The 144179-nt window shown below is 37.1% G+C and overlaps 2 protein-coding genes and 1 long non-coding RNA gene across 4 annotated transcripts; 1 reads left to right on the top strand and 2 right to left on the bottom strand.

The window, feature by feature from the left end:
• Positions 1-53505: 53505 nt before the first annotated feature.
• On the bottom strand, positions 53506-69086 carry LOC142037387 (uncharacterized). The gene is made up of 4 exons (XR_012652363.1): positions 68950-69086; positions 68718-68815; positions 58530-58645; positions 53506-54955 (listed from the first exon to the last, which is right to left on the bottom strand). It is a non-coding gene; the product is annotated as an uncharacterized LOC142037387 (long non-coding RNA).
• On the top strand, positions 69075-93849 carry NEIL3 (nei like DNA glycosylase 3). 2 transcript variants are annotated; one of them, XM_075041761.1, is made up of 10 exons: positions 69075-69285; positions 72596-72711; positions 78809-78943; positions 79983-80196; positions 81415-81489; positions 83472-83638; positions 86644-86813; positions 89942-90344; positions 92244-92418; positions 93223-93849. In XM_075041761.1, the coding sequence occupies exons 1-10, from the start codon at positions 69193-69195 to the stop codon at positions 93397-93399; spliced, it is 1725 nt and encodes a 574-aa protein (XP_074897862.1). In that variant the 5' UTR covers positions 69075-69192; the 3' UTR covers positions 93400-93849. The 2 variants fall into 2 exon arrangements, with proteins under 2 accessions (XP_074897862.1, XP_074897870.1); XM_075041769.1 differs by lacking the exon at positions 92244-92418 and having other exon boundaries at positions 93223-93418.
• Positions 93850-110027: 16178 nt separating this feature from the next.
• On the bottom strand, positions 110028-128137 carry AGA (aspartylglucosaminidase). Its single transcript, XM_075028130.1, has 9 exons — positions 127982-128137; positions 125827-125980; positions 125066-125178; positions 120146-120258; positions 119070-119184; positions 117108-117183; positions 116218-116325; positions 113931-114064; positions 110028-113091 (listed from the first exon to the last, which is right to left on the bottom strand). The coding sequence occupies exons 1-9, from the start codon at positions 128124-128126 to the stop codon at positions 112991-112993; spliced, it is 1059 nt and encodes a 352-aa protein (XP_074884231.1). The 5' UTR covers positions 128127-128137; the 3' UTR covers positions 110028-112990.
• Between the last annotated feature and the right edge of the window lie 16042 nt (positions 128138-144179).

Raw genomic sequence — 144179 nt, 5'->3', positions numbered from 1 at the left:
TGTATGTGTTCAGATTGTCAACGACCTGCCTAGTGTGTCCAAACTTATAAATGATCTGAAGCAAAACCATGTGTTTTATAGCTTTTCCAGGGCTGCAATTCTTGTCAGTCAGATTATTTCTAACTTTCTGTTTACTGGCAACTATTCTTTCTTCATTCACCTATTTAAATCAGAACACAAAAATGGAAGTTTACCTATTTCCAATGCCTTTTCTGCTGAGGTCCATATGGTCTCTCAAAATAAACAGCAATTTCTTGTTAATTTCTATTACATAGCCATGTAAAACCACTGAAGGCAGCTAGAAGAAAAGGGAGTATGTGTAGTTTTAGAGTCATTTAGATTATGATACAAATACTTTACATTTTTAACTCACACGATTAATTGCAAGCATTTATTTATCAAACATTATTTGTAAGTGATCATTGTGAAGATATGGGTAGGGTATTTGGATAATCTGGATTTTAATCAGAACTGCTTTGTCTGCACTACCTGGGTGCTTTATACGGCTCCATGGATTTGCCTTACTGCAAAAGAACTTGAAGTTGTAAAAGTAAAGTTTGCAAAAAAGAAAACAGGAAATGTTTTTCTTCTACCCTTCTTCCTCTTTTTCAGAAAAGTAGGCTCTTTCTGTCTCACATAATCTTTGCATAGCTTCTAAGATGATGCACACAATCATTTCCAATAAGGGCTGTAAATTATATCTAAAGGACTACTGTACTGTCCCTTAGTACCTGAGTTTAAATGAGGGTTTCACCCCACCTGTATGCTCATTTACTCTTCAGCTATACAGATTATTTTGTTTGTCCTCACTTAGTTTTCACGCTGTAGAGTTCAGACCTTAAAAGTTTCAAACGCTCTCTTCTGGTTGTGAATACTGATGATGTAGCTCTTCCATTTTCAAGAAAATATTTCTAATGCTATATTTTACATCCATAGTCTATAGGTTACTGCACATTATGCCCAACCAGATGGCCAGTGATTTTCTAACAATAACAACAATTTCATACCTAGTTGAGATGCCTTGTGTTTTATTAGGCCCAGCCAACTGCATTATTTCTGCCAAGAAATTCCAAAAGTGTCTCCAAGGCTTTTCAGCTCCAGGGGTTCATAAAACCAATGTGAAAAATGAGTTTTGAGGACTTATGACTAACTTTCCATAAGATCAATCCTTCCCTTCTATTTCTTGTTATATGCATGCAATTATATTTGTATTGCATTATGAGAAATCACTGCTAGAAATTGGAGGGCAACTGAAATCTATATATTTGGTATGCTTTCCAGGAAATGTATGAGAGATAACATAATTCTCGATTTCCCTGGAATAATTATCTTTTTGGTAATCTTGCCTGAGAAAGACATGGCAGCATGGACATTTTCCCAGGATGTCCAACAGTTCAGGTGGTATAGCATTTGCAGCATATCAAGAAATGCCAGAGAAAAAACATTTTCTATGCATCTGCAGACAAGCTGACTAGCCCATATCACGGGCCTTTTGCATCTTGGATTTCTTCAACTGACATATGCAGTGGCAATAGCCTGTATACATGCAGTAAGTCCTGTGGGCTTGGTATGAGGTACTGAAAATGCTCTGATCGCTTGGACAGGACATGTATCAGACTTCCAATCCATAAATGTTTTGCAAAACCTCTGCTGAGTCAACGGTTTGCACATAACTTCTGATTCACTCACATAACTCAGATTCACTGCACAGGGTTTGTCTCCCTGAAGTGTAGGCACGTACAGCACAGACAACATCTGCACTAGTCAGTCACAACTTGGTCTGTGTTCCATGGAGAGGAACAGGTACTTTTGGGGTGTGATTCACCTAACCAAATATAGTTGCTGACTTAATGTGAAATGACTCCAGATTCTGTTGACTATGTTGACTAACAATCATTGACTATGAAAAGAGCTTCACATGACAGGCTAAGTAGTGGACATATAAATGTTAGGGGAGATTAACTTCATCTTCTTTATTTGTGTGACACAGAACATGCTCTAATGCAATAAAGATAATACAGTTAAGTCAAACTTGCAAATTAGAGTTATCTGATGTTTAGTATATAACATACACGTTGTGAATGTGAAGAATACTGGTGTTTATTTTGCCAAGACTAAGTCAACTTGAAAATCTAGAATAATTTTGGATTTATCACCATTTGTTAATTTATACTTATGTATGTAGAGATAATTGCATGCTATTTCACATAATGTAGCTCATTTACCTGACTTCATGTGATGAAAGACATTCACATGCTCAACTTAAAAGATTCCATGCACTATAAATATGCCTTTATACATGCAGCATTTTCCAGTTTAATCTCCACATCTACATTCAGTTCTGATATTTTTACTCTGAAAGCACTCTAAACGGTTTCTTTGTGGGAAAATGTACACTCAGAATTCACGGATGATCTACGTGCATTTAGGCATTCTGTTTAGTTAATTCTACATATTTTAGACTTACCTATTTCTTCTGTATTCAAATAAGGTTTTACAACTCAAAAGGCAGCATTTTTAATCCCAGTGTATCAACCAAATTGATCAAAAGATATGAAGAAATGTAAACCTGAGCAAAGTGACAGTGACTTAGAAGTTCATCTGGAATGGTAACTAATTATCTCCTTTCCTTGTGCTTGCTTGAACTGATAATTTTTGCAATGGAGTATTTGTAATTATCAGGTTATTTTTTTAATATATATTTATTTTTATATAAGAAAACACATAGTTTCACACACAAAAGCTTTAAATGTGCAGCTTTTGTCTATAAGAAGAGTTTAACAGAAAAATGTTGACTGGTTATGGAAGTGGGGTGTGTAGATATGTACAAAAAGTTCATTTTTTTCTTAATCAGCCTCCATTGTTGGTTTGATTATCTAGGACAGATTTTAATAAATATGTCTAGTATTAAACCCTGCACTTCCCCTACATTATTGAGAATTCAACAGTGAAAAACCCCACACTGAATTAAATAAAACAATCCAAAGAATAATGCCCATAGTAGATCAGTATGGATGTCAATTTGTCAAGACTGCATAATTTTGAAAGCATCCCAATTTATTTAGTAAAAAGTGTATTAAGACTAGATTCTGCTTGTGTTCTACAGCCAGTCTGCTAGAGTTTTGACCTTCCTCTTAGTTCTCTTTATCAATAATCTACAATTTCTAACAGATTTTTTTGCACTAACACCGTTTCATGTTAATGTTCTTTCAGATAACGCTTGTATCATCAGTCAGAGACAGTAAACAGCTCAGAAATTATACTACAGGAGTTAGAGCCATATGAAATGGGCTTTCTGGACCAATTTTCATTTTCATTAAGCAGAAATCACATCACTTTCCAAGTTGCTGAAAGGAAAGGAGGTAGAGAAATTGATTTGGCGTCAGTTGCATCTGTTTTGGATTTGAAATATCTACATAACATTAGAAGAACATAATACTTTGAAAATGTATTTTTTGTCATTAATTCATCTTTTCCATTAATAATATTCTACTTCAGACACTTCTATTGGGTTCTACCTGGCTTTGAATATTCAGACTTCCGACTTCTTTTTTTGATTATAAATCACTTTTTCTTCCTCTCAACAAATAGCTATTTTATTAGTGATTTTTTAAAAGTCTGCTGAAATAATAGATCCCAAAACTTGGCATTTACTAAAAACATTGAGAAATATAAGGGCAAGAGAAGAGATGTTGTTCTGATAATCCGTCATCACATAAAATCAAATATATATGGTCGGCATACAGAAGATACGGTATGCTGAAAAGCAAACTAAGCTCAGAAATATACACACTAACTTGTGCCATCATTTCTAAGACACTGCATTAAACTCTCTACTTGTTTATTCAGTATTAATTTTGTTGCACAATACCATATTTTGTTGCACAACACAGCTTCTAAAAATATGAAAAAGCACAAAGATGTGATTAACTGTTGGAAACCACGAATAATAACAAAGTAGTTAAGACTGCATAAACAATCCTGTGCTAATATTTAGGCACTTTTGCACATCTGATGTTTCAGTCATTCAGACTCATTACCTCAGTACAAAATACCAGCTGTGACATTGTAAAGGGGTTTTTAGCATGTTAGATTTCTTTAATCACATTCTGGAAATATTTGACTTGTCTGGTTTTACCTGCTTACACTTCCACTTTTGCAGATTTTGGGCAGATGAATGTAGAAACACTGTGCCAGGACTCATGGCAAAAGATAGCTCTGAGAGCTACCTACAGTGGACATTTGTTAGGGCAAACCCTAAACTGTTCTAACCTAGAACAAGAAATTAGAGTCTGAACTAGATCCCGGCTAACTTCTCACACTGCTGCAACCTGCAAAAAAAATCTCGTCTGTTGACCCACACAGAGGACAATGGTTTGTATTCTAAAGAGCAACTTATATTGTTGTGCCTGATGCATGATAAACTGTAAAAGAAAGAGACAGAAAACTGTTATTAGAGTGCCTCTGCAAGGAATTAAATAATCATATGTGGCATTGCCAATAATGCCAAGAAACAAAACTGCCTAAAATACAAGGGATAGATACATACAATAATAAATGTGAACAACAACAAAAAAGTTTAGGGAGAGCTAATTCATAGGAATTTTCCTGACTGAATTAAGCTGCTTGAAATAAAATGCCATCAGTCTTGCAGTGAACAGGATAAGTGCAATTTTTTTGCCATTTGGTTTTGATACATCAGCCAGCAAACCCAACTTGCTGTCATTTCAAAACAAATGAAAGTGGGCAGCCAAATCTATCACTCACACTTGCTCTAACTCTGAAAGAAGTGACAGATTTAATTAGGCTATTTTTCTACAAAGAAAATTGTAATCAAAATGTTGGAATATTTTTACTGAGTAAATACAAATAACTGGAGAGTGTTTGCAAAAATTGAAATTTATGGCATATGTCACAAAATTTCCAAGTAATAAGGCACAGTGTTGATGTAACAGGAAGAGATTTGCTTGTCATTTCTGTACAGTGGAACACTTGCTATTCTGCAACACTCACTACTCCTGTCTGCCCGCTGCCATATATTGCAGTGATGATATTGCCAGTTGTCACATCCCTATGTTAATTGCCCTTTAATGAAAGTCAGTATGTGTGAGGACCATGCTAAAGAAGCAATCCTTATACCATCACTACTGTGATTCAGAACCAAATAACTGATTCTAACACAAAGTTTTGTATTTCCAGGTGTTTTGAAAAACTTTGTGGAGGTCCAGTATTTCATGGCTTAGACTGGAATAACAAACATGTAAAGTTTGTTCAAGATATGCTGCAGGGAATTTTTTAAACTGTACCTCTGTTTGTTTCTAAACAGATTAAAACATCAGTTTTAAAAGGGCACAAGTAGATTTTACAAAGGTACTTCTGATCATCACGTGTTTTATGTTCTGATAAATGACTGTCATACATGTGAAAGAATGTTCTTCGGCAAGAGAATAGAAACACTTTACTATCCAGTAAGGCATCAATGCATTTTCTTTAATATGTCATTTTAAGGTGAGAACAAGTTTAATTCTACATTCAGCCAGACAGCTGACATTTTTGCAACCTTTCTTAGTGTTTTGTCCTTACTAAATTACCAAGAACTACTGATTATGGAACCCTCACTAACTACAGATTTTCTTTGTATCCAGAAGCAACACTAAAAATTTCATTGCGAGAAATTTGATGGGTGAATTTAGGGTATTATCATACATTGCACTGAATGACTTGTCTGTGGAAATTTCTAATCTGCAAATAAAGATATTTGGTATTTAGTATTGGTGATCTGAGATTCTCAGAAAAATCATGCCCATATATCTAGACAAACTCTCCTGATTTTTAAGGACATCTATATTCAAAGCTGAATCTGAAATATGGATCTATTTCTAATTTAAGAATATTTTCTATTTTATTTACATTTTCCAGAATAAATAAGCTCACTTTTCACATGAATCTTACCCTTTTTCGAGAGAAGCAGGTTTCTGGTTCTATACCTACCTTAATACCATATCATCATTAATTCCTATGAACCATATGCTCTGGCTTGAACATTGTGGACGTTTTAAATGCTAATACTGAAACTGATCTGGTGGTTCATTCTGAATGGATACAACATTACTTTCTGGAGAGTAAAGTTCTGACTGAATCACAAAGAAAGATCTATTTTTTTGATATATGTAACAGCCATTATATACATTATTGTCCTGGTTTTCAGCTGGGATAGAGTTAACTGTCTTCCTAGTAGCTGGTACAGTGCTATGTTTTGAGTTCAGTATGAGGAGAATATTGATAACACACTGATGTTTTCAGTTGTTGCTCAGTAATGTTTAGACTAAAGTCAAGGATTTTTCAGCTTCTCATGCCCAGTCAGCGAGAAAGCTGGAGGGGCACAAGAAGTTGGCACAGGACACAGCCAGGGCACCTGACCCAAACTGGCCAACAGGGTATTCCATACCATGAGACGTCACATCTAGTTTAGGAACTGGGGGTAGTGGAGGTGGGGGGATCGCCGCTCGGGGACTAGCTGGGTGTCGGTAGGCGGGTGGTGAGCAATTGCACTGCCCATCATTTGTACATTCCAATCCTTTCATTATTACTGTTGTCATTTTATTAGTGTTATCATTATCATTACTAGTTTATTCTGTTCTGTTCTATTAAACCATTCTTATCTCAACCCACGAGTTTTACTTCTTTTCCCGATTTTCTTCCCCATGCCACTGGGTGGGAGGGGAGTAAGTGAGCGGCTGCGTGGTGCTTAGTTGCTGGCTGGGGTTAAACCATGACAATTATATAGAGAGGTTAACTGGAAATAAATCTTAGATTATCATAAAATGGGAAAAGCACTGTCAACCTTTCCCTTTTCACTTAGACATCTTGAAATATTCTACTGATGATGCACAACAGGAGGACACAATGCAGCAGTGTCATTATGAGCAGAAGCTGGCATTTTGGTCAAATTGAGCCCTTAATACCTCAGTAAGCACAAGGAAAGTAAGTTCGGATTAAGAAACATTATTTTATACCACTTTATAAACCCTATCTGGATGACAAGACATTCCCAAATGTTTTAGCAATTTTGGCAGTTAACTCAATTCTTACGTTCCCCAAGAAAACCCAGTTAGGAACAAAAACAGTATTGGTGATCTAGCTTAAGGTATGATTAAGAAAAAAAGAAGAGCCATATATCTACCTCTTCAGAACTAGAAATTAGACAATTTGCAATAGAAATTAACATTAACTTTTTTGCCTTAAAAGAGTCTTATACTTCCATTAAGGATAGGTTGGTTACAAGAGGAAGAGTCCAAGGTATATTTAAGGCTAAGACAAATGGATTTTTCTTCGCTGTTTTGGTATTTACTAGTAGGAAATGTATTTCAAAACTTATTTCACGGTTTTTAAAAGGTTTTAAAGCTACAAATATTTTTAAAGCTCCAAATCCCCAAATTAAGCATGCTACTCCTTCAGTGTCAAATTATGCCTTAATATTTTCATACAAGTTTATTTGTTTCAGTGGATATGAATTCCACATATGAATGACAGAAGTTGGGACTGAACCCACCAAAGCATTTAAAACTATGCTAACTTTCAAGCATTAGTTGTGCTGACTTCAAAGGTTTAATCAGTATCTAAAATGCTAATCTACTTTAAATCAGACTGGCACACTTAGTGACTGGAAAAAAATCTATTCAAAGTTAACATGCAAAATATTTAGTTGTATCTGATTGTTTTTTAAAGCACACAGCAAAAAATATAATGTGTACACACCCATGCAGACATCTTCCTCTAGCAGAGGACAAAGACACAACAGGGATGAAACTACCCTGCAGTTTCTAGACATGACAGCAACTTGTTGACATTCAGTTGAATACCTCTATGAAATAGCAGAGAACTTACTGCTCATTCACTGTACACCGCTCTATATTAAATATTGTATGATACTCTATTAGCATAAGTATATCATTGCCTTTCTGTTTAAATGATTAAATTCATGCTGATAAATTTTTATTATTCATTATAATTTTGAATGAAAACTACAGCTTCATTTTACGCAAAATTTAAATATAGAACTATTTAGGAGAAACTAGCACATAGTGAGGCAAACCTGATGAAACCATACTGTAGGTCAAAAGGTGTCTCTCTGGGCTTTGGTTTCAGCTGTATCTTCTGAATGTGACTGACATAAAGCCAAATATACCACTGTGTTAGAACAGCACTTCCTTCCTCCTTTTAAAATGACAAATGCTTTTGATAAAGAAAAATACATGGCACTTGATTCTGTTGCCCACATAGATGTATCTTGTGCCACCTGAAATGTCCTAGGTTATCTGAGACATTGCTGCTGCACTGTTAGATTTTGCTTATGGGTTTATGGGATACCTGTGCCATCTGGAGTGGCAGCTGAAGGCCAAGCATAATACCCTAGAACATCTAGGGGCACTAAATGGTTACGTGAGGGCAGTTGAATCATACCTTTAAAAGCAATCATGCCATAATTTTTCAGATGAGTAGTGGGGATTGGAAGCTGTTTTACTCTTTTTTTATTATTATTAACAGAAGCTTGCATTTTTGTTCTTGGATTATGTCTGGTGGGTTGGTGAAGCTGCCGGTAACCCAATCCCCTGGCTCCAGACTCTTCCTATCAGTGGTGTCCTGAAACACAGTAGAGCAATGCTTTTAATCCTGCTTCTGGGGTTGATTAGAAGAAAATGTTTTAAGGAATTGTAGCAGTAAACTCACAGTTCTTGAACGTAAAAATATTTCTACATAAGTAACTTAAGAAAACAGCTCTATCAAGCTAGGTACTCTTAGTATTTGTAATATACAAATTCTGCCCAACTACTTGCCTGATTTTCAGCAATCAAGCAATAGTGTCAATAAATAAATAAATAAATATTTCACAGCTCAATGGTTATGCTTTGGTAACTTAGTGATGCTTGTATAAAGGTCCAAAAATCAAAAGTGATATGATTTGTAGCATGTAAGTCACCAAAATACCATGGCTATTTTTGTCCCTATGCTCTGCCTACCAACTATCATAAGGAAGAAGAGAACCTGCCCCCACACTTGCTTGTGAGGTCAAAACCAAAGGCAGTTAGCTCAACTGCATGCTACAGAAGCTCTAATACACTAGTGAAAATATGAGCTGGAATTAGTCACTCTTCATCCAGCTTTCCCTCACAGGTAAACCTGTAGCAAAGAAAAGCGTAATTTACTGTCAGCAGACAGCAAGGATTTGTGCAATTTCCACTCTGTATTGTGAAATCTTAGTGGGGCTCCTTGACCTACACTCTGCCAGGGTCTCCTGGGATCTCCAGGAGGCTGCTGATCATGGAACACATTTCCTTTGCTTCCAGCACACTCTGCTCTCCAGCTTGTACTCTTGCCTTCACAGTGAACTTTTACCCCCATCTTATATGAAAACAAGCAGAATCGTTGTGAGATTTCTCCTGTCCTGCAAATGTGACTGATAGGCAGGGCAGATGTTGCTATTAGCTTGAATGCAGAAAAGTGAGGTAGAGTATAAAATAACAAATGGTAGGTTATATATAATCTGAATAATAGTTACGTAGCTTTTACACACCATTTCCCATCTGTAGACCCTGTAACATTTTACGAAAAGGCTTGTGTTTATCCTCACTTTATAGATGGAGAAAATATTAGAAAGGATTTCCCAGGATCACAATGCAGTTTAAACAAGAGCCAGAAGAGAAGTTAGACCTTGACTGCCAAACCTATGTCCTGGAGACCAAATCACTACTCCTGCAATTTATGGACAAGCCAATTTTGATGAGATGTTAAGAGTTATTTTATTTGCTCTTCGGGATAATTAAACAGGTTTTTTTTAAATAATGACATTTTAATATTGCCCTTTACTGACTGTAAAAATAAAAATCGGTCATCTTTGCCAAAACAAATTAAAATAGCATAATGAAACACTCTGCGGCTCAGTTTCTTCAAATTGTCCATTGCCCGGACACTGAAGTAAGTAACACATGCTCAGAAAGGTCTCAGCAGTCACAAAGTATAGTGTTAATTTTATATGGTCAAGTTGAATAATGTTGAAAACAAGAATGGCTGAATTTTCATAAGTTTGATAATGCATCCGTTGTCAAAGGCTAGACACAAAGTTGAATCAAATTACAGGGAATGTTCCTTTGCCTTACATAACAATTATGAGGGAGATAATATTTCAACATTAAGATGAGAAATACAAGTTTCTGTTCAACAGCTGGCAAGCTGTGTGTATTCAATAAGAGCTGTCATAAAGAGGTTGCCAAAAATCAATAAGCTTCAAGAAATAAGAGCATGGTTGCAAATATTTTGTGTAGTTCTGAGGTCAAGTAGCATGACAATGGGTGAAATAGTGAATACACTGCAGTGGGAATTCAATTGATTACTAACAAGCACTTTTGACAACAGGAATAGACTAATCAGAATAACAAATTTGTTTTATAAAGAAAGTAATATGACTATACAGGAAGTAACATTCCTATGTGAATGCAAAAAAGGGGAGATATTCAAGCATGACACTGAGATGACAGCTTCAGAAGAGGAAAGCATAAGAATTATTTTTCCTAATGATGGAGGGTGGACAAGATCTCAAGAAAAAACTAAGCGGTTCACATTCTGTCATAGTACATTGATGGTGATAGTACAACATGCCTAAGAAGCTGGATAGAAAAGATGGATATAGATTCAAGTTCAAGCAAGAGTAGGTTTGGCCCATATTTCAGAACTGGTGACAGCAACTGTATTTGAAACAAAATATGAAGCAGAAGTGTCAAGTAAAACTCAAGAATTAGCCAAAAAATATATAAATAAATGATGCTACAACTGTATGTAATTGAGATTTAACAACTGATTGGAATGTAACTTTTTGACTGGTGAAAAATTTCAGACTTTGGAAATGCATTTGGAAACACCAAGTTGCAGTTGTGAATAAAGGTACTGTGAAAAGATTTAATTTTTTGTTTCTTTTCTGACATTTTTATTTAATAGCTCATCAATTATAATATTAAAAAGAAAGCTCTAGGAAATGGCTGTACACTAAGGCAACTCTTCAAAGACCTTATGTGATTTGTGACTTGGAAATAGTATAGAAAGTGTGAGATGGATGCTGAAGCGCTCTTGATCAATTCAGTATGGTTCACTTCATGACTGAGATTTCAAACAAACATGCAGAAGATCAAAACTGGCACTGAAAAAAATGTCAAACAGGGTATTGATCTTCCTTACATTATGAGCCGTACCTGATTTATAAACCACATTCCATAAGGTGACATGTGACATATGCCTGATCCCTCTTTTATGTCTGACATATCATCTTTTAATTTGTGTTCCATAAGTCAAGTTCTTCCCTTAGGTATGCAGTGGAATTCATGCTGTACTAGATACAGAATTAAGATACCTTAAAATAGAAAGTAAAAGAAAGTCAAACATAACAAAGTGCTATATAACTTGAAAGCTATTGACCTGGGATAATGAAAGGAAGGAAAAATATCCCTAAATTCATGTGGCAATCTTTCTCACTAGGACGACTGATTTTATTCCAGTTCTCATTCAATTCCAGACACATTCAAAACTAGATGCATGACTGTGCTTTATATCACTCAAGTAAATATTCCTTGCTAGAAAGACCTTACAGGATTTTACAAGAGAATTAATTCTGATGGATGCATGAAATTGTGAGCAGGTTAATTTTATATACATTGTCTGGTGTGTCTTTTGTACACTTGATCCTTAAAATTCTTTCTTCCAGTATTCTAATGAAAGTAAGATCTGGACTTTGCTGAATGTAGGCATGAGTTTAACAGCTTTTCTGAATGGCACCTTTAGCCCTGTCCCTCACCCAGGTGCTTAAATGCTAATTTTACTGATACCATAGGTCTAAGTACCTTCTTTTTATTGAGCACTTTAAGACTTCATATTTATTAAGGAAAAATTGCTGCACAACATTGTTTCAATTATAAACTAATTCATGAGCAACTCAAGTTTAAGAAAATGCCTTTGAATTACTGAAATTTTTAATACAGAAGGCAGAAACCTAAACTGTAGTTCCTGCTACGAGCTTGTATTATACTGAATTCAGCTCATGTTAGTATCTTGTGGAAACAATGCATTTAGGAACTCTGTTTCAAAATGCTAGTTTTGCTTTGATAGGTAGTTACAATTTCTATTAAGTTCAGATCTTTTTTTTTTTTCAAATTACCTGTTAATTCATTGAGTTTGCAAAAAGGGTTTTATAAAGCAACAAAATAGATCCTTTAGAAGAAACAACAAATATATTTTGTTTACTACTCTTCAACAAGTTCTTCATTTTAAATATTGCAAATAGAGGAGGTATTAACATTAAGCAGACAATAAAAAGAAGCTGTACATACTTCACCAAAACTAGCATTTGAAACATTTATAAATATACAGACACTCTGAAGTGCTTTTAAGGAAGAAAGAACAAAAACCATGAAGCATCAATAAATAAGATGCTTTGATACTACAGAAAGGCTGTATTTACAAACATAAGATTTGATTAAATTTTCAAGTAATTCTACTGCCTTTTTCTTTCCTCCTTTTCTATGGTACAGTCTCAAAAACTCATCTCCATCTTCTCTGATGGCTTTCATTCTTTAAAAGTATTTGTCACAAGACTGTTAAGGAAAAGTTGTTCACCTGGAAACATCTTAAGAACTGTTTGCTTTGATTGAATAAGACAAATTCTTAGAAGACATTAACAGAAGTTTACATCATAATTTACAGCTGAATCATCTGTTAGAACTAAAAGGGGAGAAAAAAAGAAGTGGAGAAGGATTCAGAGACAATCTCTGAGAATATGTTTATACTCCTCATGTGATGAGTTTCTCTGCTTCTATCATTTTACTCATCAAGTATTGGTAAATGGCATTATGTTCCACAAAAGGCAGTAAACCAAATTTAATTCTTTATCCAAGAAAATATTTTCAAATTAATTTATATTGCTAAGCATAGGATTTTTGCGCTTTATGTAAGTGTCTTAATTTACTATTGTTGGTTTTATAGAAGCTTCCAAACCCAGTAGATTATAGAACACAATATTAGGATCCAATTCCATTAATTTGAGTATAGACCATTTTTCCATCCCTGCAAGTTCAAATCCTTTTTTTTTTTTTTTTTTTTTTTTTTAATCTGGGATACATTAACATAAAGTATCTCTGCCAGATAAGCAGTGGGCTGAATTTTTCAGTCAAGATGCTCAGAAAAACCCACCTTATACTCTGTAATTTATTGCCAGATAATAATTAGGAAGATTAATTAATTTAGTACATCTTACATGCCCAATTATATTAAGAACATGTCAAAATAACAAGAAACTTAAACACTCAGATGTTAGGAAATTTGAGTACTGATTTTTTCTCCTTTGTGTATTACATATGATAGTCTTTAATTTACCTGCTATTTTTTCCAACTGGACTTCTATCAATGACTAATTCTTAAAGAATGGTTCCTAATTATGCTCTTTTATTGTCAAACCTCAATGTATATGCCCAAGGCTTGTTTTTTGCCTACTGTTCAAATCTGGTTTAAATGCAGGACTAAGCTCCTCTTTTTCTTTTTTTTTTTCCTTTTTTTTTTTTTTAATAGAATACATCATTATATAATGCTTATTTCAAACACTTTATAGGCTAGAGGAAAATAAGGGCACATTTTGTATCACTTGCCACTTCCCCAGCAGTTGCCTCTATTCCCTGTTGTTTAGACTTCCGTCCTTGCCTTAAACTGTCACAGTCTGAGAAACTTGGTTTATACCTTGTTCCAGGATAGGGTAGGATCCAAGAACCGTCATGTTGCATCTCCTCTAGTACCTAGCACTGTACGTGTGTTCTGAATTTCCTTAACAAAAGCCAACATGACTGGAACTCAGAAAATGCAATTCCAGACATCTTTTTTTGAAATACTGATATTCTTTCACTTCTACTCCTATCATCAGTATGCTGTACAGATTGCACAGTGTCATCATCACCAACTTACAGAAATACATATGTATACTTGAAAAACCAACCTCCCAGAAAAGAATGCTCTACTCATCAGCCTAATGTTGCAGTATTCCCTTCTGCACAGCAGGATTAATGGTGCTAGAAATTAAGTTCTGCAAGAGAGAGCATGACTTTGTCTTAACAGTAAGCAAATGATCCTGCTCCTGCATGGAAAGAAGATGCAACTGTGCCCTTTACTTATGGGACTGGAGTTATAGAAGAAACTGGACTTAGGAACCTTTCACATGAAGCCTGCTGGAAAGTCCATTAGGCTACCTTGATGTCCACCAAGAGTGGCATGGTAATGGAACAGTAAGTAACCTTTGTGGCTTTTGTAGTGACAGCTATGTTAGGCCAGGCTCAGTTAAGGCATTCAGAACATCATCTATGCCATCTGGGAATCCTTGGAACGAAAAGGCCCATATGACCTTGCCAGTTTCATCCACTCAAACTATTTAAAGGAGGAGAATTTAGAAGGTGGTCTTGGAAACCTTGATCACTTCTTTTCCAGAAAGTGGATTTGCCTATCTCACATTGGTTAGTTACAGAGGGTAGGAGCCACGGGTTGTAAAGCTCTGTAGGAAGATGCTATTCTCTTGGATGCAGATTCTTGGATCAGAAAGCAGGATAAAAGTAAGTAATTTGAAACTAGACTACAGAATCCTACTCATTTTCATTCTATTTTGGTTTGGTGAATTTTTAATTCTTTACAACAGCACAGCTTTCGTAGGAGAGTTACACACAATTATATAGATCCATGTAATAAGGGCACTCCTGAGAAAGGTAGAAATCTAAGGAATCTAAACTATCCTTTACAGATTACTCCACTCATGGAGGTGAAATAACTGAATCTAGGTCAATTAGATGAGAGCTCTAATCACCAGGAAAAAAGGAGAAAATACCACCTATGCAAAAATCAGCTTGCCTGTACCACCACTGCCTGTTTATATCAAAATTACTTATATTGGAAGAAAGGAGAGCATGAACGCTTTTTAACAGGGGGAAAATTGCATGCTGTGCAATCATCTTAAAGCTTAACCCATACCTTTAAGATAGGATATCTGCTCAAAGTAGAGCAGTTTCTCCTGGGCATATTGATGCTAAATGTTCAGTAACTTGGCTGTCCGAGATGGACTGATTCCTCTTTGAGACATCTAATTTTGTCCACGCATCAAATAAGAAGGCTCGATGTCTAACTCATTTTGGACTGAGTTGCAGAGCAGGTGCCTAGAACAGAAGTGGTACAACCCACAGCACTGCAGCACAGAAATCCTGTTTTGGATACATTCCAGAGTCTTACTCTTATTCTGATGAGTCAAACAAATTCAAGCATTGCTCATGTATAGTAGTATTTGCTGGACAGAGCTCTGAATAGGTGTTTAATAATCATCATCATCATCATCACCATCATTCAGCTTATTTTCAATAATGCCAAGAAATTCACTTAAATTGTAAAGTTTGGTATTCTGTTGAGTGAGGGCATACTGGGCTTTAACCTGACTACTGGCAATTCAATTTTGGGATGATCTTTACACAGCATTTACACAATAATTATTTCTCTTTTTCACTTGCACTCATTTTAAGCAGTGTTGACAAAAATATCTACATTTATTCTGAAAGATTTCAAGTTATAGTTTCAGTAAGACTGATGTCTATCAACAACTAATTTATCACAATCATTCAAAAATTGTAAGGTGAGAGTAAAGAGGTGAAGTTTATTTGACCTTACTTAACCAAAACAGAAATGTAACCTGAGTACCTCATTTGATCTTTTGAATCAATAGATAAGGAGCATATTGCTTTATCAGCAGAGACTCCTCATGAATAGTAAATAATTTGTTTGCTTTCCCTTATCTCTTCACACCACAAAATTTTGATCATAAAACTTGATTATTTTGGGAAGAGAAAATTTAGAGTGATTTTTTTTTTTAAGTGGTAAAGAACCATAAGCATCAAAGCAATAAACTACTATGGCTGTTAACCTTTACAATTGTATAAATAAAGTCATTTGCAAATGGGCTTATTTTCAGGCATTTATAGACTGGAAATAGCAACATTTTCTTTCCATGCCTCTTAAATCTCAAATTATATCTCTGCATATGCAAAGACAAGTATGCAAGAATTGCTCAACTGACATTCTTAGTAAGATGAATGAGAACTTCACCTGGGTAAAACACTGAGTAAATGGTCAGTATCTGGTTCAAGCTGTTTTAACAGTATCTTTCATATAAATGTTACCTTTTATCCACACAGGTTTATGACAAAATAAAGCCCAGTATGCATTTTAAACTACGTTTACTTGAAGCAGCTTAGACAATCCATGGGTTCCTGTGCTTCAGAAAAACAGAGAATTCCGAGGGTCCCTGGACGCTCAAGAAGAATGCACTTTTAGAAAGGTTACTATGTTAATCAGCCTTAAAAGCCAAACAGCAAATCCAGGTGGGGAAGCAGTGTAGCTTTGCTTCCCTCTTACTGCTTTCATGCCTTGAAAGATGGACTAGCTAGCAGCACAGGGGAATTCACAAAACTGGGGCTGTAATTTTGATAAATTACAAATTAGGGGAAACCTGTCTGCAGACCCTATAATCTTCCACATTTTATAAAATGCTTGACAGATTAATCCTACTAAAGATCTGCTCACACAGCAAACAGATTTCTAGTTCTCTCAGAAACAATTTAGTGTGTTTCTTGTTAGAATTTGTGTTACTTCTTTATCGTATCTAGCTCCTTCTAGAAAAAAAATTATAAGACAGCAGTTTGCATTTTGGGTATTAGGCTGCTTCCTTGCCTTGTCCATGCAATTTATGATCATAAACTGCTACTGTCTCAGCCTGAGATGTCACAAGAACATAACAATGCCCTGGAGGTCCAATTAGCTCATTATCTTTTCACAGGTAGTAACCAAAACCAGATACCCAGAGGAGAATGTAAGAACAGAGTAAACATTATTCTCTCAATTGCACTTCTAGCCTCCAACAACTTCTACCCTATATTAGCCTGCAGTTGTCTCCTTTCCAGGTGGAAAAGCCTTATCTTCCTCGGTTTTTCCATAACGTTGTGGATGTGTTCTATTCTTTCAATCTTCCTTACCACTTTTCTCCTACCTTTTTTAATACTACTACCTTCTTAGGAGGAACCATGGTGGGAGAGCAAGGGGGTGAGGGAACCAGAACTCCACACAATACTCAGTAACATAATCAATGTTCAGTAACATAATGACATAGTCATAGGCTTGGGTTTGTCATTTCCAAGTAAAAATTTAGAGAGTGATTACCTGCCTTCTTCAACACACTTCTGCATCTTTTGCAGGCATTATCGCTCATTTTACTGAAGGCAGTTACAAACTTTTCAAATCTGAAGCAGAACTCGTTTAAAATGCATATGCAATACCTGAAGTTCAGAAGGGTACACAATGGCTCAAAAAGAAAAAAAAGGGGCATCTCTGCGCTGCAGTAACCTCTGAGTCAGACCTGGACTCACCTATGTCTTTTTTTAAGACGCAGTACAAGAAGTTGGCTCTCTCTGCAAAAGCTATGTGGGCTGTCTTCTCTCTGGGTTGGTCCTGACTTGCACACATGACATCAGTAGCAAAACAGAATTAACAAAGATGACAGCAGCTTGTTAAACCTTTGATGTTCAGTGATAAATTTACACGAACACTGCAATTTCCCACATGAAAAAAGGTCAGTCTTAATTGAAACTAATTGGTAAGGTTTGGAACTAACTGGAATTCTTTTGGTTTGCTAAAGAAAAACTACAACAGAAGAGTCATTAACACCACTTTCATACTTAGAGACAATCCCTTTAGGTTAAGGGATTCAAGAAAAGTTTATGCCTGTTTACATGTATCATGCCTCTCCAACTGATAAATCAATTTCATATTTATATATTTCAGTTATATTTCTGATATTCCTCACAGTTACCAACCAAGTCTTTTGCTATATTTAAAAGAAAAATCTAACTCCTATGCCAACGTCTTTCAATATAGCAGTAGGGAAATGTTTACATTCTTCAAATAGTAGAGCAAGAGAACATGGATAAAACAGTTGATTTCTTTCAGATTTGATGTCTGCTTGGGTGTCACCAACATTAAAAGCAGTATCTAGAGCAGTCATTTAATATTACAGTCACTGGTTAATAGTGGTTGAACCACTCTGGATTTCTTCCATAGAATTCCATGAGCTCTAAGTTAAGAGCTTTTACAGATTGCTTTAATTAGACACTTGAGGCCTGGTTTTCTAAGGAATGCACCATAATTGACTGTACATTATGAATGTTTGCCTGGTTATTCACTTTCCTATGTCCTTAACAGGGGATCTGGTCGTTCCCTTCATAAATGAAGTTCTCAGCAGCAGAGTTCATAATTTCAAAAGGAAAAGCATTCCCAGAAGTCAATAATCTTCAATTAGAAACAGTCAAGTGGACCATTTGTTCCTAACTTTAGACTCCTAATTTGCTATGGGATTTCTGCCACCTAAATGTGTAATAGGTGATTTCCCTCTGAGCAGAACACTGAAGATATTTTCTTCAACAATGACATTTCTTCAGCTAACAAACATTGCATGTGAACTTACATTTCTTAACATTATTTTCTTGTAGGCAGAGAGATTTCTAAAATTTTTTGCAGGAATTAATTTTTTTTGTAACTTGATCAGAAATCTGGTTTGCAAATGGATTTTATTCTCATTAGCTTATTTTCTGTCGTAGCTCTCACTGGTGTCCTTTTGGATTATACTATTTAGCCAACAGATTACAGGTAATGGCAGTTTAAATTGCATAAGACAGTACTACAAGAATATTTGTAGATCCAGGTGAGGAAGGTGGAGACATTCAGGACAACAGAGCATACTGGATCAACTTTTTTTCTGTCCCTGGCATTATGGACTGGCTAGAAACAAACCAGCTTGTTTCTAACAGTTTGCTCAGTAGGACAAGTTTTTAAGACAATTCTTAGAGACTGTAGGGTTTTGTAGTGTAGGTAATTGCAATGACACTACAGCAGAAAAGGAATTAGGAAGACTGAAGGCTTGTGTAGACTGTTCATATACTTGACTATGAAGTGTCTGTTCAAAACAAGGATCAAGTGGATTTCAAATGGAAAAAACAGAGCAGAAGATGGGAAGGAAAATAACTGTGTTTCAAATTTTATCTGGATACTTGAACACTATATGAATATAGGGGAAATTATTACTGAAGATTAGATGCTGTTCAGTTATCTTCTTTCATTTGTCCACTATCTATATTCTGCCCTGGTATCACAGACTATAATATTCTAATGCTAAGCCTCCCCATATCTCCTCCATATTCCTGCAAAGTGCTATACAGTGCTCAATTGGATATCATGGCCTACATCTTTCCTCTTTGTACACTATCAAAGTTAAAAAAGAAACATTAGTAAACTGACTAAGCTCTGTAGATTACTCTGCATAGCTTCAGGTACAGTTTTCAGCAGCGTAGATGTGAAAATAAATGAACATGCAACAGCTAAGGTGCAGGCTGAGCAGTGATTTTGTCTTTCATATGCAAAAGACATAACCTAATAGGGAAGACTGACTATTTGGCACATTCATCTGTGCCATAAATTGGTAGGAATATCTTCATGCTCTGTTTCTAGAATTAGACAGTTATGCAGTTTTTATCTTGGTGTTCAAAATGAGAACTACACCTTCTGAACATAGTAGCTCTGGCCCTGTGTTGAGCATAGAAGCATAATTTTATAAGAATTTTTATTTATCTCAGAGCTTATTACACATACTGCATGCATCATGCCCCCGTTTATCATGGCGTGCCTTCATTAAACTTACATTATTTAATAAGTATTTCATGCTCACTATGCAGCTTATTCTATCTCTTATTTCCATTTTCAACCCCTGCAGCCTTATTCAAACTATATGTGTATAGAAAATAACAGATTTTCAAATGTATAAAGGATGCTCCTTCTTCTAATAGCATATTTCCATACATTCTGTATGGTATGTCTAAATATTTTGATGGTTTTAGTATTTTGTACCAGCTGTGGAAACCGGTTTGCTGCTACGTGACTGTAAAAGTGAGATTTGGTAAATAATTATTAGAAATCTTATACTAACACTATGATTGAAACAATAGACAAAAGTATAGCCAAGCAATTAACTAGTAGAGGTAGTTACTCATAAGTTTTGCAGTTCTTTGCTCTTATGACTAGATGTTCCTGTATGCTAGATGAGAACAATGTTGAAACTGACCACATGTGATTGCAACTGCATTAAGCTTCAAGATCAAAGAACAAGGACAAGAACAAAGACTTCAAGGACAGCCAACAGAATCTCAAATGGGTCGGTGGTCGTAAAAGCAGCCCTTTGACTCAGATGAATTCTTCATTGCATATGATCTGATGTAGGCAGTACTATGATGATCAATTACAATAATTTTTATGTATATGTATACTAATCTGATTAATATGTAATTGTTACTCCATATAACCTGTTTGTGCTGAAGCTGTGGCATGCACGCTAGGTGGAATTATCCCCTGTGCATCCAGCACAGCAATAAAGAATGCCTGCTTTCTAAAGCTCCAAAACGAGTCTTGGAGAGTTTCTTTGACCGGCTTTTCAGTATCACTTCTTTCACTAGAGCTTGAATTTCATCTTATCTACACATAAAATCTTACTATGTAAAGGCAAGGCTTAACAAGCATCCACAGAAATAATAATTTTCAGTGGGTGGAAAAAGAATCAGATGTTCACAGAAGATGACTCTAGCATCCAAAAAATAAATTTAATGTCTCATCTAAAAGTCTGCTTAGCCTTCCTGAAAAAAAAAATAAATAGGCATTACTTTTAAAAATATATGGATTTAAACTTCTTGTCTCAAGCATAATTCAATGGCACTAAAAATATTAAAAAGAGCATAACCTCTGGAAAATGCTGGCACCCACATGCTGAAAAATCAGTTCTCCTGAAGTATGATATTCCAAAATAAAGACAGTAAAAGTATCAGTCACTGTGGGTGCTTCTACACTGCTTTGTTCAGACATGGATGAGGACTGTACCAATGAACGTGCCCAAGACTGAAATGCTTCATTTGTGTTCAAGCTTGCAGAGTCTCTAGACACCTCTAGATTGCCCAAGGCATATATCTACACTGATACACTTGAGACTTGCCTAATCCTGCTAGAAAATGTCTGAAACATGATTTACATTGTGCCACAAATGTTTTCTGTCTGCAGAAACAATTCAGAAAGGATAAAAGGTAAAAGAAGAGTGTGGTCATAAGCAAGACTGATAAAATCTATGTTGGACTTTGTTCGGTTATGTGATAAAAGTTCATCTGTATACCCACAAAGGAGCCCAGGGAGACAACGGCCCATCACAAGAGCTATTAACCCATTAACAGCTCATCTCCACAAGCCCAGGAGAGCACAGGGACACAATGGCAGTTGGAAACCCAGATTAAGGACTCCAAAGGAACAGACAATTTCTCTGGGCCCTTACCAAGGCTGTCCCAACTGAGGCACCACCCCATTGTCCAGGCATGAAACGCATCAAAAGAAATCACCAGGAGCAGCTGTTCAGATCACCTTTTGGTCTAAGGGGATATGCTACCTTGCAACGTGGAACAGACTATGGGATGCCAGGGAAGAGCGTTTTGGGATTGCACAGGGATTCCCCCTTTAGGGAAGGAATAGAAGATGGGGAAAAGGGAGGAACAAGTGTGGGAAAAGAAAGGTAAGGGGATAAAAAGGGCCGGTCATCTGTGAACAGATCAATGCAGTCTCTCCTGTCTTATTAAATTCCTTTCTAAGTCTTTCCCAGGTGGGTGGATCTCAGTTCTGTCTGCATTGGGAACTGGGAAATCTCAGCCAGCTGTGTGTGTGCAACAGTCTGTACCCGCAACTGGTGTGGGGCAGCAGCCACAGGGGCTTGTATGTCCAGGTGCCCGCAGCTGGGGAGACTGGGATCCAGAGGCAGCTAATGGGCAGACTGGGTGACTGAGCCCTGCTGCTGGAGGGATCCACATAGGTGTATGTATAAATATATGTGTGCGCATGTATTCTCAACAGTGGACCTCCATCCTCCTCAGCCAGAGAGAGAAGCAAGATGAGGCTGTTGGAGCTGTCTGTCCTTGTGTGAGTGCTTTGCGTGTCTGTGATGTGTGCAGCCGGCCATGCATATATGCGGTGTCTATAGGCACTCTGTGGACGTATGACTGCTGGGAACACACCCTCACTGCTGGTTGGACCTGGGCACATGGAGCTGCAGCAGCCTCGCCTCTCTCGGGCTGATGGATCTGGCATGATACGTTTTCCTCTAACAGAGTTAAAGGCATTTTAACACAATCTAATAACCGTATTGATTTGGGAAGTGATGCAATGACAAAAAAACAAAAAAAAAGATTAGAAGTCACTAATGACTCCTGCACCACCCCAGGAGAAAAAAAAAAGGACAATTTTTATGGGCAAGTAGTCTTCCTTGTTATGTACGTAGCAGTATAGAAATATCTTTTTAAATTTTTTTTTTCCATTTTGAGACCAAGACAATCTTTCCAGTGTTTTAGCCTTCACTCCATCCTTCTTCCATTTCTAGAAAGCCAGTTATCATACAGAGGAAGAAAAATGAAGTAGTTAGTTAGAAAATAATACAGCACATTAAAGAAATTAGAAAAAAGATAAATGCTATCTGCCATTTCAGATAAGAAAATAGAAAGAAGGTCACTAGCTTAGTTATGAAAACTTTTGCATAGAAATCATCGTACAAGACTAGAGGAAAGGTGGAGGATGAATCTGGCATGATCTACACTCTTAGTGCTCTTGTGCCTGGTACTTTGGAAGGGCAAAGTAGCTTCAGATAAAGTGTCTTTGATTAAAACTAAGTTTAAGAAGTAATTCAGGCTTATGGAAACAGAATACTAAAATATACTGCTAAATACACTGCTTATTCAGGTCTCTGATGTTTCTAATTTGGCAACAAATGTTAGTGGGTACTTTCTATTTTGATTCTGTAACCTGATTCTGCAACCTGATTCTGCAACTTGATTCCCATAAAATGTGAACAGCAGTATCATCTCATGTCACATAGCCTGCATTTAAAATAAATGCCTGAGTGCCTGTGAAACACTCAACTATTATAAGGAAATAAGTCATCTGAAAGTCCATAGAGAAACAGGATGCTTTCCTCAAATGGGGTTTGAACGAATTTAGCAAATAAAGCTCTGGACCACTTTTAATGATGGAGTTTAAACAAATACTGAGTATTTGTGTACTGATTTATATTTGGAATTTTTTTAAGGAAAACTAGCATATGTCTCTGTAATTAAAATCTGTATCGCAATGTATGTGCAGCTCCACTGAAGTTGCACAAGAACCCTAAATGTTAATCTTCAAATTCTTGGCTTTGCAACATTAATATTTCTATTGCAATGTTTTTCAAACCAGCAGATTAACTCCTGCCCTCCTATCTCCCCAGCAATTACCTCATTATATTGTCCCCCACATGGACTCCACATCAGGACTTTACCATACATGCTTTTTTTCCCTCTAGGGAGCAGGTACACAAAGAATGTAACGATTATGCCAGTTGGAAAAGGTGTTATGAAACAGTTCATCTGCCATTGTACAAGCACTGTTCATATACTCAAAGTAGGGTCTCGGAGCAGAATTTTTTCTTAAAAGAATATGTCAAAGCTGATCAAATACAAACCTACATTAGAAATAAAATATTATATCTGAGGTTTCATTTAATCAATTCACCCTACTTGCCCTCTTTCTCCCTCAAGAATGCAGGTTTTAACTGCATATATATCAGAGAGCAAATCCTTCAATGTCAACTAATTCTTATGTGCCTATGAGATACACTGCAATAGTGGGTATTTGTTTTTTGCAACCATAGTGATGAAATGTGTTTATTGGCTAAGGTCATAAGAATTCGAAGCAAGTATTTGCCTTCATTTAATTTCAGAAAATCTAAACAGTCCTCTAACACCAAGTTTTACAAACAGTTTTACAAGTTTTGCAACATTTTTCAGATACCAGTCTACCAGTCTGACTTTTTGTTTAACTGAAAAAAAAAAAAGAGATACAGAAAGACAACACAAATGTGATTATCTTACAGGTTCTTTATTTAGTGCTGTGTTAGGGATGAGTTTTCTTTGAAATGCCTCAAATTCTTATTCTTGAAGACATATTTTACTTCTGCTATCAGTTTAAGCTTCTACATGCATAATTTTTAGATCAGTCTTATCAAAAGTTAACAGAAATTAGCAGATAAAGTTTTCCTGCTGTTAATGTTGTGATCCAGCAAATTTCAAAATATAAATGCTTAAGGGAATTTAGGAATTGGAGTGTTTGTTCCTATTTGACAATCCAAAGCTCATGTTCCATCAAAGTCAGTAAGACTCTATTAGGCAGTTGGTCAGGCTCATAATGAATGGCAGATGCTGTATATAAGACCAACATTGAAAAGATGATATCACTCAGGAAAGACTGCCAAGGATTCTCAGCATCTTTGCATAGAATTATATAGAAGAAAATGTAAGTATTGTGAATTTTAAGGATGTTAAAAAAATGTAACATGCAACAAATCTGTACTGAAAAATATAAAAACAGAACAATCCATGCCTGGTGCCAAAGTTACTAAAGCATAGACTTACTTCACTGGCAAAAATATTTTCACTTTAGTGCAAATGAAAAACAAACAAACAAAATCTTCCTATTCTAGTGTAATTTAAAATGTTTGGGGGTACAGAATCTGCAGTCATGGTATCAACTAGAACCTTTGTGGCAGTTGCAGATTCCTTTAATTTAATAATTTACATTTTGGTGATCTGTGTGATTTAAAAATGTTAAGAGTTACCTCTTCTTGCAAAGTTATGGAAACAAACATTTTCTATAGTTCACAGCATAATCTAGCTTTCAAGACAATATGCAACAAAGCAGAACTCCAAAGGGATACATTTATATTCTAGTTTATTCCTTCCATACTTGTTTTACAAAATGTCTGACAGACATGAAACCACACGAAATAACACTGTATGGTTCAGAAGGAATTAAAAATACATTTAATGTTGTCTTCTCACTGGATTTAATCCAGTGGACTAAAACAATGGAGTAGCTCTTGACTCACAAAAATGTGACCGAAAATAGAACATACTTCTTGCATTATTAAAAGAATAATCCCCTCCAAAAAAGCAAATGAAAAAACAATCCCTCCATTTCCCCAACTGCTACACAGAATCCAGTAAATTTCTTATGACAACACTTTTTAACTGAGTTGGTAGATAAAAATGTTTAAATGTGTTGGTCATCCTTATTTTAACATGGCTTTAGTGGTAGAGTTAGAGGTAAAGATCCAGTGGAGGAGCTCCAGGTGACAGACACTTTAGAGGTAGACTTGAAATATAAGGGACTATACTATTCTATGAATTCCAGAAACTGTAGTTCCTGAGGGGTCAAAACCAAAACATGAATGATGGGACTTATACTGTCCACCTGATATTTCTCACATTTTGAAACAATGCAAAAACTTAAAAGGAGGAAAGAGTGGGCAGTATGATCAGCTGATATTTCAGTTTAACATATGACAGGTGATAAACTCTGTAGTGTACAAAGTATATGGCAATACAAAACATGCCAGGACATCTACAACTATAATATAATGAAGTGTAAAAGAAACACTAACTGATGTCAGTGGAGAAAATATTACTTTTTACAGCCACCAGATCCTACTCCCAATTACTTTGAACGTTCTGCCTCACACTCTACTTTCACACTCTTTTGTGGGCAAGAGTCCCATGTTGAGAAACAAAAGGCGCATTGCCACATGGCTGTGTAAATATTCTTCTCTTCCAGGCCTATTTTCTGCTTCAATGACAAGGCCAAGCGTATTCATAGCTAGACTATTGCTAATGGCTTGTCCCTGTCAGTACAAGCTCCCAGTAGAATTTCTAGATAAAATAATGCTATCTTGTCTGTCTGTCTGAAATAATGACACTTTTATATGTTTTAAATAGACAAGCCTCCTTTGGCTAGATAAACTAAACTGGCATCACAGGCGGCCAATGATATCAGATGATAGCAAATACTATTTTTGAATGTTATAATAATTTCCTTTTGTCTAACTTCAGTTTTGAGTACAGAAATAGTGTCACAAAACACCCATCACTAAAATCAAAGAAAACCAAATTTTCAGAGAAAATGAAGCAACTGACCTTGATGGCTAAGTGATAGCTTCAAATGAAATTGTCCTTATCAGTTACTCTTCAATAGTGTCCCTTTAGGACAGACACCACTAAAAATATATATGCGATCTGATCTAATACTTCATCCTTCACATTTCTAAACACAATTTTTGTCTGCTGTTTAACTCTGGTACAGTCACAGAAGTGCACTGTGACTCAGGAATTGAATTTGGCTTGTCTAGCAGTTTTCTGTTCAACATTCAATTTACTTTGTACTCTCAAACAAATGTGTGACCTGCTAGATTTGGCACTGGACTGCAAGAGGTAAACACAAGCTCCTTCTTTCATTATAGTTAAACACAATATGTTACAGATTTTCAAAAGGACTCCTGAAAAAGCAGTAGGGACAAAAGGTTTTATCTATTTTGAAGGAATTTTTTTCTTATTGTCCCAGGATAGTTCAGTTTTCTATCACTGAAATGAAGCCTTAAGAGATTTTTGTACTCTATCCCTGGTCCTTTTGGCTAAGAATAAAATGGGAAGTACTGAATTGTGAAACTTGTCGATATGTTTAATGTATCCCCTGAAAACAACAACTTTCATTCTTAAGTATTTTTCCTCATGCTGATTTTTGTTCAGTTTAATTTTAACTGGAAGTATTTTGAGACAGGACATTTGTCTTTGTCACTACAGAGCTTTAAAGAAGTTTGATTGTTTTATTACAAATCTCTCTGTAACCAGTAATAAGCAAAATGAGAAAATCCCTCTTTTAAAAACTAAACTGTGTTTTTAACGCTCATAGTTATATTGCTAAACCATGATTTTCAAAAGTTAAAAATAATCATCAATAAATAGCATCTCAAAAGATGTTTTTAAGATGAATTCATAATTTTGGAAGTCTCTGCTTTGTTTTAACATTCTCAAAGAAGGCAATTATGAGTCAAGAGTGTGCAATGTTAACTCACCAGTCACAAATCCAAAACCTGAATGTTTGACTTTTGACTGTTTATTCTTACAAAAATAACATTTCAATTTAAGGTAATTCTTAGCTAGAAAATATTTAAATGTTAATTTTAAAGACCTGAAAATTTTGTTCATGGAAATTGGAATGCTATGAAGAAAAATCTCCCTTACTATAGTCTTTATTTATCGTGTCTTCTAAAAACTTAATCTGTATTTATTACCTTGCCATATAATTATGAAAGCATTGTATCAAAAAGCATAAACTTTTAGTGAAGGTTCTGATTTGAATAAGTTCACAACAACTACTGTACTCCTTTTATGTGTTTGAAACACCTTTTTGTTATACCTAGATTAATTAATGCAATTCCCTGCATGTGATACACAGCCTGATTTTTTAACCAGTTTTCAAAAAAACTAAAGGGCCAAAATAATAGCTTAGGCAACTCCAAGCTGATTAGTAGTTGCATTTAAAACAGCTGTTCCAAAACAGCCCCATAAAACTATAAAGTGTTTTAGTAAGACTAATCTATCCAACATGTCGGAGATATACAAAAGCCTGTATTTAGCTTGTCTTCAGCTTTACGGATCTCAAGCTTCAAAGTGATTTTCCTCTGGCTAATAAGTGACCAGAATATGCATGTAATCCCCCAAAGAGTTTACCTAATTGGGTCAGTCTTTGTGACTTGAAGTTCACCCTACATAGAGCTATACTGTAAGGCAAGTTAAGCATCAAGGTTTCCTGACTTTAGCTGAGTTTATAAGGCAACCATGTTAACTAAGTAAGGTGAATGAAGGGCAACCAAGCTGGTGAGGGGCCTGGAGCACAAGTCTTATGAGGAGTGGTTGAGGGAGCTGGGGCTGTTTAACCTGGAGAAAAGGAGGCTGAGGGGAGACCTTATCGCTCTCTACAACTACCTGACAGGAGGCTGTAGCGAGGTAGGTGCTGGTCTGTTCTCCCAAGTAACTAGTGACAGGACAAGAGGAAATAGCCTCAAATTGTGCCAGGGGAGGTTTAGGTTAGATATTAGGAAAAATTTCTTTACTGAAAGGTTTGTCAGGCATTGGAACAGGCTGCCTAGGGAAGTGGTGGTGTCACCATCCCTGGAGGTATTCAAAAGGCGCGTAGACAAGGCACTTTGGGACATGGTTTAGTGGGCATGGTTGACGGTTGGACTCAATGATCTTAAAGGTATTTTCCAACCTAAATGATTCTATGATTCTATGACTCCATGATTCTATGAATTACATCAAAATCAACAGTTTATCTTTGCATAAGGTTCCCAGCACCAGTTAAATGATATTTAAAATTATAAATAGCTTATATTTCAGGAAGAAAGAAAGCTTGTAATAGACAATTACTATGAAGCATCCTTCCAATCATTAAGTTACAATAAAGCAATATGTCAGATCCAGTTAGTTAACCATAGAGTAAACTCAAATCACCTGAACATCCAGTGAGTGCTCAGAGGTATCTGGGCAAAATATTTGCAATGCTATTAGGATTTTCCAGAGCTGATAGGGCACATTTGTGAGATGCACACTGTTAGTGCATACTGCAATCATAATCACAGAAATCACCTGCAGATACTTGTCATAGGGTCTTTATCATGTATCTGTGTAAATGCACCTCCTAGTGAAAATACTAGGATCCTAGTATACTATACTTACTTCAGTGCAAAAACTGCCACTGGAATTGTTGATGCTATAGACGTTGCTTCCAATTCAGAAAGCACAGTTAAACTGTTTTCATTTATTTTAATCAGAGGTGTAAGGAATGTATTTGTTAAAGAAGCTTTCCATTTTTCATGTCTCTTCAGAAAAGAATGAATTAAAAACCCTAGGAACCTAACCCTGCTCTTGCGAAGCCTTCATCTGTACAGCACTAGATTAACAGCAAATACACACTTTCAAAAATGGAGGATATTTTCTTTCAAAGATATAGAAGTTATTTCCACTGAGCACGGAACATTTTTGCCATAATGATTATTATGTATCTGTTAAATACATTTATGTTATTACTGAGAGGTATTCTAGTGTTACCTGAGATGCTTTCTATGATAGTTGAATAATTTGAAAAAGAAAACATAGGTAATCAAATTTATGGTATGGAAGACACAAGGTAAAAAGATTAATAGAAATGCATGAAGGTTAAATTCTGAACCCCAAACTAGACATTTGAGCTCCTCATGTAATGGACAATATGAATTAAGAACATATGAAAAGATCATAAGAAGCTGGTTAAGTAGTGGGATGAAAGGTAGCAAAGAGTAAGGCTTTGTTACCTAGCCTGACTGGAAATAACTACTTCCCTTCAGTTGTGGTTTTCATCAAAAACATCCTGAATTTTGTTTCATAATAGTGGTTATCTGTTTATGAAGGTCTTTTTTCACGAAGTAGAAAGTATGAAGGACTCCCCAAACCACACAGCTAGAGAACTTGCCTGGATGGGAACAACAGGTTCAATCCCACATTCTGTATAATGCCAATCAGTAACTTGAACTGCTACACTAGGTGAGAAGCCTAGCTACCAATTTACAGAAGGGAAAAGGTTCTTAGTGTCTCCTACTGACAATGTCACAGTTTATAAATAATTAAATGGTCATCAGGATACAGGATAAATGTATGAATGATCGTATATCCCAGCTCACCTAGGATGCTGGAAACCAAATGTATCATCTAGTTAATATTGTATATATCTTAATTCTTTTTACTTATATTTCTATTTTTTTCTGACAAAAGTATCTATATTCTGGGTTCAAAGAGTGGATCTTTTGAAAAAGCTCCTTTGTACTAAGAACATGAAGTAGATATCACACTCTTATAGGTTAGTGTTTTACAGGCAACATCAGGAATAAACATAATTATGCAAAAGCCTAACATAGGATGTTTTTCCTCAGGCATGTAGACTCTGGCTCTAATAAAATAAACCAGGCTTGTAGTCTTCTATTCTACTGGGTTTTTTTTAATGCCTTTTGAATGGTTTTACCTCATTCTGAGCCTTTCTTCATGGTTCTTGTTCTTGCTTTTTAACTGAATAATTAGAAATACCTTTTGTAGGGAAATATTAACCAAAAATACTACAGTACCAAGAAAGGGAGTGCAAAAAACCAACATGAACTTTACATTATGATCTTGCCAGCAACTACTTTATATATAATAAGAACATCAATACATGTGTTTGTCTATTTATATATTTTGAATATAAAAAGATTACCTTATTAAAATGACAACTCAATGATCTAGAAAATTCTTTATAGTATATACATTTTATAGTCTATTTCTTAATTTGATTAAAACTTTTCTAATGGTCAGAGCTTTGACAATTGCAAAATGCTGTAAAGAAATTCACTGCTGACTACTCATAGTTAAAAGACATATATATAATTAGCCCCACTTTGCCACTACAGAAATTGAGACAAGGTGTGCTCTCAATATTTGAGTGAGAGTCTTGGACTGTTTGTTTTCTGACCTATGGCAAGCACTGCACTGACTGAGGTGAGACAGAGTAGGAGTGGGAATCTATTAATTTACTTTTCCAATTTGTTGAAAAAGACTTTCTTATACTATAATGATAGACAAATAAACCTATGGACAATCTCTCACCTATAACTAGAGTAATAGAACATATCTTGGTAATCAAAATGTCACACACATACAGACAAAAGCACACATTATAGATGGGGAAAAGCACATCTCTATTATGCTCCTCCAGCCCTCTTGTTTTGTTTTCTGTGCTTGCTTTGTTTTTCTGAGTGACAGCTGATATGTGGGACATGAGTAAACTATTTACTTTCCAGTAATAATTTTTGAGCTTGAGGGATGTTATCTCAAGGATCGGTAAACCGGCATTATTCAGAGAGAACATAGAAATGGCTTTCTTGGAAATGAAGCCAGAAGTATTATGACAATCTTTTCCAAGAGAGCATTAAGAAATGATCCAAAGCTGGACACAAAGCTAGCGGTAAGAGTGAAATTTCTCTTTAAAACACATAGTTCCCAAGCCACATTGTTTCATTAGGCAATGCTGCCTACCAACACAGTTTTATACAAAAATTTAACATGGGTAGTATATCAGCAAAATATATTTTTGTTACCCTGAAAAAAAATCAAATAACTACAGTAAAAAGTATTAAAGATGTTAAATAAACACATTATGTTTTTAAAAGGCTGTGTATGAACCATATTCTATATGCACAAATCACTGTTGCCAATGGAATTAGAAAAAGCAGAGAAAGCGGTATATTGCTCCCAAACAGTTGAGTAGGGCTGAGAAGAATATCTGATTTGAGCATACCTTTAGGCAAACATCCTGATCATGTACAGATGGCTTGCACAAATTGTACATATCTTTCAATATCCCATTACAGGTCACAAAATGCCTGGATGTTAATTGATTGCTTTACCAGATAAAGATTAGGTTCTTACAAACTGTGCATGCTCCATGTTGTCTAAAACATTAGTAGGTTAGATGGTTGGATTTAAAGTGATCTCTTACATAACTAAAAATAGTTATAATGACAATAATAATACAATGCATTTATTATACTTTTCTTTACCAAAAAAGCTTATAAAAATAAAAATAGAAACCAGATGGTGACTTTCTATATTAAATCATAAACCTACATGAAAACCTGTATCTTTCACTTCTAAATATACTCTGCAAAAGAAAGTAAAAAGTTTTCTTCCATGATAAAATCTCAAACTGAATGACATATATTTGTTTAGCATCAGTCTACATCTCTTCTCAGATAGTACCTAGACCAGAAATAAGTTTGTATACACAAATAGGTATACAGGCAGATTTAAACAGGAGAGCTTATAAAGGACCTTGCAATAATATGCTCACTTTATCTTGCACTTCTGTAAGTGTTAGAGTTTACAAATAGTGTGTTGTAGTGTATTTGAAAGAATATTTCGAACTGCTGGTATGTTACTTAAAATATAACTCAGTAGCAAGAAACTTGATTCAAATTTGGAGGGGATCTTAAAATACTCTTTAGAGCTCTCGAAATCATTACTGATCATACATTAAACCCTTAGAGTGTTTGTATCTAAAGACTTCCTTCAGAATTAATTTTTTATCTGGTCTATATAGTAATTTCTCACACGACTTAAACATTATGTTAATACACTGGTTAAGTTCACGTGCTCATGTCTCCCTCTAGTGCCTGTATCTGTTCTGTGTATTCTTAACTGGATTTTAGAGGTTCCAGTCAGTACAGAAACTGAAGCTTGGTAAGGAAAGTCAAAGAATTAAAGCAAGGAGAAATCAAGGAGAAATTGGTTTGAAGTGAGCTATTTGCTATGTGCCTATAAGAGTTACTAGTTTTGGGTTTGTCTTTTTTGGGGGGGTGGGGGTGGTAAGGTAAGAGACAAATAAAGCCAATACAAACCTAATTCTCAAAGAGGGAGTTTAGTTTTGATGATTCTTTTGATCTCTCCTGTCTTTATTTTAGATTTACTAACTTCTTTCTTCAATGGGAAAATATGCTATTAAGCTCTTTTATCTAAATCTCTTCAGTATGCAAAAATATTATGTCACCATAAAATGTAGAGATGACTTGAAAAAAGTTCATGTTTAGATTTAACTAAATCACAAAAACTTGGTTTTGGTAGACTTTCCAAACAAGTGGCCTCCTGCAAAGGGACACATGCAAGCATGTGAAGAAGTTTACAAGGAAACAGCTTTTTCCCTATTCCCTTTCATTACTATTTAAGATACGAAAATAGGTAACCAAGTTTGCCTGGTTACATCATATCAGTCATACCTAATGTCTACCATTATCAGATATTAGAAGTTCTATTTATTTCTGTTTAATGCATTATAAGACAATGGGAATTGGACAAATAAATTCCTTTGAATTAGACTGAAAAATTCTTTCAATATTCACCTTCCTCCAGTAACATGCATTTGCAAATGTAACTGGATGCAGTTTCACAACTTCTTTGTGTTCACAAACTGAAACATAAAGGGTTCATATCTCTGTGTCAGAGTAAATAGAAGTATACATGACTTCTGAATGTATGAATGTTCATTTTCTTAAGTTGTTTATCTCACCTAATAAAAGACACTTCTTTTGTACCAGTTTTGGATTCTGCAGGACACTCTCCTAGATTTCATGCACAGAAAAAAACATCCTGTTTAGCAGTATCATTCATCTTATTTTATATAATACAAAAATAAAGTTGAAAACTGCTAAGTTCTTACCAGTCAAATGAGGTATTGAGGTAATACTTTTTAACCATATTTTCGTAGGTATATCTAAACCTGAAAAAGGCAGGATGTTCTTCTGCTCGTTAACACTTCTCCCATTATTCCTTTGTTAGTTTGAATAATTTTACGCTCTACTCAGCCTATTCATCTCACAAAATAAAATTACCAGGCAGTATATTAGAAACCTAGGTATGAATCTGCCACGTAAACAAAGGGAAAATCTAGGAATTCAAAGTCCTATCAAGTTTCCCACCCAGTAGGATGGGTGAAGCTATTTTATTTGGAAAATATTTCTACTGTGACCTTCTGACTAGTTGTTTTCCCATCAGTGTCTTGTGTTTTGGATGAATTTTGGTCAGTTACAATACTTTACTTCTTGGTGTTCTCTTTCAGAGAAGATTTGCATAAACAATCTCTTAGGTAGAAAGCAATTTCATGGAGCTATCACCACTATTTCTATCAGAAGATATTAAATGAATATGCACAGTATCAATGGTAGGAATGTGCAAATATTTATCAAGTAAGGAAACCAAGCTAGTTTCAGTAGTGTGTAGATAATATTTGATATTTGTAGAGCTTCATGATTTTGAACTAAATGGAATAAATCAATAGGAAAATACCATAAGTTGCTTTTAAATATAAAATGATAAATAGGAGTTTACATTTCTACACTTTTCATTACAGTTAGATCTACATATAAAGTTACTATCTTGGTTTTAAAAAACAGCTTCCCTATTTTTTAAAGAAAGATACATTTCAAACTGAAATACAGATGTATGTGAATACAAGCAACAGAAGTAAGCTTATTTGGGACATTACTCAAAGCCTCTGTTTGCTAGGAAATGGGAAGAGAACCTTAAGATTTATTACTCTATTGTCTAAATGAAGGTGCCTGTGCTCTATTAGCAATCTCTGTGACATTCAGTCTCCAAACACTTTGAGGACATATGTTTTCATGCCTGGAATGCCAAAAGCACAAGAACTTAGTATAAAATTTTCTACATTAAATAAGTGAACATACAAAGCTATTTCTGGATAAAACTAGTCTATCATGATAAGAAAGTAACAATTCTACAAAAAATATTTTTCTTCTGATGTTTCAGAATACCATACTTCATTGCTGAGAAAAAGTATGCAATAGCAAAATATTTTTGTTTTATCATACTTTTTAAAAAGGAAAGGTAAGTATTTTTATATTACTACCATCTCCTTCTCTCCAGTCATTCTTTCACCCTTCTCTCCCCTTTCAGTTCAATGTATGTTTTCCTTTCTATCACTGATTTGAATCACTCTTAGTAATAATCCAGAGGTATCCTTTGATTGAAAATTCTGCTTCAGACTACATATCCAGTCAGTACATGTGTATACAAATGAGTCTCAGACATGAAAGCTAGGGAGAGGGCTGTTACATTATTCATTTCATTTCTCAACCACAAAGATGATGCTTTGAAGAAAACTGTGGATGCTGAGAGTGTGCAAACTACTATGCACAGTAATATGCCCTCATGAGTCCAATAAAACATTATTAGGCAAGTTAAAGTAGACTGTTAGTTTAAGTGCTTTTTATATTGTAAAATCTATTTTTCACAGCACAAAAGTGCTTCTTAGAAGAAAGCTTCCAGGAGCAAGGGAGTTTTTATATCAAAATGATTCCATCAGGAATATGCATACTGTCAAAGAGAAATAGTGAGATGCAAGCTGCCATGCAGGGAGCCTTGTGTGTCTATGGGCTCTCTGAAGAGCTGGAACAGAATCTGTTGTTTCTTCTGAGAGCCTCTCCCACCCAGAAGAAGGCAAAGAAAAATCAAAACTAGCATCCCCTCTGTGGGAGTAGCTGCTCAGATGTCCAGATATGCTCTCATCATCTACAACAATCAAGCTCACAGGAATACTGGTGATCACACATTTCTCTGTATTTAATATTGGCCTCCCTTTGTTCAGTTAATTCAGTTCTCTTCTTCCATCTGAGCTTCAAACAAAGGTTTGGGAAACAAGAGCAAAAGCCAAAACCAAACTGAGTCCAAAGAGATAATAATATCTCTTTCTTCATGTTAACTCTGATTGATGTGACAAAGTTCCTTTCTCAGCCCTCGCAAAGTCAATAAAAGATTCCACTGACTAGAACTAATCAAGCTTTACTAAAAATCGGCAGTTAATTAGACCCTGAGTTTTTCTTCTAGTTCAGACTGGTTTTGCATTTTATTACAAAGAAGTCAGAAGATACAAGGCCAATTGTACTTCATCACTCAAAGAAGGAAGTCTGATTTATCACTTTGTGTCAATATGTTTCTTTGTTATTGGGTGATTAAAGCCCCTGCAATGTGGTATTATGACACTTGCTGCTCAGTTTATCAGCTCTTACACATGTGATGGGTAATCAGCTCTGAATTAGTACTTACTTGGCATTCTCAAAAATTTATCTGGAAGTGGATATGCAGACTGCATATTTGAATGCATGCACACTGCATAAAAAGTGATCTTGACCTCACTAACTCTGATGTTGATTTGGGGTAATACTAGTCCTATAAAGCAGAGTTTGCTTACATATTTGTTTGGTAAAAGGAAAAAAAATAGCATTTTCCTCCCATGAAAATCAATCAGCTTTCTTTCTGTTGCAAAGTAGTATATGTAGGCAAGGATTTTAATAAAGATAAACCAACCTGTGTAAATCTATGCCTAGACTTCTATAGCATGCACATTATTTCCTATAAGAATAATTATATTTATCTAGAAAAGCAAATCTTACCATCGACCTTCTATTTTACATTTTATTGTGTTTAGAAAGGCCCAGCTGTGCCTATAAAATCATGTAACTCATGCAGACCTTAGCTGTAGTTGCAGCACATTTATTAGTAGAATGGAAAGTTTTCTACCTGTTCCAATGCATATTTTGCTAAATCTTTAGAGGTCACCTTTAGGGTAAGCTTTTAATAAAGTCCAGCAGCTGAAAATCAGCTACTCTTCTAAGATGTTTATTTTTCTGGATCAAGCGTAATTTTCACATCCAATACAATGTGACATGCACCAAGGCACGTATGTTTCTGAAGGTATTCACATTGGCTTAATGCTTTCCAACATGTAACAGAGCAAATGACTATCTAATTTCACTTCATTTTGAAATACAGCCTTTGAATATAGAGAGTAAAATGGGATTTTTTTAAAACTGTTGCCCAGCATGGGTTGGCAGCAAGTAAGGTTGTCTTCTATAGAATATACTCTTTTGCTACTTTAGTTCTGGAATGTTTTTTCCTTGTACTATTGGAGAAATGCATACATTGCTATGACTTTTTATGGAGTATGCTCATGGAGATAAGGAGAACCTTAAGAGAAGGAGATATGCTTATGGAGATAAGAAGAATGCTTAAGGAGATGTATGAAAGTGTTAGTTCTCATATTTAATTTAATTACAAAGAAAATAATGTATAGTTCAGAACCAAAATTGACATGACATGCTAGATAGTAAGGTACCATATCTGATACATTTAGCTCCTAGGCATGAAGAAATAATTTCAAGAGAAACGCTTTTCATGTTTGAGCTGCAGTCTTTGCAAAATAAAGAATACCTTGACTGGAATATTGCATCACTGGAATGACAGTATGGAATATCAGATCAAAGGCAGGTTCTGTTAAGGAACCATACTTTATAGATAATCTTATTGCCTCCACAGGCAGAATATTACTTGACATGGATAAACGTATTAGCAATATGATCTTTCGTCAAGTTGGATATTCATTATTCTTCTTCCTCTCTCTTCCCATATACATGCTTGAGGGTGAGGTTTTGATATTTGCTAGCCAAAGTACTTGGCCATTTAAACAGCAGCAAGTAATCTGCTCCGTACAAACCAGTGATGTAGTCACAGACAACAGGAAGGGAAAAGCACAAGACAAGTTGTGATTCTGAGTCATAATTAATGTCCTGGTGTGCTCATAGACTGCATGGCTTCTCATTACTCCCTTGCACAGGGTGGAGCAGAGAAATACAATTTAGCCAACAAATATTAGATCTTAAAATGTGATTGGATTAATACAGTGGGAGTCAGCTCTAACCGAAACAAATACAGCCTTCTGCATACAAATTTAAAGTCCACTCATTGAACCCAACAGAAGAAAATCCTACAAACATTTGCTTTAGATTTTTCTAAATCATCAAATTAAAAACACCTGGTGGAAGCACTTGACAAACTTCTGACAGAACCATGCTTGTTCAGAAACCTCTGGTTTCTAATCAAAGTTATACAAATTGTTCTCCATTAGCCCTCAGCACAAAAATCCCTAGGTTTCCTAAATCCATGGATTCAGAGAAACACATTTGTGGACTACATGGGAGGACAAAAGTGAAGTCTTCCAGGGTTCTGAAGAATTTGCAGGAGCACACAATTTGAATTAAAGGTGAGAGCATTTGGGCTTTTGGGTCCTGTATTCAAGTATGACTCTAGGAACTCTAAAATGACTGTCTTTTTTTGTCCCAGTGCAGGGGTCTGGGTTTTTTGACTAATAATTTATGTAGTTTCATTTAGGACTAGAAGGATATAAAATTTTGAAATCTCAAGCGAATGGAGTTGCCTTTCTCTAAACAAAACAAAATTCCTATTTTAGAAAGACTTTTTCTATTAGTTCGCAGTGAGTAGTTATGAAATTGCACACCCTGCTGATATGTTTTTAATAAAAGATTATGTCCTTCAGTTCAAAGTAGATAATTGCTAGATTGAAAGTGGTTTACATGGATAAGCCATACTGGCTGGTATTAAAATTGTTCCAAATTATTATTTAATTTTTTAAAAAGGAAAAGGTTTAGTAACTAGTCTTAAAGGTTTCGACTTCACATTTCCTGAGAAAGAAAACATGCTGAAAGCATCTTTTTAGCTGGATCAGGTTTGACTGTGGTTGAACAACCAAAGTAAAAAGACAAAATTATTGCAAAATATCCACTTACAATAAAACTGAATGTTATCGTAATAAATTACGCTATCAAGTGTCTTTCATTTTACCTGTATTCTCTCAGAGATTATTGTATCTGGAAGGTATTATGACCTATTAAGTTCTGAATGAGACTTTACTACAAAGTTTTGAGCAAGGAGGAAATACAGGTGTTAATTAAAGAGAACCAGCATGTGTTTTTTTGCAATTACTAAGTGAAAGTCATGTTAAAATAGTTTGGTTGGTAAGACAGCAGTACATAAGATATCATAATCAAAGCAGAATTGTACTCAAAATTCAGTATTATTAGTATATAATAAAAATTAAGTTATCTGGGTTTTTCATGTCGTCACTGTGTCCTAGCGTGTGAAGGATCACAGAAGACAGTTGTACACTATCATAGTAAAATAGTACATATGAAAAAACAAGATCAGGCCAGACAAGAAAACTCATCAGGCAAGCAAAGGTGTAAAGTCATGCTGGACATGGTATGTTTTTAACTCTACGAGTTCCAGGAAACTGAGAGGGGGTTCCAAATCGTAGAGGCCAGACTGCCAATTTTCCCAAAGGACATGGGATATCTTATTCCTGTACTGAGTAAGATTCAAAAAAACCTTGCAGTGTTAAATGCAACCTGTCATATTCTAATGCAGGATTAGGCCAAAAAGAGAAGACTTATGCAGCTCATTCTCACACAGGATTATTGTCAGGTATGTAAAGGAGCAAGGGCACTTCAGGTCCATCTTTGGAGTTCTCCCCTGTTTGTTGCACCAGTTCTGCATGTCAGTTGATGCTGTAACTCCTTGTCAAATACTGTCAAATGAAGTAGATGACAAACTGACAGCTTGTATTGAAAATTCTACTTGTCATACAAAGGTGACATGCTTGCAATCTTGTGACAGATTTTCCTATAGATGATTAGGTTTGAGGATGCTTTAAAGGCCAGGCTACTTTTTGACTAGTACCTTGAGACAATGCTTTTGCTGAGTAAAAGTTCTTTGTAAACTACACTAGCAGTTCCATTTCAGTACCGGATATCTGTACAATACACATAGTATTTATACTCTAAAAAGAGAAGTCTCAAAACAAAGGAATGCTGACAGATAGAAGATTAGTGAAATATGTTTTTCCTGGCAACAGAGTTCATTTTTCTAAAAATATTTTAAATAATTAATGTATTTTTTGTCATATTCATACAATTTTCTACAGAGAAGAGAAAACAGAAATGTCAATGAACAGGAATTAGTCATACTGAATGAATTTATCATAAAAAAAGAAGTCAGAAATCAAATTGATATATATATACATGTGATTCAGATCAGTCCACAAAAAAGTGTTTTCAAAGATATTAGTCGTAAACCTTGCATAATAAGTCAGTTGAAATATATTTTTTAAATAAGAATTTAACAAAAAAACCCCGTATTTTTCATTTTTGAAGAGATTTACAAAATTTGTAGGGGCATTTGAAAGAAACAAAAAAAGTAATTTCAAACAAAACAGTTTAAGTCTAGAGAAAAAATTGTTCTGATATGACAAAATAATAGGTTCTGTTTTCAGTTAGAATCACTAGAGCAATATTGAATTTCCTGAGGTATGAATGATACGGCGTTCAGGAACAAAGTTGTTATGCTCAGTAACAAGCCAGGTTTTTGCCTTACATACAGTTTTTGGAGAAACGGTTTACATGTTCTCATTATCTCTGAACACTCATGAGAAAGCAGAGAGCAAGCAGACTGTCCCCACAGCTTACGTGAGGAAATGGTTTCTGTTTATCATAATGATCTCTTGAATCTTCTTAATCCTCTGTTAAAAAGAGCAAGACAGCTGCATTTGAAGCCCTTCTTCAGCTGTATATTGCTCAGTTGTTGCTTTTTCATGGAATTCAGGGACTGGTGCAATTAGACTGAAGGGAGTTGGGTCATGCTTAAAAATTAACTCTGCTAATACAGCTGATGCATCCAAATGTTCCTTTTGGGTATCTGTGTAAATGTTTTCCCTTGATAATTCTCTACTCTCCACTTCTTACAATAATGAATAGGCAGCTCCTTCCACTATCTACAGACCATGCTTATCAACTTTTAAGTTAAATATATGAGAATGCAATTTCTTTATTAATAAACATAACAAATAATGATATTACAAGAGATGGATAAGGTGACCTCAGAAAGCAGATTATGAACTTACATTAGGGCGGACTGGACATCAACATTTATGATTCATCAAGGAAGATTAGGAATTCTACACTGCTGAATACTTCTACAATTGCAACTTGATTGACTTGTCAGTGAAATGTAATTCAACCGTTGCATTACAGTCTTTAATTCAGATTGTTTATACTGCAGTTAGATGAGGTTTGATCCTGGAAGGAGCTAAGGCTTGAGTTAGTAGAGTTAACAGAACTCAGTACTTTACAGAATCAGGCCAGAGACAGCAAAATTTGTAGTTGCCAAAAAGGTAAGCACAAGAAGGGCCAGAAGTTGTTAGAAGAATGAAGTGTATTTGAAAACAAGTAAAAAAAAAGTAGCAAACAATATACACAGAAGTTATACAATTAAATGATGCATCATGATACCATCACCCATCACCATCACATAGCAGCAGCAAAGGGAATAAACAATTCTATTACGAAACAACATGAAGTCAAGTGCCATTAGACTAATGAGACAAACCTTTTCCTTATTGTACTACTGAAACAAGATAAGATATTTCACCTCTTGCCTTTTTCTTCTGCCTTTCTGATATTATATTCTTCAGAGTTCTGTCCCTCATTATATTTTGTACAGTGCTTAACAGGACAGCTCCTTAATCATGATTATAATCACCAGGAATGGTTCTAATACAAAACCACCAAATACATGTGTTAGTTATGAATTCCATTCTTCCTGAGAAAGAGGAATAAGCACACAGAAATAACCAAAATTTCTAAATTAAAAATCACAATACCGCCCTGCCTCAGCTATGCACATAGCATTTCTATGGTAGGCTCTTGTTCAAACCCAGAACTGATACGCTTGGCAGAGATTAGCTCCTAAATTCCATGTAAGCCCGTTACCATTCAGAAAACAAGCACCATGCAAATCCAGAGTCCAGATCTAGCAGGCATTTTCAGATCACACCTAAAGCACACTGACAGGAGTAACATACTTCCAAGTTTCAGCTGTGACTGCTTTATGTCTGTGGAGAGGAAGAAGGAATGCAGTCACAGCTCTCATATCAGGAGTGAGGAAATCACAGCCTGCAACGTCAAATGCCCAACTCATGATTATCTGAGACCTCTACCTCCTCCGTGACCCCCACTTTGGACTTTTGCCTGTCTTGGTAATGCCACCAAGCTATTCTTCATAGGGCATATCTGGATTCAGGTTTTAGTTTAGACTCGTATCACTGTTGATGTGAACCTCCCCATCAACCCTACTTACTGTGCCTTGGATCAGATCACAGAATTTCTTTCCTTTCAGAGGATGCCCAGCTGGAAGATTCAGTCCAATTATCATCAGATGTGCATTGTGGTAGGTTATTATGGGAAGCAACTACCACTGGCAAGAGCATCACCACTCTTTCCTGTTCCTTACCTCTTGTTTTGGAAATTTTAGTTAGTTCTAGCAAAAATCAAAACATACAACAAAGGGCAAACCAAAGTTGATAATAGTTATTTAAATATTCAGTAAACATTATTCAGTAACATATCAACCAATCAGAGTGAAACATTTGTATCTATTTAGCATACTCCGATCATTTCTAATAGCAGCAGAAACAACAACTAGAAGGGAGTTTGAGCAAATCCTTATGAAAATTATATAGTACTAGAGAACAGCATGGTGTAAAATTGTCATCGTCATCATCTTCATCCTTCATCATCACCACCCGCTGCACACTTTTTTCTCTTGAATTAACTTCTCCCATTAAAGGTGATGTATGCCTTCAGCTACAGACCCCAATAAGGAACCTTTGTGCCTGTCTCTGTAAGTCTGACTTAGCATCCTCTTTGCAACAGTGTCCTCTCTTCCTGACACTCCTACCTTCCACATTGCTTTCTGCTGCCTTCCTTCTACCTACTAAGATACAGATGAGTGCTCTGGTTTAAGAAAAAACAACAAGAGGAAAAAAAAAAGACGAGGCACCAGTGAAATCTTCTTGCTCTGCTAAACCAAAAATCTTACAGTTCATCTCTATCAATGAATGCAGTTGTACATATTGATTAAGGACAAAAAATCCTTCCTGCTCGTAATGAACACTTGCTCATCCACAGTGTTTTCATAGTGCATGGGATTTTCTTCAACTCTTGAATCTTTCTAGACATGCTGTGAATAGTTTTGTCTTCATGAACCAGAGGACAGAACTGTGACATGGAAGAGGAAGATAAGGCTCCTCTGGAATAGCTCAGATTCTGCCTGTCTGGCCCATAAAAGTCTAGGAACTTTTGTACTTCCTTTCCCATGGTCATAAACTCTGGAGAGAATGTGGAACTTGTGTCAAAGGGGAAGACTACTTATTTAATGAGTTATGTTGCTTATCCTTATCCTTATTTAAGAATTTGTCTTAATCAGATGATTGCTATCAGAAACATCCTCCTCTGCTAAGAACCGTGGGGGTATTTTTGTCTTACAGGCCTTGTTTGAGATGGGGAAAATCCAAATTTAAGACTTCCTGAACTCCTTTTCTTCTTTGTCTCCCATATACAATTTGGCTCTTGGACAGTTGTGGTAAGGGCTCATATTTTAGAGCTCAAAAGGACCAAATTCAAACTGAGCTGTGTAATGATATTCCAAATAAGTTGATAAAGAGTTGTAAGTTACAGCAAAATCAAATGAACAATAGGACAGAAAGGACAATATAAAAGCAAACTAGAAAATAAGGTAGCATAACAGATAAGTAGAGAGTTAAGACTTGCTCTGACTGATTCTTCTGCCTCTGCCTCTGAAACCTCAATTAGCAAGACAGTCCTCTCTCCGGGTCAATTGATTGCCACTAAACCACAAAAAAATATGAAGAAAAATCAATTCAACTTACCAAAGTTGATTGTACAAACATTCTCTTCCCCTCTGTTCCTGGGAAAGTAGCTATTATAGATGGCAATGTACGGGTCACTACTCCCTTAGGGACACTGAATACTAGCAAGAGAGACTGGTTTTATACTGGCAGTATACTGGCAGTATTTAGCATTTTTCTGCATTTGGATAGATTCCAGTCATTGTTCAGTTTTGAATAAGTAAGTGTTTGGGCATTGGGTATGTAACAGATTACTTTTATAATATCTTTTATGAATATGAGCCTACTTTTTTGGATTTATATATATTTTAATTTTTTACTGACTGCAAAAGTTGCATCTATTTACAAAACGTACATCAACGAAAATTAAATTCAGTGTGTAAAACACAATTATACAAAGTATTGCAATTAGGTTTACTAAATCCAAGCAGTGACAATATTTTCATGTGACTTTGTTAACTTGTTATTATTAGTTATACAAAAGTAGCTCAAATTATCACTCTTTTTCATCTGCAACAAGTTTGCATGACATAATTCATTGGCTATTCTGAACAAATGTCACAAGAAATGCCTGCTTCATGCCAAGAACTCTCATGAAAGTGTGATTTGATATCAGCTATTTCTGATCTTTTCAAGTCCCAGAGCTGCAGTGCAACTCAATCAACAGTGATTAAAAGTTATGCTTCAAAAGTGGCATTTCTCTAGCATGATCCTTTCTATCCCTTTTCTAGACCCAGGAACATTCTTGTTTCACTCACCACTCCCAGTGTGAATTTCTGTTTCAAACCTTCTGGGCTTTGCTACTCTGAGGAGTACATGTGCACCAAATAAGACAGCATTTACCAAAATATTCTCTATACATAACTGGAATTTTAAACGAAAGGAAAGCAATACTTTGGGATAATCAGAAATATCTCAATCCAGCATGTTGTGTTTTATTCTTTATGCAAACTAGTAAATTCAAGAGAGAACATTCAAAAGCTGAAACAAAAACTACGTCAAGTCAGTGTGAAGACTCATGGTATACACAAGTAACTCAATGACTACTGTAATTATCTCCAAAATAGGCACTGTAAATAGGAGCATTTAAAAGGTTACACTGTTAATGCAGAAACATTGTAACACATACGTATATGTGTATATTCAAGACACAATTATCAGTAAGGGTATGTAGAAAAATATGAGTTTTCTCTCATCGGGGATCAAACACTGTGGACTGCATGATTATAAAATGTCATTACTATAGGACAGAGTTTCGGGTTTTTTGGATTGCTTAGCCAGGCAAATTAGTAACAATTGGTCATAGACTATATCTCTTAGATCTTCAAGTTCAAGAAAACATCCCTTTTTCCTCCAGGAATAATGTTGTTGTTATTAGTATTATTCTCTACAAACTATTATTATTTTCTTACAGTAATACATAAAGGCTGCACTCAGGAAAACTCGATCTACAGTCTACAGTAGCAAAAATGAAGGACAGACTCTAAGCTTACTAGACAATAAATATGATATAAACAAATCAAAAGACAACCTTGTATTTTTTTAAGAAGTAGAAGAATTTTAGTACTGACACTCTAGAAATTTATCCATATTAACAACAAGTCACTATGCATATCAGCATAGGGCTGTAAAATATACTGGCTACATTTCTTCAGTTTTTCTTTTAGTGGTATTTTGCTAAAGGGTTTGTTTTTTTTTGACAGATCACCCAGCCACAATAATACAAAAGCTTACTGCAAACTCACTGCGAAATGTAAAGACCCTTTGAAGAACAGCATGTTTGGACTCAGCTAAACCCATAAATATTGTAGCATTGGTCGAAATGTTGCTAAACTTTTTACTAACTGGAAATCTCATTGTGACAAGACAGAAAAATTGCAAGAAAGCTTTCATTTTTTATTACTCTCTTTGCCCTCCACTTTTGCAGTTTACGAACAAAGAAATCCCATATTTTCCAAGAATACCATTTAACAGGTTACTTTTCTTACAATATTTTTCAGGGATAAGACAATATAGAAAATGTACTGCAATTTTATCCCTGGTATTTTTCTTCTTAGTTGGTGATAAAGATCATGTCCACACCATTCCTGAGGGTCATTCTAGTATAGGCATCCCTATAAGCACCTCTCCATAAAGTGTCCTTCCTACATTCACCCAGCAGACCTTCTAGGATTTGTTCCAGTTCCAACATTTCTGCACCACATCTATTCTACAACCTTATTATACAGTACTACATAAGAAGCTCTACCTTACTGCACCAGTGTCTTGTAGCAAAAAAGGTGAAAATCTTGGGCCAGGGCAGCACCTCTGCATTAGCAGCCATCTCTACCGTCCTCCCAGGGCCCTTCTACATCCTGGAAGCTAACAGCCTTCAGGAGGTGGAGCGCCCTGTACCTGTCTCCATAGGGCTGGCCTGCTGGAATATCTACATCAAAAAAGACATTGTTTTCTGTCTCCATTCAAAGCTGACCCATGTCCTGCAGAGGTAAGGCATGGCACAATGCCTCACATGCAGGCTCTCTTCATCACCTGACAGGTTGCACTAGACTGTGCCTTAAAGAGAATCTACAACCCTAACACGGACACTACAGAGCTTAACAACAGGGGTACAGAGCAGGCCACCTGCAAGGAACAAGTAGGAAGAAATCCTTCTTTAGTTTATGTAAGAGGGGAAGAGCAGTAGAATTTGGGGACCGAGTCAGGAGACATTTTATTCCTGCTAAAAGCCAGAAATATGTTTTACTGACATCTTTCCTCAGAGCTTACAAAGAACAGGACCTTATAACCAGCCTCCAAAAAAACTGCTTTCCAAGGGCCACAATATACTGCAGTCCTCCAAAAAAACCCAAACAAGGAACTGGATGAGGTGACCCTGTCTCCCTGTCCTGGGATACTCTGGAATTAGGTGGCCCAGGAGTATTAGGCTCTTATTCCAAAAAGATGAAGACACTTTCTCAGACAAGCAACGTCAAAAGGAGCCTCTTCAGCGATCTGCAATCAGCAAACAGCATTTGACTTTCAACAACATTGATTCCTACCACTGATTCTCCTTTACTGATGCTGCTGGATCAGTTAAAGCTTCTGATTGTGTCTATTACAGTAAACACCTACATGCAGACCCATCAAATATTTTAAAGAGGCATGCAAGTGCGGACATCTTTAACATAAACTTATGTAAACATGTAAAGTAGTGAATCTACTTCCTAGGAGTTTTAAAACCATTAACATGACAAAAAATTCTCTCTCTAAAGTATTTTAAAAGATTTTGCAACAGACTGTCAACTCTATAAACAAAAGCTTCATTGACCTTACTGAAATTACCTTAATTTATTCTAGATGTGCATTAAATCCTTCATGCTCTGCAGATTTATTGTAATAACTCAGACAGGGAGAATGGGGATATGAGAGAACGCTAAGCACCCGCACCTCAAAACACAGCTAGCAGAACTTACTAGAGCATCCTGTCTGAGCAGCCATCTTATTTAGCCTTTCATGACTGACAGTCAGCCAGTTGATATAACTATTCCAGCTTATCGAACAAAAAACCCAGCACACTGAATTGTAAAGCATGTAAAAGCTTGTCAATATTATTTCATAAGCTATGCTGTATTTGGCAGGTGTCATTTTCTTAAAAAGCTGCTGTGTAACTAACAACTTTTAAAACTACTTCTTTGTCTAGCTTGTAGACTGTAAACCACTATAAGATGAATACAATGCCAGGTAGAAAATTGGTACACAAGAGAGGTCAGCCACTTTTAGAAAATCACACCCATAAGAGTATTCGCTTTGTTAGTACATGCAGCCTAAGATTCTGGTACAAGTTTCTCTTTTCCTTGCACAGAACTCTGTCTGCCACCCTAAGGGCCTATCAAGCATATTCTCCTCTCTGATTCCCTACAAAAGAAAATGCTTTCACATTTCTGTGATAAAAATGAATTTTAAAGTTCCCATATAAGTAACAGGGAAGGAAACCTCATTCTTCCTAGTGTTTGTTTAGCAGCTAGACTTCAAACATTCCGTGAAAAGCAAACAACTCCAGGAAAAGGAAAATTGAAACACAAGCACACTGAGCAGATGAAAGGTTTTGAACTGCATCTGTAGATTAAATAACAGGTTAACAATGATGGGAACCAAATACATAGTTACAAATCCAAGATAAAGGGAGGAACCAAACTACACAAGGTTCATGACAAGTATTAATTCTTCTACAGATAATTTTGTAGGGTTACTGTTCTTATTTTATACACCCTAGAATGAGAAATTTCTTCTTTGAACAATGGGGGATCATGAAGCTTCAATGTCAGACACAATTTATTCTTTAAACTTCTGTATATGAAACAAACAGCAGCTGAAAACATCTGCATTTTAAGGAAAACTAATTATTCTGTATCAGATAAATGAGAAAGTCAGCAAATGCCACAATATTGTTGGGTGCTATTGTTTTGGCCTATAACAAATAATCTTCATCCTGACTCAAAATGTGTCATTGCCCAGAAATATTTATTGCATTACTGCATTGGAAAAATGAAGCAAGAGCTCCCTCTATGTAACTCCGGATGCACTACTTTGTTGTACCACGTTATAGATACATTTGGTTTATATTTTACAAATCTTACTGTGAATGATGCATATAACAAATTGACAAAATTATTAAAAAAAAAATCAGAGTTCTCAGCACTAGACTGAAATAGTTTTTTTCAGTAAAATTATAGAGAATAATTTCAGGCTAAAAACTGTAAGACTGTTACACTAAATGAGTTGGTAGTAAAGACCTATTGAAGGTACAGGGCTAGAATTTCAGATGAAGCATGCCTAGTTTCTGAGACACAAACACTTCTGCTTGAAAGTAAGTTAAACCAGGCTAATAAGAAACATCTGAGAAGGCTCATTATTATAGCTACAGTCAGATGATAGTAGAATTTACCATTCTCGGCTGTCTTCCCTGCCTCTCTGTTGAAAGCTTCTGCCCCCACAGCAGGAACAACTCCTGAACCATCAGAGATCATTCACTATCTCACCCAGATCACCATACAAAATTACATTGATCCTGCTTAGGGTTACTTTAATACCCTGGGTAGTAAACGGCAGTTTTTCAGTATTTGTTTCATGTGTGGTTGCTCCTGCTGCAGAAGCAAAAATCTCCAAGAGAATGCCAGGCAGACAAACAGTAATTGCTTCAGCCAAATGAACTTCAATCATTTGTGTTTGTAAATTAAAATTCTGAACACAAAGGTGATTCTTTAGTGATGCACTGTAGAAATGGGAACTGCTACAACATTTCCAGCCTATCTTTGCAAGGATACTCCTGCCTTATATAAACAATTCCTAGAGCTATTTGTAATTTTTCACAGAATGTTGGCAGACAACTCTGCAACTAGGGGGAAAAAAATGCCTTTCTTCATGAAAAAGAATCAATAATGCATGATGGTAGTGAGCACTGTTAACATATAGTCACTGTAGATATTACTTACTGCCTTGAAGCTGTACAAAATGATTCCGAATTTTACTGCACTTCATAAATAAGAAAAGGCATCCCTTACCCATCCTTTCATTTCAGAAACAAAACTTTTGACAGCACATTTCAAATTTAAGGTGGAAAATTACCTTCCATCTTGAAGTTTGTGTCAGTTCTATTTTAAATTTAACAAGCCCTGGGATTGATGTGATTAATGTTAAAGGTAACTAACATGTTAAGAGTATGAAAGTCTTACTGTTTAATCTGAGGTTTCCTCCCCTTCTCCTCAGTGGCTAGGCTGACAAGCATTTTGCACAGAGAAAGGAGAACAATGAATGCTGGGAGCACACTAACTTCACATATTCCTTCCTTATACCTTGAGGAAAGAACAAGTGTACCTTAACTTCAGAATCACTGGTTATCTAGCAGAAACACTTATACATACACCAAAGTCTCCATCAAAATGTGTCACTTTGACCAGGGCACGGTTTTCTTGTCAATCTGAGCTGTTGAGACAATTGCAACCTAATTGGTGAAGAGATCTTCCAAGACTGCTCTAAGGACTTTCAGACACAGAAAATCCTAAGAAGGCTACTTCAGAAGTCTTAGGATTTAATCATAAGAATGATGGTAACCAGCTTGGATCATTTGATTACAAACTTTTGCCATGCTTGCATTTTGTACAGCATATTCCTCTCCCAAAGAACAGATTGTGAGAGGCTTGGTGCTTTTAAAATTTGCAAATGTCTTATCTAGATCTTCACAGCAGCAGCTTATTGCTGGGGTATTAATGTGTCTCTGGTTTATACTCTAGCTTTGTGGAACTCTTTGTGTTGACACATCCCCAGTACTGAAAATTGGTTCAATAACTGCTCATCTGTATAACCCACTGTAAAATACCAATGTAGTGGGTTTTCTGGACAACTAGAAATGTGTAATAAGAACTCAGACATTATGGCATGGAATATACTTCTCTAGACAGTACTGATGACTCTGGAGTTGCAACACTAATAAATTAGAATCCAAATACAGAGTTGTAAGGCATGATCCAGGTATGATTACAAGACAGGTGGCCATACTTCTGATAACTATAATCTGCCCAGTATTAGTAATTTGCTGGAAATCACAGTAACAGACCTCTGGCAATTCTGTGCACGTTTTCTGGCTGCTTGAGCCCATGCAGTAGTATCTTCACTGCCTTTGTGAGACCAAATAATTACACTAAATTTACCTGTGATGTGATCACACAGTTATTTGGGCTGACAGGCCTAACAAAATGATATTAATCTTCCCAACCAATGGCAGAAGCAGCGTGCAGAGGGACAGCCAACGTAGTTGAATCTTCCTTGGCTGCCAGAATAGTGGGAGGTAGACCACTGGCACCTGCTGCCTATTACAGGAAGTAGCCTTTCATTTTGTGTAAAAAATTAAGGATTTACCCCAGGATCTAAAAGTGTATACCAAGAAATTCTATTCAATAATGAAACTTTTAGAAGAAGTATATTGTGTTGATTTGTCTCTACTGAAAAAGGACATCTTAATACTGAATTGTATCTTTTGTTAATATTTAAATATGGGTCAGGCAACACCAGTGTGAATTTGCATTCATAATTCCTTTCTGAAAAGATAATTTGACATGCTCTCCTTTTTCACTTTGCTGTGTATTCAGCTTTAGTTGCAAAGATCATTTACTGTGCTAATGCCTTTCCCCTTAAAAAATGTCTGTGCATGCCATGTCTCATGATGAATACCCATTTGTAAACAAAGTAGTGATTCATTATTATAGCTGAAGGGCATCGTTTTTACCTGGATATAAATTCATCATTTTTTAATGCCTCACAGCTTGATGCTTGAAATCTCATCAAGCACTCTGAAAGCTTCGTTGACACAGATTGATGATCCAAACAATTAACTTAATAAAGGCATCAGCAACCAGAGGTTAGTATCAACCAGAGAAAGAGTGAGCCAAGTTCATCCCTAGTGTATGCCTAATAAAGTCAAAGAAGGTACGCTTGGGATCTATTTATTGCAAACAATATATTTGACCCCTTTTTTCCTTTTCTGAGCTAATTTTATGAGTCTAGCTATACTGCATTAAGTACTCTGTGGACAACAAATTGAAGCATTTTTTTTTAACAGGTTAGGTACTGTTAAACACTATAAATCACACTCCTTTCTCAGAATGGTTTCAGAAAAGCTAGTAATCTGTGAATATTCTGTTAGAGCTCAGCTGGAGATAGCCACTTCTCAGCTGTTAATTACTACGCTTCACGTGAGATACAGAGATGTGGTAACTGCCCACGTACGTACTTCCAGTCTGCTCTAATGCATAGTAAAATGCTATTCAGTAAAACCCTCTTTGTTTTTTTTTCTAGCTTGTCTAGCTAGAAAAGCTTTCCTGGTTTTCTACCATTATCTCAATGCATCTCTACATGACCTGGGAATCCACTGATGAACATAAGGCATCATTTGAATTCAGGATGAACAAATCATAATTGTCTTAAGGAAGATCTTCTGCTATGGACTTTGATGGTTTCTAGAAGATTGCAACCATTACAACCACCTCATTATTATATCCTTTGCTATCAATCTTTCTGCAATATTAACCTCAGCATTTAAAGTAATCCAAAGTACTAACTCTTAAAATTAGAATCATAGAATCATTTAGGTTGGAAAAGACCTTTAAGATCATCAAGTCCAACCATAAACCTAACACTGCCAAGTCCACCATTAAACCATGTCCCTACATGCCACATCTACATGTCTTTTAAATACCTCCAGGGATGGTGATTCCACCACTTCCCTGGGCAGCCTGTTCCAATACTTGATAAGCCTTTCAGTAAAGAAATTTTTCCTAATATCCAATCTAAACCTCCCCTGGCGCAACCTGAGGCCACTTCCTCTTGTACTATCGCTTGTTACTTGGGAGAAGAGACCAACACCCACCTTGCTACAACCCCCTTTCAGGTAGTTGTAGAGAGTCTCCCCTCAGTCTCCTTTTCTCCAGACTAAACAATCCCAGTTCCCCCAGCTGCTCCTCATAGGACTTGTTGTCTAGACCCTTCACCAGCTGTGTTGCTCTTCTTTGGATGTGCTCCAACACCTCAACGTCTTTCTTGTAGTGAGGGGCCCAAAACTGAACACAGTATTCGAGGAGCAGCCTCACCAGTGCCGAGTACAGGGGGACAAACTAGGGAACTTAGTTCTTCCCTAGAACTCTGTGACTGTTTAACAGTGAGCCTAATGTCTTGTGCCAACCGATGTAATCGTACCTGACAAACAGTGCCTGGGAACTGCCAGTTTCAAGCTGGAGACTGACAGATGAATAGCTTTCTTTCTGAAGAGAGCCAGGTGCTTGGAGTTAGATGTAAAGGGCTTAGGTATTGCCTTGAAGCTAAGCTATTTCATCCTCTCTTTGATAGTAATAAATGGGAGAAATTCACAAGTCCGATGACTATAAAAGTACTCCAGATCCAAAGATGACACCTGCCACTGTCTGTCTGCTTCTTTTTTCTTTTTTTTTTGAAGTTTTTGTCATTTGTTATAATATTGATAATTTCTACAGCCTCATCACTCCCTTCCTCTACCAGAGTTATTTTAACTCAGATTTGGAACAAATTCTTCAGATATTTCACAGCAGTTGATAAGTCTTTAATGGTACAGTTAGGGTTCCCATGTTAACACTAATCCTTTTCCACTTATACATCTGGCACCACAGAAAAAGCATGAGTGCCTAGCTAAGTAATTTTCCTGCCTATAAGAATTCAGGTGTGACTGTACACAGATAGCTACTTGTATTTGCCAGCTCTGTTGCATGCATCGGTGACCTTGCAGTTGCAATTTACTTGCAGGAGCAACAAAACCTTACATGTTAGATATGAAGATACTATTCACTACTTCAGGAATACTGATTTTAATACAGTTATTAACAAAGTAAGAGAAGCACTGTGTAACTACTGAACTTTCTTGTATTAAGATGCTGGGTATGTTCAATATGGGGTTGTTTTTGAGAGAAGCAAAAGTGAGATTAAGGTCATTCTAATGAAAAAGACTATTAGAGACAACACAGCATGCAAATAAAGATGATGATACTCCATACACAGTCAAAACTACAGATTTGTTTGCTAAAATCTAATGCATAAAAAAGAATTAGTGAGGAATGGAAGATGGTGACCGGTAGAGAGCAGGGACAAAAGAGAAACTATGAGAGAGTTACATACAGCCAGGTCAACTGGAGGTCTAGTCATGCTCTTGAAGTATGATAAATTGTAGGGAAGACAAGAATGCATACACATGCATATATTTTAAATTCATTTATCTGAAATCTTTTAGTTCTAGATGAAATTCTTTGCTACTGTTCATAATTTCTGAAAAGCAATGAATTAAGTTGAATCTGAAGAGGTAAATGTGATCATCTATTTATCCTCTTTCATAATATAAGAGCAAGGAGCCATTCAATAAAATTGAAAGACAACAGGCTTGAAGTTGAAAGGGAATATTATTATAAAGCACGTAATTAATGTATTGAACTCTCCACCACAAGATAACAAAGATGTGATAGTAGCAGACAGAAAAAGCATACATTTAATGAAAATAGTTACACTAGACAGAATATTAAAATACATTTTCATAGATATAAAGCAATTAGAGTCTTGCTAGATATATCAGATGTTATGACAAACCAATAAAAGCAAGGAAATGAAAGCAAAATATATACCCCTTTATTCAAACTTCACTGTTATCACAACTGTTATACAAAAGAGAACATGCACTACAATTCGAATTCTGATGACTTTAACATGCATCTCTTAGTCAAGATTTCCCCCTCCCTTCAACCCTACTTCTTTTCTGATAAAAATGTGTATGTCTGGGTTTTTTTCATTCAGTTCTGCTGTGTATATTAGTCTGGTGAAGATTTGTAAATAGAGAATAGATAAGAGAAAGTGGTGTCTTTGACAGGCAACTTTAATGTTTTGGTGCATGGTCTGTAATGCACAACTGCTCTAAACACCAAAAAAGTATTGTTTTCAAACATTGCTCAAATTGGATGAAACAGAAGCATAGTGGCTAACTATTTTGCCCACTAGCATCTGAACATGAATTTTTTCCTTTTGTTTGATGAAAATGCACAGTTCCTTATGAAGAAGATTGTGTATGTACGTGTGCCCAGACCTCAATCAGTAGATTGGCACAGCCCAAGCACCCCAGTCAAGAGGGTGTGCTTTACAGGCTTTACTGTAAAGCATCTCCTTTGTCCATGAGGTTTGTGTAGAAAACTGTAGATTACTTTAAAATGACCTAAAGGTAAAGTGACCTCAAATTCACCACAAAACATAATAAATTATCAATGCATTAAAGTTCTTAAGCCTGAGTTTTCTAGCACTGATACTTTTAAAGAGATACCAGGCAATGTGAAAAGGTAATTTCAGCCCCAGCCTAACTGAAAAATCTTTTTTTTTTTTTGTTTTTTAACAGATGCCCCCACTGCATAATTTGTTTCAATTTTACTGGAGTATTTGATGCTGGCCATTGTCAGTTCCTTTAAAATAACAGATAAATGGACTATTTATTTGGCTTGGCACACCAATTTGTATGACAGGCTAGCCTATTTTACTTCTGTTGCTTTCTCTTCTAAGATTAGTGTAGGTGTGATTATCAGGTTCTTAATAGATGCTCATTAGGAAACCTGTGTACAGAATAAAGAAAAGGGAGTACATGTAATGGTACATCTACTTTTAGACTAACACAGTAAAGGACATAGTTACTTCTTCATTTTCAGAGTAACTAGGTCTTACTTTTAAACAGAGCTAGGTGTGTAGCTTATAGATTAGATAGAGATTATTTTCATACTCAGTGATTTATATTAGCACAGAAATTGAAATTTCCAATATAGGACTATGCAGATGAAAAGCACTACATTATTTTATTTTATATATTGTTCCAACTTCAACAAGATGTTGGAATTAAAATACCTGTTATTAGTTTGTACTGAGAATACAGAAAAGACCAGTAATACAAAACATATTATGCCATTTTATAGACACAGCAATAATGAAAACATTGCTAAAGCATTGAGACTTGCCAACCACTGATGAGACTCAGGAGAAATTCTTTAACAGATGTTTCCTACATCAAATAGCTACTTAGCCCTCTCTGATTACCATGATCTTGAGAATTCATGACTTGATTCAATGATCAACACCTCTTCGGTAGTCCCATAAAAACCAAATTCTTGCAATAGGTTTTCCTTCCACGCAGCAGCTGGTAAAATATATTTATGGCCTTCAGTCCCTTATGGTGAAGTTTCATTACAGCACTCTTGTGTTCATGACATAATTAGGGTTCTGTCAGCACATTAGTCATACACTGATGAATGCACATCCCATTTTCTTTGCCATTTTAAAAGCTACTATACTCACTGTGACTAGTAACTACTGTACTACAAGCTGACCTGACCACATGCTTACTTATTGAAAATTTCAACTGCTGTCCTCCAAGATTATTTATTATTATTTACTGCAAACTTACTTCAACAAGCTTCCTTTGACAGCTGTTACTTATTATTTTTAAATGCCCCCTAATATACAATGCTCTGAATACTGTTCCCACTGGATAACTTCTTTCTTTAGCTCCAAGTTTCATCATTAAACATTGTGTAGGCACCTTTCAAGAAGAGATATCAAACTCATTCTAGACTAAGAAGTCACCACCTGAAGTGAGAGCTTTAGCAGCTTATACCTAAGACTACAATTGGCAAGAAAATAATAGCTTGAGATACTAGATAAGCCTGGAAATATGGATGGTCAAATGAACATTGTTTTAACACAATACCCAGATCTATTTGTTTCATCTTCTTTCATTTATTTTTAGAAGTCTTCAGATCTAGGTGATGCTAACAATATTTTATATCTATAACATACACTTCATCCCAACAATACTTGCTCAGCTCACAAAATATACATTGCACGTATAACACCAGTGAAATACACTCATTTTTGCAAAAAAATACCTTGAAACAAACAGACTCTGAAAAGAAATTCTTGCCAAGGAAATGTGGGAAACCCCTTGATTTTTCATATTATTAGAAGATTTTTAGAGTTATAGTGTAGCTTTTTGTCAAATTTTATGCCTCTTCAATTTTCACTGATTTTCATAAAGAAAATACCACAGCTCAATTTATGTTTTCTGCTGCTTTTCATTTCCTTTAGTATTTATCCTGTTAGCATGAATAAAAATTCAGGTACCTGGAATGGCATGATTTATTTTTGCTATCCAGCACATGTTAAAATTTCTTATAAGTAAGATGAAAATAACAGGCATCTTGGGCCAGGACAAATTACTTCTTTTAAAAAATATATCTTTATAATAAGTATTTTTAATTCAGTTAAACTTTTTTACTTTTAATAGCGTAAGTCATGAGTAATAATTCAATTGAAATTAATGGACCTTTTTTAGCATATAATTGGCAGAAGAAAAATAAAACCTTTGATTCTCAATAAATATTTCTTACTAGCAAGTCATCTTATTTGGATTAGAACACAAGAGATAGCAAATCACTGAATAACTGGGTAATTCCAGCAACATAATTTTTATAATTACATCCTGAACAACACTGAAATTGAACATCTGAACTTAGCCTAGCAGCTTAAAACATACACTTCAAAAAATATCACCTTGCCTACTTCTTGCACATTAATCATAGAGTGCCACCTTGCCTTTGCAGCCCTTACCTTCTCAACTGCTAAAAATTGCTGGCATCGTTAACTCACTTCATATTATGCTATTTCTCTTTCTGCCCAACCTGTCACCACCTCATTTTCTCCTGCATCCCCTGGTTTGACAGATGCACTTGCAGTAATACTTTTCTAGTTTTTGACTTATTCAGATTCTGCTATATTGCCAGCTTCCTCCTGAGAGCGCTGCTGTATCAGGAGCCTGCTTCCTGTGCTTGCAAGTAGAACTAAAGTAGACTTCCAAGCACCACAAGAACTGCAATATTGTGTCCTACAGTTACGCTGCTTATTTCCAGCTTAACCCATGCTGTGCGGATTTATCCATGATTTAGAGGAACAACTGACTTTTCTAAGGGAAATACATGCAGCCCACATTACTGTGGCCTAGACAGCTCTGTCTCACTAACACTGGTGAGGAGCACACTCTATTATTTGTACACAGTCGATACAGAACATTACACATAAAACTGAAAAATCAAGCAGATTTGTATTCTGTGTTGTTTGATTGTATGTGTCTGATTTTTAGAGCTGCTGATCATAGCTATTCTTTTGTGTACTTTACAAGACCTTGTATAAAACTGGCATATAACAAGTAATGAGTTTCATTTTTATTTTTAAAATAAATTTTAAAAGGGAATCTAGACTATAGTGGTGATCGCAGCATAGATAGATATGGAACCCTATCAAAATCATAAAACTGCTGATACAACATTAATTCAGTAAGAAATTAAAGGAGAATAAATTAAAAAAATCATTATTTCTAGAAATCTTACAATCAAACAAGTTTGGTGACATTATTAGACCACATGCAATTCTGATTAAAAGCTACTTGTGAAAATATAAAGTAAATTAAACCACCTGAAAGATCTAAAAAAGTAAAGTTACAAGTATCAAGTTGGGGTGCATGTAGAGGGGTCTATCAAGTACTACTCTTGGCCCTGTTCACTTCAACATTTTAGGAATGGTCAAAAATTACTGTACTGATAAAAGGTATACTGATATTGACAGGTAAACATGCAGGGTAGACAGGATCACTTAAACTTTGTCTGAAGATATGCTGAAGTGCACTCTTCTGATCAAGTAAGAAACCAAAACATACTGTTTCTAATAACTTACTCCCTTATACCTGCTAAAAACAAGGAAACCCTGTATCTCATGTAGCTGTTACTTCTCTCAAGCTGCCCAGTGTTTAATTGTAAAATAAACAGGGTTTAAATGTGCATGCAATCACAATCTTTAAAATGACCCAGATGTGGCTGTGGGCAAAGAGAAACTGTTTTCCCAAATTACTCTTATTTTCTTAATACCTGTCTTTGGTTTTAGTCTGCCTTTGTTTCTAGTCTAGCTAGGATCTTAGTATTATTTCTGTGTAATATCTGCCAATTTAATTAATGGTCTGTTTACTCTCTCTTCCAGATCATTAATGAAGATGTTAAATAAGACCAGTTCTAACACTAATCCCAGGGTGCCTTGGCAGACACCTCTCCTCACAACATAATTCATCATACCCTTTGTTTGGAGATTGTTTGGATGATACAGCTGATGTAAAAGGAGGCTGCCCACCTGCGTGGCTGTGTTAACCACAGGGAACATATTACACCAATTACTGAAAAACTTCACTGACTTTGCTTCTTGCTGCAAGCCAGAAAATTAAGAGTGTTGACAACGTTCTAGAGAAGACCTCCAAACATTTTGGTTCCTTACACCTGAGAGACAGTTCAGCGACCAGATCACTGTAAATGCTCTAGATGACAGACAATTCATAGAAGCAAATCCCTACTTTTTTGAAAAGAAGCCCTAATGAATTAACTGAGATAGATACAAACTCTCAGTTTAAAAAAAAAAAAAAAAAAAGGTGACTCAAAAACTTTAACTCCTAGAAGAAAGCAACCCATTTTTCTTAAAGTGCTCCCAAACCAGAGCATATTAGGCTGAAAGTGACTTATGAGAAGTCAGCTTCCTCTGCATCTTTGAGGGCAAAATCTATTTAGCACTAACTGAACTGTATTTAAGTTACTTTGGACAGAGACTTCTACAGATGGAGGATTCTTGAGATAATTTTTCCCCCAGATAATGATTTAGGTAATGTTGTTCTTACCTACCTGGTATCACCGCCTCTTTTTTAGTGGTTTGCATCCCTTCTTCTGTCATTGTTTGTTGGCGTAGTTTTCCCTTCCGGTAAATCAGTCTATAGATGATCAAAGCAAGGTCTTTCCCCCTTGGAGAAAACAAATATAAAATAGGACATTTAGTAGTCACTGTGAATTTCAACAGGGTTTATTCCCTTTATTTAAATATTTTACATAATCTCTTGTGAGCCATAGTTGAAGCTTCCCACTATTACAAAAAGAGTCCAGGGGCCTTACTTTTCAAGACAGCAGTCTGCTCAAATCCAAGACTACTGTAATTGGTTATGTCTTTGGGCAGCTTCTTACTGTGTACTTTCATGATTCAGATATTATTCATGTTGTTAGTAGATATAAATCTTCATCCAGTGTGCTTCTGAAGTCAAGTTACAGGCTATCTTTGGTTTATTTTATGTAGTTCTTTCAGGTTGTTTTTTTTCCTCTCCAGATTCTACTTAGTAGTAACCAATGTTAATCTTTCCCTAGTTACTCCAGTGTCTAACACCTTTTACAGTGCTGATACTTTTATCCACTGTTTTACACAGCTTCTTTTTTCCTTAGATCTGACTTAAGATGGGTAGTAGAACAGGCACAGTTCACAACTACTTTCTCAACAACCCTCCTTAGCCTCTGATGGGCCACACTCTATTAATACAAAATTCTCACCATTTATGAAGTCTGCATAAGGGAACTGAAGGCAAAAGCTTGAAATACAGTAAAGAGAGTTCAAAACATCTGAAGGCAAAGGAATAAATCATTCATAGTACTGCAGTGTTGCCAACCCTTAAATTGAAAAAGTGCATCCAAAAGCAAGGTTTTGGTCTTTTTGAACTTTCCAGGACTCCTGGAAACACTTTGCTCATCAGTTTCTATCAGGTTATACCCTGCCAAACAACCTTGCTGCCAAAGCAACGTTCTCCCCACTTCACAAATCATGAGAAACTTTATTGCACAGAAGCCCACCTCTTACTGCTCTAGCAGTTTAATCAGCAAGTCTTTATTGACAGTCCTCTGCCAACACCCCTTAGATACAGTATTTCATTATCAGAAGAGGAAAAAATAACTAAGGGCTGCAGCCTGTGCAAAATATGATTTGAACTTTATTTAAGTAACATGAAGAATTTCACATAGAATTCAAAAACACAGTGAGAGAAAACTCACTGATGAACAGGGTGCATCTTAGACTCACAGAAACAAGCAGATTGGAAGAGACCTCTGTTGTTCACCTAGTCTAATGTCCCACTTCAAGCAAGGCAATATTCAAAGTGAGATCAGGTTCCACAGGGTTTTCCCCAGGAGTAGCCTCCAAGGGTGGAGATTTCACATGCACCCTGGATAACCTACTCTTGTGCTTAACCCCTTTTCATGAATTTTTTCTTTTTCTTATATAGTAAAAATTTGCTTTCCTGAATGTATTGCATTGCCTCTTGTCCTTTTGCTGTGCGCCTCGGAGAAGAGCCTCTGCATCCTTAACAACTTCCCCTTTCCTTAAGCAGGTGAATGCAGCAATCAGAGAAGCATAGAAAGCCTTGCCCTCCTCTTCTGCTAAGCAAACACTGCTCTCAGCTTCTCGCTGTTCATCATGTGCTCCAGTTCCTAAACATACTGGTGGAGCTCGGCTGGACTCTCTCTAGTCTGTCAACGTCTTCCTGTGCTGAGGAATCCAAAACTACACACAGGAGTCTGGATGTGGCTTCACGTGTGCTAACTAAACAGAAACAACCGCTTCTCTTGACCTGGTGCCTATACACCACCTGAAGCAGCACCGAATGCGGTTAGCCCCCATTGCCACAAGGGTGCACTGCTGGCTCATTTTCCATTTGACCAGCAGAACACCTGCAGATCCGACCAGCAGCACTGCCTCTCCGCCAGCCCGTCCCTGCGCCAGCATTTGTTGCATGCGGTTATTCCACCCCAGCAGCTGGACTTTGAAAAAGAAGCATCTTCTTGCTTCTATACGAGCCCAGGTTTCTTTGCTTCTGAGTTGCCTCACGTCTACAAAATACACTCTGAAACCCAGCAACTCATTAACCTATGCTCGTCTTTGAGGCCCACACTTGTTTTCTTTTTTGCTTCCTTCTGCCCCCTAGTACTTCTTACCCCTTGAGGTAAAAAAAATCTTGGCTGCTCCTTCTCCCCTTTTGAAAGCTCTCCCCAGCTTGAAAGCCAGGAACGAAATGAAAACCTCAGCTGCAGTACTGATACGCTGCTTCCTTCCAGCCAGAAGGAAAAATCTTTTTCCACTCTCCATGAGGAAAGGCAGAAATTCATGAAGAGCTAAAGCTTTTTATCCTACTTCAAAATTGTCTCTAGCCTTTACCAAACTCAGCAAGGTCTATCCTTGCTTCCAATCTGTTACCGTTGACTGATGTTCAAGAATAAAGTGGCAATTGTAAGCTCTTTGGGCCAGTGCTTGTATGGCTTCATCAGGAAGCCAGACACCACTTTTGGACAAAATCAGTATTTTAGAAAATGAAAACGAAAATAGAAATAAAATTCATAAAAAGGGACATTCACATTATTTCCACTAGCTAGTTTGAGTTCTGTTATTGCATTCTTATATGACTTGCTGATAGGGGTGCAAGTAATAAATATATGTATGGAAGGCATCCAGTTTTGTTTGATTTACCGGCATTGTTTGAGGAGCTATGAATCATGTCAGAGATTTAAAGGGATTACTGATAGAGAAGAGTGTAACCTTTCTTCCAATACAACAGCTGTTCCGAAAAATTTCCATAATAACAGTTGCTTTTAATTATATAAAGAACTGCAAAGCCTTTTTAGCTTCATATCAATAATGCAGCTTTGATTCAAAAGTTGCTGAAGAGATAATCCTCAGCCTTTTTTTGTCAAGGCCAGTTTGTGAATAGCAATGATTTAAATCCCAATGTCATAAATTTTTTCAAGGGAAGGAAAGAATAGTCTTTATTTCCCTGGAACTTGGACTGTAAAATTATAAACAATGCTTGGAAAACATTATTTTCCTAAGAGTCCTTCAAGAAATGCTACTGATGCCTTAACAAATACATTTAAAATAAAAGTATCAGAAATATGGCACAGACACGAGAAAAAATTTATCCTAGACTATCTAGTCCAACACTACCGATAAGAATAAAAAATCTCTTTGTCTAGAATCGGGGTGTTTTAATAAAGAAGGATTATTTTTAGTAATTTTCAAGGCCGAGACTAGTCAGTGAAAATTGTATTTCTTTATCTTCCATTCTCCCTGCTTCTCTCTCTGATTGAATACTGGCCTCTGACTGCTTAATGCTTATTCATTCCTCATCTTCTGGGCAGATCACTAGTTTGTGAAGATAATTAGAGACCCCTGCTATTCCTTCTAAGACTTGAATCTTCGGGCTAATTAAAATGGAGTGCTGCATATACACATGCAGCTGATAAAGGCTTGCAGCAAGGTACTAGGAATCATAGTATTTGTGTAACAGAGAAGTAAAAACCGGTTGCATCTGCTAGGAGAGTTTTTGCTATGGCCCTCATTGTATTTTGCCCAGCAAACTTCACTTATTTTGGTCTGTTATTAGAGTTTCATGGCTCTTATAATACTATCTATGCTTCAACAAATATTATCCTAATGTTTTTCAGGACAGCATTAAAGTACAACACCTAAACCTGAAGGAAAAATGGCAAGTTATTCATCCCAAGATCATCTTCTCCTAAATCCTCTTATTTTTTCTTGAGGTGTTAATCTTACATGTAAAACATCCAGTGTAAGAGAATACACCTCAGAGCACTGTGTGCATAAATGCAATATAGGCAAGAAGGCTACAAAGAATGTTTCTGCCTCTCTGCAGGTACCAATTTTCTCCTTTTTCCTTTCATCTGTTTTAGCATGTAGATAGCCTAGAGGCACTGCTGGACACTTTTTCTTAAACATCTTCAAGGCTTTACCCTTTGAATAAATTACTACAACTTTTAAATATTTTCTTTTCTCCTCCAGACAAATGTAGTAACTTTTACTTGATTTGGGAGGAGCCACTATCCATCAACAAAACCAGGAAGACTACTGGCACTGAACTGTGTCTCAAGATGCAATAAAGTTCTAAGCACTGTTCATAAATTGCTAGGTAGGTTGTCTGTACTTATGCCATGAATATCCAGCTTCAGTAAGATCTGCTCTTCCCACCCTGAGGCAGTTGCACATTGCTGTCAGACTTGTTTCTCCAAATGAAGTTAAACTATGACTGTAAATTAGATTATGCTATTGTGAATGGGTAGAAGCACCTATGCTGACGGATTTGAGTATCTAAAAGCAAGCAGATGATTTATCTGGGAAGGGAATAAGAGCCTTTAAGGAGCCTATAATTTTCAGTAAAAATTTATAAAATAACTTTGGGGTTTTTTCAATTATTTTCCAAACATTTTATTTCTGAATTTAGGCTGGGTCTGAGTCAATTCTTCTCCAACATTACTCTATAATTTAAGAACTGCAAAAGATGTTTTCTCCTTTGGGTATAATATTTTAGAAAGAAAAATTCAGGAAAGAAATTTGATATTGCGTAATATGGTTGTGGAACTTTGAAATGTCATAATTTGTGTAATACACAGAACATTTCTGAAGAAATCCATGTATTTTCAGACCTTTTTCTCCAGTTTTGCTTTCTAACACACACAAAAATATAATACTTAGTCTGTAATAGTTTGATCTCAGAGGACATAAGAAGTCAAAACCTAGGGCTTCCCACATTCAACATCAGTGCTGCCTAGCCTTGAACATACCTATGTTACCAGGAAGCTGTGTCTCTGCTGTAGCCAATTTTCTGCCCCTAGGATGTGCACAAGCATTAAGACTTGAAGGTACCAGTTTCTTTGTACCTCATATGTAGATGGAATTGACTAACTATCTCTACATATCTTGCTTTTGGAGTCTGCTCCAAGGGGTGTAGTTTCTTGTCATGTTTACTAGGTCAACTCTTGAACAGAAACATAGTGAGGATAATTTTGTAGTGGTCTCCACAACTCTCTCTTCTCCTGGCTTAAAATAGTCACACAAGGAATAATACAGCTAGGTTCAAAGCACTTGATCTAATTTGTTGCAGCATATGGACTGCTGATCTCCTGCCACCAAAGGAACTGCCATTATCACTGGATTATTAGGTACTCTGATGGAGAAAGAGGAATCTCTTTAGTAGTAAAGCATTTCCTTTCAATAAAAAAAAAAAAAATTATTGGGTGTAGATGGATACTGAATACTTAATAACATAACTAAATAACTACATCAGTAAGACGCAGATTCACTCCCAACAAGCCAAAATTAAATTCATACTCTCAAAACCTCCTATTACAATTAACAGCAAGATCACAGCCTAAAATCAGAATATCCTTCCAGAGATAGTTATATTACAAAACATGACATCTGAGGTGGCTATGTTCAGCAGTCACATGCTGAAAACTAGATTTGATAATTCCAGGCTAATCTAAATGACCTTGGTTCCAGTCATTGCTCTAGTTAAAAACAAAGTACGTTATGCAAAGTAAAAGCACTCTGATAAGAGAGATGGGAGTTAGCCTCAGTTCAGAACACTGTCTATTCTACTCTCCTGCATACTTTCTCAGGAGTTAGAAACTCTAGGATCAATTGCTTTCCACTTCTCAGGGGAAGGATTCACCACTGATTAACCAGGTATCAATGGATTGCTATAGCAGCTTAAGGAAGGTGCCACATTCTCTTTTTTGAAAAAAATTGCTTTGCTTGGATATCTGACCAAAGGAGGTGGTTCGTGGCTATGAATCCAGAGTGCAGAGAGGCATCCAGGCAACTGCATGGCACTTCCAGACAGTACCCGGCTCAGCATACAAGTGAATCATATTCTTAGACATAACTCTCCCCTTACACTGCGTAAGGAAAATATCTGACTCCTTGAAGTTACACAGCAGGGTATCCAGTAGCAGGAACTGGCATTGTTCCCTGTGTGGCTAATGGAGAGAAAGACTTAATGAGGCCTCTGCTCTAAATCACTGTCTGGTGAGGTGCCTACCTTTTGCCATTGATCAGATAGGGAGTTCAGAGTTTCCACTACCTTGCAAATATAGTACAGTCGATGGACCTCATTTATTACTGAATTTTAGGGAGTGTGAATAGCTTGCCTCTCTCCTTTTAAGTCTAATTCCCTCTTGTGGATTTAACCCTTTGGTCTGAACAGAAGAAAAATTCAGATTTAAGATCGATTAGTTCTGCTTTTTCTTTTTTTTTTTTTTTTGCAGGCAAAGGCTAAGAGATTAACACAGTACAAAGGTCTCAGGAAAAAAGTATGATTTTCAGTGTTTGAAAGCAATCCACATCTAATTCTGGATTGAAAATGGCAAAATTACTCTGCTGAAAACTAACATGTCAAACTAACCAAGATTTTCAAAGATTATTGGTTTTTTTCATCTCTAGGGAAATCGAGAATTGATACAGAGATAAGAAGCTATTTTTTCTAAAAGAGTGGTGACTTGCTTACAGCCGGACAGTAATTGACAGGTAAATCTGTCATATTATTAATCACTATGCAGGAAAATCCTGGTAGTATTGTGACAATATCAAAATATTAGTGAACTTTTTAAATGTAATTGCACACATAAAGTGGTTTGGGTTTTTTTGTATCCTCTCTCTGTCCTCTAAATCATGTCCTGCTTTCATAACATAAAGTAGAATGTATTAAACTTATAAATACGAAATTTACCTTCTTTTTTAGTGTATTAATCGGAACCATAGGAATATGCTTATCTGTGACCAGCTTTCAACTGGTATAAATTAAGATGGTAGTATTAAGTTTCAACTATCCCTTTTACTTCCAATCCATTAATTGGAAGTATTTTCAACGTATACTGCATGTTCAGTGAGAATAGTACGTAAATTGTAGCATTTTACTGCGGCTGCAACAATGAAATAAATGCAAGAAAATCCCACACTAAAACTGTTATTCACAACTTAGTTCATAATTTTATATTGATACTCTACTGCAATTTCCAAAGAACATCCTTGCTTTATATCTTTACAGTAACTACGGCTGTAAAAAATAAAGTTACAATAGTATGTTTTCTGTAATGGAAAGTAAGAACTTTCCACCAATAAAAGGATCCCAGCACTCAAGGCATTATTTATTTTGAGATAACTGACAAAAAATAATTTAACTATGCATCCATATCAACTATGCATGACCTTCAAAAATCACTGGCAGACCAGGAATTCATAACCAGAACACATTCCCTGAACAATGCAACTGTTTGGATTAATTGCATTAACAGACTTAATTTAGAAGGATTTGGGAATGTTTTTACAAGGTTTAGGAAGGATTTCATTAGGATTACATGATGAGCAATTTCGAGTGTGCTTAACTGTTCACATTAACTCTCTAGGCAACCATAAACAGATCAGTCATCCACTGCTTATTAATTCTTATCCAAGATTTTGTCACCATAAAGGGAAAGTCTTTGTAGTTCACTGTATACTTCAACCAGCCAGAAGAAAAAACCTATGCCTTAGCGAGAATCTCAATGCTGACATTGTTCTTTGGACTGTTGGATTAGAAGAAAAGGGTATGCTTGTATTCTGCATATCTCTGTTCTCTCGTGTTGCCTTCAGAGAAATGTAACTTTACTATTTAGTCTAAAATGATATTCCATTTAAATTAGTCTATATTTGCCATATGATAATAATATTCCTTGCCAACAGCTTTTTTCAAAGCTTTGTAAATCGCAAATTTAACTTAATGTATTTAAAATGTGCACCAAGGTTCTAAGACTAACACATTAATCCAAGGGAGAAAATGCACATAAAACAAAAGAGTTTGGGCAATTGGATGCTGGTAGCTCTACTCTTGCAATTTAATCACATCAATTTGTGATTGTGACATGAACTGGTAAAACAAGGCAGGGAATCAGGGCTTCTGTATAAATTCTTAAGAATAGAATAAAAAAAGGATTGTATACTTTTCATAATTCTGGGAAACCTGAAATTTTTGAAAGAAATGTATTTTTTTTCTAATGAGATCACAACTGCAATAATATAGCATATGCCAGCAAAAATATGAGAGTCCAGTTCTCAGCACACTGTTCTATTGTATGCTATTATCTGAATGTAAATATTGTAACTGCACAAACAAATCAAGAAATGGTGCCAGAGAACACCACTGGGAAAAATAACAGAGGCAGCTGTGCACACAGCTACAATAACAGGGGACAAATTTATGAGCATATGTAGATTTACTCAATTTCTGTTTTAAAAATAGATATTACCTTTCACTGCAGGTGACTTGCCATTATTTGCTATATCAATTATCATATACAGTAGAATGCTATGATTTTGTTGATGTAACAGCGGACAGGAAGTAAAAAATAGTCAAATGTTAAACTTATACTAGAGTGAGATTTATTTGCTTGTTTGTTCTTGAAATTTGCACATTTAATTACCTGTGGGAGAGATTATTTCTTGTGGACATTGGATTTTTCAAAGTCAAAATAAGGTGTGAACAACTATTGATGGAATTACCTGCCAAGAAATGTTATTATTCTAATAAAGAACCCTGAAATAAATTTAATGAAAGCTTTTATTTTGTAAGCAATCCATCATCCTCCTTTTAAAACTCGCATGTTACAAAATATGTTCCTTTGTAGCCTGGGAACTGCAGTGTTGAAACTGAATGGCAGCAACTGAGATTTCCTGACTCAAGGAATTACAGTTGCAAAAGCAGCTAAGATTATTCTACTTGGAATGCTGTAAAACACAAACAGTTATATATTTCTGTCTTGGCTGCACTACTATGTCATTAAAAAACTGTATCAGCAATAATTTTGCCCAACAACTTCATTCAGCTGCTGTCATTTAGGTACTTTTACGTAAAAACCATCCTGATTTAGAGTTCAGCATTGGGCATTTGTTTCAAACTATAAAACTGTCAGGCTGGTATCTCTTGTGGTGCTGTTACCTCTCTTCCCTTTGTTGGAAATGTATTCCTAAACACTTTTCTTAAAATGTTCTTGAAGTGAAGAAACTCCCAAATGTTTTATCAACCACCACCAAACACTTAATATAAAGCTTAGCAATGATAGTTTGTACATACCTGGGATTCAACTTTTAGTGGAATAAAAGCACATGCAAAAGGTGAGTTACTGCAGAATCTCTAATTACAATTCATTGTTTACATGAGTGCAAAAAGGGGTAGAGAACCTTAATAAATGGTTAGCATTGCAGCATTTGATGCACCTGCAGAATTAGATGTGGAATTGAAAACCCAATCTGCTGTAAAACACTGCACAAACCATCTACTGAAAAATATCCAGTTATAAAATCCCTTATCAAGAAAAACATTCTATTTGATAACCAAGTAACAGGAATTGTTATTGTCTGTACTTTTAAGGTGCTTACATATGAATATAGAAACCTGACTTATGCATCAATTTCTAACTGCCTTGGAAGAGCAGTAAGGCAGGACTCAAGGGCAGCAGAAATATCAGTTTGAGTTTCACATACCGTTTTGCAACATGGGTGATTTCTGCTCTCTGCGTAGTGAGCTTAATTCTCCAGCTAACAATTGCCTTATTGTTTTAATTTAGAATGATCACAGCAAAAACATCACTGAGAAAAAAAGAATACATTTGCAACAAAGGGTAGGATACTCTAACTTTAGTAGCACACCTGAATTCACAGTTTTATTTCAGCAAACATAATTACTTTAACCTGATTTTGTCACTTCCTTTGAGGAGAAAAAAAAGTTACTTTTTTAGGAGTAGGATGTATTTTGATCGAACCCAGATAAAAGGCTGGATGTGGACTGTTTGTGTAAGAAATAAAATTGAGATATTTCGACCAATGTGAGTATGCCTCATGAGGTGGACATCAGGAAACGGTGTCTAATGTGCTACCTTCAAATGCACATTCCTTCAATTTTCTTAAAGCTCGTTGAGTTTATTGCACACATTCTTACTTCAAATGCAGCAGGAAAAGGCGCATTTTCCTTGTCTAAACTTGGACTGACTGCAAAAACCTATTAAATATTTACTTTTTTAAGGCTGAAATGAACATCCGAGTGTGCATTGAGTAAGTCTTGAAGGAAGATGTACTTGCAAGGGTGTTTTAGCCAATACCAGCAAGCCCGTGACAGCTAATTAGCTACTGGAGGACAGTAGAAGTTCACACTCAAGAACAAAATAAATAGGATATACCGTGTTTCCCCTGAAGGCTCTCAGAAAACAAAGCTTTTTGATTAACGTTCCCGTCCATCCAAAAGGTAAGCCTAAGCTTACACACCAGCTGGCCGCGACTGGAAAAGAAAGAAGAGGCGGGTTAGTCCGGGCCCGCCTCTCCGGCCTCCTCCAGGCCGGCGCCGGCCGCCGCTGCCGCCCCCGTCTGAGGCTCCCGGCCCCGGGCGCCCGTCACCCAGCCCCGCGGCTGGACCTCGCCTGCCCGCGGAGCCGTTCGGGTCAGATCAGGAGCGCCCGTGGCGTTTCCTTCCGTCAGTCTCGGCCTCAACCTCCGCCCCCGGGGCCGCCGGGCATCCTCCCTGGCAGCCATGACAGCCCCGCGGTAACGGCGCGGCCCTCACCAGGGCGGAGGCGGAGCGACCCGCGGCGCGGCCGCACCGCCCCCAAGCGAGCGGCAGATTTGAAGGGAAGAGGCGGGCGGGCGGGCTCGGCGGCCATGGTGGAGGGCCCGGGCTGCGCGCTCTACGGCGAGAGGCTGCGGGCGCGGCTGCGGCCGGGCCAGGCGGTGCGGAGCGCGCGGGGCGGCGCGGTGAGGAGCCGGGGAGAGGCGAGGGAGGGAGGGAGGGCCGACCGCCTCCCCCCCCTCTCCTCAGGGGTTGCGCCGGCCGCCTCCCCTCTCCTCAGGGGTTGCGCCGGGCCGGGCCGAGGTGCGCAGAGCCTGAGCTCCTGGGTGTGGGCGGCGGTAGGCGCCGCCGGGTTTGGGGGGAGGACGTGGGTGTCAGAGCCGTCAGGAGGGGCTGGGGTGCGAGGGCGCAGGGCTGGCGGGCCTGCGCCGTCGCCGTCGTCGTCTGGGGTGGTGGTGGGGTCGTCCGCGGAGATTGTCTTTATTCTTCCTTTAAATTATAAAATATTCTTGTCATCGGCGTGATCAATAAGCCTTAGCAGGTCGGGGGTGTAAAGGGGTGCTGAAGCTGTAGAAACGTAGGGACTAACGAGGGAAAGCTTTTTGAATCGCCCTTGTTCACCTAAGATAATTTTTAAAATATCACTTAGCATCCGGAAACCTACAATACAAGGAATGTGATAGTAGCAGTTACTAATTTTAGTATTTTGTAACCTTGCAAGTCTTCACAAGTCTGAATGAAACATGATGGAGAAAGGTATGTGTTGGCCTGCAGAAAGGGAGCCTTTACTTCTATAACTGTTTTTTAAAAAATAATTTTAACGAGACCAACTATTTAAATAGATAGTATGGCATCTGCTCTCAGTGTACACAGTAAGTCATTTTTCTACCAGTTTTTATCCTGTCTGTTGACAGCATAAAATAATTCACCAGTATAAAACTCTGCTGGGGTTCATGAGACCTGGTAGAAGGGGAAGTTAGGATGTCAGTAAGCAGGCCTAGTCGATGAGCTGTGAAGACATGGTCCTCTGGTTTTGATTACAGAGGCAGCTGGGGTATTTTTTTCATGCCTGGTTTTGCTCAGCTGTGAGAAATTGTGTGTTGCTTGTGTCCCAAGTAAGTATATTGGATGCCTCTAGACAGAAAGTTGGGGAATTTTTCCCCACCTTCAGTGTATATAAGGCAGTGTAGGATAGTTTGCGATTAAGATTCAGTAAGATAGTACTTCAATGACAGAACAATTTAAAGAAGAATGTGGTTCAAGATGTCTAAGATATACAGTCAACAGATCAGTCTTTATTGGTTCGTATCTTTCAGGACTAAGCTTTCTGAAGTAAGGAGTTATGCTCCTATGGTTTCAAAAAGAAATTTAATTCCCTCAAATAGATTGATGTTCATAAATTTGTACAGTAAAAGTCACCTCAGGCCAGACTCTAGTCATTGGCAAATGACTATCGTAAGGGTCTTGGGCTTTTTAGATCTCACAGTGGCTGTTAACCATGGCCAAAGCCTTGGCTGCTGCTAAAGACTACACTGTTTAAGAGAGTTTGTACTATGATTACTGTAAGGGGTCGCCTGATACCAAAGTGGTATGAATTTAACTTAAAATATTTTGAAAAAGCAAGTTATTTTTCCATCTCAGTCACTTCTTACTCTGGTTTGGTTTAAACAAACCTAAGTGGCTTAACACTAAAATAAACCTTGTTGCACACCAACTTAAACACTTTTATTGGAAGGAATGTGCTGTTTATATGGGAGCAAAATTTTGCTTTCTTCATATTTTGGTAATAGGCAAAGTAAATGATGTTGATGTTATGCAAAAAATATTTTTATTTTTCTACTTGACAGAATAATAACCATTAAACCCTCTAAATATATATAATTTCAAGGTAATAATACAGTGGGAGATTGTCTAGAGTGTAGCTCTGAAATTTCGATAACTGGCTGAAGCCTTGCTCATTTGCCAGAGTTGCTTTCATATGTATTTGCATTGCAATTGAGTGTTGTGATTGAAGCACTGGTATGCATATCTGTGCGTTGCAGCTAGGGCTCTGATGACAGTGAATATACTGTTTGCAGGTTTCATCAGGTTCTTGGGACCTTGAGGTGCTAGTCAGGGGGACTTGACAGGCTGAGAAAAATGGGCTGACTGAAACTTAAGTTCAGCATTTGCAGGACTTGCAGAGTCCTGCACTTGGAACAGAATAATATCATGCAATGGCACAGGCCTGGCTGCTGGTCAGATGGAAGATGGCTCCACAGAAAAAAAGGACCTAGGGTCCTATACCCGCTGAGTCCAAGTCCCTAGTGTGCCCTTCCAAGGAAGAGGACCAGCCCCATGCTGGGCTGTGCTAACGACAGTGTGGCCAGCAGGCTGAGGAGAGTGATTCTTACCTCTGTTCAGCACTTGCAAGGCTGCATCAGGATTATTGTGTCTCATTGTTTGACTCCCCAGTAGGAAAATGATAATAACATACTAGACTGAGTCCCCTGGTATGATTAACAGGCTAAAGTACATAATGCAGAAGGAGAACCTGATAGAACTGGGGTTTTATTGCTTTCTTCAGCTACCTAAAAGGAAGGTATGGAGGAAACAGCTAGACTCTTGTCAGAGGTGCACGATAGGATGAGAGGCAGCAGATGCAAGTGACAATAGGGGAAATTTTGATTGGGTATTAGGAGAATTTTTCCACCAAAAGAATAGTCAAGGCCTGGAACAAAGGCCAGAGAAATGGGAGTCTCCATCCCTGGAGCTACTCTGAAGTTGACTGGACAAGGCCCTGGGCTGCCTGAACTGAGTCAGTCCTACTTTGAGCAGGTGTTTGGACCAGATAACCTGTAGAGGTCCCTTATAATTTAAGTGGAGTTTCATGTGCTAAGCAAGAAAAGATTATTGCTTCAATCTCACAATTATCTTTTTCTTGTCCTCTAGTAGTGTCCCACCTGCTGCTCAACATCTTCTGAGATTAGACCTTCAAATAGTAGGAAGAGTGAAATATCTCTGTGGGCTCAGTGGAGGCTTTTCTGTAATATACAATGCCCCATGTGAAACACGGAAAGCATATTATTAGCATGGGTAGAAACTCCAGCAAGAGGCATTTGGAGAAGGATGGAGGTCTGCAAATGGCAGAATTGACACTCTGACAAGTATTTAGCATCCAAACTCTATACCTGTTAGTTTGCATCAGCATGAAACTCTATTTGTGAATTCATGACTTGAAGGAAAAGGCATAAAATACCCTGATAAAAAAGATGTACTGTTTCAATTAGGAAAAGAATGAGCTAAGTTATAATAGCATTAGCAATAGTGACTGTCTGCTTCCTGGGTTAATAGTCTCATTGGTTTTGATAGAGCTGCTCAAGGAGAAAAGGTTTAATATTGTCCAAGTTGGAAAAGTACTTCACACAGCTACTTGCTGAATGTGTAGTGATGCTAGAACCAAAGTAGTAGCAATTCTCTTTTAATCTTTGTGTGTGTGTGTGTACTCATTTTCAGACTGCTACAAGTGAGAAGAGAACCTCTGGTCACGATTTCCTTATTGGGCATGTTTACAGGGGTGTGGAGACATTGGGAAAGGAACTTTTTATGTATTTTGATCAGAAAGCTTTGAGGTAAGAGGTGAGAAAAAGGCTTACTATGCATTCAGACTGTATGTATTGGAGGGGGTTGTCTAATGTCAGTTTCAGATATTTGAAATCTAGTGTTGCAGAGAAACCTCTCAGCAGCCTCTCTGCAGTGCTGGAAATACTGGATATAGTCAAATTTTCAGCTAATTTATTGCTTTATTCTTAGTCTAAGATTTCATGCAAAGGCATCTGAAAAGGACAGTTATTCCTTGAAATGCTTTGTTTCAAGCGGGACATTGCATTTTCTAGGGACAAAACTCAGAAGTGCATGCAGTTACAGTTACTTAATGTCTTCCACTACAAACTGTACTTGCAATTTCTTTTAGTTTTCCTTAAGAAATTAGACTGAAATTCTGTACTTAATTTTTTAAGATTCAATTGCTCTGATAATAAACTCGTGCAAAAAAAAATTGCCAAACTTAAAATATTCAGTGTGTATACATTTATACTGCCTTTCTTTCTTTCTTTAAACAATATTAACAACTGCTTGGTTTGGAACTGTGGTTTGAAATTTGGCAGGTGAATGGTTTAGGTATCATAAATAGCTTAACTTTCTAGTGAAACCATGTCTCCTAGACAAATGGTAAAACTGCAAAATCATTGTTTGTTCATGATTTACAGAACTCATTAGGGGTTTGTTGGCATGTTTAGGATTTTGTCATATGCTTTAACCCCTTGGACATCTTGTACTAGCCACCAAGGTTGTATTTGCAATCAAGTTTGCTTTTTCTAGTTTGATGTGCTTCTGTACTGAAAAGTCAACTAAAAATAAATCTAACCAAATGCACAGTGTAATGGATTATTAAAAAATCTCCCCTCATTCTTTATGGTAATTAGCATAGAATACATAAGTAAGCCCCTTATATTTAACAGGTAAGGCTTGCATTTAATGCTTTTCTCTTACCCTTCTACTTGCAACATAATTCTTTCTAAATCTTTAAAAAGGAAAACATCAGTTCTAGAATTCAGTGTAGTCTTTGTCTCCTAGTGACTGATCTTGAACAAAGGTATCAGGTCATGATTTTTGTTAATTTAGAACTGATAATATCAACAAATACCTTACAATTCATTGACATATTTTGCCAGTGGCACTGTTGTTATAGGAGGGAGATGGAACTGAAAATGCTTGGCTGCAAGTACAACAGTTTACAGTGGCTGCGTTCTGGATAAATAAAGGCAGTGATATATTAGTAATTACCTGGGATGATATGCAGACTGATCTTTGGTAGCAGGGGCCTGCTGGTTATCAGATATAGTGCTATATGTTTATTTCCCCTAGTGTTAGAGAAATGCGACTAGTTTTACAAGCACGTACCAGTCTTTACATGACAATCGTACAAGTAACTGGTAGGACAGGACTGCATATGTGTTTAAAACTACTCATATTTGTGAAGGATGGGATTATTGTTCTAATCGGTTCCTCTTGCTTTGTATTGTGCTTTATTAAATAGAAATGGAGAAGAAAAAGCAGTTTTTTAAAAGAAAAAAAGTCAGTTATAAAGGAAGATAAAAAAAGGCAGGGGAGGTAACTGATACAGGTGTTAGCCTTTTTAAATGACTACTGCATGTATTACAAATTGATTGGATAAGCAAAGGAGTAAATGATACAGTAAGAAAACATTGTTTCAACAGATTGAATTATGTTATCAGAACAAAAAAGCTATTACTAAGGAATGTAAGTAAGCATTTTGCAAAAGTTCTCTTCAAGGAGATGGAATATGTGGCTAAATTCTAGTATGGAAAATATAATCCTTTGACCCTGAAAGATCTTAAACAATTCTTAAGCTTTCTAGCCAATGCAATAACTTATTGTACTTAATGAAAACAACCTTCAGTTATCATTTGATAATAAGCTTAAATGTTTCATCAGTTCATCAGTTATGGTTATATATGCATCTAGAAACCATATTTAAGAAGGCCCTTTAGTCATGTCATTTGTTTGATTGGAAATGTTGTAGAAGTTACATACAGGAAAGGCACAGGAGGCAGAAGTTACTTATCTGATAATGAAGATCTTCATTCTCTTGTTTTAAAAAATGTATGTTGTGCATCTTAAAGATGTTGAGGGGAGGTAGAGGAAGGCTTCAGAAAATGCATCTCACAGCAGTCTAAGATTGGCTACCAGGATTGTTATTGGGAGAGGAAATAAGGAATATACCTTCAGAGGATGTATTACTTCTTTATTAAAGTTAACTCTCAAATATAGGACTGTCTTGTCATGTGGAGGGTTAATGATGTACAGATTCTGTATCTGTACATAGTTTCTCAACAAAACCAGCTTTTCTTGTCTGCTAAGATTACCTGTTAAAAGCTGGTAGTCATGCTGGAATAATGTTAATCAGACATGTCTTATGAAAGACTAGGCCATGAAGGGTAATTAACTCATTTTATGCTCCTGGATTTTCTCAAGTGGGGAATGACTGCCTGGTGGGAGAAGATAACCTGGCCATGAAATTGTTTTATACAGTTTGGCTACTGCTTGCCTGACTTGAAAATGAGAAGGATGCTTCTGAACTGTTCCCATGTTGTGGATAGTAATTAGCAAATGAAGTTCAGTTCAGTATATTTACAACCCATGGTGGGCAGTAGAAGCTTTTTCTTAGGAGTACAAATGAGCAATGACACCTTCTGAAGAAATTAGTACTTCTACTTTTTGATGTCCATTTAAACAAGGATAATAAAGTCACTGAAGAAAGTCAAGGGGTTTTTTGGAAATCTGAGGATTTTTTTTTTCAATTTTGCCTTGAAAGTCGCTTAAATAATCAATGAAAGTTGAAAGAAAATTTCTATGATACTTTTGAGTCATGCAGGAGAGACTTGCATGGACTGCATGTTTTGCCATGGAAATGATACGGTTATGTGAGAGGTGTTGCCCTGGGTTTAGTTTCTGTAGTGTGCTATTAATGTAAATTTGGAATGATAAATAGTTTAGAAAAGTTTCTGAAAATTGATAATGCACATAGGTTTTGGCATAACTGAAAATGGACAAAAAGACTCTTAGGAAAGAGATAATTGTTGACTCCAAATCACTTAAAGGAAAGACATCCACTGTTGTCATGGTTTAACCCCAGCCAGCAACTAAGCACCAAGCTCACTCATTTCCCCTGGGAAATGAGCGGGATGGGGGAGAGAATCGGAGAGAAAAAAAAAAAAAGTAAAACTTGTGGGTTGAGATAAGAATGGTTTAATAGAACAGAAGAGAAGAAACTAACAATGATAATAATACTAATAAAATGAAAATAGTAATAATAAAAGGATTGGAATATACAAATGATGCACAATGTAATTTCTCACCACCTGCTGATCAATGCCCAGTTAGTCCCCTAGTGGTGACCCCCCCACACCCCCACTCCCCCCAGTTTATATACTAGATGTGATGTCATATGGTATGGAATACCCCTTTGGCCAGTTTGGGTCAGCTGCCTTGGCTGTGTCTTGTGCCAACTTCTTGTGCCCCTCCAGCCTTCCTGTTGGCTGGGCATCAGAAGCTGAAAAGTCCTTGACTTTAGACTAAACACTACTTAGCAACAACTGAAAACATCAGTGTGTTATCAACATTCTTCTCATACCTAACTCAAAAACATATCACTGTACCAGCTACTAGGAAGACATTTAACTCTGTCCCAGCTGAAACCAGGACAACTGTCTTGACTGGAAGTTACATGTTGGTCCTTAGAACTTGATAATGTGAATTGTCACTGTTTTTTACATCTCCATATAATAGTTTGACTGTGCTGCTACTAATCTTTTATTTTTATGGGGTAAAATGTTTTAAATAAAAGCAGATCCTTACAATATTGTATAGCACTAAATCTAAAACCTCACCATTTTACTTTAAAACAAAAAAATTGTCAACTCCTTATTACTAGCTATCATTGAATAACAGAGCCTAGATTTAATTAGCATGGCTTTTTTATTTGTAATTAAAATGAGAAGAATTCTGTTTTGCCCTATTTCAGGACATCAAAGGCAATGAAACACATTGGAGTGAAATTTTGTAAATTTCTTAAGGCTTTTGAATGTAAATGTGTAGCGATGACTCAATTTTTTTTTTTCTAGTCATGAAATAACAAGTCACTAAGGTAGCTAATAGTTGTGATTCTTAATGCTCCTTTTAAACAGTACGCTGGAGCTTGGTAAATTAAAACATCAGCTATTAATGTGAATGCTATTTGTTTAAAAAGAACTTTCTGGAAGCATTTAGTGCGTTACCATTTGGTAGCAAGATGCAAGAGTTTGGTTTAGAAAGAAATTTGACTAGGTTTAAAAAGAAATTTGACTAGTTAAGCCTGTGCAGTACTATTCATGGCACTTAAGAATTAGAAATGGCTATTGAAAATAAAAGTGGCTGAAATGACTATATCACCTGAACTGATCTGTAAGATGACAGTTTTGGAAAGACACAGGTTTTTTCAAAATTGAAAAAAAAAAAAAAAGAATAAATGCTACAAGGAAGTTACATAAATGTTGTGGTTTAACCCCAGCCAGCAACTAAGCACCACACAGCCACTCACTCACTCCCCCCCATCCCACTGGATGGGGGAGAAAATCGGAAAAAAGAAGTAAAACTCGTGGGTTGAGATAAGAATGCTTTAATAGAACAGAAAAGAAGAAACTAATAATGATAATGATAACACTAATAAGATGCCAACAGTAGTAATAAAAGGATTGGAATGTACAAATGATGCGCAGGGCAATTGCTCACCACCCGCCGACCAACACCCAGCCAGTCCCCGAGCAGCGATTCCCTGCCCCCCCCTTCCCAGTTCCTAAACTAGATGGGACATCCCATGGTATGGAATACACTGTTGGCCAGTTTGGGTCAGGTGCCCTGGCTGTGTCCTGTGCCAACTTCTTGTGCCCCTCCAGCCTTCCTGCTGGCTGGGCAGCAGAAGCTAAAAAATCCTTGACTATAGTCTAAACACTACTGAGCAACAACTGAAAACATCAGTGTTATCAACATTCTTCACATACTGAACTCAAAACATAGCACTGTACCAGCTACTAGGAAGACGGTTAACTCTATCCCAGCTGAAACCAGGACAATAAAGAGTTGACTTTAAGACTATGCTTAATGAAATGTTGTCTTAATTTATCTGTAAATATTTAAAATGCCTGTGCTTCCTGAAATGTAAAAAAGAGGGGTTAAAAGGAAATATACACCTTATGTTGTGTTTCTTTGGTCATTTGTGTAGTTTATTCTGTTAAATCTTTTTGTAGCTACAAAATAATCCACTTTTTCTGATATACAATGTATAGAAATAGGACACTCCCTCTATCTTATGGTTTTTTTACAACTTGAATGTACCAGGTGAATTTGTAATAAATAAAATGTATGAGACCATAGTCAAACTTTTCCTTTGCTTAAGTATACTAGCTCCCAGTAGAATATATTATAAAATGTAAGACCTCTTAAAGCATTAGTGATCTGTAAAAGGAATGTTTGAAAGAGTCTGTTCCACTCCTTTGCCATCTGTGCATTTTTCAGTTTATTTCTTTTATTAATTTTTAATTGACCTGCAGGTTTGGCCTTGGTTGTAGGTAAAGAAAAGCAGAAAACAACATATGGCAGATGTTAATTACTTTGTTTATGATGTTATTGGAAGTAGCTTTGATATGATAACAGTATTGGCAATATGGGGACTGAAATCCTTCCTTTCATACCAGGTGACTTCTGCCTGATCTAACAGAAAATTGTCTGGTATAGTGGCCTCATGTCTTTTAGTCTTCCGGAGGACTTGAGAACCTATGTTAGAAGACCCGCGTGTCAAGTGAAAAAATTCTAAGTGCGATACACCAGAAAAGCGCGTTACTTTATACAGAAGTCAAACCTGATCATTATGAATTACAAAGACCACTGGAAAAACTGCTATGCTTTGGAGTGGCTTTGGCTTGGGGAGGGTTCTTCTCTGGGAATTGAGCAGTACATAAACAAGTAGCTTGTTGCTGTGTTACTCTTAATGATTAGAATTAATGTACTTGGTTAGGTAAGAATAGTTCATAACTTCAAAAAATAGACTAGTGTAATGCTTGGAAACATTGTTAAGATAAAATACCCATAAGAACTCTCTTTCTTTCTGAGGATTCACTTTGGTATGAACGGTTCCATGCGCATTAACCCTGATGGAAGCAAAGACAGAAATGGAGCGTTACCAGTTTTGGAGATACAGCTTACAGAGGATACTGTTTGGTTTTTTGAGGTGACAGTAGAATATAGGTAAAGCCAGAAACTAACCAAATTAAACACAGCTTGGTTTATTTCTTTTTATAACATTCTTTTAAGAACATAGTGAAAAATCACACACAAATTAAGTGCTTGGATGCCATCATAGACACAAAGAAACCAAACTTTCTAAACATGTCTTATTTATTGGTATGGTAATTTATTTTGTCACTTTTTTTATCAGAGTTTACATACAGTTAAAGTAGTTCTATGCCATAGTCTCATTAGATACTCTCAAGACTGGGAATGAAAGTTGGATTTAATTCTGTCCTTATACCTGAATGCTGAATCCTGTTGCTCCTTTAATTTCCATGCAAGTCTCACTTCTTTAACAAGACTAAGGACTTGCAAGGATTACTGGTTTCAAATCTTTATGGTCCTAAGGTTGTGTTTTTGTTTTCTTTTTGGAAGCAAATTGGTGTAATTGTTCTAATTTATTTCTCACTGCTAATAAAAAGAATGTAGCAAGCTTGATTTTTAAAGCATTTGAGGCTCTTGGCTGAAAAGGAGTGTGTAAAATCAAGTAATGTATATAGGCATATTTCATATTACAAAATATAAAAGCTTATGTAAGCTTGAGACTTCTCATACTGTATTATTTTCAAACAATTATGCTTAACCTAATAGATAGATTTTCTTAAACCTTGATTTTTTTTATTGTCATGTTGTAACTACTGGACCATGCAACCATACAGTTAGTTATGTTTGATGGTCTAAACACATGGTCTTTCCATGTTGGAAGCAGTTTTAAAGCAAGGACCTGGCAATTATTTTTCAAACTAATATGAACAAAAGGAGGATGATTTCTTGTATGTTGGACCAGATGCATGTTCCATGCATGTATCACTGACCTGTTTTGGGGAGGTGTTGCTAATGTAATTTCTGTGCCTCTTCCTGTCACTGGTATTTTCATGGTTTTTGTTATCTGCATATAATGTTCTATTATACTTTCATGTGTTGTTTTTAAAACCATACTGCTATATTAGCATATAATTAAAATAAAAATAAATCTTAATGTATTTTTCTCTTCCAGAAATGCAGCTGAGAGCGAGCGGAAAGTGAGAATGATGGAAAGCTTGGATGTCTGTTCTCCAAAGTTTAGCTTCTTAAGAGCAGAAAGTGAGATTAAGCAGCAGAAAACCCGCATGTTGTGTGATGTGTTACTGGATCAAACAGTATTACCTGGAGTGGGAAATATCATAAAAAATGAAGCACTGTTTGACAGTGGTCTTCATCCAGCTGTTAAGGTGGGTGAAATGTCTCAAGATTGTTTTTAATGACACCGAAGTATTAAGAATGTAAATACATATTTATATAACATTTTGTGATCTTCTTACCTTTGTTTTATCATCTGTCATTTCTTAAATTATTCTAAGACATTAAATTAATGTTTTATCATTATAACTGGAAATATTTGTCATGACATTCCTTGGAACCTGTTGCTGCTACTCCTGCCTCAGAGTGGACGTGTTTTGTGGGCCTAAGCCTTTTGTCTTACAACTTGAAACCTCTTTATTAGGGAATTCATTTAACTTTCAAATCCTGACTTTGTCTGGTATCCTATTGTGCTACCATTAAGTTGTCAGCCTATAAATAAGGGAATGTGAAGAGTGCTCAGGTTTTCTTTGTTCAGTTACTACCCAAAATAGTTTATGTGGTAGAGCTGATTATTTCTGCAGCTGCTTCTTCCACTTCCTGTCCTGATAGCTGGCATCATTTGCTTTTCTACCATTGTTTACCATACTTTTTTGGTAAGTAAGCATACAAGCATACATCTCCAAACTTTGGTTGAAAAGTCTGATGTTTGCAAAACAGATTGAGATTACATAGAAAGTAAAGGAAAACTGGTGAAGATAGTAACTGAAAGGTTTTTTTAAACATAGTATTTCTGAAAGTTCTTCATAGGATCAGTCTGGATTTTAATTGTATCTGCAATGTGAGCTGACAGAGGAATGAAAAATGTGGCTTAAAATTTTGAGTTCTTAACAAAAATGTATTTGGTTTATATGTCTCTCTAATTGTGATGCCTTTGGCTCAAGTATTCTTCCTGAAGACGTCTCACAGCAAAGAGCCTCTGATGATGGATAGGTTATATCATAATCCATGAGGAAATTAAGAGGGAACTAAGAGTTGTTAACGCCACGTGATTCCTGTGATCAGGAACTCTTAGGTCAATATAGAAGAAGATAACTGAAATTTTTACCTCATGTTTTGCACAGATGAGGTAAAGTATATTGTTTGGTATTCACACAGTGAGTTTGTGTAGTATAGAATGTGAAAATGTACTGTTTTCCTAAGATGATATATATAATGTGAAGTTAGAGAATTATCATAACACAAAGCTATGCAATTCCACTTCAGCTGAAGGTGTTCAAAGTGCCCTTGCACTACAGGTCTTTATACTCTTGTCCCTTAGCATCACAATATTCTAAAAAAACCCAAAAACATTCTTGTCTTACTTACAGGTTTGCCAACTGACAGATGAGCACATACGTCACTTGGTGAAAATGACACGTGATTTTACCCTGCTTTTTTATAAGGTATTCGCACATGTTTCTGAGAAATATCCAAAACTTGACTCCGGCATGTTAGATGTATGTGATCATCCAGTGAAAACAGTAAAAAAAGGCAACAAGACAAGTGTTTCCATGAATAGGAATGTTGGTTTGTGTGCTCTTTATTAATTGTGAATTGTCAAATGACGGAAAGTTGAGGGAGTCTAGACTGTAAGAATGTGCACAGCTTGGCCCAGCTGCAGCAGAATGGTTTGACAGGTGCTGCCTGAGGGCCAGTACAGTTTTGCTGGGCACACCCTGTAATGTCACTCTGAACATGTCAGAATTAATGTAGGTTAAGCACACACTTATATGTAAGGTAATGTAAAGGTCACTCTTCAAACTGGGAACTAGAGATTGCCCCAGGGAAGTATGAAGGTAATTCATGTGGCTTCCTTTATGAAACTTGAAATAGCAAGTATATTTATTTGACTAAATAGAATCTAACTGCTAACAACTTTTTTTTTTCTTAACCGAAACAACTTTTTTGGTTGCTAAAGTGAAATAAGTTCCAGCTTTTCCCTACTGCCACAACTTCAGTACAATTTCATTTCTTCCCCTGTAAACTCTGTAATTCCTAGTTGCTCTAACTTTCCAAAATAGAAAAACTCCAAGGGTCTTCATGCATTATGGAGCTAGAGCTATTGAACCCTGCCAGAGCTGGGCTAGTGTTGCTGGGCCAGCTGTGGTATCGTTTGAACTGTGCCCAAGGAACTGTGATTGTAGTGCAGAAACTCATGTGGCTCTGCAGAGTTGTCTGCATCTCTACTGTGCTTTTCTTGTTTTTTGGGTTTTTTTTCTTGTTTTTCTGCTGGTTTTAGCTGGGGTATGTCTATGATGATTCCATGTGAATTGTCTCATGAAATGTGCCTGCTTGTCAGTTAATTTTCTTCATAGTAGCTAGTATGGGGCTATGTTTTGGATTTGTGCTGAAAACAGTGTTGATAACACAGGGATGTTTTCATTACTGCTGAGCAGTGCTTACACAGTCAAGGCCTTTTCTGCTTCTCACCCCACCCCACCAGTGAGTAGGCTGGGGGTGCACAAGAAGTTGGGAGGGGACACAGCTGAGACAGCTGACCCCAACTGACCAAAGGGATATTCCATACTGTATGATGTCATGTTCAGCATATAAAGCTGGGGCAAGAAGAAGGAAGGGGGGGATGTTTGAAGTGATGGTGTTTGTCTTCCCAAGTAACCATTACACGTGATGGAGCCCTGCTTTTCTGGGGATGGCTGAACACCTGCCTGCCAATGGGAAGTGGTGAATGAATTCCTGGTTTTGCTTTGCTTGTGTGCATGGCTTTTGCTTTTCCTATTTAACTGCCTTTATCCAAACTCACAAGTTCTCACTTTTACTCTTCTGATTCTCTCCCCCATCCCGACACAGGGGGAGGAGTGAGTAAGTGGCTGTGTGGGGCTTAGTTGCTGGCTGGGGTTAAATCACGACACCCAGATTGTAGCATCGGGTCTGAGCTGGCTCTGCAGTGTGTTTTTTGGTTCTTTTTGGGGTGAGGGAAGGTGGTGTTGGTTGTGTGTTTTATGTTTGTTTTATTTTTGTTTTCTGTGCTGCATTGATTGGAGGTCATCAGCTCTTTAAGAACACTCCTGCAGGTGCCAGGTCAAAGATGACTGGTGCCAAATCGGCGCTAGCTGGTCCAGCTGAACTCAGGGAGTCCCTAGCATGTATTTGCTTGCACTGTGCTAGTATGTTTTATTTGTCTTCTTTTATCTCATTAAGAGGAGAATTCCAGACACTTATACCTGATTTAAAATCAATTCTTTTCATAAAAGAATATGAAATACAGATGATAGCCTTTACGAGTGTGCCTTAAATATCTTTATGTAGTCATTGAGCCATCAGTTTAAGTCGGGTTTTTTATTTTTGCTTCAGCTTAACTGTAGAAGGACTGATAGAAAATTTATACTGGGTCTCTAACTTGGTTTTTAAACATGTTCTGTTTTAGTGCCGCAAAACCGGGTCTACGCTCTACAAACACTACAAAGTATACAAGCGCCCAGCCTGTGGTCAGTGCAATGGGAAGATCACTGTGTGTCGTTTAGGAGAAAGTAACAGAATGACTTACTTCTGCTCTCAGTGTCAAAAGGCGGATCTCCAGCTTGTCAATGTTAGGTATGATGGTAACTTTTGTAATGCTTTTAAGCATCAAAGTGCTTAAGCACATTAATGAGCTGTTACAGTAAGAGGACATCACTTCTCAAATAGAATGGATCCTTGTGCATTTTATATCTAAATTCACTTGACTTTGCACAAGCTTTGATTTGTTGATACTATTTCCTTCAAAGGCCCTATCTATTACAAAATACCTATTACTCTAATCAAATGTAGGAATTATAAAACAATTCAGAGTACTCAGAATTATTCACTGCTTCTGGAAAAATTGCCCCTTGTTCTTGCTGTTACAAATATAATAGGCTTGGATGTTTACACACGACTGAGCTGAATGGCATACGGAAGGTAGGAATGTGTGTCTATTTGTTTTCATAGGATAGCCCCTTCAGTCCTGGAATATCTAGATAGCTATGCATCTATGCAATTTTTTTCTGGCTGTAGAGTAACACTGAGGATAACTAAAACTTCAGTAAATTCAGAGTGCAGCAAATATTGTAGGGCTTAGGACTTTTCCTCCTTAATGGATTTGGAAAGCTTTTACTACAGGTGTGCCACAGAGACACTTTCAGCTCCACATAAACTGTGCTAGCAGCAGCTTTCCTCCTTTTATTTTAGAAAAGCACAAAATGTGTTTAATATCACAAAGGGTCAAAAGGTAAAAGTTCCAAAAGCACCTTATTCAGAAATTATTCAAGTTATTCTTGAAAATTTTCATCTGAGGTTTCAGAATCTTGCCTTTTTATACTAAGCTCTGTCAATCTAATAAAAGATACTGCTTTGCTTTGCAAACTTTGCCTTCATTAGTGTGTGTGTGTATATATATTTTTTAGAGAAGATTTACAGAACATGCAAGTCCCTCTCCCACCTCCAACCTTCTTTCAAGATTCAGATGGCCGAATGGATTTTGGTTAAAGCTTAAAAATTGCCTTTGAGTAGAGGTGAAATATAGAAAATTCCAGCATCGAAGATAAATATTTCACATGCTGATAATTCCAATCTGCTGTATTTTCAGAAAGTAATAATGACAAATGCTTTGCAGAAGGGTAGGAAGACTGCAGTGTTCTGTTGAGTCAGATAACTAGCAAATGATGCAAGGAAAAAAACCCAAAAAACTCTTTCTTTCCCTGTTCTAGAACAAGTAGTGGTTTGGTTTTATTGTTGTTGTTGTTTTTAAACAAATAATTAAACAGTGGTATATTTCAGTGAAAAACATGGTAGCTATAAAATAAAAAGGTCCTTTCTTGTGCTATTCTCATCCTCATGTGTTCTACTGCTCTATTTTCTATTATGCAGTAACTGTTACCAAATGGAAGTATGTGTAGCTCAAGTAGTTTATCTGCCATTCCAAGCTTTTCACTTTTGAAGACTGAAAGAAGCCATGTGATCAGACTGACATGCTACAGATCATAAGCTGTAGAATTTAACCCAGTGGTTCTTGGGTCAAGTCAAGTAGCTTATGATTTTGCTTAGCTGAAAAAGTTAAGAAAATATCCATTATAAGTTTACCTCATCAAATTCAAATGTACCTTAAATCTTAAAAATATACTTTTCCCCCCATATTTCATGCTCCAAAAGGGGGAGGTGGGGGGAATGACAAGACAGATGGACCGGGGGAATGCCATGGAATTACACTCCAAAACATGACATGCTGTATATATTCAGTTTAGTATTGTATTTTTAATAGCTGAGTAGAAAAACTCATCTAATAATATCAAAATACCCATTTTTAACGTTTCTCGTTTGTCTGCTTTGTTATCTAGCTACAGTATTTTGGTGAATGCTACTGTAATGTCTGTTCTACCTCTTGACAGCACAGGATCTCTTGTATGTCAACAGTTCTCATTATTCTCCTTAGTTTTCCTGTTGTGTAAAACATGGTAGGTAGTGGATATTCCTACCATTATCTTAGAAATAGCCTGTTAAGGAGAGCGATAATTATGGAATAAATGATAGGTGTAAGGAGTATCACAACAGTTCCCAAGTACAGCATTTGCATTATTAATTGAAGTGTTTAAATTTTTAGTATTAAAAAAAAGTGCATTCACAAAAACTATGGAGAAAAACACTTGATGACTTATCAACCATAATACTTAAAAATTTACATACATTTCTTACTGAACAGGTAAGTTCAAGTTACATTTAACATGCTAACAATGTTTGGATACTATGACAAAACTAGTCCTTGGTAACATGTAGTGAATGTAAAATAGTAACTGTGATTCTAAATCAGTGTATCAACATAGGAGGTATAATTTACAGAAAAATAAATATAATTAAATCTATAGAGGTGTCTGGAGTACAACTTTGGCTCACCAGTCACAGCTAGGACATTCCTGAACTCTTTCTGATGAAGGAAAAAAAAAAAGCACCAAAAAAAAAAGGAAAAGAAAATCCTTAATTCTGAATAGGCTTCTAAATGTTAAAAGGCTTTCCAGCAAATGGTGACACACAAGAAAGACTTTCTAACTTTTAAGGTTTTCAGTTCTGTTGGCTGCTATGATACCGAAGTGGTCTAATGGGTACCATTTAAATGAGAGCAAAAAAATTTGTTTGCTAGATTGTGTGACTTTCTGTAGTTTGGCTTCTGAACAGTTCTTCATCCAGCAATGCATCAGTAAGCATTCTGTACGAGGGATGCAAGAAAAGTGCTGAAACAGTCTCCCTTTGTCACCAAGTTTCTTGCTGCAGTACTTGAAAATGGTAGGGAATTTGAGAGAGGCCAGGGCATTGTGCTGGAGAGTACATCAGATAATTACTAATTTTCTGTCCAATTTGTTTAAATATTTTTATTTGTTTTACTTCTGCAGCATTGGGAAAGATTTGCCCTTGAGGTAAACAACAAAAAAAATCAAACTCAACCATGACGTGCTGTCCAAGCTATGATAGGCAGGCATAACACTGTGTACTGCTTGTTCTGTAGCCCTGTGCCTCCCTGCACATAGTGGTGTAAGGCAATTTGTAGAAGAAACGTCACAAAAGACTAACATCATTCTTTTGTTTCACAGCAAACTGCCAACTAGAAATAGCCTAATTGGCTGGGCATATGGCAGGGGGTCATGTTCTAATGAACATGTAGCTCAGAAATCTGAAGAGGAGTGGACGTGTATGTGCTGTACCCTAATAAACAAGCCTTCTGCTGAAATTTGTGATGCCTGTTTGACTTCAAGGCCTGAAGGTATTGAAAGGTTGTCTGGAACCTATACTGGGAAAGGGAGGAGGACTGTGGTTTTGATGCAGTTTTTAGAACTGTAGAAGTGTCTCATTGTGAATTGTATTTATATAACTTTAGCTAACTTAAAGTCAGATTTTGGGGAAATCTTACACAGACAATCATGGAAACTGTCTTGTCTTAAGCCCCAAAAGTCTCTTGTATTCCAGCTTTCTGGGCAGGTGGGATTCTATAGACAAGCCTCTGCAGTAACCCTTTGTTTTTATTGGGGCAAGGAGTGAGACAAAACGCCATTCTTTCCACTTTCCTTAAAATCACTAGAAGCTTGCAGCATATGCCTGATGGAGAAGTCTCCAGGGGGCAGAAAAGTAATTCTCATTCTTTCATGTGAACAAAAGCAGTATATTTTGGTACCCTTTCCAAAAGGATGTCAGGTTTCTCAGGGGCTAGGGGTTTTTTCCCTGAGTTCAGAGTAAGGATGATTCTAGACTTTGCACCTAAATTTATTGTTTGTCTCTTGCTGGAGCTTTTAATGCTGCTATCTAGATCTGGTGGGCAGAAACAGCTGTGAATGAGACCTAGAAAGGGACAGGAAGATAGAATGAGTAACATGCTGTGTTTCTGTGTGGAAATTTAGATGTTAAGAAGGGATGAGTGAGGTAATAGACAGACTTTCCACCAAGACCTGTTTTCTTTGTGAAGAAGAGCTTTGTATTCTTTTTTACTTTCTGTAGAAAAAGTGAGTAAATTACTCTGGAGGGATTTACAGGAAGTTATTGTGATCAAGACTGTTGCTCTGAAACATTTTGAATTGCTACATATATTCCAAGAAACAAAGTCTAGAGGTTTGCATTTGTGTGGCTTTTTAGGGAGAAAGTGAATTCTATAAGAATTCCATATTGAAACTTTGCTACCTCAAAAACTAATACCCATTTCACATTATGTAGTGAATTATTCAATGAAGTGACTGAAATCTGCATTCTACAACTCATTTCTTTATTTTACTAGCTCCAGTGCTGCAAAACTGAAAGAAAAGATATTTGTAAACAATATACAGGCTTTTTGTATCTGAGAAGAATTAATGTTTTTACGTGGGTTCCAGGACCTATTGTTAAAAGGTCACTGAATTTAATTATATGACTCAAAGTATATATGCTGAAATCAGAATCAAAGATCACATTCCCATAGCTTTTAATGGTACTTTGAGCCATGCTTTCCAAAGTGCCTCCAGATTCCCAGCCAATGAAGTAGTGACTTTGTGGTACTGATCTTGGTTCTTATAAAATAAGTTCCAATGCTTTTTAAAAGTATTGCTTCATTCTAGTTTATCCTTTTATGAATGGAGTGATGTGTGTGAAAGTCTTACTTTACACTAGCTAAAGTCCATTTCTTCAGGCCAGGAATCAATAAAAGTATGACTTTGTGCCTTACATGACACTTGCTGCCAGCAGAGGCTAATCTTGCATAATTCTCCTGCAAAATCAGCACCAGAAACCTGGAAGTTTTAATCTGTCCACAGACTCAGATTTACCAACTAACATTTATCCTGGAATTAATACCGTCAGCTGGACCTTAAAATATGTAACAGCATGTGCACAATTGTTTTACTTTGTAACAAAATACTGTTTCTTTTCCTGTAATTCTAAGTTTCACTTGTTTAGTTGTATGCCATTACTGAAAACAGGCCTGGAATTTGAAGATGTGTTAGGCTTGGTGGAATACTGTTACAAAAATTCTTTTTTTAAAAAATAAGACTTATTTTTGCATCATAGGAGTGGCATTTGAGATTTTTTTTTTTAACATGGTTTTGCTTACCTCTCTTTTTTCAAACTTTAAGATTCCTTGCCTTCTCACTTTGGGGTTTTTTTTCTGTCTTTTATGTTGTTTCTAAAATTAACTACTGTCTGCAGAAACATTTGAATTTTTGAGGATGGAATACTTGGTATGTAAAGTTAGCTGCTGGCCATACAGCCGAAATAATTCAGCCTGTAGACAGAGATAACTATTTACCATTACATCTTAATTTCCTTGCTCTTTTGCTAAGTACAAGGCCAAGCTTCTATTCTTTCTTAAACAAATTGGAATGCGCTGGAACCAGTATATTTCACTGTGCAGCAGTGGCAAAATGGAAGGAGCCTGGAACCAAGTATTGTTCAGAGTAAACTGTAGGAATTCTTACTTTGTTTCTGAGTGAGAATGCCTTTGGAGAAAGTGTGCTGTTGTGTATGCCTTATCTACCCAGTTTTCTTCTGCTTAATTCCCTCTTCCTTCTACTGAGGGAAGATGTAAGAGGGAGACACTAGCTGGAGGTGGTAGAAAAGGACTCTGTTCTTGAACACCATGGCTTCACAGCTGCTTAACGAAGATTGCACATAGGCACTCCATAAAGTTTTTCTTTTCACCCTTTTCTCAGGAAATATTACCTACAGACTCCTTATTTATTAAACTGGCATTAAGAAATTATGCCCACTCTTTTCGAATGATTAGTGGCCACTAGGCAGGCCTTTGATTCTGTGAAGAAACATACTGTTGTTCATGTTAGGAAATAAACGCAAAGTAAAGGTCTGAACTGCTTGCTTCTGAAGCCTCTTACAGTAAGGGTTCAATAAGTTTGGATATGCACAATGTTTGGAAAGGATGGAACCCTGAAAGCACTAGAAAACGCAACAAATGGATATTCCTTTTTGTGTCTATAGTAAAACAATACTTTCAAAATAGATAATGAATTGCTGCTGGAGGTACTGTACCCTGCGATCTCCCAGTGCTGGGGTTATAAAAGGTTATTTTGAAAAAACTTAAATATTTTAATCCATGCATTTGGGCCAAATTCAATTTTGTATGGTTAATTCTCAAATAGCTTTCATTTACAGAGTACGATTCACATCTGGTCCTATTCAAGCAATAGTAATATTACCTTGAAGCACATGTTGTATGTGACTCCAAAAGTGCATAAGCTTTTTTTATTGTAAGAAATTTGGTACTGTATCTAATCTGTGACAAGTTTTGAGATCTTTCAAGATGGTATGGTAAATTTACTCTTTCACTCCCTCTATGATGGCTTATGAATACAGATCAGAAATATGATGTATCACTCTACACAGATGGATTATAACCAGTAATTTATTTTTCCTTAGTTCCAAAGACAGAGAATGTTGAAGATTCTGCAGGCTTTAACACAAACTTAATGAAGTACCCCTGTAATGATTTCAGAAAACCGAGCACAGAAATAAAGATCAACAGGAAAGCTGCATTTGGAACTACAACTCTTGTCTTAACAGATCTTGGTAACAAAGCTGTTTTGAGAAATAATACCCAAATATCTGATGGACATTCTCAGTGTGTTGCTCCAAAAAGCAATTGTAAACAAATACAAAACAATGTCTACCAGTCAGGTGGAAGCACAGATGAGGATTGCTCAACACATGTAACTGCTATGGCTTTGTCCTCCTATCAGCAACCTCTCTCTTTCAAACACGTACAGAAGAAACAGAAAACTGATCATATATCCTCAGTTCACCAATATAATATAGCAATCAGGTATGTATTCTAAAATGTAAACAAGTCTCTTTATAATCCCATAAACCAACTTTATCCCTGAAGATTAATGGAATACTGTGCTGTTGGGTTCAGACACTGTTGTCTTTGGATTTCTGCCAGAGGTAACTTATTCTTGGGTAACTAAAATTATACTCAGATTTCAAAAGCACTGGATGACCTAGGCTGTCACTGGAAATGTCCTGATTTTGGCATCTGGCCACTACTGCTGTTAACTAAACAGCTGTTTATAGTTCGGCTATTCCCATGGAATAGGACAATATAGCTCTAATAAGTCAACAAGCACAGTTCTACATAAGGAGTTGTCTGATCTTAGCACTGTAGTTGCTATCTGCTTAAAGACATCTTGAAGTCATTGTGAAAGATGACAAAAGGAAGGTAGCTGAATGATTATATTCTAATTGAAGTTAATTGTCAACTAACAGTTTTCAACATTCTTCCATGATACAAAGCTCTGTATAGGTACCTTGATGAACCTCCCATCACTATTTTCTCTTAACTTTCCTCCTGATCCTGTATGTAAATACTTAAATGCTCTAACCATCCTGAATTTTTATTTACACAGCCCTATTCAGACACATGTGTTGCCTAGTTATGAGAAATGTGAGAAACTGTTAGGGTTGTCAAGGAAAAGTTGGGCAGGAGTACACAACAGTAATGAGATGCAAGGGAGATGTCACAGTGGTAAATTATGCAGGGTGAATGTGAAATATTAATGATATGCTACAAAATTCTTGGTCATGTGTCTGTTCTGAAATACAGAAACTATTTCTTGCATTGTTGAAGCACCAGTTTTGAAACAGGATCTCACTGGCTCGCTAGGTTAGGCTGTATGATTATCCTTTCTCCTTGCTGTCTCAGTAGAGGACTACAGAGAACTGAGGATGTAGGCAGGATAACTGAGAATAGAGGAGTGCAAAGAAGAAATGAGACTGTATCAGTCACAATAACAGGTAGTTATAGCAAGTCATCAGCTTCAGTGTTTTTTAAAAAAAAAAAAGAAACAAAAAACAAAACCCAAACACTTTGTAACAAAAACCAACAAAAACTTGGGTGTTTTTTTTTCTCTTGTTTTAATGAGGTGTTGGAAGAAAACTGCTGATGTCTGCAGGACTGCAATCTTCCAGACATAAAAGAGAACATAAAATTCCTAAGCTGATAACTTAACAAGAATGAATTAATTATTTTTTTTCTTTTTTTACTAAGGCTTCATCACTGCTTTTCTGCTCTATAAATATATTGGAAAGATACATTTCAGAGAACTAATCTTTTTCATGTTACCATTTTTAAATAAAGCCTTGTGTATTGTATTCAGATAATCTCTGACTATCTCAATCATGAGGAAGAAAAAAAGAAACTTTATCCCATTCAGAGAACACTTTTCCACCCCCTCAGATGGATTACTTCTTGTCTGAATATGATTTGGACCATTACTGTCACTTTTTAGTAAAGAGCGTGGGAGTCTTCTGTGAAGCATACAAATACCTTTAACCTGGAGTAATTACTTGGTATTGGTCTTTTTCCCACTGAGAGCAGAATACATTTTTAGAATCTATTGGAATTTGGGGTAGGCAGTATAATAGCGGTGGTAATACTTATTTTGTTGTGCAGATTCATTTGAGTACTTTGAAATAATTTAAAACATGGGCTAATGCTGTGGAAACTAGTATATCTGCAAGAAAAGCACACAGGCTTGTCTATTCACTACTAGCAATCAGTCAGCTTTAAAGGTGCAATAGGGTGCATTAGAAAAGTAAGTTCTCTAGTTGTCATTGTGTGTAAAAGTACTCTGAGTGAGCTATTGTAATGGCAGGAGAGAGTTCTTTGGCTGGGAATCCCTTTAACGTTACACAGCAGACATTTTGTAACCTGTCATTACAGCACATCTCAACCAAATATGACAGATGATACTTGCATGTCAAGCATGGGCCATCCTCGCTGCAGTAAACACAGCCGTCTCTGCAGCCTCAGAGTTGTGAGAAAGGATGGAGAAAACAAGGGCAGGCAGTTTTATACCTGCCCTCTACCCAGAGAAACTCAATGTGACTACTTTCAAGTATGTATATGACTTCAGGGCCTGTTTTCTAATAAGCACTTGTTCCTGCAGCCTCCTTGCCCCAGTAATCTGTAATTGTGGACAAATAAAATCCATTTAAAGTTTGGGGTAATTTTAAATATTTTTGCACACTGAATTGAAACTAAGAGCATAACAGTAGTTATAAGATTACAGTTTTAGTTACTTCTCTTGCTCCTGAGAAGGCACCTGCTTGGCTAAATGCTCTTAATCTGCTTCTGCATGATGTAAAACAGATGCATAGCAGAAATGTTGGTTTGAAGGCACTTGTACAAGTTGTTTAGTTCAGCCTCATGCTTGAAGAAGGACTATGGCAAACTCTAGATCTAGACATCAGATGCATTTCTGTCTAGCCAAAATCTTGAAAACCTCCAAGGGTGAAGATTCTGTCATCTCCCTGGGCAACTGCTCCCACTGCTGCACTAATACCTCTAACCTGACCTTCCTAGCTGCAACTGGTGGCCATTGCTCCTTGCTATGAATGTATATGACTGAGAAGCGTTTGACTTAGTCACCTACCACTAGGTAGTTAACAGAGGAACTCAAGACAGTAATGACTATAATGCCTTAATTTGAAGAAAACTGTGTTAACATCAATTAAAGTTACATCAGTTAAAGTGCATACAGTTGCAATTAATGTTAAAGAAAAAAAGCTATCTTAACTGCTAGGAAGAGTTTCTTCTAGGGTGTCCCCTGTAGATCTGTTTCCATTGCTAATTTTAAAATAAGGAATTCATAGCCACCACATACGCTAAAACTGTGCCTAAAACTTGTTTCTTTTTGCAGTGGGCTGACTTGGATTTTCCATTTTGTAATCACGGCAAGCGATGTGTTATGAAGACTGTGCTGAAGATTGGTCTCAATAATGGGAAGAACTTTTTTGTGTGCCCTCTTGGAAAAGAAAAACAGTGTGGCTTTTTCCAATGGGCAGAAAATGGGCCAGGTATGCAGGTTATTCCTTGAGGTCAATGTTCTAGTTATCTGCTCCTCAGGATGTCTTAAGGGCATACAACTTTGCTAGTAATTTCTGGTTTGGTTTGGTTTTGTCTTTTTCCCTGTTCACTGGTTAATTAGTAAAATAGCTCCAACAATGTAAACAACTGCAGATTTGGAAAGAGTAATTTTACATAGTCCTATACAAATCAAAACACTGCTTGCATGCTGCATAGTATTTTGAAATAAACATCTAGCTTGCAATATATTGTAACATACTGTTATATTTCTAATAAAAAAATTGAACTGTTTTGGTTTTTTATGTAAATACCACTGAATTTTGACAGCACTGCCTACTTTCAAGCATATGTGATTTGTAGAATGGATAACTTAATCTAAATTAGTATTTTAAATTGATAGACTTTTTCATAAATGTAATCCTGTACTTGGTAAAAGTTAATAAAAACTGAATATACTTTTTTTAATACCACTTCATGCTTTATTTCCTCAGAGCTTAAACTGAAACAGCAACGGACTGTACACTGTGAATGTTACCATAGTTGAATGTGTGACCTTGCTAGTTTTGGAAAACAAAGACAAAAACTGCCCTAAAACTAATAACATGAGTCTGCAGTTTTCTTAATTATATATTTTAAATCCAGATCTTAACATTTTACTCTAGTTGCTACTGAACTTTTTTTCCCCAATTAATGTGAGATGTATAATAAACCCATACTTCTTAGGTGGTTAAAAACTCAGTTTACACTTCCTAGACTTACCACTATTTGATGAAGCAAGGGGAAAAGTAAATAGAATATGGTAAATTATCAAATGTGAAGTAAAGCAGAAACAGAATTCTTCAAATCTTTGGAGCATGTACTATAGATAACAAGGAAAGTGAAACTAATGAAGATATGGCCATAGCTTCATAAATTATTGAATCACAATCAGTTTTTAAAGGAAAGTAATGGGAAATAGCATTGCTTCCCACCAAAAATGAGAGAGATAAAACAGGTTTAAAAGCTTCTTGTAAATGGTCCTTCAGTCTATGTAAATACTTCAGAATTAATTGTGTCATTTCTAAGAGCTAACTGCTTTTTTGCCTTTTTGTTGTTGTTGAGGGGGAAGAACTACTTTATTTTCCTGAGAAAGTTGTGGAGCTTCAGTCCAATTTAAATCTTCCATGCCACAGTGCAAGTCAAACCGATTAATTCTTGTCTGAACCAACACACATTCAGAGGCTTTTTTATTTCCTCCTTTCAATAGCCTTTGATACCTTTCAAATCTTTTAAAACTTACCTTATATGAAGGAAATCTTTTCTAATCAGATTGTAGAAACTATAATCCTTCTGTTGCTCAATGGACACTTTCCAAATAACACATATCTTTTATGAAGCCTATTATTTAAAGTGAGGTACAGAACTCCAGCTGAGAAAAAACAAGCTATTTCCCATGGTGAAGACTGACTTTCCATTGCCATCTTTTTATATGATGCTTGTTACAATATGTCACTGCTAGCTTGTGCTTATACATCTAAATCTTTAAATTTGCTATCTAACCAGTTCTTCACTTCTTACATTTGTACAATTGATCACTGTGATAAAGCACCTGCTTATTTTTAAATCGTACATGTGTTTGGATGTTCTGCACAGGGATAACTCTGTAGTAGTTCAGCTAAACATGAAAAATCAAAAAGAAATACAACTGGTTTTGATCACTTGCCTTCAATTGCCTTCAACAAATGTTAAGATATCACTGAAACGGAAAGTTAAGTGACTTTTTCAAACTTTGACACTTCAAAGATATCAGTTGGGCTGTTACATCTTTTTTTATCTTAACAGCCAGACAAGAAGTATCTGTTTACATGCAACACATACAAGTTTTTAAAGGATTAACTGGTTTTATTAGCTACTGCACTCAGTTTCCTTTTTCTGTTCTTATATTTCTAGAACATGTTGTAAAAAACGTGCGTGCATAAGCAATATGCAGATTTAACCTGGATACTGGAACAGTGATGTATAAAGTGCATTTACCCTCTGACGATGCACAATCTGTCCTGCTTAAAGACTTAACTAAGGAAAAGTGTTTAAAATAAAGTATTTTGTCCTGATCATTGGTTCCTCTATTTAACAAGTAATTTCTTGCAAAGTTTGAATAATTTAAAAGCATGAGAAATAACCTACATTAAAAATCTTACTATTAAAATAGTAGAAGCTTCATCTTGAATGAAAGTTGTTTTATTTTTAAAAAGTGACTTCTGCTACTTTCAGCCTAACTACAAGTGTTAGCGTGCAATGACTTGCATTTATCATCCCAAACGTAACATAATAGGCTAGCCAGTTGATGTAACCAGAGCTGGCTGGAGGTAAGTGGCTTGAACAGCTGTACTTCACTATCTACCAGTGAGATTGCAAATTAGAGATATTATAAAGTCTCTGATTGTGCATGAAGTTGCAATAAAACAGGTTAAGAATTCTAAGCATCTAAGTCTCTCTCAAGATGTTTCAGAATAGTTGTATCCCTGATATCACTGTTTTGGACAAACAGTTGTTTCAGGAAATGGATATTTAGCTCAAATTCAGGCAAGAGCTGTCATCTAGCAGGTAAAATGTTTGAGAGGAATTCTGAAATGTATAAAAATAAATTTAAGAATTTTAAACAGGAAATAAGGCAGGAGCCACAGGGAAGGTATGGCTATTAAAGAAGTGCAACATGAAAGTTTTGTTTAGGGAATAAATGTTTATTTCATAAACAAAACTTTAAATTTAGAAATTAGATTACCACCTAACACTCAACTTAAACAACTTTGGGACTAGTACTCTTCCATAAACCTCATGAGTAAGGGAACTTAACTGCTCTTTTACATTTCTAAGGCTATTACACTATACATTAAATAACAAGATTATAAGTTATTTCATTCTAATCTCATGTCTCCCCTATAAATACCACCCATTTAAGCTATAAACCTCAAAAGTTTGTGGAGTGTGTTCCCTTGGGCATCTACTTTGAAGGGGTGGTATATATTTATATCAGCCTAAACTTGCTTATGATATATCCTGGCTGTATAGTATCACAAAGTAAGGAAAGGCCAAAATAGAGATAAAGGGCAAGGATAGCCTGAGCTCCTGACAGTGAACTACCACGTGGAAGAATCTGACATGTTTGCACTCCAGTGATGTAAGAGACTAAGCAAGGGGCAGTGAATTCTAATTCACCAGCTGCCTCTGCATAACTTACTGCTTTTGCAAATGGTGGGGTTTTTAATTTTTTTACTTTTTTTCCCTTCTCTTCTTGGGGAGGACAGCACTATGTAGCTTGTTTAACAAGCTGTGGCTGATAGCTGGTTATAAAAGGTTTCAATAAAAAAAAAGCTGGCAAGAAAACTGACCTTGGAATAGATCCCGCTCTCAACCTTTCAAAAAGAATCTGCAACCAAGAGTGCAAAATGGTAGATAGTTCTTGGACAGGATCTCTTGTGTTTGCTCAAGATAAAAAGTCCTGATTTTCAGCTTTTGTCCTAATAGTTTACAAATGTGTTTATTTTTTCACATTGATTCACCTATTACAGTGCAAGTGACAGAACACGCTTATTTCACATTCATATCTTTCTTACACATTTTAATAGCTTGCATTGCATACAATCAACTGCAAAGGCCATAAAGAATAACAAAGCCTTAGTTAAAAGAGGTAACTGCCTGTCCCAAACATTTTCTGTCATTTATATTCCTCAAGAAAGCCAATGTAAATAGCTTTTAAAAAAATGCAGCCCTTTTTAAAGGCCTTAGGGTTCTGACATAGAGTTGCTACTTTAACTTCTGAGAGTAGCATACACATACACATACCCATACACAGCTAAGAGAAATGGGATGTATTGCCAGTGTCTACAAGAGGCTGTTAGGACTGACAGGCTCACATAAGCTCCTTTGACTAGATGCATTCTGAACGAGGTGGTGAGGGTAGTTCTGTAATAAAAAGGAGTCTTCCAGTAAAGCTGACTTCTAAGTGCTCCCTCTTACAATTTTTAGAGAGCTTTTTTAGACATTAACATTACAAGGTGATAGCACGACTCATGACAGAAACCTGTCTTTAACCTTACGCAGAAAACACGTTTTCTGGTTTTATATACCACAAAGCTAACCTCATAAAGCTCTCTGAACTCAGCTGAGATGCTATGTAAAACCATTTTTAGAGGATCAAATCAAGGTCACACAAGTTGTGAAGTAAAAATTTTAAACCTAGAAAATGCTAATGCCATACCCAATCTCTGCTTTATGGTAGCACTTTAGTTACTATTACAGCTTAAGTAAGTTTAGGCAGGGTGTATCTTTCACTTTGAAAGTAACATTTATTTTCCAATTTGTGACATCCAGATTAGAATCAACAAATTTTATGCCCGGTTTCATGCCTTTATACCCTTATTTAAAGTACTTTTATAACCAGCTGTTTGTTAGACAGACATGTATTTTTCTTAATCTCTACACGCACAACTACCATTTGATGGCAATGTGAATTCAGCAAACAGATCAAGAGCTGAAGCAATAGTCTTATATTAGTAATTCACTGAGGGAGAAATAAATTTACACTGAAAAAATGCACTCAAGTTTTGAGGCATGACTATGTCACAGCTGTGACTACAGACCTTTAAAATTATACATATGCAACTATTTCTGCATCCACCTTCCTGTCTAAAACAGTGCTAGTTCTCACTTGTTTTTCTGGAATGGAAAACATAAGTAAGGGTGCTTTAGCTTGATGGTGGAAGGGTACTTTCAAAGAAGTGGAAAATGCCAACCTTTCCTTAATATCTGTAAGAATGTTCATCATTAGTGGCTAAGTATCTTTCACATGGAATCAAGAGATGTTGCAAACTCTTTCATGGACTTCACAGCAACTGTAGGCCCTCTTTCTCTCTGAACAAAATCTCTAGAAGGTTTAAAACTCTTCTCAGCATCTTTCTTGTACCTTTCTGCACTGTGCAATTTAACTTTCTATCAGCTACACTTGTACTGACTTTTGCTGATGACAGCCAGAGTTCAGCATCTAGTGTAACTTAATATGTTGTATGTCCATCTTTTTATTCCTCTAATGCCTGAAAGGTTGTTTATTATGTCCAATTTTTACTTGAATATTCAAAACGTACAATCAAAATCAATTTAGAGAAGTGTGGAAATGTGCTATACCTTTAGTGCAACAACAAAATAAAATCCAATCTAAGGAGAGAACCAAATGATAAAACTATTTTCCAGATAAAAGCTTATTAAAAATGCAACAAGCACACTTACAGCTGAGTAGAATTAAGAGTGTACAAAGTTTTGTCTAAACATAGTCAGTGCTTTAGTTATTTAACTTAACTCAATTGCCATTCCTATACAGAGTGCAGATCCCTGCAGAGTTTGTATGCTTTATGATTTTTATTATAAAATCAACTTCAAACAACGTGATTGTCTTCTAGCTATTAGTCATGTGGTGTGATGATACTGTGAAAAGATCCTAACGCTAGTCTTCTTTTAATACTAAGGTTTCAGGTGAGACCTTAACAGAGAGTTTGCAGAGTAATGACAGACCTCTCAGAAGGCACTGATGAGCAGCAGAGCCCAATTTAAAGATGGAATGGAACGGTGTAGTTAGGAACACTGAAGGAAAAAATGAAGCAAGAGTTCCTCTGTTTTGGCAGGAGAAGGCCCATTCAACTGGTTTGGCAACAGATGGAGCTGAAACCTAAATCCTTCCTTCAGAAATCATACACGTATGTGGTCTTTCACACCAACCTGTATTATCTCCACCTGTATTTTAGATCAACTAAACAAATTAACTACAATCCAAATGCTCTCTGCTCAGATTAAACAGGCCTTAATCTCAGATTATGAGTAAACCCAACTGCATGTTTTACTAGATTAAAAACTGGCCTATGCATAAATTTTGCTGACAGGTCTGTGCTCCAGGCTGATTCCAGCCAGCTCCAAAAATGCAGTGCTTGAAGAGGGCCTTAGCACAGCAGCTTGAGCACCACATCTTTGGATAAGAACTTGCCTGTATTCCACTAGTTTGTAGTTTATGCAGAGCAAATGCAGATTTTTGAAGAAATCTGCATATACATCCTGCACTAGGCAACAACTTGAATAGGAGTTGCCCTTAAATTTTGATCATAGGATCCTGGAAGACAGATGGGGTAGAAGTTTACCGTTTCCTATAAATGAAAAACTTATTTCTATATATTGCATTTTTTGACAGAATCATATTCCTCAGAGAGATCTTTTCACATATCTTTAAATCCAGAAAGGATTGCAGTAATCATCTAGCCTACCCTTTTGCAGAAAACAGGTGGATTATGCTCCTTTAATCAGTTTAAGTGTATTAATGTCCACTCATCTTCCTCCAGATGCACTTAATCTAGAAATTCTTTGCAGCTCTTTCCTTCAAACATAACTTCTCCTTCTCGTTCTGGCCCAGGAAATACTTCATCATAATGACAGTGACAGCAATGACTTGACCTGCAAAAAACCCTCAGAATTTGTTAGAGGCCAGGACACTGTAGTATGGAAAAGGAAAAAAAAAAACCACACTTGAAACAGGGAAAACTGGAAAATGTATTTTAAACTTTATCCAGAAAACACAATGCCGCATCACGCAAGGATAGCCAGCTTTGTACCCCCAACTGAGTTAAGGAGCATTTGCAAAGTGTTTTCACTCCAGCTAGCTGACTCTGTTGAAAAGCAGAATATTGGCCTAGACTTATATTATTTCAAACCTAAGGCAATGCCCATTAATAACAACTAGAGAAAAACCAATGTATAACCTCTCATAAAAAGAATTCAGACTACATTTCTCAGGGTATAAATAATTCTATACCACCCAAACCCTAAGGTTTTAATCAAAAAGAAACAAATTAAAATTCAAGCACTTATTAAATAAATTAATATGTTCTAGAACTTCAGGATGATCTTAAACATACAAATGAAAGTTTTGAAATGTCTTTAGAAAAAACACTCAAATTACAATATATGGAGTGCACCAGCAAGCTTAAAATCCATTTGTACAAAGAAGAACTTAGAAAAATAACGCACTTACCTTTATTGGTTTTTTTACCTCACCATACAGATAGAATATATAGTTTATCCTTTGCTTTCTCTGATAGCTCATGTTATTTGCACTATATTTGCCATTTCTCAACTCCTTTCCAAAGTTCAGTCATTACCTAATATTGTGATACCATACATCTTCACCTAGAAACATGTGCAATGTCTCATGTTACACTTCACCTTCACTAGAAAAACAGAATGTGTTTATTTTTAATCAGTCTAAAATAGTCTAATAGGACAAGGCTTTACAAATACAAAATAACTGCCTTTATATAAAAGCAGCCTTTCAGCAAATGCTTTTCTTAAAAACATGAACTGACTCCAAGTGGACCAGAAGAGAAATATTTACTATTACAGTAGCACAACTTCTCCAAGATGTGTTTTAATAAAATTGAATTCTCTAATTAAAAAAAAAGTGACTTTTTTTTTCTTTTTCATAAATTACTCAGAATGACTACAAGTAGGTTAATCCGGTATCAGATGCTAAGAGTAGCAGCAACAAAATACAGGAACTTCACCATAAGGACAGAAGGCTTCAGAAAGTTACCTTAGAAACTTTTATATCTTTGTCAGAGATATGCAACCACTGAAAAGGAATTAGAAGTCAAAAAAAGGTACATAATCACACCAGAAAAAGGTTTTCCTTTTTCAGTGGAAATGTATTAAACCTGTAGTCCTGACATTGGCTACTAAAGGTTCTTGGATTCCCACAGAGACCAACAGTGACACAGATCAAGTGGTCAAAAGCAAGGTGTAACTGTTCGAAGTATCACTCTATAGCCTGACTCTGCTTGTTCATACATAACAATTCAGAATGAACCATAAGCATTAAAGAAACTCTATACTCTTGCCATAAAACTATTCAGGTACACAGATACTACAGTAACTAGAGAAGTTTCAGCTACTTATATTTTGCCAATTATAACCTGCTTTGATAAACTAGGACAGAAATTATGTAGTTATTGGTTAAAATAGGAGGAAAGCAGTGATGGGACAAAACAGAAGGTGAAATTCAGGCGGGGGGAAATTAAACCCCGAAACTGTAGCGTGCACAAGAAGAAAAAAAAAAAAAAAGCGGTTCGGTTACTAACCTAAAACTTTATTTAGCAAATCCCAGCTCACTATGTGATGCTAGTTTGAATGTAATAAATTAGGCACTGCAGTACTGAACACAGCCCTGGTAAAAATAATCAGCTGCAATTCAAACAACTGTTGTTTTCTCCTCACTGCTCTACACAATCTAGGTTTGGGTGTTACCTAGTATACATTAATTTCAAATTCAGTTTAAAGCCTCTGATGCATTGCACAGGACAGATTAACTTTTATTTATTGTTATATCAATACATGAAGCACATGAAAAAATTCAAGCACTTGAACTTTGTTACTTAAATCTCCAGAAGCCAGATAAAGCCTATCTTTAAGTGTATCTGTTGTAAAGTCTCTTCAAAATAACAGAGTATGCAGGACTGACTGCTTTGATGGTAATAAATACTGGAAAAGGCCATTCCTGAGATAGCACTATTAATCAAGCCACACTCAGGTATTTTGTCAAAACCACTAGTCATTGTGTTAATTGCAAGGTTTCAGGTGACAAATCAGCTAGCAGGCTCTGCTGATGGAGATGAATCTTTTAATGATAGCTTAGGTGATTATATTCAAGCTATGTTTACAGATTGCTTAGGCTGCTTGATTGAAGAAATTACTGATGAAAAACTTGTGACTGAGGTTGGGACTGTTTCCTAGGAACAAGAATGACACTGGGCAGAAAAAAAAAATCTGCAGCTGTCAGCTAATCCTGTGGCAGTACTGCAGGCTCAGACACCAAACGGCAGCAGGTCTGCAAGTCTGCTCACGGTGAGCGAGTCACAAACCACTCACCCCGGCTGTTCAGTGCTAAAAGGGCACACCTGTATCAACTTTGAAAATGAAAGGTACACCCAACTAACTCCCACTGTATTCACAATCAAGCTATTTAGAATTTTTATCTTGCTTTATCTCGCTTTATTGAAAGCGGGTAAGTTAAGGAATACTGTTCATATCCACTGAAAAAATTGTTTCCTAGATGTTGCAAATAATAGAAAGCTTTTGCATTGGAAGTAGACAGTAAGGTCAAAAGGAATGACCTGCAAATGCCCTTTATGTCCACTCACACTTAATTTTTGCCATAATGATAAATGTATTGTAATAATGATAATTTATTCTATGATAATTTCTTCACAGGCCTGCCAACTGCCCCTAATTCTCTACTCTGGCACATGAACAATTAAAGGATTTTTTTAATATTAGTTTCTTTTTGAACTGGTAAGAGATAAAACTACACTTTTTCTAGAACATTCAGAAGACTTCCCAAGTAAGGGTTGAGCTTAAGGCAGTCAAGATTCAGGAAAATATTTATTCAGATTGCAGAAGAAAACAAAGTAATTCCCACTTATTCCCTGCAATAAGAATTAACAAATGTAGCTCTTACAGTTACAAAGCACCATGAAACATATACATCTTGTGCGCTTTGCCACATGATTAATATTCATGGCAATTACAGTCTTTCACCTAAACGAGTGTGCAGTACATCCACTTTTCTCTCCAGGCCGTAACACTGCTTTACCAGGTAGCTTACTCTGAAGCATCGCATCTGAACACAGGTCCTGGTAGCCCCTTTAGGTAAGGCTGAAGTAAACATTCTTGGATTTAAGAAAGATTCACTGTTCGCCAATTCATTACTCAGATTACAATGATATCTGTTAAATTGTTCTGCCATGGATAGGACACTAACATTGCCAGAACTTCATTAAAAACACTGAAATTTGTCACCAGTGTAAAAAGAAGAGATTTGTATTGTTCTCCACACATTTGGGATAGCAAGCCTGAAACTGTGATGGCATAAAGGGAAAGGTTCTGCCTAGTGCAGCAATCTCATGTATTTGGTTTGAGAATAAAATCTACTCAATTGGATGTCATAGGTATGAGAGAAGAATGCCTATCTTGTAAATCTGTGGTGCTTCTGCATGAGATAGGTACCTTGTTAGTCATTCTTAAGTCATGTGCCTTTATAAATATCCTTGGGAACAGACACTTATTACTATGGAAATTTAATAGATAGGAGCTTAAGAAACCTCACTGATAGAAGATTTTTGATGTCAGAAATCTACTTTTATTCTTTACTCACCAGAAAGTTGCCCTTAATGTCTTGTTGTTAGTGAACTGCTCAGAGATTTTCTGAGCTCTGCTGGTATTCAAGGAATGCTTACCAGATCCTTCGTACCGTGTATTACCTAACCAATACCGGCAGAGGAACAGACATATGTCAGGATGTGTATCCTCATGGAATCTTACTTCCACCTTCCTAGAGAAGCAGATCTTCATGTGCTATCTTCCTCACCATCTCACATTTCTTACTGAAACTGTTTCACCTTGTAGAAATTAATTGCTACTTTTTACAGGAGAATAAGGAGGAAAAGATTCTTCAGCGTCAGTGTTCTAGGATAATCAGGCAGGTTACTACTTGAACATAGATTTTCACATACAAGAGCAGTGTCATTAGAACAAGCAAGTGCAACAATCCACAGGCACACAAACTCACTCCAGCAATCTGCTGAGCAGCAACCAGTGTGCCAGCATCCTTGTCAGATCAGGCCTGGGGTTAGAAGAATAAGAGAATGACCAGAGCTTGAGGGCCTATTAGCTTCCTAGCATTAGGAGTTACTGGTTTTATGCATCAGGAGTTACTGGTTTTATGCATCTCCACTAACAGAAACGTGTACAGGAGATTTGGGATGCCTACAAAGTTAGAAAGCAGCACCTGAGACAAAGTACTGAGGTCCTCCTAAAGCTTATAACATTGGACTCCCAAGTCCCTCTTGGATCTTCCCAAGAAAGGGCAACTTTTCCCTTTCTAATGATGGAACACTCTAATCTTTGCATACTGGGACTAAAGGCTTCAGTAGTTCTGTATTGTTCAGTGATTTTGTTATTCACTGTGAGAAATGCTTTAGAGGCACTTATACGAGATGGTCTATTATATGACCAGATTGCCTCAACTTCTAGTATGCATTTGAAGTTCTTCCCAAATGGTAAGTCTGGAAAAATCACAGCTACAAAGTAGACATAATAGTTAAGTAGGACACTGACTGACATACTATGAATAGCTAAGACTGACCAAAGGTACATAAATGACAATTATAAATGACAGTTGGAATATTTATCTGGCATTAGCACTTACCTTTGTCATACTGAAGCACTACATTATTGTTATACAAGTACAACTTTATGCAAGATCAAACTTCTACTCTCAAATCTGAAAGAGACTTGATTTTTCAAATTAAGTTACAGGGTTATAGCTCTATTCTTGAATGTGATTGGAGATGTTATCTTAGCTCCGCTGAGCATACTGGCACTTGTCTCTTGCCTAAACCTCTTTGTGATTCAGTAACCAGACATCCCCATGACAGAAACCCCTGGGAGCCCAATACAGTACTCTGTCCAAAACACAGTGCACATCTTAGAGCAACTTTCAATTAAATAGCCAGTCAAGGAGACTGAATTAATGGTGCTCAGGTTTTCATAAGACATTGTAGTAACAGCAGTTCCCCTGAAGTATGAGATCTAAAAGCCTCCTCAGTCAGAAGAAATTCAAATTCACATTTTAACAAAGAGAAGGCCATCAGAAAAAGGTCGTATAGAGACTGTGCTTTCCCCATCTTTAGGATGTGAAACCTATGGTAAATAATTAAATATTTACATGACAGAAGAGAGAATACAGGTAACACAACAATAGCCTGTTAATGAGAATGCTCCCTGGATTCAAATCCTGATTTCTCATGGCTCTTACTGAATTTTACTGGGGAAAAATAGTAGGATGGGCATCTAGCTTGAGGGTTGAATCCTGAAACCTGCAGAAAGACAGGCACCTTAGTTCAGTCTGCAGTAAAATTTTGAAGAGTCTGCTTTTGACAATCTAAGTACGTGCCACCACCAGCTGGATAATTTCCTGTGCTCCTAAGTGCCCTACTGCGTATTCCTACAGCCTACCTTGTGTTGGTATTACCAGCTGGGTGGCTGTATGATAAAACAGAACAGCTTGCTTACCCATGTTCTGAAAGCAAAAAAGCAAAAAAGCAAAAAATTAGTTTTCAGCCAGACCAGCAAGCTGATCCATTTTATGGAGCTGTACAGTCACCAAAACCAACTGCAAAACTGAAGAGAGAATGCATACTGGAGGATGCAGGTAGTACCACCCCTTTCGAGGCAACAAAATCTTTATCCAGCTGAACACTCCAGAGATGGACAAAGCTTAAAATGTAACATTGCCTTCAGCACTTCACTAATTGTTCTCTGTTCAGTATAGTTGCTTTTTGTGGATTTTATTACCACCACTGTAACTACAAGCCTAGGAGCTCAATTCACAGGAATGAGGATGGTATTACAGACATACCTGAAGACTTTGATGCACATTCCCCCAGCAAACAGCTGCAGTCAAATTGCCCTGGAGCTGTTTGTTACTGCTCTTTGATCAGAAGTTAAGAACACCACAGCAGGGCCAGTGGAATGGGGTGCAGGCATCTGCTATTCTCAGTGCAAAGTGCAGATGGAGGTCAGAGAGGTTAAACTGCTGGATCCGGCATGAAGCCGTTCAGATGAATGCATACACTCTAGTCTGCCAGTCCTGGTACAGGAACAGTAACGTCCAGCAAAGACATACAGCAGGCAGGGACAAGTAGCCCTGCAGAAATCAGTTAAAGGCCATTAACATCCTTAAGTCCATGCAAAGGCAAAGCAAAGTTACCCCTTAAAGGCCCATTTTGTAGGGCTAGCACTTCCAGTAAGCAGTAACAAAAATTGTCCTAACTCTTGCTGAGAAGTGAGATCACAGGAGTTTTCATGTTGACAGGTTCCTAAGAATGGGTACAGACTGAATTTAAATAGTTACAGTTCCTTAACACTGCAGCTATGTAATTTATTTTCTACTTTATAACATACAAATTAGTCTTCGGCAACAACCAAATTAGCAAAACACACTGGACTGCATATGAATTCAACTTGTTTATAATACTTTTTACATTCACCCTTTTAATATATAATGCTTTACTTCATCTATTACTGTAAATCCTTCAGAAAAAAACTCTTCCATAGATAAAGAATTGATTACACAACAAAAGTAGGAAACTGTCAGTTCTATGTTGCTCCTCAATGCTCAGGAAAAGTGCTGCAGATAAAAATACTAATTTACGGGAAGTTTCAGTTCCTTTATACTTCTCTATGTATTAGCCTGCCAACCCAACCTTCATCCTCACAGATGATCTATGATAATTTGCCTTGGAATTTTTCTCATAACAATGAATATCCAGGAGTAGCATTAAGCTAGCAGCACAACCATTTTTATTTTCAAATAGCCTGTCACATTGTATTTAATAAATAACCACATATACCATCAAGCATCTACTTATGAAAAATAAAGCATTCATGACCTAGCTAAGTATAATCCTAAATCTGTAGTACTGCAATACTGGAATCTACTGTGATACTGCTTCTCAGTTTGAGTAACTCCTCCCTCAATACTCAAACACACAATTTCCGCAGCCAGCATTTAAATCACTAACTCACTATTAGTTAATTCATGACAATACAGTATTATCTATTATTTTTCATATTTACAAACACACACACACACAAATTAAGTCCTCCCTCCTCCCCCCCCCAGTAGATCAGTAGGCTTCTCAAACATCAAGAAAAATGACTGCTTGAGAGTGACTCCCGAAATTTAACTGTATCACTGATGTTTCTTCACACACACACAGACTACACATAACAGAACTGAAATCCTACACATTCTGTTTTCAAAACCCCCGACTTTTATGCCTTCTTTAAGAAGTCTTAACATCCAGAACTTGGATCCTCCCCACCAAATACTACTTGGCAAAATAATAATACAAGACAGTCTACATCATGCACGAAGCAAACTTCAGGAAGAAAATTAACCAACAGTTGAAGCTGGATGGATATAGTCAGAATGTGTCAAGGAAGCTGTTATGATGACACAGGTCTGAGATAGCAACAAGAAAGCAAATTAACATGGAGAAACCATTTCTCAAACAACAAACTACACATCTGAAGAAAGTATAAAGTATCATTAATGGTAGGAGATGAGGAAAAAACCCCACCAGTATGCTTCTGATTTCAAAGGTGGAAGGTAGGAAAAGGAGCATGCCTATACATGAAGAAGTCTTTAGATAGACCGGAGTGCTTTAAAAATCACTGTAGTTTGTAGTGAGTATAAGCAATATATCTATTTGGTTTGGAGATGATTTTGTGAAATGGATTCAGCAGTATGTGATGCTAGCCCTTACCAAAAGCCATCCTGAAATCTACTTTAAGCCTCAGATGAAATTAGTTTTGTATGGGGCAGGAGTGAGCGGCAGGAAGGGGTACAGTAGGACTTGGGTGACAAGTGAAAACAACTTGCCTAAAAACCTTGTTTAACCCGCACAGCCGAAGAGAATCTAATTTGTCAAAGTCCTGTGCAACAACAGAGAACCTATACAGCAATTGAGGTGAAGGCTATGAGTAAAATGAATGTGGTAACATAGCCTGTGAAAATTAACATGAAGGCAAACATTTTTCAGACTTTCAAACAATAAAACATCCAGATCCTAAAACTCTATGTAAAGAGAAATTTAGTTTGTATTTCCCATTTCAGTTTTGCAGTTACAAGCTAATCTAATATTATGGTTGCTTAATGTAACATTATGAAACACTACTGTAACATGTGAATATCTATATGTAAATATGTAATTTCATTTCTTTTACAAGAAATTAATCAATGGGAAAAAAATTTACAAAAATCTGTCACAGAATCATAGGATGGTTCAGGTTGGAAGGGACCTTAAAGATCATCTAGTTGCAACCACCCTGCCATGGGCAGGGACACCTTCCACTAAACCAGGTTGCTCAAAGTCCCATCCAGCCTGGCCTTGAACACTTCCAAGGAACGCTGTCAGCACGTGACAAAAAGCTCATCTGTAACTGAGACCATATACATTTGTGAACTCAAGTTACTAAACCTTCAACAGAGAGGTCTCTTAAACATTTTGATCTTCTAACAATGAAAACAAAAAAATAAAGTGTCAGAGTATCACAGTGCATTTCTCCTGTTCAGTTACCCCGGCATTCTACGAAGACTAAATACAGTCTGCAAATGCAGTCGGAAGATCAGACTTAAAGTAGACACTCTTTCACAAAAAGCCTTTCTCCTGCTGGGAGGGTTAGGTTCTGTAACGATCTCTGTATGCTTGTCTTGGAAAAGTAACAAGTTCAGGTTCTTCCCATCTGTACATAAGAATATTCAAACAAACCAAGGCCACTGGATTTCTTGCTAAACTGAATTTCTTATTCCCTAGGATCTTTAAATGACAAATGGTAAGAATGCAGAAATATAGAATGCAACCCAATTTCAAAACTACATTCGAGTGGCAGAGCTCACCGCTTTTTATATTTAACGCAACACCAGCAATCAAAATAATAATTCAGCAACAAACAGAATTAGAGCCAAAACATATTTCAGAGTCAGCCTGGAAAGAATGCAAAGGGTGAAATTAAGAAACTTCCCATTCATCTAACATATGAAAGTTTTTTCCACACAGAGCTCCGAAATCACCATTTCTAACCAATAAAACCCCCTGACTTTTACAACACAATTGTCAATGATTTTTCCCTATCTTACTAGGAAAAAAAAAAAACCCAAAAAACACCAGTAACAGGAACTCCCTGAACAACTGGCACACTTTGAAGTTGCTATTGCTTTTATTTCACAGACCACCACCTGTCACTGTAAACATATCAGCTAATCACACCAAGAGAGTATTGCACCAGCAGGTGTATTTACCTACGCTGATTCCAACTGTCAAGGGGGGAAAAAGAAGAGAATGAAAACACAGCAAATATCGTTAAGTGCACAGACATCTAAAAATGTTTGCTGCCTGACTCAGCAGCTTAACCAATAATAACATAGCTAGTCATAAAATCCTGAGATTCTGCCACATCTGCTCCACGGACATTTCAGTAATGTTCTTTTGCTGTAAATTTAATTTAACTGATGTGGAGGAATGAACAGATCCCCCAGTGAGAACATTTGTAGTTCAGTGCTCAATGTACACATACTACTTGCGTATTAGAACTTGCATATAGTAAATTTAACTCTATCACTGATGTTACCTCACACACACAGACTACAGATAATAGAACTGAAATCCTGCACATATTCTCTGTTTCAAAACAAGAAGGAACAGAGTTGTTAATGAGTTACAACAGTCATGCAATAACTGAACCCAAACAAAATGCTAAAAGAAGAATTTCTAAGTTAAAAAGCAATCAGCAACACTGTTGTTTTTACCCTGTGGAAAGATAATAGATTCACTCCAGTTTATATAGTATTACTTGTAGATTCCATCTGGAAGACCAAACTTGAATTCTCTGAAAATCTGAATTATTCCTGATTGAGGTAGTTACAGATAAAAAGACATATTTCAGCAGTAACCTACAAACAGTGAAATGACAGGGAAGTTTTCTTCAATAAGTGCATACAAAACATTGTCAGGGTTCACACAGATTGCTTTATTAAAGAACAATTCAGTGGCATACAAAAACATGGCATAGTTGGCTTTCTTAGAGCACTGAGCTAAGATTCTTCTTCTGTCTACATTGGGTAAAGCGATAATTTTGTAAGAAGTTTTAGAAATAGAAAAAAGCAGGCTAGCTAGAAGCTAATGAACTTAAAACACATTTGGACCCATAACTTTACAGACAGGAAGCATTAAACTGTACCACTAACTTGCAAATAGTCATATTCTGTGTAGGTTTTTTCTGTGTTTTGTAGTAAAAGTTTGAGAGTAAAAACTTAAAAATACAAAATTCCTTGAAATCAGAAACAGTAAGTTTTTTTTTTTTTTCTTTTACAACCACAGCAGAAACTGTCATAGAGTTTTTGCTTACTTTTGGCAAGGGTTTGTACCTGTAAAAAGCTTTCTGAAAAAAAAAGCTCATGTGTCTGCTAAGCATAAAACAGCACTACTACTAACAACCTTTAAAGAAATACTTTTAATACAAAATATTGAACAAATTATTTTTTAAATTCAGAATTCTGTCCATAACATCAGAACAGCACACGTATAAATATTATAATTTAATATACTGTCAAATTAACAATATATTAAAATAGTTTACACAAACTAACCCTTTCAGTTACGGTAACTAATTCAGCATGACAAAGCAACCTACATTATTAAACCACATGTATTAGTACATATGTCTCATGGAGATGAGTTCACGTATAGATGAGCTAACTATGCAGGAACTTAGTGACTTCAGGTACACTGTTACAGAACACTCATGATCTTTCAGCATGAGCACTCACAGCCTCTAGAGGCGTACACTAGCTAGTACAGAGTGGCATAAGCACACTAGAAAGCAAGCCATGGATGTTCCCAACCTCCCTCAAAAATGAATCCTGGTGGATTCAGCTGCAGCAGTTTGAGATATTACCACTCAGCTGGCAGTACTGAATCTTCTACGTTCACAATCCACAACGCTATCTCCAAAGTAACAATCACTGGGATTTATTAATCTATTTGCACTTGACTGCCCGAATGATGTTAAGATACAGCAGCCATGGCAGAAGGGTTGTAGGCAGGACAGGTAGAAAACTTATCTTAATCCAGTGCAGATATATTTAGCAAGAGCTTCTTTGACTACAGCTTGTTGTGGCCTATAGTGAACTCTGTGCTAGGAGATGCTCTAAAGATCCGGTGACAGAAGTGAATCACCAAATAAATTACATTGTTGATGAAGTTCAACAGCAGGCCGTTAAAGATGACTATTCTAGTTCGAATGTTTTTTCCTAACCTTCAAAGATACCAACTCAGAACATAAGGCAACAATCGTTCTAAAGCACAACACACAAGCATCTAAACAACCTTACTTATAAATGATACACTAAGGTGTGCTTTTATTACCCAATAATTTTATTCAAGTAGACAATGAATAATTAAAGTATTTATGACAAGACATGCTCATTTTACTTGCTCCCCCTTTTAAGTTTTCCTAGCTCAAGTTTAGCAAAGATTCAATCAAATGATCAGCAAGCCACCAAGTTAAGAAAATGATCAAACAGATCTTCCAATACCTGTGGAACAATCCTCAAGATGCTGAAATTCTATTACAAATGAATCCTGGTATCTCTAGCCACAGAAAGATAAAGTGACAAACCCAGCTTTGTCAGCTGTAGGTAACTGTCATGCTTTAGGTACGCAACCGGTCCTTTGCAGGGGTAGATGTGCTACAGGAAAGGGCAAGCGTACAGCATATTAGTGACAAGGAAATCACTGTGATTAAGATTCATAACTTAACTTCCACTACAAAAAAAGGTCCAGGAAGATTTCCACCTGTCTTCACATCCAGTTAGAGTCAATGCCATACTCCTTGAAGGCTTGTACTAGCAGGGATGTTTCGATGTCCTTTCTATTCAAATGTATTCTCAGCTGTTGTGAAACAAGTTAGAAAGGTCCACAAGGAGAGGTTCCTTATGTCTTAAAGCTTTCAAATCTTCTCCACTACTCTTCAACTCCGTTTCCTTGCTTGTCAGCATGTGCATGCAATTTTCAAGAGAAAAGAAAACCTGGGCTAAATCTTAGAAAGGCAAAATAAGTCTCACATGTAGAGGCAGAGCCCCTCCCATTCCCTGCCCTTTATTCTAGATTTCTCCCAAATATGTTTTTAAATGGCAAAGCGGAAGTCCAGTTCAATGGTTACTACTCATCACTTTTGGCTACTTAGTTCCTATGAAAACAGACAGACTATAAGAGCCATTAGACACTTGGTCTCTTTGCATGCATATGACCACCTGTCCACTTCATGAGCTCTCTTTAAAAGTTTTTTTCCAGTGACCAAAGCTCTACTTTCCCCAAAAAGCAGGTGAAACTTAGCTTTAGTTGGAAGTAAATATACAACAGATAACTTTTTGTGATATTTAGAGCCACAGTTTGATTGTCAGGTTTGCAAAAGTTTAAAAATTGAGTTTGGATGTAAGGTAATGCCTACTAAATTCATGACTTAAGAGACCTCAGTAGTGAAGCACATCAATTTCAGCCACTCCACTTAGATGTAGATTTTTAAGCAGCGATGAATTGCCTATGCTAACTGTGAAAGTGTCAGCACTAATTAGAATTTTGCAACTGTGTTCACTTCCCTTAAACTACATAGATTCAGGTTTTTAAACCTCACTTTAGATTATAGTACCAGTCTACAATCATTTAGAAATAAGTTACCAAGATAATTACATTAGGAAGCCACACATTAAGTTTAGCTGCACTACACAAAGCCATAATAAAATAGAAGATATTAAAAACAGTGAAGTAGTAGCTGCACCATCAACACACCTTTGTACTTGTTTACATGATTATGCAACACTGAAAATGAATGACCATTTTAAAAAGTAACACCTGGGGAACCTCAGTGCTTTCCTCCTCTAAGTTTAGATCTTAATAGGACAAAAGAAATTAAATGCAATCTACTACTTGCTCAGTTGGCTGACTTAGCAAAGGGCTAGAAACCATGAAGCGAAACTGTGTGAATCCTGGAATTTTATTACATGCAGCACCTAGAAAAGAAAAAAAAAAAAAGTGTAATTTGCTGCATTTAGGATTAGTGTCTTTGTCATTGTACCTTACCATCTAAAGACCTAGTTACTAATTCTACTACAATGGTGTAATTATTCTTTTACAATCTGTTTAACCCAAGACATCTTGAAAATATTTAATTTTTAAGTAAAAACACAGTGCTACTGACTGCTGTAGTGCAATTAATGCCTTTATAATACAATTCAAAACAGTAATCTAAGTTAGGAAAACCTCTCTCCCTCTTTCAATCCTGATTAACTTAATGAGTTCCTCCAACACTAATCTCTTAAACACAGAACTATGGGAAATAAGAGATCAAAGAACAGCAATAAGCAGTCTAACTAAATAAGCCACGTTGATTAGCAAATTGTATTTCCTACTGATCTAAGAGTTCACTAATGAGATGCCTGGCACAATGACTGATCTTGGATTGCTTTGAAGCTATGCTTAACGTTCACATTCTCCCTGCCTTATGTCATATCTAGGGAAGGCATAAGCATCTTTTTTAAAACCTTCAAATTAATCATACACAGTCCAGGAAAACACATGAAGGTTGTACATATTTTTGATTTTTTACTAAGACTTGCATAAATTTTGTGAAAGTCTAAGACACCAAAATGCACAGGAAAAATTAAAGTATCTCAAGCCCACACTAGGACACAGTTGCCCTGCTAACCAGCATTTGATATTATGAATGGCCAGTATTGCTGCAGTGTTCAAAGAATAATTAAAAACTTCTGCTTTAAAACCCACCTTTGGTTTTGTACTTCTGTGACCTAGTTAGAGTCAACAAGCTTTGTCTGTTAAGCAAAATACATACCATAACTTCCAGTTGTATTGGCACATATAACAGCACCAAAGAACTTTGGAACATACTTCTGGATTCTGGAAATAACTTTCTGACAGGCTACTGTTGGGTCTGTTCCCATCCTCATATACTCCACAGCTTGATAACTAAAAAAAAAAACAAACAAAAACAACGCCACATCCAGTTAGCCATACTCAGGTTATATATTCTAAAATACCATTCAGACACCTCGGTTTCTTTGAATAATGGAAACACACGATAAATAATCTTTAGCCAAACTTGATATTGGCAATTATTACTAAAGTTCTACATAAAAAGTAATTAGAAACAGGACTAAAAGGGACTGCAAGATGTCATCTATGTCATCTATCATTCTAAGGCAGGACCAAGCCTGGGATAACTCTGATCATTTGCAGTAGAAGAGGCTAAGCAACAGATCAGTTAAAGAACTACAAAGAAGCAGTTAAAGAGTTAGTGGCTTTTATTTTGCTGTACATGAATAAGTTTGAAAAGTAGTAATAAATTTGAATGTCAAAAAGGCCAATGTCAAGATAATTTTTTGAAGAAAACTGACCTCCAATATTACATTACTGATAAATTATTGATTCCGGTAAGCCTTAAAGATCTTTCAGAAAAAAACTTGAGTTTCTGAAAACCTCAAAATTGACACATTATTTCATGAATATGAAGGTACAATGTTTTGATCAAGACTTTGAGCCACTTTCAAATTTTTTGCAAGCCAATTTAAAAAAAAAAATCTTACTCTAAATGAAAGAGTAATCAAAATGAACTTCCTTTGTATCTACACTATCATTAGACAAATTACTATACTGGCATTGCTTGAGATGAATCAGTTGCATTTCCAAAACGTCCTCAGAGGCAAAAAAATTACTTTTGTTGTCATTTTCTTTCAGAACCTGAAGATTAAAAGATAACATTTAATATAACTTACAAGCAAACACCCCTAGGTTTTGTTTTGATGAAAGATGCATATACCAAGACCAAGCCACTCTTGTTACACTATGACTCATCCGCAGATAGCATTAACTATACATGTTATCAAAGTACCACAAAACTTTCCTTGCATTTTGAGACTCCCTGTTATCTTTCATTTATTCTAACAATCAAATAGGTTCAAGTTATCTAAAGATAACTATCTGAATATAAAGCTATATTTCACAGGAGTTTCTTCACTAATAAAAATTCAGTAAGATGTTACTATCTCAAAGGTGGCAGACAGAAAATACTAGCAATTTTGCCCTTTATTTGACACTTCCTTCACTTCTGGCAGGTCAATTCTATTCCTTGTTTTCATGTGGGAGTATCTAAATTACATGGAATTAGGAAAGATCTGTATCTACAAGGAACCTGTGATTAACCACCTAGCCTGAGTTGTTTTCTAAAACCCACTAGTGCCAACACAAAATGTTTTAAGCATTACAGCCAAATCCTTCAGGCTGCTGAACTGTAATGTAAGCTTTTATCGATTAACCTCATACTGGAGCTCAACTCACTACTACTGTTGGTATCTGATACCTCTGGATAATTCATGAAGTTGTCAATTGCCTTTGTATTTCAAGACCGGCTTGTGACAGCTTGAAACTCATTGAGGACATTTGTAAATAACGCAACAGCTAGTAGGCATTCATGACTGCTAGAGTTTCAAAAAAAGTACTTGAGTAACGTGAAGGCCACTGCTATATTTTCCTTCAAGCATCAGTGCCCATTATGTTCAGCACAGACTTCCATAACTCATTCCCGCTGAGACTGACCCACAAGAATGGCTGTCAAGACTCAGTGATGAGAACAGCCATATTTTACACAGGTTACGCAACCACAACAGCAGCACTAAAACACCTCTTCCAGTTTCAAATTAGATGCAATTTCATAGGATTGTTACAGCGACACCTCCCCACCCTCCTGAGTAATCTGAGCCTCAACCCTTATCCTTTCTACAATTTGTAACACTAATTTCCCACACAACAAAACACTTTGAAGGAGAAAGCTAATCAGTTCTGTTAAAAAGCATGCAGGCTGGGAATATACTCATTACCTGCTGCCTGTTTGCTCACAGTTTGGCAGTATTAAGGGATCTGTCATCAAGATATTTAAGAAGTCACTTCTTTTAAGACAGATCATAAGGATGACTTGATTCTGTTACTATTCTTTCCCCTTCCATTCATTCCTTTACTCCCACTTCAGCAGCCAGTAAGTCAGACTGTCTTTTTAATCAATTACTTCATTTGCTGAGTTCACATTTTGCTAGAGAAAGCTAGTGAAGCCTGCCCTAAGGACAAACCTGGGTAAGAACCGCATCATGATGTCACCATCCCCAGTGGCTGCAGCTCCTCCGGCTGTACTATCCGCATAGGATCCTGCTCCAGCTATCGGAGAATCTCCTACACGGCTGTAGTGAACAATGGAAAAAAACAAAAACTGGAAACTATAGAAAACTGTAATTTATGAATTCCAGTAGGATTGCATTAAGATAATAGGCCTTGGCCTGATACTGGCATGCTCTTATGACTTGGGCACACTTTTAACTTTGTCAACCTTACTGCCTCCAGCTGGGTTAGTGTTAAACCCACAGGAGAACAGAACAGGTAAAGAGGTCACTCCACTGCAGTCAGAAATCTTGTCTTAAAACTACCAATAAAAGTGATCTGTGATAACCTGACTGACCCGAGGCTTAATCCACCTCCACTGCACAAGTGGTTTTTATTACACTGACTATAGTAAGGGCAGTAAGGTTTAGCCAGTAGGCAACAGTAAGCAGCTGGGGACATTAGTACGTTCAATAACTTGTTCCTAAATCCAGAAGTAGTCTGACTTGGTTGACAGACAAGATTCCTAACTGGATAGAAAAAAAAACCTTGAAGACAAAATACAGGCCTGGGGCTCTGATTCTATGTACACTGCTTTGGAGACTGTGCACCTCTCCGGAATGCTCATTTGCCTCTGGTGCCTTGCCTTACAAGCTGCCTCACAACTGTGCCAGTTGTTTGTGTCTCTGTATGGTGAATTAAGCCAGCTGAAAAAAAATCATTCCCTCAACAAACACAAATCATCTTGCAACTGAATCAGTTTCTCAGTATTAGGATTTATGGCAGTCCCCAGAAATAAGCAAGGCCATTTTGTGATAGGAAATGAGATGGGAAAAAAAGTTTTTTGTAAACCAGACATACCAACCCTGGAATTTTGTGGACTGCACCATTAGTAGATGTCCCAGAAGCAACGGTTCCGCTCCCACCAATTACAACCATACCTAAAATATTCAATAGGGATGAAACATTCAGAAACACTCCTAACAATTTTGTTAAATTGGCACTATGGTTATCAAACAGAACCACAACGCCCAGACTGTTAAAGTTACTGATATCCTGAAACACAGAAAAGTTGTACTCTCATAGAAAACAAGTTCTTTGTAAAACACATTTGGAAACTTTTTGGGTGTATTACAAGAGCTCAGAATGGAATCTAAAACAGTGATTACCACACCGTTCAGAGCTGTATGTTACTGCTGCCAAAGCAGCCACTGTCTCCTGATATACACCTATGTTAACTAGTAGACAAGAAGTACCTGGTGTCATCACATCCTGCATCAGTACCACCAGAACAACAAATTTTGGAAATTATAAATGGTGCTTAAGGGAGATAAAAAAAAAAGTCAGAAGGATGAGCTTATATTTGGCAGAAGGTGAAATACTGCCTACCAAAGTAACAAGAATTACATGACAGGCAATCAAATGTGTGGATGAGCCTACCCCTTGCTACTTTTGTGCTGATAAGGAAGCCACTGCCTCGTTAGAGAAGCTCAGGTTGGCACTTGGAACAGGATTTGGGACGAGCTGCTTCTCCATAAAGCAAGACTTCATCTTGTCAAGACGGCAGAAATTGTTGCTAGCATCAAACTCCAGTACAAAGTGAGAGCCAAGAAGCAGAATTCAAATTCTCTGATCTCACTAAGCAGTACCTCCTTCCATAGAAAAGTCTCCTGACCAGTAGAAGCTAAAAGCATAGAGGCACTGACTCTATGGCCACCATTACCCTCTGCAAAAAGATTGGAAGGGCATCAGTTCCTACCAACTTCCTAAATGCATTCTAAATAAAGACCCTTTTCAAAATGTGTTAGTCAAGGAGATATTTCATATATAAAACAAACAATGGGGTGGGACAACTTGAAGTACAAATATAAGCACCATCATTTACTGTACATCCCAGTAAAGAAAGCTACCTACCAACTTCAGAATTTGGTAGGTTGCCTGACTTCTGTAGAACATTAATTGGTTATTAGTAGGGTGGACTGAAAGCAAAGAAGATCCATACTGAAACAACATGTTAATTCTTGGTATTGCAAATACTGTCAGGCAGAAAGTTCTGAATTGCTAAACTGAGAAAAATCCAGACTAAGCCAAAAAGTGCAAGTTTCAAGACTACAAAGTATAAAGCTTTGAAAGACATGAATCTAACCGCTCCAGTCCTTTGTCTGATCTGCTCATTAATCAGCTTATAGGCTTAGCAATTAACAGTCCTCAATCAGTAAACTCTTAGAAATCTCTGGGGACTACTACTGTTAACCTGTTTTAAACATAGTAGTTTCTTTAGAAATTTATTGATTTAGTCAAAAGCCAGAATAGAAGAAAAATGAAAGTAAGCTTTATTTTGTGAGTTTAAGGACTGTTTGACAAACATTGCTTTTGGTTGGCAACAGGACTAACTGTTTACTCATTTCTTCCACCACTGCAAAGGCTTTTAGGTTGGTCTGACAGCTACGGGGAAGACTTGACCTAAGTTAACCATAATCAAGATAAAAATAATTTTTTTTTAACCTTGATCAGTTTTCTAAGCATCCATAGCTGCCCAGGCAATTATGCCAAGATACCCGAGGGAAAAGCAGTAGGGCAATTAACAAACAGCTAAGGGCAAAAAATGAAGCAAGTAGCTGTGCAGCCAGACCACTGGAAAAAAAACCAAAAAACAAATCCTACTTTTAGGTGCTCCATCCTAACATGTAAGTAACACAATCTTGAAACCACTATAAATAGAAAATAATGCCTATATGAAATACTTTTATTTAAAATCAGTATGATTTAATCTGTAGGAGAATAAGGAAAAAAACCCCAAATCATCAGAGTTACCAAAGGTTGTTACCAATAGTATCATGATTATGAACACTTCTTTGTGAGATGGTCTGTTCTTCTTTACAAGTTACTTTTTCAGGCCGTTTGTATGGTCCACAGGATTTTGAAGAGTCTGGTACCACATTCTGTAATTATTTTGTTATTTGCATGAATAACGTATTATGCTTCATTACAGATAAACTTAAAAAATACTACAATCAATACCTATAACCTACTACACACGTATCAGACACCCAATACTTAAATTATACAGCTGTACGGAAATCCCACAAGTTGTTTTGCTTAAAGAATGAAGACTGACTTGTGGTATTATAAGGTAAAAAGTTTTTCCTACTAGAAAGTTATATTGTTCAAATTAAAGATTCTCTTTTGCTCAACTGACTGGTCAAAAAAAGCTCGTCCTTAAGCAAAATGAAGAAAATTTGCAATCTAAAAAAAATCAACCAGATGAACTGAGCTTGTTTTACTGTCACATCAAGATATTACATCAAGTCAGTATCATAGTCAAGATATTTTCCCAACTGAAAAACAGAATATGTACTGAATTAAAATGGTTCAGCAATGCAATATTTCATATCCAAGAAACAATAAAGACAGTGTACAAACAGGTAGAAATCTGCAACACCAATCCCAAAACAAAAAAAACCTCACCACAATAGGCAAGTTTAACACAGACAGCTGCACTAATGTGATGTGTTCACAGGTCTGCATAAAGCCACTCTAACTATTTAAGGACCTTAATTGCTACTGTAAGATTTTCTTTCAGAAATTTATATATGCATCAAAAATACATGCACTACTTCAGTTTCAGAAGTCCTGCTCAAATTTAGAGGTAAAAAATTTCCCCAGCCAAAATGCTACTGCAGCAATGTCAAAACCAGCAGGATCTAAGAAATAAGAGCTAGATATATACTCTTCCCAAATCTACCAAATGCTTGGTAATTCCAAGTTTGTTCTGTTTAATAAGCAAAACTTTTTTTTCTTCTTCACATGTAAAGCACAACTTCAACATAAGCTGAAAGAAAGAGGCACTGCTGCATTACTGACTTTCTAATTCCCCGCTTCACCACCACCACGGCACTGTACCTTCCAGTAGTTTGGCTGACAGCTTTGATTAAGCCACTTCGAATACACCGAAAGAGATTTTTGGGTAGTTAAATCTTCATATGGAAACCCCATTCTTACAGCAAACAGGGAGGCTTTAAAAGCAACAAAAAACCAAAACTATTAATTTATTCACACTTTCATACATTTTATGATAATGCATTCATGTAATGTTATCTAGAAATCAAGAAATTCTACATTATCAATGGAGATGAGAAGTATTTCTTCAGAGAGCAGTATCAGCCATTAGAGTGATATACAGCTGCAGTAACAGACTCTACTTTCACTGGCAATATCAGATTTCCTCAATTCACTGTAACTATGTTAATACATATAAGTTTCACCATTGAAAAAGAAACAAATTCAAATCTGTTAACTGGACACAAATAACAGAGCAAGAGTGGTCTTGGCTCTGTGTGTCACAGAAATGTTTGCATAAGTGATTTAAATAATAGTATATTTTCCTTATAAAACTAGTCTTTTATGAAAAGTAAGTAACACAGTGGCACAACATTTGCCACTAAACCACCGGTATTTGCAGAAATCAATCCACTGGCTTACATCGTATTACACTTCTTCCTTGCAGCTTTAAAAGTGACTGCTTCCTTGTTTTCAAAATTAATGCAGTAAGTGTCAAGGGAGCAAAAGAAATACCAAAACAAGCAATGGAAGAATGCTGCACTCCTAAAAATGGCTTTTATAGTTAGGAAAAGGGAAAAGAAAAAAGATCAACTGTTCTCTCATCTTTTAGTTGTAGATACCTTTGATATTACCTAGTAACAGATACTGTTGCTAGATTCAGATGCTTGAACAATTTATATTACCAATCCTTGATAATAATGTCACTACAGGACACAGCTGAACAAGAGTTAAGAAAAGCCTTCAATTATTTCTGGACTTTTCTGTGTTTTCCTTAAAAACTGACATAATTAAAGTCTCTGCACTCAGAGGAAAAGAAAACTGACAGCTTCAATTAAACAAGTATTTATTTTCCCATTTCTAGAACAAACAGGCAGGGTTTTTTGTAGTCGGTTTGGGTTTTTTTTGGGTTTTTTTGTTTGTTTTTGTTAAGGTAAAATTGTGCTTGTGCCTGGTTGTCAATCATTCTTTCATGACTTCTGAAGCCTTGTTTTTATTCCAGGAAGCAGAGTTGGTCATTTTTACTCTCTGAACTTTTTACTTGGATTATTGGTCTAAGCATTGCTAGGACAAAAAGGGAAAAGGTCAAGCACACTGTGATTATGAAACTTTCCAATCTGTTTGAGACAAACCTGAAAATTTCTTGGCAGATGATAACCAAAAGTAATTCTTTTTTTTCCTCATTTGTAATCATTCTGCACTGAATGTCCCTCACCAGACTCAGTTCTACATTGATATACATGGCCTTTATTGCTAGTCTTCTAAGACTTGTCCTAAAGGAATTAGGCAATGAAGGGAGAAAGCAGTTCTTTTAACAAGAACAGTGTAAGAAGTGATCAGTGTTGTTATCTCTATCTGTTCAACAAAAGCTACACCAAGGGCAAGAAGTAGGAAGCAGGGAACTACAGGCTAGTCAGCCTCACCTCGATCACTGAGAAGATGATGGAACAACTAACCCTGGAAACCATTTCCAAGCACATGAAGGACAAGAAGGTGACTGGGAATAGCAAGCATGGCTTCACAAAAGGGAACTCATGCTTGATCAGCCTGCTAACCATCTATGATGAAACAACTGGCTTGGTAGATGAGACAAGAGCAGTGGCTATTGTCTACCTTGACTTCCATAAGGCTTTTGACACTGTTCCCCATAAGATCCACATAGAGAAGTTGATGAACTCACTGTCTGCTCATCCAGCCAATACATGGACTAAAAACTGGCTGAAGGCCTGAGCTCAGAGGGCAGTGATCAGTGCTATGAAGTCTAGCTGGAGCCAGTAACCAGCAGTGTACTACTAGGGTCAATACTGGGTCCAGTAATGTTTAATATCTTAGTTAATGACCTGGATGATGGGGCAGAGTATATGTACCCTCAGCAAATTTTGCAGATGATACAAAACTGGGAGGAGTGGCTGAAGCACCAGGTTATGCTGGCATCTAGAGTGATCTCGACAGGCTGGAGAAATGGGCTGATAGGAACCTCATGCAGTTCAACAAAGAGAAGTGCAAAGTCCTGCACCTGGGGAGGAACAACCCCATGTACCAGTACATGCTGGGGCCACCCAGGGGGAAAGCAGCTTGGCAGAAGACTTGGTTCCAGTGGGCAGCAAGCTGAATGTCAGCCAGCAATGTGCCCTTGCAGCAAAGGCAGATAATGGGTTAAGCTCCAGATTAGGAGTGCTGCCAACAGGTCAAGGGAGGTGATCCTTCCCTTCTACTCAGCACTGGAGAGGTCACACCTGGCGTGAGGCATCCAGTTCTGGGCTCCCCAGTACAAGAGAGACATGGACATACTGCAGACAGTCCAGTAAAGGGCCACAAAGGTCATTAAGGGACTGGAGCATCTCTCCTATGAGGAAAGGCTGAGAGCTGGGACTGTTCAGCCTGGAAAAGAAAAGGCTCAGGGGGGATCTCATCAGTGTATAAAAATATCTGAAGGGAGGGTGTAAAGATGACCAAGCCAGACCTTTTTCAGTGGTGCCCAGTGACAGGACAAGAGGCAATGGGCACAAACTAAAACACAGGAGGTTCCCTCTAAACAGCAGGAAACACTTCTTCACTCTGAGGGTGAACAAATTGCTCAGAGGTTGTGGAGTCCCCCTCCTTGGAGATACTAAAAAACTGTCTGGACATGGTCCTGGACACCAGCTCTAGGGGCTCTGCTTGAGCAGGGGGGTAAGATCAGAAGACCTCAAGTCCCTCCCAACCTCAACCATTCCGTGATTCTGTAACCACCTCCTCCTTAAGTTCTCTGTGTACCAGAAGATTTAAAATACCTGAACTTCAATTTTTTGAGTCAAAGCAAGCAGAACTGTGAGGACTATTCAGGTGTCATGGCACTAACAGAATACATCAGTGTTTTTAACACTGAAGAGGAACATGTCATCTTACCTTCATTAAAACTTTACTGCCAGGAACAATGTACAGGTCACACATTTAAAAATGATCAACTGAAAATTAATGTGTGCCACAGCTTGCCTCCTCTGGCGTCAACCACTCATAGAACTGAAATTTTAGGAGGCACACAGACTTTCCTGTATTATATCACTAAATATACTCAAATAAAAGTGCAATTTAGTTATTGGGGAAAAAAAATAAGGAATCTCAGCAATTTTGTGTCTTGAATAAAAAAAGGCTGCAGAGTTTATATACATTTATATGAAAAGGTTTTACTATTTTAGCTAGCTTTTCTAGTGAAAATGTAAATATTTTTCTTTAGAAAAGAAACTGTCATTTCTCTCATATGCTGATTTGAAGGTTCAAATGTGTTCTTCCGAAGCTATAGCCCTATTTAATCTTTATCAATCTTCACCTGGTAAAGACAACTACAGCTTCCTTTATCCATGTTCATATTTCCACAGAAAATACATTCCTTCACAAGAAATACTATTCTTTCTCAATTTCTCCACTGCTTTGATTCATTCACTAACATTTATTACCATCTCCACTTTTTACTCAGATATATCTTCAGCTCTTCTGTCTTTCTTTTGCCACTACTGCTAGACAGTGTATTCTGAGGCAGTTCTCACTGACATCAAGGACTCAACGTAACAGCCTTGTCCACATGACTCCATTATGCAAAGAGTGAAATCCTTAGGCTGGAAAATACATTTTAAATCAGCACTTTAATTCTTCCGCTTCTTCATCTTCCTTATCTTTTTGGTCATTCTACCAATCAAAAGTTAAAAATATTTTGATAACTACCAATGACCGGGAAAGGAGTATTATGAGCATTTCTTCCTCCTCTATTTAACACCTGACCAATTTCTTTTTCAGCATCACTTGTGAAATCTCTCTTACCAAAGCCACTTGTAATCTAATCATGGCCAACTGCTTGAATTAAATAGAATCTGCAAATGTCTCTCCCTTTTTTCAGACCTTGTCAAACACTGTCCTCACCTTCCTGTATTGCCTATTTTACTCCATCAAAAAATTGCCATTGCATTTATTTCTCTATCATTCTGTACACATTAATTCCTTCAAGATTCCTTTTATCTCTTCTTATCAGTTTCAAAGCACTTGACTCACCCTTAATGCTCAGATGTCAATTTCCACACTTATCTCCACATTTCTTTCTGAGCAGGCACATACATTTTAAAAGTCCTTAACCGTGAGCCAAGTAACCTTCCACTCAGTATTCATATACCTCGCTGGAATGTATATCTCTTTTGAAACCAGTATTATTCTAACAGTAGCAGCTCATATTTTAAAAGCTCAACTATTCCTTGAGTTTGCCATCACTCCTTTGTTGTGCCTAGGAGTACAGCCCCTAATGTAATTTTCTACATTCAAGTTCTCACTAATATTTTTATGAAATATTAGTAATTGTGCTCAATATATATATACTAAAATAGTTAAATGTAACTGTGGTGTCTATTAATTCTGTCATTCCTTAGAAAAAGTTATTCCATGGTTTCAAATCAAGTATTTACATCTAACAGCTTCTACAGTGTCTTGTATCAAATCATCTTCGATACCTTTGATATCAGTGATAATAGCAAAGCCTTGGGATTACAAGTAAATATTTGTAGTTAAATTAGTGGAAAGACCATAAAATTGTATTTTTCTTGTCATGTGCAAATAATGGAATTATACCAGTTCATACACATGTAATAAGAAAGTAAACACTTCTGAACTATTTGACTAGATTCATTTGATCATCAGGGAATTCCTCCACCTATATTACCAAGATTAACATATGGCAATTTTAAACGGAAGTGTTTTAAGAAGAGGATATGACTTGGAAACAGTTAAAGGAAAAATTACCTGAGTCTCCCACTAATAACGTATGCTTAGTGTATTCAATGACCTTTCGCGCTACACCAATTGCATTTTTTACACGCCTGAGATCCGCAACTGCCCCAACTTCCATAGTGTTGCTGGAAACAAGAAATATTTATATCTTTTTAAAAATATAAGAATAACTGTACCTTTTTTTATTAGAGAACATCTGTTCTTGCTTAAATTAGAAAGCTTCCTCCTTTAACATATTGCTTTAATTGTTCTATGCCATAGACAGATGGCATCACACTAGTAGGGAAAAACTTCATAGCTATATTGTTTCCTTTCACAGGCATGGGGATGTTGCTCAAGTAACAATAACACCATCCACAGTAATATTTTCAGTAGAGTAACTATTTTGTTACATAAACTCATAACGTGAACCAAACACTTGCAATTACTTTTTAACCAGAACAGCTTTAAATGGTAAATAAAGTATAGAAGACAATTGCTCCAGAAGTTAAATATTTATGGAACAAACCTAAAGGGAAAGCTCACAATGCTATAAACCATCTGCTCTGCAACTGCTATATCTAGAACTGGATTACTGCACTACATGTAAAGACTCAATAACAAACATGCTTAGCTACTCTTCCACCAATCAGATAAGAATTTTTCCTAGTTCCGCAAGTTAACATACAACTTGTCCCATAGTCAGCCCTAAACCAAGATCTCTGTAAAAACCCTTACATTAAAGTGTGCTAAAAATTACAGGGATCATTCTTGTCTCTGTGCATTTTTCTTACCCATCCATAATCATTGCGTCCAGTGTTGTTTCTCCACTTTCATCTGGGCTTCCTCCATATCCCACACTCCCATCGCACTGGTCAATCTCACATTGACCACAGCCTCTCTCAACTGCGTCCAGCTCAGAACCTCCCAACTGTAATACTCTCCAAGCTATAATGAACAAAAATAATTAAATGTCACCAGTGAAAACAGTCTCCACTACTGCTTTAAAGAATGTTTTAAAGATGGACATGATGAAGATGTAGTATATAAGTGGATAAAAAAAATACACTGTAACTTATAGGTGAAATAAAGTCAAAATATAAATATATTCAAAAGACTGTAAAGCATTACTTTTCTAAATACTGTTTTTCTTGCATATCTGATTAGTGTTTCTTACTGAGAAATGAAGCTTTTTTTCTGACTGGGAAGGTATTATTTACTAACAATCATTACAACTTCTATATATTAAATAACCTCTGCACAGAACCAACCATTATCACTGTTTATTTAAAGCCTTTTGGGGGGAGGGAGAGGAAAAACTTTTATCTCAACCTCCCCCCACAAAAAAAACCCAAGACATTTATAACAAGCAGCGCTCAAAAGCTTCCTATGAGAACACTAAGTATCCAGCGGCAGCATAAAAAAAAAAATTTAAGACATAGTGATCTAAAAGCGCTGAACCTACATCAATAACTACATAAGAACAAAAAGAAAGCGGAAACAATATAAAAGATATTACAGTCTCCACCTTCTCCTGCTCAACCCTTAGTCTTCTATTCTTCAGGATCTAGCTCATGGTGCAGTTTTGTAAGACATTACAGACATGCCAAACAACATGACTTGAATAAACTGGGCCTGAAGGCTTGGCACATATAGTATCTCACAAGGTTGGACCTCAGGCAAGATTTTCCAAGATGCCTGAGCTTGCTGCCATTGACAGCTGCAATTCTGCTTTCTCCTCCTTGTGCTGGCTCTGGTGCTCCATCATCTGCCAGATCCAGCACAGGGGAGGCAGCAGAAGCATGCAGCCTGGCTCTTTTCAGCAGAGCTATTACACCGTCTCAACCATCTCAAGAAGCCTCATCTTCACAAATGCTGCATGCAACTGCATGAAACTGCCTGCACCAAGGAAAAAGTAAGACTTGACACCTAGCATCCAACTCCACATATGCTTGTCTTTTATTATAAACTTCAGCGTGAGGAGTACTGCTCTAATTCCTATTACCTTTATTGCTATGAATAGCCTTAACACAAGCTCTCAAAAGCTGTAAAGCAAGGGCCTCACAGTTTCCATGACTGTATTTCAGTTCTGACCTATACAAGGCTTTATAGGTAACCCATTTCACTAGCAAAGGTTCCCTAGTAAGGGGTTATTTACAACCCTACTATGCTAAAATAGCCTATGAGCCTTTTAAAATCAGTATCCACAACTAATTTATGTTGCCATGGGAAAACCTGCCTTGACACATCACTGAACAACACTGGGCTCCAAAAATATAATATTCAGAACTATCTAAATCTTTGGGGGCAAGAATGAATCTCTGAAGGGCACCATTAAAAACAAGCCACCATTGCGAACAGCCATAAGAGTGCAAACCACACTACTAGCAAAAGAATGTTTTTACTCTAACTTTTCCACAGCTCATAAACACCTTCCCCCCCACCCCACCCCTTTTTTTTTTAAAGGCATTTCTCCCAACCTTGAAAGTGAAACCATTTGCTCGCAGGCTGTCGGGCAAGAGCAGGGCTCAGCGACAGAGCGCCATCAACGCCAACACAAGCTGAGGGCCTGGGCCCCTTCCCATACGAAGGTAACCTGGCACCCCGACGCCCGGCCCGGGGCCAAGCTCCCCCGCGACCCGGCGCAGGCCCTTTCCGAGCTCGCAGAGAGGCACCTCACGCAGTCTCCCCGCCGGCGCCGGGGCTCGCTCTGAGCCGTGAGGGGAGCAGAGGCGGCAGCAGGGAGCCCGGCCGGGCGGCAGTCAGAGCCGCTTAACGGCAGCACGGTCACAGCCCGCTCCTTCTTACCACACCTACGCGCCGTCACGCCTAAGAGACTTATTTCGTCGTTAAGCCAAAACCCCGAGCCCCCCGCCGGCCCCTCAGCAGGAGGAGGGAGCACCGAGCGATCGGCACGGCACCACCCGGCCCGGCCCCCCGCCGGGGCACCTGTCTCCGCGGCCTTCCTAAACGCCCAGGTGTTGATGACTACGGGCAGGGCGGCAGCTGAGGCGGCGCCCACCAGCTGAAACACAACGAGCAAGAGAGGCGCGACCATCCTCCACCGCCGGTTGCCACCGCCTCCCGCCGCCATCGCCGCCCGGCCCGGCCCCCCCCGCGCCGGCAGTAACCAGGCGGCTGCGGCGGCGCATGCGCACACAGCTCCGCCGCGGCGGAGCGATACGGCCTCTGGTGGCTGTAGGCCGCAGCGGAGGGTGCTGCCCCCCGCGGGGGAGTGGTTCGGCCGGCGCCCTCTCAGTGCTGTCCCGCCTCCGGAGGTCGGGCCGGCTGTCGGCCTCCTGAGGAGCGTGTCTGAGGCAAGGAAAAGCCTAAAGGCCTCCCAGCAAAGGCCAAGGCCCAGGGCAGATTAAAGTACAGTTTATATTTATGGTGCGTCTGGATGTGGCGTTAAAGCCAGCCTCTTTGCGCGGCGGCCCCCATCCGTTGATGAAATGACCGGTGCTGGAGTGGAAGGGGGCTGTGTGGTGGGCGCCAGCTGACACCCAGAGCCGGGGCGGCCCTGTGGCTGGCGGTGGGGCTGCAGGGTGGGGGCACCCCACGTACAGCGTCTTCAAAAGCAATCCCCACGGGTGCTCGTGAGAGTCGCATCCGGCGTCTTTACGTGCCGCCTTGTTAACGTGTATGTTTTTGTCAAAAGTGTCTTAACGGCACAGAGATGTTTCTGCGAAGGGTGCGTTTTGGCATCTACTACAGCGGATAGCTTACGGAAGAATTTGTAAAAATCTTTGCTTTATAGAAATCATAAAATGTATAACAAGTAATTTCTTAATTCTGCCCTTGGGCTTGAAGCTTTTCATTATAAACCGTTAGCAGTAGTTTAAAGTCATTTGATATGTTGCCATAGTAGTCCGACTGTTTTCAGGTCCGTGGGCTCGCCTGCTGTCGGCGTAGTGCACCGATCTGTGTTCAGGCCTGATTACGTTCAAGCAGTCGCTGATCATCAACCAGCTATTGTTTCTGAACAGCATGAAAAAAGGTGGGTTCTGCTTCTACCAGAGGAAGTGGATATAAAATATACTGGTGGTGGTTTGTTTTTTGGTTTGTGTTTGCTTTTGGTTTTGTTTTTTACTTTTTCAGCTCATTCTCATTATTGCTTTTCAGTATATGATGTGCCAAACTTAATTACACTTTACCAGCAATGTCGCTGGTCTTGTATTTGTAGTAAGAGGAGATACTTAGACCTCATGTGTGACAAGCTCAAGCTTGTAGGCATGCATAAATTGTAAGTATACCCAAGCTAGTTTAAAAAGCCTGAAGCAATATTATTTTTATTATAACAAAATGATCCACAGACTTTGGAATTAAATGGTTGTCACAAAAGAAATGTATTATCCTTTATTACAGAAGTCACAAAATAGTAAAATACAGTATTGGGTTTGACTTTAGTAATAGCATGGCCTTGGTTTCAGCCAGTTCCCAAAAGCAAAACTACAGGTAGTCTGGAGAAACATTTACTCAGGTGAATACTGTTAGCTGATTTATTTCTGATATTACTGTTCTTATTTCTGTCACGTATTTCTGTGTAAAGCTGCTAGGGAAGGGAAAAGGGCCAAAATACAGATCTGAATTAATGTTAGCTGAAGGAAAACAGAGGAAAATATTTTCAGGAAAGTAATTTAGTAATAAGGGAAAAGGAAAATATAATCAAACATGTTCCTAAAATTGATACATTAATGATATTTTTCAAATACTTTTTTCTTTTAGCCAGATAAAATGGACCATTATGAAAGAAAAACACTTTGATATGGGTGTCATTCAAATAAAAGTATTGACTGTGATGGTTGCATCTGCAGGCTGAGCTGCACAGCTGTGGAGAGAATATTTTGTATGACTTGAAACAGAATACCATTATGCTTTGAGGCCCATGTAGAAATTCAGTTGGTTTGATTTCTGTGGTATGCTCTCTAACTAGCATTCAAATGTGAATGACTTACTGCTAGAAATAAATGCAATGATGAATCCATGCTTTACTGTATACAATGTTATTTAATATTTTTTTATGCTGTGAAAAAACTCACAAAGTAGACACTGCTCTCAGATACAGTGTGTAAAATCAACAGCAAGGTCGATATAACTCTGGTTTTACATGCTGAAAGCTGAGCAGTATCTGTCCGGGACAACTCTGCAGCATCCATCTGGGCTCTTGATTTGCCTTCTGTTTCTGATATAAAGTATTTTAAAATTGGTCTTTGAAATTAAAAATTGTTTGTATTTTCATAAAAATTAGGTGGTGTTTTATATCAGTTCTTCCTACATCAGCAGTGAAAATGCACCTGTTTGTCCCTCAATACTTACTGTTATCTTAGAGACTGTAGCTAAGGTAAGGTGCCACCAGTAGACTTCTGTCTCTGTGGCTAAAAAGCAAATCAATGTTTCCACAAACAGATTTTTTTTTTTTTAAAATGCATAATACTGAAAGAATATTCTAGAGAGACTTGCATGGACAAGGAATTACTGAGAGGATCTACAACAGACAACACTGTGACTGAATGGCACTGAGTAATTAATGAAAAACACAGGAGGAAATTCACCTCTTTCACTGAGAGTGTCTGTTCCTACAGCGGCCAAATTCTGACCTCAATTATATCTGTGTGACCTTATCTAGCACCATCTGTTCAAAAATGCATGCCTAGCTCCTTTTTGCTGTCTCAAATTTTCTGTAAGTGTGTTTTGAAATCTAATTAAATATTGTAGTTATATCTGTAATTTGTTTACATTTTTATCTTGATTTTACTTACACTTTCTAATATTAACATACACAAACAGATGAAAAGCAAATCTGAGAGTAATTTTCTTAATAAAAATAATCAACTGTTTGATTAGCATTTGCTATGGAAACTTACTTAAGTGTGAAATATTTTTGACACCTAGGATTCTGAATCCATCATGCCTCTAATTAAAATATATTTTTAAATGACCCAGTATTGTGGCTTTTCTGTTTCAAGTAGATTTGTGGAAGCACTGTACTCTCAGCTTTCAAAATTCTTTTTTTTCTCTTTCGATCCCTTTCATGGCTTCTTACAATACATATGTTCTCTCATTCACTGAATGGCACTGGAAAGGATGAAAGGATTTATTCATGGTGAATATCTCCATTATCTACCTCTTAAATCTTCTAGGAAAGACCCTTATGCCCTCTTTCATGCTTGAGAAGAGCTATCTATAAACATTTTCAAAGCTACTTAGTTATCCTCACCTGAATCCTCCATAAAACTTAGCACCAGTGTGAGGTCTGTCAAAATGTGTAATGTTTAAATCACATGATTATCCACACCTCTGCTTCCCGTACTGTTCTCGTGTTTTCACGTCTTCCCCAACAGTCTTTTCCCATGTGTTAAGTGTTCTCATGTACTGTAAGGTCTTTTGGGTATGGGTTGCCATTTCATTTTAAGTTTGTACAGCGTATAGTGCCAGTGTGTCCTAGCTTAGCACTCCTTGATCCTTGACAATACGTTAATGAGCATTATACTGTTGCTAACTAGAATAACCAATCAGCCGTCAATAATAACTAAATGATAAATAATCATGTGTCCATTGCTAAATTTGCTTTTGTTACCACTTTTTTTATCAGATTGCTAAGTTACAGTAGCTTACTTTCTTACTTTGTAACCTCAAAATAATTATTACATGTCACAGAATAATATGTTCTTACAGTATTATTTTGGCCTGTTGTATCAGTCTGTCTCAAAACAAGTTATGTGTAATATATTTCCTATTTGTAATTGCTGTAGTGGTCCACTGCAGTAATAAAGTTGTCACATGGAACATGTAATGGACCACTTTACATTGTTGGAACTGCTTTTTTTTATTGCAACTCCTTGTAACTTTATGATGTCTTCATAAATGTGATCCATGGCAATAATAAAGTTGTTGGACAAATACAGCAAGTTACTGTTTCCTTCCCCCAAGTCTGAAAGTTATCTTGACATTGTTAAATGAGCATACTTAAAGTTTTCAGTGTTGAAAGGATGGTAACCAGAAACTTGTATTATGCAAATATTATTTTAGAAATATGGCAACTTACAATGACTACATCTATTTAATGTGGTTTTGGTACGCCTACCAAAATTTTTAAACAGGATCCTCACTGAGTTAGGATTATCTAAGACTAGAGGGCGTATCAACACATGCACCACTGTGATGTTTTCATGGTTAGAACACCCCAAAGCAATAAATAATTGTTTTGGGAGGTAATTCACAATGTGTAAGCCCCAGCTTTGAAAAGAAAGTTGTGTGATGTCTGTTCATTGTGCTCTGCCCAAGTTGTTTTCTCTGTAGTCTTTGTTAGGACACACTAATGCCATTCTGCATTTTTCCATGTATAGTTTGTACAAACCAAGCCCCTTGTTTTATACCGGATTCTGTGCCTCGTACTCAAGTTCATCCACATAAAGCTTGCTGAGGTATCACAGTCCCACAGTGTTCAGTGTAAAGATGGTTGAAAAACTTTGAAGACAGATTTTAAGAATGGGGCTAAGAAGTGGTAAAGAGCTAGTTCCTACTCCATGATGTCTGAACTGGATGTATCCACAGCTCTGCAGTGTTTCTAAACCACTGAAGAAATGTACAAATCGGGTCAAAGTCATTTTAAGAATCTGTTTCAGCAATGTACCAACCATTCAATTACTGTCCTTTGCAAGTTCCACTGGACTCTGATACTAACCACAGGGGTTATTAAGTGGGAAATACATCTTTTTTGGCTTCAGACTGACAAACTAGAATCTCGAACAAAAATCCTCTTGATAGCATTTTGCCAACTACATTTTAAGATGAAATGGCTGAGATACAAAGCACAGAAATACAAAGTTGTGAGCAACCACTACATTTTGAAGTTCATTTTTGTGCCAGAAATTGACCTTCTCTACTGATTAAATCATAGGATATGATGCCTGGAGACAAGGGGGCAAGCCAACGCTTAAGCAGCAGGTGTAAGTCTGAATTTACTTACTTTGTGAGGATTTAGTCTGATTATTTGAGTATAATAATCTCAGCCTTTCCTGGTCACACAAGTGCAACACCACAGAATGCAAAGGAGACTGTGTAGATTGAAACAACAGCAGAATTTTGCTTCAGATTTTGTGTGGTTTGGGTGTAAAGAGAATCTGCCAGTATTTTCACTTAAAGTACATATGTGCATAAACACTACACATTTCTTATTGAGAGGAACTATGTTAACAGCTTTCCCCCTATTTATCTGAACGTATTTGTTGTATTGTATATTCTACCATGTGTTCTTTGTGTTCATGTATATGAAGGACAGCTGTGTAGCTTGGGGGCTATCTGCTGAGCTATGGTACAGATAACCGTATGGTACCTGGCTCTAGCTGACTATATTTCAGCTGGAGATTCAAACTCATAGTCACAAGCAGTACAAATATAGGGGTGTCTCTTATTCTACTGGAATTACCCCGTTAGCTTGTTTTTGTGAAATCTGTTTTCAGACTAATAGATAGTGTATTGCTGCTTGGATTAACCCTTGTACTGACAACTCACGAGAAAACACCCAGGATTTGCATGCTTATGTTGCTTCACATAACAGGACTAATTTATCATGTCTGACTCCTCTGTAAGCAAAATTACCAGAGATGTAGTGTGAAAAAACAAAGTTTATATTTACAAATTTATATTTTGAGGGAGTACCATGTGACATTTCAAATACATGGTCGTTTGCAGCAGAGTCATGGAGCTAGCCTAGATCCACAAAACTATTTTAAGCTCCCGAGTCATGCTTAGGTTCCCAAACTACCAACTATGTGAAACTACAGACACAACAGGAGGTAGGAATCCAAATCCTTTTGCAAGTATGGCCTGGCCTATGGCTGAACAACTGACTTAAATCTGATTTAAATCTCAAGATGTTTCTTTGAAATACGGTCCCCTGAACAGACAGCAGTGAACTACTTGACGTGGCACTTAGGGGCATGGTTTAGTGGTGGACTTAGTAGTGTTAGGGTAACGCTTGGATGCAATGATTTTAAGGGTCTTTTCCAACCTAAAGATTCTATGATTCTAAACTGAACAGCCTGGATTTAAAACTGGAGCTTTCTGGACACACTGCTTCTAGACCTGCATCTTCTACTTTTGAGAGATGTGCAAAACGACCTGCAGTCCATGCCCCTTTCACATCAGTAAGACCCACATGTAAGTACGTTCAGAGGACTCTATCTCTTGGCATCCACCAGTACCTGCACAGATACAGGGCAGCTCTAGAGAAGACAAATGCAGACTTGGGATTTAGTGTGGCTGTGAGAGTCACTAAGGAAGAGCAGCACACATTAGAGAAGATAGAGAGAATGAACAGAGCTATATAGAATGGGGCGTGGAATGACTTGAAGTACCTCCACCCTGCTTCTTAAAGAGCCTAGTATTCTTCATTTCTGCCTACCAAAGTAATCTTAAATGAACTTCTCTGAAATATTTTTTTTCTTTTCTGTTGTGCATATCTTTCTTTTCTATGTCTATTTTAAACAATATGATCTCAGTGCAAAAAAATGTGTCTAACAATCTTTGTACACTGTTGAAGAATTGCATGCATTGCTATTGAAATACTACTACTACTAATAATAATAATAATGATAATAAGGCATAATGAACTGATAAAGCATAGTTTCTTCAGGACACCCCCCCCCCCCCCCCACATGACAATAAACTGCTTTTGAAAACGTACCCATTTAATGTATTTTCATCAAACCACAAGTTATTGCCAATATGGCAGCAGGGAGGAGGAACAGGGAATCCTGAGGAGTTGCCCTTGCCCTGTGTTAACAACAAATTGAAGAAAATGTGGCTGATTTTTCCGTATCATTTATTTTGTTAATTTCTTTCTCAAATTGTACGAATTTCCTATAAACTGATTTTGACATTTTGACTTAATCTGTGACACATTATTTAATGAAATTTTGTCCAAAAGGCCTATCCCAGCAAATATTATTTAAGATGAAACTACTTACAGACTTCAAGAGAAACTAAATCTTATTATTTGTTTAGAAATCTTTTAAAACATTTGTTAATTTCAGTAATCCTTGAATTGGAAATACAATCATGGCTAAGTGATGTACAACCTGGGAGCTAATTTAATCAGTAAAACCATTCTGGGAGCAAAGATGGTTGCTGTCACCTGAGCTATGACTGAGGCAGTGCCATCACTTCTCTAACTCGATTTCTAAATTTGTGTATTATGTTTTATTTAGTGGTCTTGGCAGAGTTTGCTCCGATCAAGCATGCATTCTAATAGTGTATAATTGTGTTTACAGAATCAGGGACTGCGTTATTTTCAAATACCATTGAGCGCTTTGTTAAAAATGGCTGCATCAATGTACGATAGTGATGGACCGTTCTTTCAGGTGCTTACTCTGGCAAAGGTTTCACCTCCTTGAAACAGTGGCTGGTGTCAATTCAGCTTACAATGTTTATCGCCTCAGCAGTCTCAGTTTTCTTTCTTGTCATGTATGTATTCAAAGTTAAACTGTTACTATTTTTATCACTCCATTTTTTCTATAATTTCCCCATAGTGATGTGTACAGCTGTACTGTCGTATGGTCTTTGACAGGTCTATTTCTACGTAAGTCTGTAAAAATACAAAGGTAAAGTCTGTTCAGCAATTTGAGATATAATCTGGAATATCAATCAAGTATTAAAAAGATCAGATAATGTGTAATGCATAAGTCTGTATTTTAAAAGTTTGGCATGTTTTTTTCTGCAATTTATTTTTGTTCATTAAAAGATATTCCAACAAAAGTGTCGTCTTTGACTAGTATTTAGTCCTAGAACTATACAAGCGTTAGTTATGAGCAATGCCTCTGCTTGTGTTTAAAGAACTTACATTCATTAACTTTGCACATATTTGGCTTTGAAGTAGCAAATACAGACTCCTGCTAGTCTACAGACAGTATGAAATTACGATTCTATCTACAGTCTATAAGAACTAGCAGATGAAAGAGCACGTTATTTCAGTGTCTCACTCATAAAACAGGTTTCAGTCAAGGAGAAAAACAGATTAAAAATCAATCCGTGTAATAAACATAATACCCAGAAGCTGAAAAATATATCTAAAAGATATAATAAAATTCCCTTGAAAACCAGATGGGACGTGGATCTTCCTCTCCATTCAACATTGTGTAAGATATGTGTGGACTTTCAAGCAGCATTTTTTCATTGTTTAACTTGTGAAGCGTAAGCAGCATCTGGTTCCATACACTGTATGTATTTGACTGCATTCTGATTATTTTATACTAACAAGAATGAACCCAGCTGAGGAAGTATGCTGCTGAAAATGACTCTTGATCAGCAAATGACTTAGTAATTAGGTACACAGCTGGATCAGCTGCATTTGGCTCTATTGTCCACTACTGTTCTAGAGGGCAATAAAGACTGTAAATATATACATGCATGCAAGCAAACAGACTTTGAAGCCAAAAAATTATAAATTACACGTTACCACTTAATTGCACCTTATCGCCTGTATGTATCCACTTAAAATGAAGGGCATCGTTGCAAGGAACTTCCTCCATTTCCAGCTGCTAGTGAAGCATACTTTGCTTTTTACTACTCCAATAATGTGAAATCCTAATTACAAACTGAGCAATACTAGAAAAAAAACCTGGGCTGGCATATATGCCATTAATAATTTACACTTGTTTCACGTTTATTAGGAATTGTATTTTTGTATGGATGTATCCTTCTATGTAAACACACTCACAAAATATGCCAACAGCTATAGCGTTAAATTAGTCTCTCTCTGTAATGATCCAGAGTTTTCCAAACAGGCAGTCCCCGTCATGTAATTAATTTTGTCATCTTTTGCTTAGGAAGTGGATGTTTCCTGCTGGAAAAAATAATGACAAACTGGTCCTTAAACTTCTCAGGTCATGACCTTGCCTGCTTGGTGGAGAGTGGTGGTGAGAAAGATGTCATCTCAAACAACTCTGTTGACAGTCAGGGTGATTGAGTACATTCAAAAGTTTTCAGTACAGCACTGCCTTATGCCTTCATAATCTCTGATCAGCACATTTTCATCTTGTCTACTCTTGTCTGGCATTGCCATGTCCCGTATAAGTCCTTAAACTGCCTTAAGCATGACATAAAAGCTCATATGGTGGTTGTCAAGATATCACTTGCAATTTGTCAGTCCAGGAGCTCCACCACAGATCTTTTATCCCCGCACTCTATCTTAGAAACCATGGCAAATCTTCTGGTAGGCCAGCTTGTTGGTAGCAGAGTCCAAGTAAACCAGTACAGTCTGCTGAGTGCTACATTTTTATCTAAGCAGAATTTGGATTGCCTCATCACTCTGAACAAACCAGATTTAATGTCACCTAAGCATAGGTGGTTTGATGACAAGCATGACAGACTGCACCACATAAGGTTTCTGTACTTCCTTGACATTGGTGACAGCATACGTGTATTTTGCAGGGTAAAACTTACATCCATCGAAGTGGATATATTGCAAATACACTCATAATTATGCATATGTGCATTGTGATTGGGCAGGGCAACGTACACATGCACAAACACGCACAGAGGCACAAGGCTTAAGATGGTCAGTGAACACCTGCTTACACACCACATAACTATCACAGGGCAGCCACAGATGTGAATTTTTAAGCATACCTGTATCATAAAAATACTTCTATACACGCCATTATTTTATTTTAGTTGAATTTCCGAATTTATTCACTAGGTGGCAATGTAGTATGTAATTTGTAGCAAATTTACAGCAGAGCTGTATTGATCAGAAATAACTGCACTAGATAAATGCTTTACACTGGATTGCAATAAAGAAAGGTTGATTCATAGTCCAATTTTTTCTTTTTTAATTTTATGCTGATAAGAATTCATACTCTATCTACACCTTAAGTGGAAAATACATGAGGTTGTGGTAGATTGCAAAGCCTGCAAGAGTCACATGAGGTATGTAGAGGTAGCTCAGGAGAGCCAGTGGACCCCATTACCACCAGTAGTCATGTCTGAAGTGTTAGGCAGGGATGGAGTGTGGTGCAAAAAGGAGCACATGCAGCTCAGTCACCTCAGGGGGAAGAGTTAGTTTCAGTCAGTGAGAAGCCTGATTACAGCCAGGAATTAGAAATATTTTATTAGAATGAGTTTCTGAAGTATATGTGCTCTGGTTGTACCAGAGCTCTAGACACTGATGTGAAGACTGGTTCAGAGCAGCAGAATGTGGATATCTTCGTCTATGAGTTCCTTGGGTTTTCTCTCTTATCTCTTAACACTGACGCTTTAGAAAATGCCCGGAAGAGCCTCAGAGATGTGGGCTAGAGGTAGTAGGTGCACCAGCCCGGTGGAGCTGGTTAGAGCCGGCAGCTCTCTCCTGGAGACCTGCGGCAGAAGGAGGTCTGCACTGCAGGGCCAGGAGAAGACACTGCGGAGACGGAGACCACCATCAGTATCAGTTGCAATTCCTCTTTTAAGATTCACTGTGCATGCAATGGATAGGCTGCCTGTATGATTTGATTACTTCAATATTAAATCTTCCTTTTATAGACATAAAATGTGAAGTGTTAAAATACAGATGCTATATTATATGAAGCCAAGATGTTCTTTTTCTCATTTGCCTTGTGAATTAATGAAACACTTTATGTCAGGCAGATTCAGTCTTTGCTGTTTTTCAGAATGACCTCATGCGAGGCTACCTGTCTGCCCAGTTCTCTGTAGGCAGCCTTTTGCTTTCTCAAATTTCATTATGTGACTTGACTGGTTAATTTGTTGTCTTTTTAGCTGTCCATACTTTTTACTCTAGGGCAGTGGGCAATGTTTATATTTAGAAGTTTTTGCTGCCGTGGTGCTTTATAACACAGATGGTTTAGTCTGTCTGACCCAGCACTCTTTTGTCCTTAGCACTCTCTGTCAAATTGTCTCAATTATCTCTCCATTCCTTTGATAGATTGTACCCCTGCTGTAATTGTCAAGTAGATAATAATTATTTGGGACATTTAATTATTTTTAGACTAAGCCTGTTATATATCTCAGAGTTTCTAATGCTTATGATTTGTTTTTTTTAGGGGACCAGCTAAGAAATAGCTATTAGCTATTATTAAAATGTGTGCTGCAATTCAGGATAATTGTACTATATTTTATGTTTCTTTTTGCTGTCCATAGTAAAAGTAAACAAATCCCCCAAATGTCAGAAGTCTTTTGCAACCAGAGGTGGCTCTCGCCTTGGGGATAGTGGGGTCCAACCCGACCAGAACATTATAAACCCTGCTAAAACTTTTCTTTGTCATTCTGTTTTAATAGGGATGTCCAGTGGCAACATAATGCAACAGAAATTTAAGAACAGTACAGGTTGTTCATTATCAGTGTAAAACTAATAAAACAAGAAAATTTACTTATTAAGTACTGGGAAACAGGAAAAAATGGCCAGCCACTTGTAAAAACTCTGCAAAACTTTTACAACTCTTTTTGTTACAACTCTGAACAGGCTTTTTGTGTTTGAGTTGCTACAGGCTCTGCAAGAATGGAAATCACCAATGAGGTTCCTAACATGTAACAGCTTGTTAAAATATGTGATAAATTTCCATCTTTATCTACGTATATGTGATAAACTGTGAATGCACAGTTTTAGGACACTCCTGAGCCTGCCCAGTAGCCCTGAGTGAGGTCTCCGTTGAATTATATGCATGCAAACACAGATACACATGCAGTTGCACACAAGCCCACTAGAAGTTTTTCTGTTGAAATTCCCACCAGCCAACAAGCTTTAAAGCTGCCACTACTTGCAACATCTGTGAAATATGTTTTTGACTTATGAGGTCTTGTTCATATCCTGCACTGTCTTCTCCAGCTTCATTCAAGACCAGTGACACAAGGAAGAACCCATTGTTACAAAATGCCAGCTTACAGCACGACAGTTACTACAACAGCATTTCCATCCAGAATGTTACATAGTGTGAAATTTTTCTGGTTTTAACATCGATGTATATTAGCTAATAGTATGTATGTATCACCCAGTAAAATAACTCATACAGATGGCTGAAACCAAACCCAGAATATCATGCAACTGTTGCTTGTTGCATTTTTGCTCACTTCCATGTAAAAATTCTGTCACATAACCAGTAACTTCCTCTGGAAAGCCAGGTAGAAACCTGGATTTTTTACCCGAGTTAAGTCTGAATCCTTAAAATGTATTTGTTCTGAAGTGATCCCTACTTTGACCACAAAATGAGTAATTAGAAGTAATTTAATTACACAGGAACTGATTATTAACCCTTTATCTCTGAGCAATTGACCTGGATATAAATATTGGTACATCGCACTGAAGCACAGGAAAGGATTTCCTTATATGGCTTTATTTAAGTTTCTTTTTTTTCAGCAAGGCATTTCTTCCCATAGCATTTTGATACATACATGGATTAGTCTTTTCTAGATTGAATTTACAAAGCTTTTCACTGGATATTTGGAGAGCAGGGTTTTATTAGCTTTATATTGGCCAACAGAAGTGCAAACCTTGTTTTACAGGAGGAACATAAACGCAAAACTTTTTTTTACAGGAAGAATATACATTTCTCAAATCTGCACCTGATTTCACTTTAATGTTTGGGTTTTTTTCCCTGTAGTCCTCTGTTTTCAATTAGGCTAGTGTGCCTGCTAATAAGTTTACTGTCTGTTTTCAGCTTCCTTTGCATTCCTTCTGTACATGGATGAAGTGGAGATACCAAACTGTAGTGACTGTGGCCCTGGTTCTGCAACAATATGTATCTATATTTACTTAATTTAAAGCCTACACCATGACACCATCCATCATTATTGCACTGTAAGCCTTGCAATATTTGTTGTTTCTCTTAAAAGCTCACTTTGTAAATCATGTCATCAGGAAAGAATCCCAGCTGTCAGCTGAACAAAAATATAAATTTTTATCTTCCTAATAGGAGAGGGAAGTTTGAAAATATGACTTGAATATACCAAAAGGCTTTTAAAGATAGTAGGTAAAAGAGAAAGATAAATTTATTTAAAATTATTGTGATGTTTAAGAAAACCCTTCTGTTTTGGGTTGGGGGTGATTGCTGAACCCTGGACATTCAGGAGACAGAAAAAAGAGCTTTTAAGCAGAGGCAAAGCATTCAAAAATACTAGCAGGCAAAATTGTCCTGTGCATTGTTTTCAATGAAACTGACTTTCCAAGTTGCTAATAAGAAAACAGCTGCTTTCTGGTAATGATAGAATTAGCGCCCCGTACAATCTGTAAGAACATAAAGTATGCCCCTAAGAATGACTAGCACTGCTAGCATATAGCAGCAACGGTATTTACATTATGCATACTGGGGAATGAAACTGGTCAGAGGCTACTGCCAGGTTTCTCAGGGCTTTTGAACATTGATAACAGAAGTTCTTCACGAAGCGTGTAACTGGTAATAACAAACAATAACTACCTCTTGGTTTTTATACATTTGGATCCATATTTATTGAGCTGAGCAGAGCTGTTGCTACATTTTGCCAGCTTTATGACTTTGCAGAAGAGGTGAAGTAGAATGGAAAAAAAGCTGACTTGAGCCAAAGATACAGAATATAAAGGGAAGCTACACCAGCTTAACTGGTTGCGAGAACCTGGACATAGAAAGTCCTGAGGCTGCAGCCCTGCTCCAGTTCACAGAATCACAGAATGTTTGAGGTTGGGAGGGACCTCTGGAGGTCTTCTGGTCCAACCCCCTCACTCAAGCAGGGCCACCTACAGCTGGTAGCCCAGGACCATGTCCAGACAGTTTTTGAATGTCTCCAGTGATGGAGACTTCACAACTTCTCTGTGCACAACCTGTGCCACTGCTCAGTCACCCTGAGAGTGAAGAAGTGTTTCCTGCTGCTCAGAGGGAATCTCCTGTGTTTCAGTTTATGCCCACTGCCTCTCATCCTGTCCCTGAGCACCACTAAAAAGGGCCTGGCTCTGTCCTCTTTACACCCTCCCTTCAGGTATTTATATACATTTATGAGATCCCCCTGAGCCTTCTCTTTTCCAGGCTGAACAGTCCCAGCTCTCAGCCTTTCCTCATAGGAGAGATGCTCCAGTCCCTTAATGACCTTTGTGGCCCTTTGCTGGACTGTCTGCAGTATGTCCATGTCTCTCTTGTACTGGGGAGCCCAGAACTGGATGCCTCACTCCAGGTGTGACCTCCCCAGTGCTGAGTAGAGGGGAAGGATCACCTCCCTTGACCTGCTGGCAGCACTCCTCCTAATGCTGGATCCCAGCATGTACCTGTTAGCCGCCTTTGCTGCAAGGACACATTGCTGGCTAACGTTCAGCTTGCTGCCCACTGGAACCAAATCTTTTCCTGCCAAGCTGCTTTCCAAAATGTTCTTCCCTGCATCCCAAAGTGTGTCCCACAACCCTACGCCGCAACCCCCCTTAGTCTGAAAGTGATCCAAAGAGCTGCTCCCAATGGCTCACTTTGATGGGTTTCACACCTGTACATTGCGGCTGAAGGTCTCCTGGGAGAGGGCACCCTCAGCTCTTTTTACTGGGATATTCTGATGAAGACAAATAAAAAGTGTGTGTGCCCATTTTTAATTTGTCCATGAAGCCTGTTGACTGGTGACAGTAGCTCTGAATATATGGGGTTTTTTGATACTGTAAGCACCATCAAGACTATTTGCAAAGCGTAGCCCTTACAAAATGAAAAGATGCATTAGAGGTATTTCAGTATTAACTCTGTCTCTTCTAACCAAAGTAATTTGTGAAGCTAAAGTTTTTGATGATTTTATTGGCAAACTTGAAGTGCTATTATGTAGCATATTGGATTTATTTGGAAAATTGTTGGAAAATACCGCAACAACGTAGGTACAGAACTATAGTGTTTTATAAAATAACATAGAGAGGATTTTCACTGTTCTGAATGCTTTTGAAAATGTGGCCCAATATGCTTGCAAGAAATTCTAAGTAGAAGGTCAAAAAGAGCCAAATCTTGAGGTCCCTACTCTGCTTTTATTCGGGCTTGACTCTGATAAAGCTCTTACTCACTCGTCTGTGGGTTTTGCCTGAAAAAGCACTGTGCAAGACTTACAATGCCAGGACTTAGCCCACAAAAATTATTAGCTCGGGTCACAGTCTAGGCTTTCTTATATAATTTATCCATCACTTACTTATGTTATAAAAGTGCAGAGGTGATAAAGAAGTCATCTCTCAGGTCATATAGCAGTTTAAACTGCTGTGTCTCTGATTAAGCATTGTAGACAAAAGGGGATAATAAGATCCAGGGGAAGATGAGAAGAGTAGAAGTAAAAAGCTTGCACAGCTATTGGAAAGAAGACTTACATTATTTTGCTGCAGACTCAATAGGAGCATCTGATCCCCCTTTCTTATGAAGTGTAGTTCTGACTGCCCCAAAATTGCTTTAAACATGAAAAAGATGAGACCACTGTGCTTAATAATGCTGTTAACACTGTGTCTGAAGATTTGTTCCTTCACTGTACCGCACATAAATACTGCTTGGTCTACATCTGTACAAAATGTAGAGGTAAACTTTAATTGAGGGCTTTTCTTTGGGGATCGTGTGCATTCAGGGGGAACAAAACTCCTATTATCAACCTAGAAATATAACAAGTTTGAGAGCATTGTTGCATAGAGAAACTGAAACGTTAATTCATGCTTCTGTGACATCTTGTCTGGATTACTGTAATTCCCTGCTTGCAGGTCTCACTCAGCCCCCCTTTCACAAAACAAGAACTTGTACAATAATGCAACCACTGAGATTTTAAGCATGCACAATAGCCAGTCATCATGTGTCTCTGTGCTGAGATCTCAGTGCTGCCTGCCATTAGATACTGGATCGATTTGAAGATCCTGGTGATGTGTTTTAAAACACCACATGTATCCAAATGAGTTTTTGGTTCCCTATTGTCCAGGCCCAATTTTACTCAAGTGTAAAAATGTTGGGCTTTCATTTGTTCAGAGAGAGAATTACAAATCGCTGTGTCCCATAGCTTCTTCATGCAGCTATGGAATGCACTTTGCCAGAACAGATTTGGAGAGTCAGTCTTGTCATTGACTTGAGGTCAAGGCTGTGGGGGGTTGCTTAACTTTTCTTTCTGTCACCAGCATCTCTGTGTCAGAATATATTTAATAGAACATTCTAAGGCTTCCTTTTTCTTAACTGTTTCAGAGTTGCAACATCCCTGTACT

Source organism: Buteo buteo, chromosome 1 (assembly GCF_964188355.1).
Source record: "Buteo buteo chromosome 1, bButBut1.hap1.1, whole genome shotgun sequence".
NCBI lineage: Eukaryota > Metazoa > Chordata > Aves > Accipitriformes > Accipitridae > Buteo > Buteo buteo.
Note: the sequence above shows the minus strand (reverse complement) of the source record. Positions and strands in the feature narration are given on the sequence as shown.

Excerpts from the sequence above, each read along its gene's own strand:
- NEIL3 (XM_075041761.1), top strand. The coding sequence starts at position 69,193 with ATGGTGGAGGGCCCGGGCTGCGCGCTCTACGGCGAGAGGCTGCGGGCG. Across the intron at positions 80,197-81,414 it reads GTCTTCATCCAGCTGTTAAG|GTTTGCCAACTGACAGATGA; the intron begins GTGGGTGAAATG and ends TCTTACTTACAG. Across the intron at positions 92,419-93,222 it reads CTCAATGTGACTACTTTCAA|TGGGCTGACTTGGATTTTCC; the intron begins GTATGTATATGA and ends TTCTTTTTGCAG.
- AGA (XM_075028130.1), bottom strand. The coding sequence starts at position 128,126 with ATGGCGGCGGGAGGCGGTGGCAACCGGCGGTGGAGGATGGTCGCGCCT. Across the intron at positions 125,179-125,826 it reads GACGCAATGATTATGGATGG|CAACACTATGGAAGTTGGGG; the intron begins GTAAGAAAAATG and ends TCTTGTTTCCAG. Across the intron at positions 113,092-113,930 it reads CAATACAACTGGAAGTTATG|GTGCTGCATGTAATAAAATT; the intron begins GTATGTATTTTG and ends TTTCTTTTCTAG.